Here is a 106,414-nt window from a genome sequence, read left to right as displayed (position 1 = left end):
CAACCAGGCACTGTCAGTGCAGAACCTGACATGGGTGGGGCTTGATCCCACGAACCTTGACATCATGACCTGAGCTGACATCAAGAGCCAGATACTTAACTGACTGAGCCACCTAGGGGCCCCACTTTTTTTTTTTCTGAAATAAACTTTTTCTTATAGACTGCTCTTGGATTTAAAGAAAAACTTCAAAGATAGAACAGAGTTCCCATATACCCCCAACCCAGTTTCCCCTGCTATAAATGTATTAGTATGGAACACTTGTCACAATTAATGGACAAATATTAACACATAATTATTAACTAAAGTCCATCTTTTATTTAGATCTTCTTAGTTTTTATCTAATGTCCTTTTTCTGGCCCAGGGTCCTATACATGACAACTAGTTGTCATGCCTCCTTAGGCTTCCCTTGGCTATGACATTGTTCCTTGTTTTGATGACTTTGACAAATTTGAGGAGAGCTGGTCAGGCATTTTGTAGAGCATCTCTCAATTGGGATTTGTCTGATGTTTTTCTCGTGATTAGCCTGGGCTAATCGTTTTGGGGGAACAAGACCACAGAGGTAGAGTGCCATTCTCATATCTTATCAAGGACTCATACTATCAACTTGTTACTACTAACACTAACCTTAATCACCTGCTTTAGGTGATGTCTGTCAGGTTCCTCGACTGTAAAGTCACGCGTCCTTTCTTCTCCCTTTCCATCCCATACTCTTTGGAAGGAATTCACTGTGGGGAGCTCACACTTAAGGAGTAGGAAGCTGTGTTCTCCCTCCTCAATTAACAAGTGCTTACATAAATTATTTGGAATTCTTTGTCATGGGAGGTTTGTACATTCTCCCCAATTTATTCATGCCATCATTTGTTTATGTCAGTATAGAGTCGTGACTATTTATTTTATGCTTGGGATTATAGTGCAGTACTATCTTATCTATTGTGTTGCGATTCCCTAATGACAGGTGATGTCACACATCTTTTCAGGTACTTATTTGCCATCTGTATATTTCCTTTGGTCAGGTGTCTATTCAAATCTTTCCTACTTTTGAGAGCAATCTGGGACTTGAGGCCAGGTGTGTGTGTGTGTGTGTGTGTGTGTGTGTGAGAGAGAGAGAGAGAGAGAGAGAGAGAGAGAGAGAGAGAGAGAGAGAGAGGGAGAGGGAGAAACCTGCCAACTCTAAATTTCTTCAGCTGCAGCCTCTGAGACTCTTCTTCCAGAGGCTCCGCCCACCCAATCCTGGGTCAGATCTGACCAGAGCAGGGTGGGGTTGGGAGGTTGACTGTGGAATAGACCTAGGTGTGGTTCAGTCAAAACCATTTCCCTCAGTTGTCAACTTATTTACATCCCTTGCTGAAAACTTCATGAAACAGACTAGAATCTAAAATATTTCACAGTCCCATAAACACCCATTTCCTTTCTCCATCATTTAGAACTAATTTAGACAGCATCAACCACAAGACACATGAGATTTACAGGACTGTAAAAATATTCTGGTTTCTGAGTGTTCCTATTTTACAAAGAGCCTGGAACAAGGTGGGTTTGGATGGGTGTGTGGACATGTGAACAATTCCTTATCCTGAATGCAATTCTTTACTCCATTTTTAAAGACAGACCTTAAGGGTTTGGAACCTGAGTTTACGGTCAGGGGAGAAAATCAATTTGGGAGAAATGCCATGTAGCACGGTCACACACAAAGGGTTGCTTGTGTTCTTTGATGTTTAGGCCTCTCTGGTAATTTCTCTAAGGTTTACTCGATTTAAAGACCCTCTTAAAGTCGAAGACCCATTGCTTTGATAACTTACAAATGTCAGCGTTTCAAAGGAAATGCCGCTTAACCGTCAGCAAATTAGAATTTTGACAAACCATCAAATAAAGGAAGATCATCTGGTACAGCTGAAGACCGTGTGACCACTAGGGGTCAGGTGATGTCCTGATAAAGGAGGCACCGTCTGGGGAGAAAGAAGGAGAGCAGCCTCTGGCCAGCTTGCATTTTCCGAGAGAGAGAGAGAGAGAGAGAGAGAGAGAGAGAGAGAGAGAGAGAGAGAGAGAGAGAGAGAGAGAGAGGTACGCCATTCCTGGATGGAACTGAAATGTAGGCATTCCAAGCTTTAGCAGTAAGGCTTTTTGTTTTGTTCTGTTTCCCATTGTTTTCTTTTTTATTTTTTTAATGTTTACTTATTTTTGAGAGAGAGACAGAGTGCGAGAGGGGGAGGGGTAGAGCGAGAGTGAGAGCGAGAGCGAGCGAGCGAGCGAGAGAGAGAGACAGACTCACAGAATTGGAAGCAGCCTTGTGCTTGAGCTGTCAGCACAGCACAGAGCCTGATGTGGGGCCCGAACTCACGAACTGTGAGATCATGACCCAAGCTGAAGTCAGACACATAACTAACTGAGCCACCCAGGGGCCCCAATGTTTTTCTGTTTTGAAAGCCAAATTCTCTGAAGAGAATTTTGCTTACAATTTCTCTTTGCAGATTTTCAAATGCCATTATATTTCTCCCTTACCAGCCGTATCTGGCCATTTTTAATGGACTGAGGGTGTGGCAGATCTCAAGGTTCTATTTCCCACAACATTTTTATTAAGGTGCATTCTGGATAAAATGAAAGTGTCAAAGAAGGGAGAGTTGGGTGGGGGGGTCGGGGAAGAGGGGTAGGATTATGCTGATCCCTGCAGCCTCAGTGAACAGGAGGAATGAGCAGGAGGGTGGGTGATGAGGGTGATGTCTTTCCTCCTCCCCAGATCAAAGAGCGCCAGGCACCTTTGAACCCCAAGGGCCGATCCAATTCTTTTCCTACTTGGGGACAATATCAGGGTTTCCCTCCTAGGATATTGCCCCTCCAGATTCTCGTGCCTAGGCATACGTTGCTACCCAGTCTCTGTTTTCAAGTGAGCCGTGATCAGCCCCAGAACATTTCTCCGTCTAGTGCTTCAGGCAGTCCCTGTAAACTTTGCCTCTGTTCCAGGTTTGGCAATGCCTAGGTGTCAACAACAAGTTTATGTTGAACTTGACACTCATCTCTCCTGGCTGTGTGGTGGCGGTCATGATTTGCAATTTTGGTGTCCCTGGAGGTTTGAGAGTTTCCCTTCAAATGTGGTCGAGGTGTTATTGCACAATGGCCAAACCATGGATCGGTTTCAGGCACAGATTGGTTTTTGGCCAAGATGGTGTTCCAGGTCATGTGGCTAGAGACTTAAAGTGACATCTCCATTTTCATCAGGAGCATATTGTTTGTCCAGAGTAAAAGTCAGACCTACTAACTAAAGTTTACTGAAGAGAAGAATCACCTGACTAGCACTCAGAAATGCAAATGCAACATGAGGTACCCAGTTTTTCCTCATTAGGTGGCAAAAATTTAAAAAAGGTTGAGAACACACAATGCTGGTAGGGAGTGGAAAATCAGCCCTCCTCATATGTTGTAGCTCAGAATGTAAATGGTTACTATCTTTGGGAAGATATTATAGCAGTCTATTAAAATAGAAAATACATATTTTTGCCTCGAATCTCATGTTGGGGAATATATTCTTCAGGGATAAAAGTGGAAGAACATAAAAATAAACAATCAAGGATGCTTGTTGTATATTTTTTGGTGTCAAAACAAAACCTAATTGAGATACCACCGAAATAGGGTATATTTTGGCAGAAGTATAATTTGGTATATTTATAATTTCAATTTAAGTGAGTGTAAATGAATGAATGAATGAATGAATGAATGAATGAATTAGGTCTATGTGAATTGTTCTAGAGGCCATCCATGTAAATTTAATGAAAAAAGGAAGCTAGAGTCTTGAATATAGTATGATGCAGCTTTTGTGAGAACAAAACAGTCCAACTCTACACGTAGGAATAGATGTACATGGCAGGATAAAAGGTATAGGAGGGTGTCCGTTAAGTTTTTGAGCTCTGTGATGTGGGATGAGAGGGGTGTGTGTGTGTGTGTGTGTGTGTGTGTGTGTGTGTGCACATGCACATAGGGTGGGAGTATTATAAATTTTCTCCTCAGTGCATTTAAAAAATGAGATTCATTTAGGGATGCCTGGGTGGCTGAGTCAGTTAAGTGTCCAACTCTTGATTTCAGCTCAGGTCCTGATCTCATGGTCCCAAGAAGGAGCCCCATGGCAGGCTCCGAGCTGGAGTGGAGTTGAGACTCCGAATGGAGTCTGCCTAAGATTCTCTCTCTCTCCCTCTTCCTCTACCCTTCTCCCACCCTCTCTCTTTCTCTCTCTCACTCTCTCAAAAAAAGATTGACATAAATGCTTTTAGAATAAAAAAATTCAATAAGAAAACATGGTCCCTACAAGGTTAAGGCCATTGACCAAAGTCTTAACAACTGGTTAATGACCAAGCAGGAGCTACAGTGCAGGTCGGCTGCGCCCATATCCCCGGTGTTCAATCCCCTGCACAGGTTGCTGTTAAAAATATATAACTGGCAAAACTCATTACTGCTTCTGTTTGATGTTTTTGTCCCTCCCCTCTTTTCTCTATTGAGTAGCCAAGCTAAGAGAATGAGTGTTTTTCATTGTAGCCAGATCCTCTGATGTTCATTCTCAGGCAGACACTTTCCTTTTGACTGGATAAGTTAATTTCCATGACTAGGTTAGCTATTGAATGGCAATCCCCAGAGTTACAAGGATTGAGAAGGTGTCTGAAGAGTTATATATTTCCTCATTGTCCAGTCAAGATGTTCTCCTTGATCTGACAATTTTTCAGAAGCCAGCATTTTATTTCATTTCCAGCTTGACATAAAAGTGATTGTGTCCTTGGGGTTATAAGAAATATAATCTCACCTGTGACCTCCCTTTCATACTGCAAGCCCTCCAAAGACTCCATGGAACCTATACAGTTTAATTTGGGCTTTGCTCAGGCTTCTTTTTGGTTAAAGTTAACCTGTTATCCCTTTTGAAATAGTTCATCATTTAATCCAGAAAGAGATTGTCACCCGTCAAATGGAACACATTGCTGTATCTACTTAATTTTTTTTCTTTTTATTCCTGGGAAATACTTTTCTTCCCTGACATTCTTGAGCTCTGTCAACAGTTTAGAAATATACAGTCACAAAATGTAAATCTGAGACTGAAGAAATTTTGAGGTATTATGGTGGACAGAATAATGTCCACCCAAAGCAGTCTATATCTCTAATCCCTGGAACTTATGACTATATTATTGGCCCTCCTGCAAAGGGGACTTTGCAGGTGTGATTCGGTTAAGGGCTTTGAGATGGTGAGATTATCCTTTATAGGAGGGGGCTCAATCTCATCACATGGACCTTTAAAAGCAGAAACCGTTTCCTGGCTGTAGTCAGAAGGAGATGTGACTATAGAAGAATGGCCAGAGAAATGCAACATGGCTGCCTTGAAGGTGGAGGAAGGGGCCGTGACCTAAGGAATGCAGGAGGCCTCTAGAAGTTTGTAAGGGGAAGAAAACGGATTCTCCTCTAGAGCCTCCAGAAGGAATGCAGCCCTGCCAACATCATGAAACCCATGTCAGACTTCAAGAGGCATGGTAGACCACAAGTGCTACTGTGAGGGTTCTGACCCCAGTTCCCACCATTCTCTTGACTTTTCCCTCTTTCATGTAGAAGTATCTTGAAGCTGACTTTCTCCCATGGTAGCAAGATGATAATCAGCAGCCACTGGACAATAAGCTTGCTTGTTTATATCCATGGGACAGAAAAGAAAACCTGTCCCTCAAACATAAAATAAGGTATCGCCTGCAGTCTGATTAGGCCAGTTGGATCACATGCCCACTCCTGGACCAGGCATGGGATTGCCATCTACTGATGCGTTAAGCCTGACTTTCCAAACCGGCAGCAAGCTGAGATGGCTGTGACGGGCACACATAGAAGAGGGAAGAGCCAACAGAAGAGTGGGAAATAGAGCTCGAACCTTCACCGCAGCACATTTGGCTCACCTGCCTCCCAAGGTCTCATTAGGTGAAATAACAGAGTTCTGTATTAGTCAATCCAGTTGAGTTGGGCTTCTCTATTACTTGCTGCCCAGATCACTCTAGTAGCCACGTACTCTCTACACGCAGAGGCACAAGCCCCTCCTGCCTGCTTTTGTCTTTCATGGTACCTGGCGGGCTCCTGCCGGCCTTTCAGTTTGTGACTTTCTACACCTGACTGTGTCTGGTAAGAAACACTTTCCTCCTGAGAACTGGCCCCCCGGGCCCAGAGCCAGCAGTGCGTTGCATGCCCGGTGCCTCTCCCTGCTCCTCCGCCCACAGCTGGCGTTGCTAATTGAGCATGGCACCCCTTCTTGCTGAGTCCACATGTGGCCTCGCGATGTCCAACACTGCACTCCAGGCAGCCGCGACTGGCTGATTGGAGCTGGCACAGGGGATGGACCCAATCTGGCATATTAGCGTAACTAGAGATAGTCTTTTTTTCCTTTCTAAGTAGTTGCTTTGCCTTGTCAGTTCATATTGAGATAACGACCCGTTACAACTCTCAGGCCTCCCTCACTTGTCGAAGTCCACATTTCCCTAAGCCCGGGCTTGGCACAGCCTGTTGATGGCCAGCCAGACGTTCCAGGACCTAGACGGTTAGCGTTCACACGTGAGCCTCCACCGCTCTGCCGTCTCAGTGTAAAATATCCTTCAAGGTTAATGTCCCTACTCCTACCCTCTAACATACTTTACAGTTTTGTGGTCTCATTTACATTACATGAAGGGAATCTAATTCACTAGCATTCCGGATTGGGGAGTGTTTCTCCCTTTGAGAAAAAGTGTCAGGAGACAAGTGGCAGGGTGGTCACTTATCAAGCTTTATGGCTTGTGAAAGAAGGGTACCTCAGGGAAGGAGGAAACAGAAGCCCAGGCTTGGTGTTGTGGGAACCCTATGGAGAAGGACCGTGATGAAAGCCCTAACAGCTGCTCAGAGGTGGGCTCGCAGGGAGTGAGATGCATCCAAAAGAGGGCTCTTAGAGATTTGTCCTGCCGTCCTACTAGAATTCCCCTTCTCTTGCCTCCTCACAAGACCTGCTGCAGCGACTTCCGCTTTTCTCTCATTCCTCCTAGAGGCAAACTTGAGTTTCCTCTGGAAGCAACTGCATGCTGTTCCGCCCTAAGGCTGGGACATGGAGGGCCAATTTTATTCAGGTTCCGGTTTATTTTACGGTGTTATCTTTTGCGTATTTGAGCCTTTTTATTCTATTTGTTTGTGCCTCAATAGTCATGGCTTTCTTTTGAAGGGTACCAGAATATGCCACCCCAAAATATGCATAAGAATTCTTTTGGGGCACCCAGTTGGCTCTGTCGGTAGAGTATCCCACTCTTGATCTCAGGGTCCTGAGTTCAAACCCTACAGTGGGTGTGGAGCCTACTTAAAAAGTATCTATTTTGAGCTGAGGGCAATTGAGAGGAAGATATGAGAAAAGCTCTCTGCCCTCTGCCTATTTGCATAGAAAGAGGACATAAATTTGTAAAAATTTGTAAAGGTGTCCCTTCTCCTACCAGGAAGGAGAAAAGTTAATCACCAGAGACAACTCTAGATCCTTAACATCCCAGAGACCACACCAGAGGAACCTACCTAACAAACCTTACTAACGAGCCCTATCTGCCATTAGTTCCCCTATACCCTTACCTTCCCACATGTGCCTCCCTAGAAACTCAAAGCTTTTTCTTTGTCTTGTTACATCTTTAAAAATTTATTTTTCTTTGTGACACCTGGGTAGCTCAGTTGGTTAAGCCTCTGACTCTTGGTTTTGGCTCAGGTCACGATCTCACAGTTTGTGAGTTTGAGCCCCCCCCCCTCCCCCCCCCCCCCCCCCCCCGCCATTGGGCTCTACGCTAACAGTGCGGAACCTGCTTGGGATTCTCTGTCTGCTTCTCTCTCTGCCCCTCCCCTGCTCTCTATCAAAATAAATAACATTAAAAAAAATGTATTTTTCTTTGTTTTTAGAGGATGTCATATAAGCTCAAGTTCTAACCACTGTTTTGAGTTACTCGCTGCTGAGTACCCCTGTATGTATGCACAACGCACGTTCATAAACTTCTCTGTGTTTTTCTCTTGTTAGTCTGTCTTTTCTCAGATTTACTTGTAGAATCTATTCAGAGATCCTAGGAATATGGAGGGAAAAGTTATATTTCTCCTCCCCTACATTTTTCTTTTTTTACACGACCTTCCTTTAGCTCACTTTGACATTTTGCTTAGCTTATATTTATCTCGTTTTCTCTCATTGCTTTTACATTTGTTTCCCTCCTGTTTTTTTTTTTTCTTAATTGTTCTTTTTAATGTTTATTCATTTTTTTTTCTTTTACAGCCCTCATCACACCTGCTACCCCAGCGGGGTTACCAAGACTGCCCCCCTCCACTCACCAGTGCCCTGGTTTAGAGGGTTGCGTATGGGGTTCTAGGTGGCCTACTGCAGTGTCTCCTTGGCAGGACAAAGCCAGGTGTGGCCCTCTGGTGTCCACTCCCCACCCCCTCCAAGCCCAGCTCCTGCTCTGCCGTCTCAAGGGTCCTTAGAACAGGGTGTGTGGGCACAGGGCCTGGAAGCAGCCAGGGGTTCATGAACTTGCCCAAAGACTTGCAGAAACCCCTCTCCAGACAGACCTACAGAATGATCACTTCCAAGAGGGAGGCCCTCTCCTGGTCGATCCCACTGGGCCAAAGGCCGGCCACATGCTCATCTCCCTGCACACCTCATGTAACCCTCACAACAAGTGTCATTTTATAGACAAAGAACCCAAAAACCGAAGTGGTTAGTACCGTGCTCGGCATTCCCAGCTAGAAGCCCAAAGGTAGGTCTGCCTGCCTCGTGCACGTAAAAACTGCCTCCCTGGCAGCTGTAAAGCATGTTCGGCTACAAACCACGGAGTGCTCACTGTTCTGAGCACTGAGCGTAGAAACGGCCGCTTCCTCTTAGCCCCAGTGTCACAGGTGCAGGAGCGCAGCTGCATCTGAGGAGCCAGCAGGTCCAGCATCAGCAGGGCAGCCGTTCCTGCCCGTCCAGCCCCCAATATCTATTCATTTTTGAGAGACAGAGCTCAAGCAGGGGTGGGGCAGAGAGCGAGGGAGACAGAATCCAAAGCAGGCCCCAGTCTCTGAGCTGTCAGCACAGAGCCCCATGCGGGGCTCGAACCCACAAACTTGGAGATCATGACCTGAGCCAAAGTCTAACACTTAATTGACTGAGCCCCCCAGGTGCCCCAGATTCCCCCTCTGTTTTATCACAATTTTTTCTTTTTATGATTTTTAACCATCTTTTACATTTCTTTAATTTACTTCTTAAAATTTTTTTATCGTCAAGTTTCAGCTCTCTTGGCTTACTCAGTGGTGAGCAGGGAGGGGTAGCACTAAGGCATCCTGACCCTGAACAATACTTGAATTCCTCCTGGCGGCATTAACATTTTCTCCATCAGCCTCATTTAGACTTTGAGAATCCAGAAAACACGAATTCCTTCCCGACTGCAATAGTGAAGGTTGTTATAAATGCATGTCAAATTCTGGAATGGAGTTTCTTTCTCAGGTCAAGCATCCCTCTATCCCTTTATGTGGAATTAACTTATTTAGAAGCAGGTTGCAGTCACAGGTGGGAACTCAAGTCAGAAGTAAGCACACAAAAGAAAGAAGTGGCTGGGCGGGGGTGGGGGGCGGCTATGGAACTAGCCAGCTCACGCCAGCAAGAAAAGAGCTGGTAGGTTACACCTTGGCCCAGGGCACATTCCAGCAATATCTGCAGACATCAGCCCCATGGCCCTGTGACCAGCTCCAGGCCCCATGGGACAGTGTATCTGGAGTTGCTAGCCATTTTCTGCTCAGATATGGGGCGGCCCAGGGCCTGGGCCCGTCCAGCTTGTGGTTAAAGGACCCAGCAGAGGATGAGACATTTACCTCCTCCCTGCTCAGAGAGCAGCGTGTTTCCAGGAGGTGATTCTGCTCTGCTCTTTCCTGCCTTGTCATGGGCAGTGGCGACCTGGTACATGACAAGAAGGGGATGTGGCTGCTTGCGAGTCAGACTTTGTAAGTAGCAGGAACGCCTGTATGTAAGAAGCTGATTTCTTACAGGGACTTAACAAAACTGAAAGTAGGGAGAAGCAGTCTTCCTTGGGAACGTGCTACTTTTGTTGAAGACTCTTTGGAAAGATTTTTCTGCTCTCTGTAATCTTTATTTATTTATTAAAAAAAATTTTTTTTAATGTGTATTTATTCTTGAGAGAGAGAGACAGAGTGTGAGTGGGGGAGGGTCAGAGAGAGAGGCAGACACAGAATCCGAAGCAGGCTCCAGGCTCTGAGCTGTCAGCCTGACGCGGGGCTCGAACTCACAGACTGCGAGATCGTGACCTGAGCCGAAGTTGGACGCTTAACTGACTGAGCCACCCAGGTGCCCCATCTGTTCTCTGGAATCTTGACTGACATTAATTGGCACCCTCCAACTTGGTCAGTCAACAACTTCTCCCCTCTTGTTTGCCATTGATAACAGACATTTTTGCTATCTTTTACTTTTGTGGAAGAAGGAATGTTGGCCAAGAGACTAGCTTATTATACAGCTTTTTATGCCCAATATTTAAAAAATACGATGCGATCAAAATTAAATGCAAAACCTTACTGTGCCTCTTGGTCTCCACATTTGCCTGCCTAAGGATGGCTAAGTCTCAGGTGCTCTGTGCTTGTCCCCGCTAATGGAAACTTGGTGGGACTCCCTTTGTCTTTGTCTTTAAGAAATCTGACACATATTGTAAATACCTCAGGCCACGGTGAGCTAAACAGAAAGGAACTCTGGAAGCACCACAGGGTTGCTGGCTGCCTGCCACCACAATCTGGTTTCTCTCTCAGGGATTCACTTGGGCCTCATTTAAAGCCAGTCAGCTTCCATTCCTTCTGTTGTCACCGCTATTGGCTTTATAAACCTAGATAGATGTGTTTGATGCAGTGGCTCTTGGTCATTTAGGGAGTAATGCACTTTTTGAGGATTTGATGAAAACTGGCCTTTCCCCAGAGAAGTGCACGAAATGTATGACTGCTCCACATGTTGCCTATGGTTTCAGGCCCTTCCCTGATCCTGGAAGCACAGTCTGTGACCTCAGGTTAAGAATCATTAATAAAGATTGAGGCTATGGTATGATGTTAATTTTCTTGGGTATTCTGTTGGTTCAGGGTTAACCAGAGAGACAGAAGAGGAGGGATATATATTAAGACATTTATGGCACGGAATTGGCTTATATAATTGTCAGGGCTAGCAAGGCAATTGCTGTAGACTGAATGTTCGTCTCCCTTAAGATTGATACATTGAAACCTCGAAGGTGATGGTGTTTGGAGGTGGGGCCTTGAGAGGTGATTGGGTCATGACAGTGATGCCCTCATGAATGGGAGCAGAGCCTCCAGAGAGGGCCCTTGTTTCTCTGCCGTGTGGGGACATGGCAACAAGATGGCTGTCTATGAACCAGAAAGCGGGCTCTCGCAGCCCCAAATCTACTGGTGCCTTGATCTCGGACCTCCCAGCCTCTGGAACTGTGAGAAATAAATGTCTTTTATTTAAGCCACCCGTTACATGGTATTTGTTATGGCAGCCCAAAAAGACAAAGACAGCAAGGCTAGAATCTGCATACCAGGCTGTCAGGAAGGGCAGGCTGGAACTCTTGGGCACAGAGTGAAGCCTTCTGCAGGTGGGATTCCTTCTTCCAAGAAAGCCCTAGCTCTGTTCCTACCGGCTTTCAACTGATTAAACCGAGCCCACCAGATTAGCTAGGATATAAGGCTCTCCCTTCCTTAAAGTCAACTGACCATGGATTTTAGTCATATCTGTAAATTATCTTCATAGTAGCACCCAGGTCAGTATTTGATTGAATTACCCGGGGCAACAGCCTAGCCAAGCTGACGCATAGAAGTGCCCATCCCAAGTACGATGGTATTATGGTTATGTAGAAAGACATCTTTGCTCTTAGAAGATACATGTTGAAATATTTACGGTGAGGGATCGTGCTGTGTGTAACTTAGGTCCACTTAGCTTACAAGATATACATTAAGAAAGAGCAAATACGGGAAAAAGTTCCTAATTGTGCAGTGTAGATGGAGATACGGTATATGAGAGTTCACTGCATCATTTTTTTTCAATTTTTATGTATATTTGGAAGTTTTCACAACGAGGTTTGTGAACTAAAGTAGCCCCCCTCTCCTGCCTGGCACCGTGATTAGCGGAGCACAGCATATACTCAATAATTGTTGCATGAATTACATTGAGCAAAGGGCAGCGTTTCACTCACAGCCAAAGAAGTCAGCAAGATAATGTGGCCAGGGTTGTAATAATAAGAGCCCTTCTCCTGCACATCCTGTGTTCTTGTTCACATAATTCCACTGATAATTAACTAGTAGTTAAGGCATTTCTTGAGGTGAGTGGAGGCTGTATGATTCAGTAAAGGGAATGCTAAAATAGGAGCCAGGAGTTCCTTCTGAGTTATAACTACAGGCTGGGAGGCTTTGGAGAAATTGCTTACCTACTCTGAACGTGTTTCCTCCTCTGAAAATGGGGATGATTATCCCCGCTTTTTTCAGGATTGTTCTGAGGAAGAAATTCAATAAGAACTCTAAAAATGCCCTGTAAACAGCTGATGTGCAGAGCTCACATCACTATCACATACACTCACATATCACTCACTATCGCATACAGAGTCTAGACCCACATCCTTTCACATGTAACATCTGTGACTCAGGAAGTATCTTAGACTCGATGGCACATCATAGTTTGATTGGCAGCGCTTTTTTCTTTCCTACTGGTACTTAAAATAATAGTGGCATCTTAGATTTGATGAAATACTGTGGCTAAGTGGTCTTGGTCAATGACTTAAACCCTTTAAACCTTATCTTTTTCCTCTGCTTTGGGGATAAGAGTATTTTCAATGGTTGTTATGATTAAATAAGATTATGCAAAGCACTTAGTTAGCATTTAATAAATAGCAGTGATGGGGCGCCTGGGTGGCTCAGTGGGTTAAGCGTCCGACTTCAGCTCAGGTCATGATCTCACGGGTCCGTGAGTTCGAGCCCCACGTCGGGCTCTGTGCTGACAGCTCAGAGCCTGGAGCCTGCTTCAGATTCTGTGTCTCCTTCCCTCTCTGCCCCTCCCCTGCTCATGTTCTGTCTCTGTCTCTCTCTCTCTCTCAAAAAGTAAAATAAAAATATTTTAAAAATTTTTAAAAAATAGCAGTGCAAAGTAGTATTATTGTGCAAATATAAGTTAACATCACTTGCTGTAGAACTTACACAGTCTCTGAAGATCCTGCCTGTAAATTCCACCTTTGCCACCCCATTCTTAAAGGAGAAAATAAATACAACCCTACCAAGTTTACTTCGGAAAAAGTGACCCCAAACTCAAGGCGATTGCTTTAAATATTGGAGCTAGAGAAATAGATCTGAATGCAGGGTGTCAGGGCAGTGACCTCTTTTTGTACTTTTGGTTCTTACTGTCTGGATGCTGGCACTATGTTCACAGTCACACTTCTGGGGACTCTCTTAGGCGCTTGTTGGCTGGAGCCTGGGGTAGCGCCGTCTCTGTGCACACAGAAGTTGTGAGAATGTTGAGGTCAGCCCTACCTGGGGCGAACTGTGCCACAGGCTTCCCTCAATAAACCTCCCAGGGGCTTCTCCAGCACTGCTGTAGCCAAGTTCTGAGGCCTCTGGGGTCCCGGAACCCGGGTTGGTAAACACATTACCTGCAGTAAAGGCTTTTATTTTTGTTGACCTGCAGGGAGAGGATTTAATTTGCATGATCCCTCCTGCGGTGGGAAGTGTGTGAACCCTGCCAGGCGGCGTTAAGTGCTCGCAACCAGAAGGCACAAATCAAATCCTGCTGCAAACACTCCAGCCTTACGTTCTCAGCCAGTGCCCCTGCACACAGTTTGGGGAGCAGAGAAAGGGAAGAAAAGAATCTGGCAGGAAAGCAAATCTTGAAGAAAGTTGTCCTGGGCGGCTGTCAAGAACCATTCACCTGTGGGAGTGGCGTCTTCCTTTCTTTGTAAACATCCGGGAAGATGGCAACGGAACCCCTGGAAAGGAGTCTAGGGTGCCAGGTTTTCTTCTTAATTAGTCCTTCCCTGGTCCTCTCCGTCACTTGACTTTCTACTACCCTGTCCTACCCCCCACCCCCACCCCTTCTCTTTCCTATTTCCTCTCTCAGCAACTACATGGTTCCGACTCCTGCTAGTTTTTAGGTCGTTCTATTTGTTACCCTTCTAGCATTCTCTCTAAGATTTTAAAACTCTTCCTTCTGAAATAACTTCACTTATAAAAAAAGTTGCAAAAAATTATACAAAAAGATTCTCGTATGCCCTTCACATAGATCCTCCAAACAGTAGCATCTTTTTATTTATTTATTAAAAAAAAATTTTTTTTTAAATTTTTTTTTCAATGTTTTTTATTTATTTTTGGGACAGAGAGAGACAGAGCATGAACGGGGGAGGGGCAGAGAGAGAGGGAGACACAGAATCGGAAACAGGCTCCAGGCTCCGAGCCATCAGCGCAGAGCCTGACGCGGGGCTCGAACTCACGGACCGCGAGATCGTGACCTGGCTGAAGTCGGACGCTTAACCGACTGCGCCACCCAGGCGCCCCCAAAAAATTTTTAATGTTTATTTATCTTTGAGAGAGAGCGAGAGAGAGCGAGCATGAGTGGGGGAGGGGCAGAGAGCGAGGGAGACGGTATCAGAAGCAGGCTCCAGGCTCTGAGCTGTCAGCACAGAGCCTGACACGGGGCTTGAACTCGTGAACCACAAGGTCATGACCTGAGCCAAAGTCAGACACTTAACCGACTGAGCCACCCAGGCGCCCCAAAGAGTAATATCTTAATAACTAAATGTTTTAGAAGATAAAACAAAACAAAACAAAACAAAACTGATAGACAAGCATTCATCAGGCCCCAAATTAAAATAATCTACAATGAGGAGTCTCATTCCCATTCTGTCCTTATCCATACTGTCCTCATCATCCCTTCTTTGGCAGGCAGCTATAAACGCTGCTTGGGTAGTCTTTCAGTGTTTGTTAGGCAAATATTCGCAAATATGTACCTTTCCCCTTTCTTACACAAAAGGCAACACTGTATACAGCTGGCTTCTCTCGCCTAACATTATGTCCCAGAGATGTTTCCATTTCGGCATTAACATCCTCACTCTGTTCATCAGCTCTGTGATTTTCCACTATGTGGATGTCTTGGTTTGTTCAGGCTGCTATAACAAAATATCACAGACTAAATAGCTTTTAAACAGCAGACATTTATTTCTCACGATTCTGGAGGCTGAGGCCCCAAGATCAGGGTGCTGGCACGGTCAGGTGGCAGCCTGCTTCCAGGTCACGGGCTCCTCTTTGTATCCCACAGGGTGAAAGGGGAAGGGAGGTCTCTCAGCTTCTTCTATAAGGGCACCAATCCCATTCACCAGGACTCATACCAGGCATTGGGATTTCAAAATATGAATTTGGGGGGATACATTGAGACCCTGGTGGTGGATGCACCTCAACTGATAGACTCTACTGTTTGGCAATTTTGTTATTACTTGCAGTCGAATATATCCTATGTGATACACTGGTCAATGAAGGATAGAGGGTGAAGGAGAAGCCCAAGCAAACTGCGGTTAGTGGCAGAATCAGTTTCACTGAGCACAAGCTCTGCATGGCTTTGGGTGATCTGGATTTGTTTTTTTACTTTTATTTTTTGATATTTATTTCTTTTTGAGAGAGAGACAGAGAGAGAGTGGGTGAGTACAAGTGGGGCCGGGGGGGGGGGGGGTAGAGGGAGAGGAAAACACAGAATCGGAAGCAGGCTCCAGGCTCTGAGCTGTCAGCACAGAGCCCGACTCAGGCCTCAAACCCACGAACCATGAGATCATGACCTGAGCCGAAGTCGGATGTTCAACCGACTGAGCCACCCAGGCCCCCAGAATATTAATTTCTGGATTTAATTGCTGCCGGCTGGATGTGAGCTGAATCAAGGTACCAGAAGCACAAAAGGAAACCAGGCCTTATTGTTGATCCTTTAGAATCTGATTACAAAGGAATGAGTTAACATGTTGCATTCTAACAGATACTTTAACATTTTCTCATAAAGAAGAGTTCTAGAGTGCCTGGGTGGCTCTGAGGGTTAAGCATCTGACTTCCTCTCAGGTCGTGATCTCACGGTTCATGAGTTCAAATCTGGAGTAGGGTGAATTCTGCCTCTCTCTCTCTCTCTCTCTCTCTGCCTCTTGCTCACTTGTGCCCACTCTCTCTCTGTCTCAAAAAAGAAAAAAGAATTCTAAATTCCTATAAAGGGCACCCAGACATAGAATGAGTGGAGTGGGCTCTAATGAGGGGAGTGGGCTCTAATTCTGTAGAACAACAGATTACTCAGAGAAAAGTGCTGTGGCCCCCTCCTGCTTCAGGGAGTTACAAGATACTGAGTGGGGCTTTCCCTTGGCCTGGGAATTGGTGGCCAGGACCAAAGCTGAAGACAAAGGAGCCCCCTTTTCTCTTCTGCAGAGAAAGATGCCCAGGAACCTCTAAAATCCAGCTAACCCTCACCATCACTCCAGTGCTCCACCCATTGGCCACAGACAGTTGGCAGGGCGGGGGGGGGGGGGCAGTGGAGACCGCTAAGTGTTGGAGTTGTGAGCCATCAGTGTGTGGGGGTGGGAGTGTGTCGTAGCTGTTCCTACTATACTGCACTGTCAAGTGAATGGATCCCAAGGGGGTCACTTGTAAAGATGGGGATCCTGCAGGAAGGGTAGATGGTCATGGTATTAGTTTTTTATTACTGCTATAACAAATTACTGCAAATTTCATAGCTTAAAACAACAGAAGCATATTTTTACAGCTTTGAGAGTCTGAAGTTATCTCCTTAAGCTAAAATCAAGGTGTTGGCCGGACTACATTTCTTCTCACCTTGGTTCCCTCTGGTTCCATCATCACATGGCCTTCTCCTAATCTGACCTTCGCCTTGGGACCAATGTGATTACATTGGGTTTACCTGGATAATCCAGGATAATCTAGCTCAAGATGCTTAATTTAACGACCTCTGCAAAGTCTCTTTCCCTGTGTAAAGTAACATATTCACAGCTTCCATGGGTCAGGACATAGACATCTGAGGAGTCATTGTTCAGCCAATCACTATCTGAGGTCCTTGATTAGACATCGACTTTGGCAGTGGACTTGTCGAGCTGCCCTCTGCCTACCCGATCTGAGCAAAAGAGAATTGGAGAGGTATGGTGGGACTGCAGGGGGTGTGGGGGGTGGTGGGGGGAGAGGATGGACAGATGTCATTGACTGGCTAGAGGAGGATGTGAGAGTTCCCAGGGTGTCCAGAGAGCTGCCCACCAGGTGAGGGGGACCCCAGAAGCAAGAGGCTCTGGGCAGGGCTGCCAGGGGCAGGAGCTGAGGGATTGGACGAAGTGAGTCAGGAGCCGGACCTCCTACCAGGGGAGGCCACATGGGCACTGGAGCAAGAGCAAGCCACCACCTCTCCCCATGCCAGACCCTGCAGTCACAGCCTGATTAGTTGGGAAGGGAAAAGGTCAGTTATCTGGAAGGGAAAAGCTTTGCCTCAAACACAAGATGGAGAGGTATAGGCCACATGGGCTTTTTAATAACCTCAGATAACTAGAAAGCCAGCCCCGCCCAGAATGTCGCGCTACCCAGTGGGGAAAGAAGAGTTAACATTTGGCAGTTGGGGTTGAGTGATGAAAACCCCGCAACGATTTCGTGTTTGTGTCACCAGCGAGGGCAGGCTCCTCAATAGGCTGGTCGGGTTTCTTCGTGGCGGGGCCGGGACTCCACTGAGGGAATAAAGAATGGTAAAAATACTAAGTCGCAGCAACCAGCTTGGCTTGACTGGTGCTTGCAGCGCCCCCAGGGTTTCTGCTCTCCCTCTAGACCCACATTCCCCACAGTTCCGCGTGGTTTTCCGCATCCTTGAAGAGTGTGGGGCTCTTCTGGCAGAAGTGGAGAAAGGGGTTTCCAATCTGATGGTGATCAATTAACATTTCTAAAGCAGCCGTCTTTCTGGAGGGAACCCCAGCTGAGCCTCCAACTTGCCTGGAAGGAGGCATTTGAAAATTATCACCCAGCTTACTCCCTCGCCCCCTATTCCATCGCTGCAGGTCTGATTCTTGCCTTCCGTGAATTCCCCGGGAGGCCCTGGAGTAGCGCACTTAAGAGGAGGGGTTTTCGGGGCAGACAACCCCAGGTTCCAATCCTGGTGTGTCCCCACCAGGTGTGTGAGTGTGAGGTTGAGCGGGTTTCCTAACCTTTTATGCCAATATTCCAAACCCAGGTGGGCCAAGCACAAACTTTTCCCGGTAGATGTGGGTGGGGTCTGCTTTGATATTTGAGGGTGGGGTGGGGACCACATTATGTGAACCATTGTCACCTCACTACTGAGTGGCAAGGGATAGAGGTGTCAGGCTGACTTCTGCTGCATGTAGACGTTCACTAGCAGGTAGGTAAGGAGCACGCACACTCCCTGTCCAGTGACCGTGATGGAATCCCAGCTCTTGACTCCTTCTAAGGGGCCCCTTGGGTGAAAGTTGGCTCAGAGACAAATGCAGCTATGTTCTAGTGGCAGGATTCTGTGAAGCAGTTTGTGCTTCCAGTTCGGGCAACCAGAACTCCACTGGAATCAGCAGGTGGGCATAGAACCTGTCACAAGGCCTCGTTAGCAGTAGGGGTCATTGATACGGGTTAAGTTTCTCGTGTGCCATTCACGCAAGTGGATTCTTTTTTTTTTTTTAATTTTTTTTTTAACATTTATTTATTATTGAGAGACAGAGAGACACAGAGCATGAGCAGGGGAGAGGCAGAGAGAGGGGGAGACACAGAATCTGAAGCAGGCTCCAGGCTCTGAGCTGTCAGCACGGAGCCCGACGCGGGGCTCGAACTCACAAACTGTGAGATCATGACCTGAGCCGAAGTCGGTCGCTTAACCGACTGAGCCACCCAGGCACCCCTGGGTTTTTTATTTTAGTTGTCCATATGTGTTGAGCAAACTGTTCAGTTACTAATGGAAACTCATGTTTAGTGTCCATTATGTTAACGAAAAAAACTTCAAGTGCTGGTTAGAGATAAAAATAGCTGAGGAGTTTACGGTAGCCCCCCCTGGAGTGGGGCCTTTTGATCAAACCACCCCTGGAGTGTATATTCCTGATTAGGGCATGACTGTTACAAGGGTATAGCCTAAACTAATATACACATTTATAGCACACTTCATGTTGACCTATTTTAAAGCACACTGCAGAAGACACAATACCTCTCACACCTTAGTTTCCTCTCCTACAAAATAAGAATAATAATACTTATTTCACACAGTTGTCACCAGACTGTACAATTATACTGAATTATACTGAAAGCTTAGTATAATGTTTGGTAAGTAGTAACGGCTCAGAAAGTGTTAACTGATATTATCATTGTTATTTTTTGCTTAGATACGCCCAAGCAGATTTCTTTAAAAAACTGTGTACACATGGAACACTTTGAAGTTGCCATCTAAATTTTTTTTATTAGAGACCTGCATAATAGCAAAGGAAATCATTTGTAGCATGTAGTAATTATTCCCTGTAGTTAAAACTGATGTATTGGTCCTTTAAATCTGTCCAATGGAATCTAAATAACACGATGATTTGATGCACTATCCTTACTTTAAAAACACACAAACAAGCTTCTCTTTCTCGTAGAAGCTCTTCTGTCACGTTTAAAGCAGGACATTTTATTTCTTTACTTTCTCTCCTTGAACTTGTATTTCCATTCCACTCACCCTACAAAATTTTATTTTAGCATATTTTTATGCTTAAAAGACTTTTATTGATTGCTGTGTCGTATTTTCTGCCACAAATTTATGCATGTAAATAAAAGTTTCATCATTCATTTTATTTCCTATTACCTTAAGGCTCTGAAGGTTAAAATCATTATTTAGACTGGGTTATCTTTACATTCATTTTTTAGTGTAGAGTTGATCAAGATAATATAAATGTATTACAAATTTTGACAAATACATACTAAAGAAAAATTAAACTTGTCTCAGAAATAAGCAATATGATTTTAAAAACTAATCCATTATCTGGATAAATATTGTTCATTTCTAGAATGAGACAAGGTTTATCATCAATTATTTCCCAATTTTATTTTTATTGATACAAGAAATGAGCACATGTATTCATGTATATAAGTAGATGGGAGAGGAAGGAGTCTTGCTATCGCAACAGCATTCAATTCTTTGAACTCTGCACATTTCAAGAGCTATTATGACAACTGCTGAGAAATAACTTGTAAGCTAGATAGTGAAAGCAGAGAGGTTATTGTTTAAATCACGTGGACCTGACAGAACTGGCTTATCCACCCCAGTTGGCAAGGAACCACGATTAGCTGAGGTGTTGGCTGAAGGGAACCGGAACACGACACGAAAGGTAGGAAGGATAAGCTCATGCCCAGTTGCAAAAATGTAATACTTATGGGGTGTTTCTTATTTTGATACATCATCAGCCAAATATTTTTTTGTTTTTCCTCCCTTATCCCTTTATCATCTAACATAAAATGTGTCAACAGTATTTGACTATTAACTGAGATAGTTCTATCTCAGAATGTCGGTTACAGGATAGCCAAAGGGGAGTGTGAATCAGCTGGGAGAAGAACAAACATCACCCAAGGACAAAGTGAGGGGGCTTTGCATCCCCCCCTTGGGAAACGATCAGTGTATTTCTGGTTGTGTGTCTGATAGTTGTATTGTGTCAGGTGGAAGCATGACTTTGCTTTTGTCTTTATTTGGAGATAAAGGATGGTTTAAAGACATGTGTCTCAGTGCCAAGGTGCCGGGTGGGCCCCTGTGGCTTTGGAATGTGTCAAGTTGGCAAGGCTGAAATACAGTCCCTAGGATTCCCTTTCCTCTCTGTCTCCCCTTAGGGGGCACCCCAAGGGAGATGCCTGGGGGATTTGGAGGGTGAAAGTGAAATAGCGCTATTTTGTAGCTCACACAAGTGGTTATTTATCTGCGGATTCACCTTGTTGGCAAGAGGCAGCAACTGGGTCTATTTTAGCTTTTCTGACTTAGGGGCGCCTGGGTGGCTCAGTTGGTTAAGCGTCTGACTTTAGCTCAGGTCATGGTCTTGTGCTTTGTGGGTTTCAGCCCCGCATCGGGCTCTGTGCTGACAGGCTCAGAACCTGGAGTTTGCCTCCATCCCTCTTTGTCCCTCCCCCACTCTGTCTCTCTGTCACTCAAAAATAAATGAACGTTAAAAATAAATAAATCAATCAAAAACAATGAGCTTTTCTGACTTCTTACGTGTGTTTAGCTACGTGAGGAAAGGCCCTGGCTTCTGTAGGACGCCATTAAGGTCAGATGCAACAAGAAATGCCATAGGCGGTTGTCTGCTTTTGTGGGATCCAGCTGGTGCTTGTGGGTTCAGGCTTGTTCCTGCTCTCCCCGACTTTACATCCATCTTCTCTTCCTGATTGCCTGTCCAGCATCAGTCGGAATAACAAAAGCCTTACTCTGAGGGTTAATTATATGTGTCAACTTCACTGGGCTAGGGGATGGCCAGGAAACATTATATCTGGGTGTGTCTGTGCGGGTGTCTCTGGAAGAGATTAGCATTTGAATTGGTGGACTGAGTAAAGCAGCCGGTCTTTCTCCAATGTGGGTGGGTACGATCTAATCCGATGAGGACTCAGGGCTGGAATAGAACGAAAAGGAGCAGGAAGAGCAAATTCTCGCTCCCTTTGAGCTGAAGCATTCATCTTTTGCCCTTGGAATTTAGTGCTCCTGGTTCTCAGGCTTTTGGACTTAGATCAGGACTTCCTCCATTAGTCCCAGATTCTCAGGTCTTCAGACTCAGACCGAATGATACCACTCGCTTTCCTGGTTTCCTGGAAACTGACTTCTTGGCATCTGTACCTGTATAAGTCAATTCTTATTATGCCCCCCCCCCCCCCGCCACCTCCTGCCTCTCTCTCTCTGTACTTGTGTGTGTGTGTTTATATATATGTGTGTTATATACATATACATATACATATATACGTCTATAACACAATATATAACTCCTATTGGTTCTGTTCATTTGGAGACTAATACACTTAACGATGATTACTTAACCAGCTCCCACAATTGCATGAGATGCAATTGCTATAACAAACCCCATCTTCTTTGATAGAACCCTGACTGGTGTGGTAAGTTGCAAAAATAAATTAAATATGCTATCTTTAAAAGTTTGTAATAATGCAATGGAATTTGTGGCTTACGTTATAGGTTACTTTATTGTTGAAGCCAGTTGTCTGATAAAGGCCTGGTATTCCTTCTGAAATTGAATGTGCGAATGAATACATAGGAACCCTGGTGTTCTGTCTTGGAGAATAATTATGTCAAATTTAGCATAATAATCAGAAATAATTTTGATGCTTTTTGTACACTGTGGTCAAACTTTTCTAGTTCATTTTATAAGAGAAAGTTGCTCAAACTTTTCTAGTTCATTTTATAAGAGAAAGTTAAAGGGGTGCCTGGGTAGTTCATTCAGTTAAGCGTCCGACTTCAGCTCAGGTTATGATCTCACAGTTTGTGAGTTCTGTGCTGACAGCTCAGAGCCTGGAGCCTGGTTCAGATTCTGTGTCTCCCTCTCTCTCTTTGCCCGTCCCCCACTCATGCTCTGTCTCTCAGAAAATGAATAAATGTTAAAAAAATAATAATAAGAGAAAGGTAAACATCAGTAAAAACTAATTGGCCCAATAGCTAGCATACCATTTTATTATTTGTTAATAGGAAATTAAAAATACTATTTAAAAAAATGAAATAAGTGAAATTTACTCTAATTAAATGTTTCATGATATATAACAAAATATGTTTTAATTGGATGATTAAAAATATACACTGAATCTAGGAAAATGTTATCTAAAGGTTAATTCCAAAGTGTCTTAAAAATCTGACGAACCTAGAAAATATTCTTGTTACATTTAAAAGAAGCAGCATAGGGGCGCCTGGGTGGCGCAGTCGGTTAAGCGTCTGACTTCAGCCAGGTCACGATCTCGCGGTCCGTGAGTTCGAGCCCCGCGTCGGGCTCTGGGCTGATGGCTCAGAGCCTGGAGCCTGTTTCCGATTCTGTGTCTCCCTCTCTCTCTGCCCCTCCCCCGTTCATGCTCTGTCTCTCTCTGTCCCAAAAATAAATAAACGTTGAAAAAAAATAAATAAATAAAAGAAGCAGCATCATTAAGCTTTACCATTTTGGCTGCTCAAAGTTGATTTTCTTCCCAGCTAATGACAAGTTCTAAGGATGAGTATTGAGAATAGCAGAAAATATTTGCTTGTGTTTAAATACATGAAGAAAAGTTATTTTTAGCATTCAGGAATTCTAATTGATGATCTCTTTGCTTTGCTTTCATGAAATTCTCCCTTAGTTGATTCATCCTTTGAAAATAGGTTCATTTAAAGGGGGATGGGGGAAGGACAAGAGATATGAACAAAGAGTCTACAGGAAAAGAATTGAAAATTGCTTCTAACCTTAAGAAAAAAAATATTTCACTTCATTCAAAATAAGGGAGATGCAAATAAAACTGCCCCGAGGGACATGAAAGTCCCAGAGAAGTGAGAGGCTGGGGGGGGGGGGGAACCTACTCTCTTTACTATCCTACTTCTAGAAGTCCATTTTTAAAGATTCACTGGCAAATTAAGAAATACACACACAGGGGCGCCTGGGTGGCGCAGTCGGTTAAGCGTCCGATTTCAGCCAGGTCACGATCTCGCAGTCCGTGAGTTCGAGCCCCGCGTCAGGCTCTGGGCTGATGGCTCAGAGCCTGGAGCCTGTTTCCGATTCTGTGTCTCCCTCTCTCTGACCCTCCCCCATTCATGCTGTGTCTCTCTCTGTCCCAAAAATAAATAAACGTTGAAAAAAAAAAATTAAAAAAAAAAAAAAAAAAAAAAAAAAAAAAAAGAAATACACACACACACACACACACACACACACACACACACAGATTCTTTGTTGTGGCACCAAACTATACGTGTAAATGGAAAGAAAACACATGTCAATGAATGAAGGACTAGTGGAATAACTCTGGTACACACTCACAATGGAATACCATGTAGTTATAAAAATGAAACTTTTGGGGCGCCTGGGTGGCTCAGTCGGTTGAGTGGCCGACTTCGGCTCAGGTCATGATCTCGCGGTCTATGAGTTCGAGCCCCGCGTCGGGCTCTGTGCTGACAGCTCAGAGCCTGGAGCCTGTTTCAGATTCTGTGTCTCCCTCTCTCTGACCCTCCCCCATTCATGCTCTGTCTCTCTCTGTCTCAAAAATAAATAAACGTTAAAAAAAAAAATTAAAAAAAAAAAACGAAATTTTTATTTGCCCATAGGACAAATGATGCATTTCTTTCAATAAATGGCAGGAATAAAAAACAGGAAAGGGAAATTGTTATTAATGCAGTCAGATAAAGTGCATGGACTTTATTTGGATCCTAATTCCGACAAATCAACTGGAAAAAAAGACATTTTTGAGACAATTAGAAAAATTTAAATGTAGCCTGGGTATGTGATGATACTGAAGAATCATTATTTTTGTTAGGTGTGGTAATCACGTTGTGACTATATTTATAGAAAGTTGTAGAAAGATGTTATCTCTTGAGCTGTGTACAGAAATACTTATAGGTAAGATGATATATAGGGTGTGGTAGTTGCTTCAAGATATTTCTCCCACATTACCACAGTGTGTGTGCATGTCCTTGTGTCTGTGTGCAAGGAAACAGGTGAAACAAGGTTGGCAACATGCTGATTTATTTTTAAGTTTATTGATTTATTTTGAGAGAGAGAGAGGGCAAGCATGAGTGGGGGAGGGGCAGAGAGTGACTGAGAAAGAGAATCCCAAGCAGACTCTGGGCTGTCAGGGTGGAATCTGACTTGGGGCTCAATCCCACAAACTGTAGATCAATGACTTGAGGTAAAATCAAGAGTCGGATGCTTAACTGACTGAGCCCTCTAGGCTCCCAAACATGCTGATTATTGTGAAGCTTGGTGATGGGTGCCTGAGGGTTTATTCCACTGTGCTATTTTTGTATATGTTTATATAAGACATTAAATGTTTTTAAATTGAAACAAAAGAGATAGAGGCTTATTAAGTAAAAAGTATTAGTTCCCCCTCCATTCTACCCTATATAGATCTCTCCCCACCCCCGTCTGAAAGCAGATCATTCCTGTGAAACCGTTCCTAAGCTGAAATGGCATGAATTGAAGAAGCAATTACCATTAATTTATATGGAAATTTTTTTGAGTGTTCCCAAACCCCCCAAAATAACCTCTCTCAGGCATTTCTGATACCTTAGGACACATTCTGCTAATGGATGCACAAAATCAATGGTGATACAGCACAGATGCTCACAGGCAGTTCAAAGCTATGGCGGCTTGATGCTGAGATGCTGAGTGTAGGTCCCGTGGAAGGAGCTCGATGGGGCCACTCTCGCTGCTTCGGGTGTGCACGGCCTCTAGGACAGCTTCTATAGAACAAACCCGGAATGCTATTTTTGCCTTTTGCCTTTTTTCATAAAACTGAAAGCCTTCTTCGAACTTCTTTTGGTTAGCCAACACAGGTATTAATGTGGGCCTTTCATAAAAGCAAAGTGGTGTAACTCAAGCTTTTGAAAAGTGGAGGATACCTGTATTTTTAATACCTAACATCTCGACGGGAGCCAAAATACCCAGTTAAATTTAAAAATTACAGTTCTATTGAACAGACCCCTCGAACCATTGGCTCTCTCTGTTCTGAATTTAGAGTACCAATGCCAGCTGGCCCATTATATGGCTGAGCATCACCTTTAGCAGAATGGCGAAAGATGGGATGGGTTATAGGTTCCTAATGGATTCATTAAAAAGACATCCCTTTTATATCTTCAGGGGTTTTTGTAACTCGGGGCAACACAACCATTATATTTGGGATGGGTGTGGGGTAGTGTGGGAGAACGCTGCTGTGAGTACAGCCCCGTTTCCCAGATGGATAGGTTTTAGCAGAGCGTGAAAGCCAGCACAGGGTCTGGAAATCAGGTGTCTCAAAACAATCCATGCCTGTTCCAGTGCTTCCAGGAAGGTCTTTGTCCACCTGCAAAGGCTTATGCTCTCACATGAAGACTGCTAATCTACAGCTTGGTGTAGGTTCTCAGCACTGCCAAATGTCTTGTTTCTTTGGCCACGGCCAGGGCAATCTCTGGCCAGGTCTCAGCATAGGGTGGCAGTTTGTGACCTAAAAAACGTGCCAGTGTGCAACAGTGGGCATTAAGGCCAGCCCCAGTCTCTCCAAGCCTATAGCCTGGCAAGGAAGGTGTCTCCATGCAACTCATCAGCTGGGGAGTTTTCTGTAATTTACAGGGGCTCCATAAGTGCTGGTGGAGGCTTTAGCCCTGGGTGTCCTTACTTTACATTCTTCTTCCGGTCTCATCACCTGACTAGTATCAGCATCTGCTGGTAAGAGCCGAGAATCATCTGCAGTTTGAGGCTTCTATAGCTTTGTGTTGATTGTGGGGGTGGAGGTCTTCTTCATATAGTCTATCCAGCCATGGAAAGAAGGCAGCAACATTTGGCGTCTCAGGGAAACACAGAATGTAATGTATCTTCATCTGAATCTCTTTTCTCCTTTAAACTCTTTCTTTTACGTTTATTTATTTATTTTTGAGAGAGAGAGAGAGAGAGAGAGAGAGAGAGAGAGAGAGAGAGAGAGAACGAGCAGGGGAGGGGCAGAGAGAAAGGGAGACACAGAATTCGAAGCAGGCTCCAGGCTCTGAGCTGGCAGCACAGACCCCCATGCAGGGCTCGAGCCCATGAACTGCAGGATCGTGACCTGAGCTAAAGCCAGATGCTTTACCCACTGAGCCACCCAGGCTCCCCTCTCTTTTAAACTCTTATGCCCTTGTTGTAAAGTTAGATGCTTTTAGCATCTTGAAAAGTATACATGGATCCATTTAACACTTTAGATTTACAATGCTTGTTACAGAAATATTTTTAGAATGAGATTTTTCTGATTATCAAAATAATATGTATTCTTCAAACACAAAACCCCCACAACACCTTGGACATTTTGTGAATAAAGACAAAAAACATCTACCACTCAGAATAAGTATTGTTAATGCTTTGGTGTTTTCTAACTACCTCCTTTTTCTGCATAGACCTCTACATAGCTATATTTGATAATAGGAATAACCTATATTGACAATTTTATATCTTGTTTTTGTCATTAGGTCTTTGAGCTCATTTTTTTTGTTTTTATTTTTTTGTTTTAATTTTTTATGTTTATTTGTTTTTGAGAGAGAGAGAGAGAGAGAGAGAGAGACAGACAGAGACAGAGTGTGAGTGGGGGAGAGACAGAGAGAGAAGGAAGCACACAATCTGAAACAAACTCCCGGCTCTGAGCTGTCAGCACAGAGCCCAATGTGGGGCTCGAACTTGAGAACAACGAGATCATGACCTGAGCCAAAGTTGGACAACCTACTGACTGAGCCACCCAGGTGCCCCTCTTTTTTTTTTTTTTTTTTGGTTTTTAATAGTTGAAGAGTGTAATAGGAAAGACAACATAGTGTACATGTATTTGTGCCTTTGTGTGTGTGTGAATTTGTGTATGCATAATTATAGATTTCAGCTTGTTTCCAAAAGAAAAAGAGCAATAGATGTTATCCTGCCTTCCCAGACTTTCCAGTCTAGTAGAAGAAATAATACATGTACATAATTAACTTCAATACGGTGGCAGCGTATAATAAATCACGAATTCCTCAGAGATAACTTGGAGATGGGATGAATCTACATATGCATACTCTGGGCATTTTCCCGTTCTAGTAGCTGACATTGAAGAACTGTAACAATAATCTTGAAGCTTACCCCAGTCTGTGAATGAACAATTTCTGTTCTCAAATGCAGAAATCATTGAAGGGTTTGGTAAGCTCATGACAAAGGGATGTTGGAATCAACCGAATTTGTGTCATTTTCATTGTTTGCCATCTCGGAAAGGTCACGCTGCCTATGCTTTGTTTTGTCAAAGGCAGTCAGAGTCCTGGGCAGCTATGGCACCTGTGTCTGGAATGTTTTGAAGGTGAGGAATAGAGGGGACATTCAGAGAGTGAGAATAGTTTTCGCTCCTCCCTTCTTGGTGTGCCATGGGAAAACACTAATTTAGAATAATTAAAGCTAAGTAATGGAGCAGCCATAATGGGACGTTAGCCATGCATGTGACACAACAGGAGATTGCCCCTGCTAATGAGGAGACAAGACCCAGTCACCGGTAATTCAGAGACCAACTGTGAATTCTTGTCTAAGAAGTTAGAATTTCGGATAAGAGAGGGCTGGGAAGTCAGAAGAGAACCAATAAAGGGTGCATGTTTTGCATGCATCTCTGCATCCAGAGGCAGAAAATATCCCAGGAAACGTGTGTGTTTGTGTGTGTGTGCCTTTCATGTCATTTTCCTCTTCTTTAGTGCCTAATCACCATTATTTATAAAATGTATAATCCAAAGACCAAAGGGTTGCTTTGAGAGCTGAGGCTCTGCAGACCTGACTGGTTCCCCTTCCAGAAAATGAAAGTGGTATTCTAGTGCTTTTTACTATCTTACGTGGGAAGCTTTCAGGATTTTGGTGAATTTGCTTGTACTCACTGCCCTTGGGGAAATCCCATTAAATCTTGGCTCATGGTGATTTTACCTGGGGAAGAAATCACTTCCCCCACCTTCCAGCAAGGATTTGCATGTGTTATTTATTCTCCCTTAGTGCAGATACACAGATATTTTACAGAAAAGTGTGCAGATCCTTATTTGGCATCCTTTATTTAAGGGAGAGTCACAGTTTTATTGGTATTCACCATTTCGCAAGGAAGGAAAATCATTGCATGATGAGGCTTGGGTGATCCAACACCAGGTAGAGATACTTTGGAGAATCCCCCAACAGGAGCACTCAGCTCCCAAGGCTCTGTTCAACACACTTGGGTCTTCTGAAGGATGTAAACAAATGGGCAAAGTCCTGAGTGTTTTTCTCATGTGCTTGTGTGGAAAAATCAGACTAATAAGAAAGTCAGGTTTCATCTTGAGAAGAGCTTCAGTGAATTTACCCTGAGGGAACCTTGGAAAATGATATTCTTGGTCACCTGGCCATGGATATTTTCCTTAGCAAGACAGGAAGTGGGAATCTAGGCTGTTGTTGAATAATCATGGCGAAAGCAATCGTAAGTTTTCCTTTTAAGCAGAGACAAGGCAGTGAGCCCCCATCAGACAGAGTTGTGAATTGTCATTACAGGGTAAGTAATCTGTTTATACATAACTCAGGCCACCCATTTTCACCATCTACAATTCACAAACAGATACTTGTCTAGGGAGTGCAATGTGCACAATAAAGCTTTCCTTTGTGCAGGGTTGAGATTCACTTAGAACAAAGGACTGACCCCTTCTGACCCATGTGTCACTCTACTGTCAAAGTGAGCCCTCAGAATCTATCTGACTGTGTCAGTTTCCTGCTTAAAATCCCTTAGGCTTCAGGATGAAATCCAAGGGCTTCAGAATGAAATCTTCACCTAAGGGCTAAACTAGGATTTGAACCCCTGTAGTCTGACCACAGACCCCATACCCCTAACTGTTTGGTTCTAGTGCCTTCTCACCTGACAGTACGATGCCCTCTCTGGCCTCGCTGTCTTTGTTTATGCTGTTCTTTTCATTCTTCATACCTTATTAACCTCCCCCGCCACCTTACGTTTAGAGGCCCATGTAGACATCGCCTCCTTCAGGAAGCCCTACGCATATATTCCCATAGCACCTACGGTTAATTCTTTCTTAGAACTTGTCACACTTGCGTGTGTAATTTTTTTTTATAGCCTCCCTCCTCACTAGGCTAACAGCTTCCTTTAGATTGGAACTACATCTTTTATCTCCGTATCCCTACTTGAGTTTCTAGAACTTAGGAAATCCTAAGTGTAGCGTATAACAGTCAATACAGTTTTTCCTTTTAGGCAATGAATGCGTGATGTTTACCTTAACTTTTTCTTACCTAACAGTCTGGATGTAAGCATTCCGGGCTTGGCTTAGCAGCACCAGGGTGAAGTGCCCCAGGCTCCTTCTGTCTTTTTGTTCTAGCGTCCCAATGGTGCTGCTCTCATCCATGTGGGCCTAGGTCAACTGTCACCACAATGTCCACCCATGTTCAAACCAGTGCAAAGAAAGAAAAGAGTAAAGAGATCACTTACTCTTTCCCTTTAAGGACCCAACTTGGCATTTGTGCTATTCACTTCGGCTTACATTCCATTGGGCAGAACTGAGTTACATGGCTATACCTTACTACAAGGGAGCCTGGGAAATGTATTCAGGAAGGCATGAGCCCACATAAAAACTATTAGTATTACTATATTGCTGTAGGAGAAAGGGAATGCATATTTGAGAATAACTATCGATTTCTGCGACAGTGAACAAGAATTTTAAAATCACTGTTCTTAGGTCTATATTAATGCTGTGTTGAGTCAACTCAACATGTGGATTGTTGAATTTTTAGTGTACTGCACAGTAATTTATTTTATAGACTCTAAAGCCTTTAAATGGTGCGTTTTCTGGTGGAATAATTTGTCAGTGTATGTATTATTAAGTGAATCGATTTGGTGGAGGAGAGGTTTGTCAGAGAAAGTTTCCTGGAGGATGAGTATCTTGTCTGATTCTTAAAACATGTGGAGGAGTTAGCCAGGTGGAGACGAGCCCGTGACTCCAAGTCCAGCATCTGTGGTGGTGACCAACGTTGCATGGGCCACTGTCAACTTCATGCCATTGCCATATGGCAGCACCCAACCTCATGCTTGCACCTGAGACCTCTTGCCTTCTGTTTTGGAGCTTCCCTGTTAATGTCGAGACGTGGAAAGTTGTGGACCCCCACTTGGTGCCCACATATACACAACTGAAAGTGCAGGGCAGATAATACCCTGTGAAATGGGCCTTCAACCTGAGATGAGAAGCGATGGATAGTTTTTTACCCCTTTCTCTCCCATACGAATGGTCCTGAGGCACATTTTATTTTATTTATTTTTAAAATATTTATTTCTTTTTGAGAGACAGAGAGTGCAAGGGGGGGAGGGGCAAAGAGAGGGAGACAGAGGATTCAAAGCAGGCTCTGCGAGCAGCGCCCAATGTGGGGCTCAGAGTCACGTGAGATCGTGAGCTGAACCGAAGTCAGATACTCAACCGACTGAGCCCCCCAGGTGCCCTCTGACGCACATTTTAAATGGCTTCTGAGAAGGGTGGCCTGAGGTCAAGCAGTCAGGTGCACTCCACGTGTCGCACCCTCAACATGGCACTCACGCCTTCCTTGCTTCACCGCCACCACCTCTGTTCCACGGAGTTGCCATCCTTAATAAAGGAGGAATACGCATGCCTTTGCTTCTCAGACTCTTGCTTTCTGGAGAATACCTTGTTTCCCTAAGTCCCGTTTCCCATTCCATCAGCAACAGAAATCCATTCTCCTCTCTGTTATATCTGAAAAGGGTGAGGTACGTGATAGCCATCCACACCAGTACTTTCTTTCCTCCTTTCCCCGGAAGAGATTTAGACTTCTGCAAAGACGCGGAGGCACGGGACATTTTCAGAAAGCCATTCAACCACACATTTCAATTTAGATCTCATTGATCCCATGTTAGCATGTAGAGAGAAAGTTATTGAAGTCTGTGGTTGAGTGCCTCCTGTCCTCGCCTCTGTCACAGAGGAGCTTGTCATGGGCACGGGGGAGCCAGACAGGGAGGCAGAACTGCAGGCACCAGGCATTCCTGAAGCCTTTCAGGAGGTAGAGACATGTCTCAAGTCGAGTTCATGTTAGGTGAACAGTCCCCCTTCCCCACCTCATACCCACAACAAAGCCTCCCTCAGAGATTCAGCAGAAAAAACAGCACAAGGCACATTCTTGACTGTAGAGTTGCTACTTTAAATGACACTCCGAGGAATCTTATCTGTTACCTATTAACCAATCTTGCTTTTGCGTTTCGTTTTTTTTTTTTTTTTAATTATAAGCACATGACATGAAAGAAATTTAAGAAAAAGATAAAACATTAGCCACAGTCTCCCCTCACATAATATAGTGCCAGGGACTTGCTGGGAGCAGCTGGGGTAGGTGACCTTCACGGTGCTGCCTGTGTCTCAGAGTCTGGATCTTGGCTGTGATTGTACTTCTCTCCCCTCTCCTGCTGCGGCTGGTGACAGCCCATTACCTTCCCAAGCCCCATGGCCAGCTCCAAGCTAAGTCCCAGTGCAGCCATTCTCCCCTGTGTTTAAGTGGAGTGGATCCTGGAATGGTCTGAACTGGAGGGTGCCATCCGGGTAGTTCCCTCATTAGCCCGGAAAAGGCAACCCTCTGGGTGTGGGACCAACCTCCTGCCATTAGGGGGAACATGAATGTTTTTGAGACAATAGCAAAACGCAAGAGCTTAGGCTTTCCTTTTCTTAAATAACTGTAGAAAGTCAAGTGTAAAGAAGAAAATCATCTGCAATATACCATGTTGTGATAATCATTCTTACTACTTGAATTCTGTTTGCTCTGTATATATGTAAAAAATGTTCTCTGCTTACTGAGTGATTGCTTGAGCACCCCCACTGCCTCGTTAGCATGGAGCCCGGTATCTTTCTCTTGAATTATGTTCTAGAGGATGCCTGCCTCCCCACCACCTCTTTTTGCTGAAAGCTTCAAGAGTTTCCTTGGGCGGAGTGGTTTAGTCCTGCCTGGAGATGCCAGGTGTCAGTAGCACCAAAAGCAGTGATCATTCCTCTGCCACTCAATGTATCACAGTCTTGCTCTCAAAGACAAAGACCAGCCGATTCTGTGTTATTGGACAGATGACTCGGGTGCTCTTGAAAACATTACAGAGGTGATTCACGTGTTAGCTTCAAGTTCATAGTCATGGATTCTCAAAGCATGAAACAGCTGGGGAATCTATAGTCCCCACCCAAACCCTCAAGGCCTTTGTGTTGAGTCTGGACCAGATCTAAGCTAGCCCCTTTCCTCAGGGTCATTTTAGATCATGACCTTGTTGGCTTTTGCTAATACTGGGTGTTGCTTGGAATCACACCGTGATTCTCCTAACAAATGTCCCCGACGTGAATTTCAGTTCGTGGGTTCGTGACCCACATTGGGCTCTGAGCTGATAGCTCGGAGCCTGGAGCCTGCTTCGGATTCTGTATCTCCCCCTCTCTCTGCCCCTCCCCTGCTCACATTCTGTCTCAAAAATAAATAAACATTAAAAATTTTTTTTTAAAAAAGGACCTCTCAGGCAGTGACACACTGGTAAATAAGTACCAGATTGTTGAAAAAGTATAAACCACTGATTCTTTGTCTGCCAATTGGTGTGATGTAAATAGTCTTACTATGGCCAATTTCATCCTACCAAGGTGATGCCAGTGGACTTGGAGACGGGAATCAATGCACACAGTTGGCCTACACTGCTTGGGGGAGTCTGGCCAGCTCCAGGACACCATGGCCTCAAGTGACCGGCATAACAGACATCTGCTCTGAGGGCACCTCTCGTCTTTGCTACCAGAGAACCGCTGGAAGCATCTTTTAAGTAAGTAAATAAGTAAAGTACACTCCGTTATATACCTACAAACTGGGAATATACCAAACAGTATATTCTCTAAACATTATCAAAATAAAGCTTCTGCTACCCAGTTTTTCTGTACTTATCAAACACCTTGGAGAACCAGGTTTATTTTTTGTGTGCTTAATTATTAGGCTAAAACAAACTATGCCCATCACTTAAAGCACCTCCTTATAACCAACTCTGTTACCTCTATCCTTTCTTCCTCCCTTTGTCCTTCTCTCTCTCCTTCTGCCTTCCTTTGTAACTGCTGGGGAAAAGGAGACGTTGAGAAGCCACGTCCACTGTGCAGGCAGGCTGGACTCCATTCCTAGATCCCCAAGAGTGCAAGTGAAGGAGGGGCAGAGGGAGAGGGAGAGAACCCCAGGTAGGCTCCGTGTGTCAGTGTAGGGCCTGATGTGGGGCTCCATCCCATGGCTGTGAGATCATGACCTGAGCCAAAATCAAGAGCCAGATATTTAATCGGCTGAGCTACCCAGATGCCCCTGAAGCTGTGTGATGTTTCAGAGAGGAACCTCTTGTTAAGCATTTAAGCCAGAGGTTGTAATCAGTATCTGGTGACATCGGTTTCCTTTAGGGATCTCAATTTATAAATTATGATATACATTTGCTTTAATATCAAAATTGCCTCAAAAGAGTATCGCGGGGGACTCCTGGGGGGCTCAGTCGGTTAAGCATCCGACTTTGGCCAGGTCATGATCTCGTGGTTCATGCGTTTGAGCTCCACGTCGGGCTCTGTGCTGACAGCTCAAAGCCTGGAGCCTGCTTCAGATTCTGTGTGTCCCTCTCTCTGCCCCTCCCCTGCTCCCTCTCTGTGTCTCTCTCTCAAAAAAAAAAAAAAAAAACAAAAAAAGAAAAAACAAAAAAAAAAAAAACCCAACACTCAAAAAAAAAAAAGTATCTCAGGATTAAAAAAACAAACAAACAAAAACCAAAGAAATACCAAGTTATACTATAATCATCCCCTGCCCTCTTTTCAGTGGCTGTTTTGAAAGATGACAGTGCTAAGCTAGTCTGCCCCCAGGCCCCACCTCCTGGCACAGAGAGGGCCCCCTTCTGGGGCAGCTTCTTCCCACCACATTTCCCTTGTCTTCTGGGGATTTTGCCCGTGGTCTTCAACACATGTGGTGGTGAGATAAAATTTAGTCAAAATAGGGGAAGCTTATAAGATCCCTGTTTTTATTCAACGTATTTTTATCCCGAGCTTACAATGTGCCAGGCAGTGTACTAAGTGCTGACATCTATCAGTGAACAAAATAGACAAAATTCCTATCCTCATGGAGCTTACGATGTAGAGAGGAGGGGCGGACAATGAATGAATGAATGAATGAATGAATGAGTGCCGTCCAAACAAGAACCGATACCCTGCTGAGGCAGTGTTCACTTTTTGCTAGACGAAGCAGAAGAATCTTGGAGTCTTACAGAAAGACTCCAAGACTTGGTTATCCCACCGTACACTCCTGAAGCGCAGTGTTTGGGTTCCGGGAGGTGGGGGAACAGTGATCCGGAGCAGCTTTGATGCCACACCTTCCATGGCCCCTCAAGACTCAAACTCGGAGGTTTGGGAACATTGCCAGGCACCCTGGTCTAAGGGCCCTTTGAAACAGCGGCTGGTGTCTTTTCCTCTCACCCACCAAGCCTCATATCTTGCACTAAGGTAGCATACACAGGTGACCATGGAACAAAGAGGGGAGGGAGCCCCAGATAAAACCAGAAGCCCCAGGTTCAAGTCCTGGCCTTGCAAGGTACCACATGTAACATTTCAAGTAGCTTCCTTACCTTCCCTGAATCTATAGCCTCACCTGGAAGACAGCTGCTAAATCCAACTTCAAGATCGTTGAGAAGCTTCCAATAGCTGATACAAGGGAAAGCATGTTGTAAACCTAACACGTCATTTAAATGCAGTCTTTTAAATATGATTTTGATCATGAGCTAAAACATACAGTGACCGATGTGAGTCAGTCTGGAAATTTGTCACTTCTTTCTCTCTCTTCTTTCTGTCTCTCTTTCTTTCTGTCTCTTCTTTCTTCTCTGCTCTGTAAATGGCATTTCCAGTACAATAGTAGACGCTGAAGCTATTTTCAAGTGGGAATTTAAAAAAAAAAATGTTTATTTTTGAGAGAGCACACGTGGGGGAGGTGCAGAGAGGGGGGGAGAGAGGTTCCCAAGTGGGCTCCATACTGTCAGCAGCGAGCCCCATGTGGGGCTCAAACTCACGAGCTGCAAGATTATGACCTGAGTTGAAGTCAGACACTCAATTGACTGAGCCACCCAAGTGCCCCTCAAGTGGGGATTTAAATCCAATATTAAGGAAGCATCTAAAGTAGCTGGCAGTGGTAGTGTGAGACTTCTGTGTGAGTGTGAACCTTGTCTGTTGTGGCAGAGGGCTCTTGGGATTTGACCTAATAGAAAGGTCACAGTGGGTACTTCCTTGGGCCTGGTGGCTGGAAGGAATAAGGGGCTCCCAGGATGCTGTGGGGCTCAGGTGGAGGTGGAGTGGGTGGGTGACAGAATGTTCAGGTGCAGGAGTGTTGGAGGAAAGACTGCCTTAGTCAGTGTGGATCGTGGCCTTGTACAAGTCGGAACCTCCCTGCCGTCTCGCGTCAAATTCTGTTGTATGGAATTCAGGGGGAACACCATTTCTTATAGTTGTGAATTGTACATTCAAGATGCCCCTGGTTGTAACCAAATAACAAACTTAATTTGTTTGTCTGATGCCACAACGTTACCATCATTTTATAGGCAACCTTCTTGGGTCACGCTCGGGATGTTTATTGATGATGCTCTAAAAACATCCAATTTATGTCAAGGCATTTGCATGAATGAAATGGGCAGTTTTAAAATTCGGTAATTAAGAAATCTTTACAGCTGGGGAGGCGGAGTGCAGAGGAGAGAGACAGCAATTAACAAAGCTTGGACCTAAAACACTGTTGGGAAACATCTATATTCTTTCCTACTATATCTTGAAAGTGTTATTGACACATTGTGCTTAAAAATATATGTCGGGGGTAGCTGGCTGGCTCAGTCAGTGGAGCATCTGACTCATGATCCCAGGGTCATGAGTTCAAACTCCACTTTGGACATGAAGCGACTTAAAAATAAATAGATAAACAAATAAATAAATAAGCAAGCAAGCAAGCTAAATTCTTAGCTATTAAACTTCACTAAAGTTTGAGTCACTTTTTTTTCTCCTTGATGATTGTTTCACTACTGTCTGAGGGAGCTTTAAGTAGTTAATGAAATTCCTATCTTAAATAGTTTTGGAAATAGATTATGGGTTGTAGTTATTTAAAAATGAGAAAACTGAAGCTCAGGAAGGGAATACTGTTTTCTTTTGAAACAAAATGACAAGCCAGACTTATTACAAGGAGTCTGCTTTTCTTTTCTTTTCTTTTTTTACTTAAAAATTTTTTTTCAACGTTTATTTATTTTTCGGACAGAGAGAGAGAGAGAGCATGAACGGGCGAGGGGCAGAGAGAGAGGGAGACACAGAATCGGAAACAGGCTCCAGGCTCTGAGCCATCAGCCCAGAGCCTGATGCGGGGCTCGAACTCCCGTACCGCGAGATCGTGACCTGGCTGAAGTCAGACGCTTAACCGACTGCGCCACCCAGGCGCCCCTCTTTTCTTTTTTTAATGTTTATTTATTTTTGAGAGAGTGAGAGAAAGAACATGGGCCGGGGAGGGGCAGAGAGAGAGGGAGACACAGAATCCCAAGCAGGCTCCAGGCTCTGAGCTGTCAGCACAGAACCCGACACGGGGCTTGAACTCATGGACTGCAAGGTCATGACCTGAGCCAAAGTCGGACACTTAACCGACTGAGCCACCCAGGCGCCCCAGGAGTCTGCTTTTCTGACTAAACAGGTACGTTACGGTTTTCTAGAAAACGTACACGGTTACTAGGCTATACTGTTTTCTGTCTTCTCTGGGAAGCCTGCTCCTTATCAGTCTGTCTTGAGACACTCTGGAGGGTCTGTCCGTTCTCCCTCTTATCATCCTCCACCTCCTCTTTTCTCTCCCCCCTCCACACACCCATCAACGTCACCCCTGCTTCAATCTCTATTCTTTTCATCAAAAGAGGGAACTGTTTGATTAGATCACCGAAAGATAACCTTTCTATCAACACCAAAGGACTGATTTAATCTATTTCTCGGGCCAAAAGATGACTCACGAGGAAGTTTGTGAAAAGGAGCAGAGAAAAATGGAAGGCACTGCATTTTACGGTTCTAAGAATTGTTTACTTAGTAGCAGACTCCATGTAATCAAAACTATCAAAAAGCTCCCTGACGATTTCTGGGGAGAAGCAGCTGGGGGGAAAACACACACACACACACACACACACAAAACAGCTCAGATGTGGCCTGTTGGTTGGAACGTAAATTTCCTTGCTGGTTCCTGGAAAGGGGTGCCACGCTGAGGGCAGAACAAGGAGATCCATCGTACCTCACATCCCCGGAGCTATTAAATTCTTGGACAACAATTTCATCGTTTCTCTTAATGCTAGCATAGCAGCCTCAACCTGAGTGTGCAGGGCATAGTGACCCAGACCCTGACAAGGAGCAAAGTATTTTCTGTGATGTACCATTTGTTTCGAAATGGGAAATCTCATTCCACAGAAGAAATTCCACATTGGCTCCTCATTTTACATGCCGATAGCTTCAGGCGGCTATAACTAACTTTAAGTAGTGATTACAGCCACGTACACGGCTTTCTGCATTTTTATTAAGTTTGTTAAATTCAGGCCTTGGAGTATATTATCGATGATGTTATTCTGAACTGGATTCAGTTAGGAAATGACTCAGCGTGCACTGGCACACACACCTCGTCCGTGATCTGGCACTGCTTGTGTTCTGACAGTGTCCTGTGAATCACCCAATAGCAATTGGGTTCAATGACAGTGACAGTTGAGCTCACTTAGCCAGCTCATTTGCACACCTTGTCCCTCCCCGGTGGTTTTAAATTGCTTAGTTAGTGAATCTGTCTTACTTTTAAGCAGCGGCCAAGCGGGTTGCTCACCTGCCACTTTTGTTTTGCCCATCGGGGGCTCGTCTTTCTGCCTGGTCAAGTCTGATTAGTTCTTGCACAACGTGCCTCCAGGAGCTGCTGCCCAGGGGCAACCTGTGTGTTCCCTGCAGCACATCTCATGCCGGCACTGGCCATTTAAGCACTAAGGGGAGGAGGCAAGAGTGCAGTGAACTTGGGTGTCACCGGGAGCACCCAAGGGACAGGAAGGGGCCAGTTGCATCCCTCCTGTGGGGTTATAATCTCACATAAAACAAAAGCTAATTAGAGGTGAAAGGACTTGATCAGACTGAGGAGAGTCTGAGTTCAGGGTATGAGACAGGGCAAAACGCCAGTCTCTTTGTAGGGAGCTGTGTTGGTTACGTTGGGGATGGGGTGATGGAGATGAAATCTGACCACCTCCCTCCCCCAGAAGTAGGTTTGCCTTTCCAGAGGTGTTGTTTAGAGGCAGAGATGTTTTGTCTCTGCAAATCTATCCGATCCTTATTATTTTACTGTGGTCCCTTTCACAGGAATGGTTTTGGTACCCTTTATAAATAGCTGTTTTTTTTTTTTTTATCAACAGCTTTATTGACCTATAATTTACATTCCATAAAGTTTACCTGTTTAAGTGTTCTCCAGTATATGGACAGAGTGTGTAACCATCATCATAATCTAATTTTAGAAAATTTCATCATCCCCCCCCCCCCCGAAAGGAGACTTGTACCTATTAGCAGCCACTCTCCATCCCCCTCCCCACCCACCCTCTCTCCCTTCCCCTTCCCCACCTCCCCCTTCCCTGCCCTAGGCAACCACTGCAACCACTAATCTACTTTATGCCTCTAGAGATTTGACTATTCTAGTCATTCTTTGTAAATGGAAACATACAATATGTGGTCTTTTACAACTAAGTTCTTTTATTTAGCATAATTTTTTGTAATTCCCCTATGTTATAGCCAATTATGATATCGTTATCTATGTATGCTATTTCTTTTTATGGCTGATGAATATTCCATTATAGAGATCTATGATTTTTTGTTTATTCATTTATCAAGTGATAGACCTTTAAGTTGTTTCTACTTTTTTGACTATTACAAATCACGTTGATATAAACACTTGCGTGCAAGTTTTTTTGTGTGGACATATGGTTTTGTTTCTCTGAGGCATATACTTAGGAGTAGGATTACTAGGTAATATGGTGACTCTATGTTTAACATTTTGAGGAATGGCCAAACTGTTCTGCAAAGTGACTGTGCCATTTTATATTTCCACCAGGAATGTGTGAGTGTTCCAATTTCTTAGCATCCTCAGCAACTTGTCTTTTTGAGTAGAGCCATCCTAGTGAGTGTAAAGTAGTATCTCATTAATAACTAATAATGTTGAAAGCACTTTATGTGCTTATTTAGCCATTTGTAGGTTTTCTTTGGAGAAATGCCTATTCAAATTATTTGCATATTAAAAATTGGATTTTCTTCTTCCCATTGAATTGTGCAAGTTCTTTGAATATTTTGGATACAAAATATCAGATAGGTGATTTCAAATATTTTCTCCCAGCTCATGGGTTGTCTTTCCTCGATGGTGTCCTTTGAAGCACAAACATTTTAAATTTTGAGAAAGTCCAACTTATTAATCTTGTCTTTCATTGCCTGTGTTTTTGGTATTGCATCGAAAATATCACTACCTAATACAAAATCACCAAGGTTTATTCCTATGCTTTCTTCCAAAAGTGTTATAGTTTTAGCTTTTACATTTGAATCTATGACCTACTTTGAGTTAAATTTCTGTATATAGTGTGAAGTAGGGATCCCAGATCATTTATTGCATGTGGATAGCCAGTTGTCCCAGCATCTGTTGAAAACACCATTCTTCGCTCCATTGTCTTGGCTTCTTTGTCAAAACTCAATTGACCATAAATTTTAGGGTTCATTTCTGGGCCCATAATTCCATTCCATTGATCCATATGTCTATCCTAAACATTCTCTTCAGACAAATCTTTTTATTAACTACAATATACGTATACAAAAGAGCCCAAATTTAGGCATATAATTTTTGAAAAATTTTGCAAGGGAATGCAGCTGTGTAGCCAGCACTCAGACTTAGAAATATAACATTACTGTGGCGCCTGGGTGGCTCAGTTGGTTAAATGTCCAACTTTGGCTCAGGTCATGATCTCACAGTTCGTGGGTTCGAGCCCCATATCAGGCTCTTTGCTGGCAGCTCAGAGCCTGGAGCCTGCATCAGATTCTGTGTCTCCTTCTCTCTCTGCCCCTCCCCACCCCCCTAAATAGATAAACACTAAAAAGTAAATTAAAAAAGCAAATATAACATTACTGCTAACCCACTAACCCCCTTGAACTCCTCCTAGTCACTGCCCCCAAAGGTACCTACCCTCCTGACTTTATCACTGTAGATTAGTGTTGTCTGTTTTTGTACTATATATAAATGGAACCATATAGCATGTACTATTTCCTGTTTGTTTTTTTTTCTTCAACATTATGTTTGTGAACTCTATCCATGTTGCTTCATGTAGCAATAGTTTATTAGTAACTACTGTGATTTTTTAATGCTGTATTAAAAAATATGCCATTTAAGGATCTTCGTAATTCAACAAAGCAATATTTTCCAAATGACAAATGCATGGGAAAGATCCACTTAAAGTGCAATATACATGAATGGATTTTTATGTAACAGAGTTTGAAGAATTCAGTGCTATGATTTCAGTTTCTACACTGCAACTAACATTTCAAAAATGACCACTTGTAGAGTTTTGGTGTAGTATCAAAGAAGAATAGCCACAAAGCTGTTAAATTTCTCCTTCCTTTTCCAGCTAAATATCTATATGAGGACAGGTTTTCTTCATGCATTTTAACATAAAAACATATCACGAGAGATTAAATGCAGAGGCAGATATGAGAATGTAGCTATCTTACATTAAGCTGGGCATTAAACAGATTTACAGAAATGTAAAATAATGACACTCTTTTCACTATTTTTTTCTTTGGAAAATGTAGTTGTCATAACATACCGTCATATGTTAATATGTAATAAGTTTTAGCTTTGCTATTTTAAATGAATTAATAAATAGTTAAATAATTTTTTAGTTTTAATTTCTAATAGGACAAATATTGATAGATACAACTCATATAAACAAAAGCTCTTTGGGGTCACTGATAAATTCTAGAGGCATAGAAGGGTGCTGAGACCAAAAAGCTTTGAGATCCCCTGGTCTAGTGGGTAGCTAGGCATTTAACACATAAGCTTTGAAATAAGTACATCATTGGAAATCACGGCTAGCGATATAAAGAAGAACAAGGCGCTAAGAGTAATGGACCAGGGAGACCTCTTAGAAGGGGGAAGGCATCTAACCATCTCTAAAGAAGTGGTTTTCAGCAGAGAGCTGAAGAACAAGAGTGAAGAACATTGTGGGCAGAGGGAACAGTATAGGCAAAGCCCCTGAAGTAGGGATGAGTTGGGCTTGGGTGGAGTGTGGTGATGAGAAGGAGAGTGGCATGACATGAATCAGGAGCCAAATCCTACAGGCTCTTATCGGTCATGTTAAGATTTTGGCATTTGGTCCTAAGTACATAAAAACGAGTATAATATGAATTACTATAATATGATCAGATTCAAATTTAAAAAAGAAAACTGATTGCTGTGTTGGAAAAGAACTAGGGGAGCCTGGGTGGCTCAGTCGGTTGAGCCTCTGATTCTTGATTTTGGCTCCGATCATGATTTCACAGTTTGTGGAATCGAGCCCTGCATCAGGCTCCGCACTGACAGCACAGGGCCTGCATGGGATTCTCTCTCTCCCTCTGCCCCTCCCCTACTCACGCACATCTGTGCATACTCTCTCTCTCTCTTTCACTCACTCTCTAATAAATAAACTTAAAAAGAAAGAAAGAAAGAAAAAGGACTAGAAGGGGACAGGAGAGAGCTTGGATAGCTTTTTTTTTTTAATGTTTATTTTTATTTATTTTTGAAAGAGAGAGAGAGCCCAAATGAGCAGGGTAGGGGCAGCGGGAGAGAGAGAATGCCAAGCAGGCTCCATGCTTGGTGCAGAGCTAGATGTGAGCCTCAGTCCCACAACTGCCAGATCACAACCTGAACCAAGATCAAGAGGCCCACACTTAACCGACTGAGCCACCCCTCAGATGGCTATTTTACTAGTCCAGGGGACAGCAAGTGGTGCCTGCACGAGGAAGGGGGTGGTGCGGATGGAGCTATTTTGAAGTTAACATTTCCTTTTTTTAAGTTCGTTTATTTATTTTGAGAGAGAGAGAGAAAACACAAGTGGGGGTGGGCAGGCAGAGAGAGGGGAGAGAGAGAATCCCAAACAGGCTCTACATTCTCAGCATGGAGCGCCGTGCAGGGCTCGAACTCCCAAACCATGAGATCATGAGAACCATGAGATCATGACCTGGGCCAAAATCAAGAGTTGGACGCTCAACCAGCTGAGCCACCCAGGTGCCCCTGAAGTTAGCATTTATAGTTCTTGCTGCCCCTCTTGGAAAGAGGGGGAAGAGAGAGAAAGACTCCTAGGTTAGAGCACTTCTACCCACCATGCTTAGAGACACCAGTTCCAAGTATCCGTTAAAGATTAAATATCCTTTTATATCAATTTTATAATTATTTACTGCGTTTTTAGGTGTGTGACTGAATCGCCCACATTTACTTGATAATTAGAGTCGATAATGAGATTGAAAAAAGTCACTCTTATAGCACCACCTTGTGGACAGTAGTGAGAAGTTTTCTCATTGGGTTCAGTAGCCGAGAAAAGACACAACGTTCTGAGAGGCTTACCAGTTATCAGCTGCACCAAGTCTTTCTTGGAAGGAGATGGGATATAAGTACACGCCACAGAATTGAAGTTAAACTGGTTATCCAGAAACTAACTGTCTGGATTTATTCAAACGTGATCCCCTCTGCTTGACTTTAACGTCAAGAGTCATTGACTGAAATACCTTTCATTTAGTTATCAGCTGATGGCCACCTCTTTTACCTTATCTGCTCCTTCCCTGCCTCTTTCCTAGGCTCATCTTACCTTACTTGACCACTGACCCTGGAATTTGCTCAGTGTTAGGCCCAGCCATCTTCTTGGTTCATACTCTCCTTTAGGCACGTTTATTCCAAACCCTCATGCTACTTCCCATCAGTGACTCCCAGATGTGTTTCTCTTGTTCAAGCTGCTGCTCCTAAGTTCCAGGTCCTTATTTCTAATCCACTGTCCTACCTCTCCAGGTGAATGTTCCGTCCAAGACCGAACTTGGGATTTCTTCGTCTCCAAATCTGCCATTCTTTTAGTGTTTCCCTGTTCCGTGACGGCACAGTCTTTGACCAGTTTTCAAATCAGGAACTTGGAAGTCATTCTTGAGTCCTCCCTGTCCCTCCTCTGCCTACCCTTACAATTAATCTCTTAGCCTTGTCCGTTTACTGGTAGTTATCTCCTGAGTGGCCCACTTTGGTCTACTTTAAAAAAAAAATTTTGTTTTTAATGTTTTATTTATTTTTGAGACAGAGAGAGACAGAGCGTGAGCAGGGGAGGGGCAGAGAGAGAGAGAGCGAGACAGAGAATCCGAAGCAGGCTCCAGGCTCAGAGCCCGACGCGGGGCTCGAACTCACAAAGTGCAAGATCATGACCTGAGCCGAAGTCGGATGCTTAACTGACTGAGCCACCCAGGCACCCCCTCTTTGGTCTACTTTTATCGCCACTGCTCTTCCTGGTCATCTCTTGCTGATACCACAGCTATAGCTTCCTAACTGGTCTCTGCATCCACTCCGGGCTCTCTCCAGCCCATTCTCCACACTGTGGCATTTTTTTCAAAATGCAAATATTACCAGGCCATTTAAAACCTGCCAAAGTTGCCCCTGCCTCATAGTCTGCGATGCCCTGTGGTGGGTCCTTCCCACCCCCACACAAGCTTCTTCACACTCACTCAACACCTTGCTCCCTACACGTCAGCCCCATTAGCTTCTCTGTTCCTCAAGTGCCTTCACCACAGGGATCTGCCCCTGCTCATCCCTCTACACCTCTCCTCTTTATTTCTCCTTAGCTTCCTACCTCAGCTTAACCATCTGTTCTCAGAGAAGCCTTTTCCTGAACTTCCAGGAACTTCTTTATTCTAAGATATTACACACCAGAAATCTCTTCCCACTGAACAGTTACCTCACTTTTCAAGATGACATTCATTAAAGGGGGGGTTCTGATTAATGCCATCTCCTCAGAAGAGCCTAAGCGCCATGAGAGAAGAGGGCCCAAGGCTGATCGTGCCCACCATATTTCTCTAGCACCCAGCAGAGTGCCTGGCACATAGGAGATGAAGTTCCCTGGATGAATGAACAAGCGGTTGTGTCTCTGAGGCCCCGAAAAGGCAATTACAACAGTCAACGGTATGTATCTGTAGTTTGTGTTACTTACTTGTAAATAAAATCAGGTCCGGGTGTGACTGAAGGCTGCATCTGGGGAGCGCAATGCCAAACCCAGCCAGCGTGAGTGAACGGAATCTCAGCCTGCCTGCCCTCCAGCCATTTCCCACTTGGTCCCGTGCTACTGGTGAACATGTACTTGAAAAAAATCATACATACATCTTCTCTAAGAACAAACGCTAATTTTGAGGGGGCATACCAGGCCAAGACAATATTGAGGGGAAAAAAAGTATTTGTCGTCTTCTCAGGGTCATGGTTCCACTATAGATACAGTTAGTTTAGGTAACTATTATTCTCTCTGTCTTCAAGCAAATAGCCTTTTCCTGTATGTCTAAGAAGCTGACAGGACAATTAAAGTCATTTATCTCAAGACACAGAAAGTTCAAAGGCGAACCGATTATCCCAGGACATTTCTAGCTACTTCTAAATAACATTTTTTCCACCTTAAAAAAAAAAATTAGTGGGTGCCCTGTTTATAGGACAAAATAAAAACTCATTTTCCAACATTGACATGCAAAGTGATTAATACCTTTACATATCAAAATTATTATACCTTTATATACAAAACACAGGTTCTTAATCTTTCCTCTCTTATTTTACTTATTTATAGATTTGTTCCAGGAATAATTTAAGACAGATGACAACACATAAAATACAGCAAAATAACACAAATTTATAAATAAATTAAAAATGCAAAGGCAAAAGAGGATAGGGACCAAAAATAGACTCAGAAATGAGGCCAATTAAAAAATGCCTTGTGTAAGGACTGATACACTTCCAGGCAGTGCTGCTGTTGTCTATACAACAGTCCTCCTGCCCTTCTTCCTTCTACAGAGCCCTGACTCTGTTGTGGTAACAAGGGTCCTGTTCTCAGTCCTAGAAGATGAATTATGATTGACCTAAGAGAGTCATGGATCCCTTGCTGGACCGTTAGAAAAGAATCTCCTTATTGTCTGAGACGCCTTTAGTGAAATCTCTTACTTGTGGCTAGGAGCTTTCTCACTGAGGCACGTGCTATTGTATTTCGTTTGTCTCTAAGCTTTCTAGCAGTCCACTCTAAGAGGGACATTTGGTTAGAAATAACTCAGTATCCATAAAACAAACAAAAAGAAACCCAGGCCTGTACCTAAGGAAAGGCGCAATATTGCTAAGACTAAGACAAAATAAAATAAAGGTCTAATAGGATCCACATATTCACCCAGTGTGTTTAAAATCCCACATGAAAACAACAATGTAATAAAGATACTGTAATCAGCAATCCAAGCCAAATTGGCTTTCTCTTTTGACATAATTTATTATTCACCTTGAAGTTTCATTTTCTCCATGCTCCTTGAGTTAAAATATTATTCTTTGAGCCAAATGAAAGTGCATTTCACAAATTAATTTGGACAATGGGTGCAGAAAAGTTGTTCTTAGCAATCTAACCTTTGGCTTGTGAATACAGAGCCCTAAGTCTATGAGTTGGCAGGCAAGTGGGGTGGGTAGGAAAAAGGTCTAGATGGTTCCCATGTATTTTTTTTTTTCTTTAGAAAGAATACGTTGTATCTTACTCTGTGTAATTCTTCAGAAAAAGTGCAGGCGTTCAACACGACAGGGAAAGATCATATCCTAAAAAGGATTGTTTTCCCCTTTTAACAATGACATAAGAAAAGATTCTATTTTTTTTTTTTAATTTTTTTTTCAACGTTTATTTATTTTGGGGACAGAGAGAGACAGAGCATGAACGGGGGAGGGGCAGAGAGAGAGGGAGACACAGAATCGGAAACAGGCTCCAGGCTCCGAGCCATCAGCGCAGAGCCCGACGCGGGGCTCGAACTCAAGGACCGCGAGATCGTGACCTGGCTGAAGTCGGACGCTTAACCGACTGCGCCACCCAGGCGCCCCAGAAAAGATTCTATTTTTATATGTAATTACATTTTATCTAGGAATAAGTCTTCTTTCTAAGTTTATCTATTTGTCTGTCTATATATTTATGTTTAGCTTTTAAAGAAAAGAAGCATAGCACTGGTAGAAATAATGTCTTCTTCTGTGTGTTCGGCTTGACTGCTTGAACCCGTAAGTCAACTGTTATAGCTGCCAGACTACCAGGAATAGTCCCTGCTTCAAGCCCCAAAAATCCCATTTACTATTTTAATGACCAGAACTTGCTAATGTGGGCATGTGAAATGTAACCTTGGGAAGGAATGCTCTCCATACCAGGAAGTCTTTGAGAAGGCTTGAGTTCTTGCCATAACTAAAAACCTGATGATGCATTACTGATGACTTCATCCCCAAATGAAAGCTAGCTGCCTGCTTCCATAATCCTCGGGGAGAATCGCACCAACAAAAGGCTAATTTGAAAATAACATAGAGGAGAGACACTTCATTTGCTCTATTGAATAAAATGAAGGAGCCCGTCTATGCAAGTATAGAGAAGACACCTTGCAGATCTTGTTGTTCTATAGCATTGAAAGCAACTGCAGAGGGCTTAACAGAGGCACAAAAAAAGAAAAAAAGAGAGAAAAAGTTGCTGATGGGGTTTTTCAGTGGGGTTCCCATGAATGAGGACCGTAGAAGGGAAACGGTCTTCTCCCATATTAGGCTTTTATGACAGCAGTTCTGACACCTCAGACATCATTGTGCATACTGGCTTTCTTTTTAGAAAAAGGGAATGGTTCCATTCCAGTTGATGGTGGCTTCTCTCCACTTGGTTCTGATTAGCATCTCCACTGGAGAAAACCGTCTTCCTGCTACATGTCCATCTCCAAGTTGGTTTCTTTCCCAGTGATGGGAGTGAGTATCTGGGTGAGGAACAGCCAGCAGTTAGGCCCTAGCCTCTATACAGCATTCCAGAGGAAGCCAGGAAGGAAGGGAAACAGGATGGGTGGACAGGAGTTGGGCCCAGCAAGCTGTGTTCCTAGAACTGGTTAAACCCAGGGGATTCCAGTAGATGGTCAGTAAAAATGCCCCGTACAAAACATGTGTGGTAACATGGGTGGTTGTGTATTTTGGAACATGAATATTGGTAACTCATGAAATGTACATTCCAGCACCATGATGCGACACATAGAGCCAGGTGTAGATCACAGCATGTTGTCCGGAAAACCAGGAAGAGGAGAGCTCCTCACTTCCCAGTGCTTCTAAGAATACGTTTACATTTTTGGGTGAAGGGTGAGGTAGTCTAGTGGGGTAGTCAAGAACTGGGCTCAAGGGCAAGCTTTGTCGCATATGACATGTGAGAAGGTACTTAACATCTCTCAGCTTCATTTATTCACTGCGTATTTCTTGGCTACCTCAGTTTCTTCTATGTGAAAATAGATATTCTAGTATCTACCTCATATGACATTTGGGAGAACATAATGGGATTACCTGTAAAGCTTCTAATACAGTGCCCAGAAGAGAATGCTTGCAATGCATGTGAGTTGATCAAAAATGATGCTTTCCTCAAAGAAGAGAGTAAAGTAGACCCAATCATATACAGCAAAACCTTGGATTGGGAGTAACTTGTTCTGCTTGTGTTGCACAAGATGAGTAAACATTTCTAATAAGTTTTAACTTTATAAATGAGCGATGTCTTGCAGATGAGTAGCATGTGACGGCGAACGTCATATGGTCACCACTGAGCCAATGGTTTCTGAAATTCTGTTTAATATACAAGTGCTTTGGATTATAAGCATGTTTCCAGAATGAATTATGCTCACAAACCAAGGTTTTAGTGTATATATTTTTAAATATATATATTTTTAAATGTAAATATATGTTAAAAATGTTTTTAAATGTAAATATTATTTAAAAACATATTTTTAAATGTAAAAATATATTTAAAAACATATATTTTTAAGTGTAAATATATATTTAAAACATATATTTTTAAATGTAAGTATATATTTAAAAATATGTTTTTAAATGTAAATATATATTTAAAAACATGCTTTTGAATGTAAATATATATTTAAAAACATGTTTTTGAATGTAAATATATATTTTAAAACATGTTTTTGAATGTAAATATGTATATTTAAAAATATGTTTTTAAATGTAAATATATATTTAAAAAAATATTTTTTGCCGGGGTATACCTGGGTGGCTCAGTCATTTAAATGTCTGACTCTTGATTTTGGCTCAGGTCATGATCTCATAGTTCATGAGTTTAAGTCCATGTCAGGCTTTGCACTAACAGTGTGGAGCCTGCTTGGGATTCTCTCTCTCCCTCTCTGCCTGCCCCTCCCCTCTCTCTGTCTCTCAAAAATAAATAAACATATATATTTTTTTAATAAATTTTGTTTTAGTAGGCTCCTTACCAGTGTGGAGCCCAATGTGGGGCTTGAATTTACGTCCCTGAGATCAAGACCTGAGCTGAGATCACCTCAATTGTCATTGTCTCCCCAAATTAAGTGGGCTAGTATATATTTCTCAAAATTAAAGAATTAGGAGCTGCACAGATAAAACAGTCACTAAGATACTTTTCCAGATTTCATTATACTGAAAAGTTGCTTAACGCCAGATCTGGGATGCTAAATGCCGAGTCCAACATCAAACCAACAAGCCTCCACCAGTAAAACCAAGGTGCCCAGTACAGACTCCAAGTCTCATCACGTTTATTCCCTTGTCCAAAGGGCCAATGCTTAAAGACATCTTAGGTTTAGTCTCTTTCCTTAGGAGTTAAAAATTTTTTTTAATGCTTATTTTTGAGAGAGAGAGAAAGAGTGCGAGTGGGGGAGGTGCAGAGAGAGAGAGAGACAGAGAAACAGAATCCGAAACAGGCTCCAGGCTCTGAGCTGTCAGCACAGAGCCCAACTCGGGGCTCAAACTCACGAACCGTGAGATCGTGACCTGAGCCGAAGTCGGATGCTTAACTGACTGAGCCACCCAGGCGCCCCCTCTTTTTGAGTTTAAAAGAATATGGTTGTAAATGAAATGAAATAACCTGTGCGGTTGTCTGCTTCTTCCATTGGGCGTGGAACCTCGAGTTTTGCCGGGACTGCGCCTTAGTGACTGTTGCTCTCCTAGTGTCTGTCCACACTGCCTGGCACTTAATAGAGCCTCAGAAATGCTTTCTGAACTAACCGCAACAGAAATGCACTCTCAGTTTGCTTACTTCTGTCACTGGATGATCATCCGATCAGTTGTAGGATAGAATCGACCAAATGGAACACACCTTCTGCCCCAATCCCTCTGGTTTTCCATTTCTTTCCTCAGGCATTAAATGCCTTATGCTCACAGATAGAAGTTCCTAGAGAGGGCCTTTTGGAAATTCGGTTCTTCCCCTTTTGTTTTTTCTCTTACCTAAAACTCATTTGTTCTTCTGTGCTATGTGTAACCCCCCCTGCTCCTATTCAAAGCAGCTTCAGAATTCCCAGGTTGCAAAGCTTGGGTTTAGGACTGTGGGACTCATGCACAGGTTTCATTTCAGAAATCAAGCCTAAACCTTTTCCTGCAAAGCCAGTGTGAATATCTGCACAGCTGGGAAACACTGGCTGCTGCATCTTTTTGAGTGCATTAAAGCACTCGGCACTTGGAGTCTGAAATGCTCACCTACTGTAAGCTGCACAGGCTTCTTCTGTGGGGGCTGGCCTCCGTAAAAGTACAGATCAAAGCGACGCTCCACTTTCCAGTCTGATAAGAGCTGCCTGTTTGTGCTAAAAAGGACACTGGAATTTCCATTAATGCTGCATAGCCAAATAGGTAATTTGGGAGTCTTCAGCCTGCTGCCCACCTGGAAGGGAAGAGGGGAATGCAGATGAGGACAGAGATTTAGTCACATCGCGGCAGATACTGATGCATCATCATGATCAAAACATGGCTCCGAGGCGTCTTGTTGAGCTGGTCCGCGCAGGGCACTCTGCGTGCAATAAGGTTTGAAGTGAAGGCTTCCTTACGAACGAATTTGCCTGTATGAATGGTGTGGTGGGGTGGTCACGCTGTTATTGGGTGGCCTCATGGAGAACATAGAACCGCCTCAGTTTGGTTTTGAAGTTAAGTAGAGAATAAATAAACTGAATTTATAAGTGTACGGGTGGAATAAGAGGACTTCAATCTGTCTTTGTCATTGACTGGTGTATTTACTCCTATCCCCCAGATAGGACAGTATTTCATTCAGCAGCTGGTCAGACTTTCGGAAACCAGTTAGAATATAGGAAAAAGAAAATATTTAGAATGCAAAAGTGTAGACTATTTTGAACATAGGAAATAGCTCCAGGGAAATGAAGGGAGTACACACACACCCACACACACTCGTGCATATATACACATATCTACATGGTAACATGGAGATCAAATGTGAAGATATACTTAGAGCTGAATATACTAGTTTAGCGTCACAATAATATTAAATTTACTCTTTTAACTAGTTTATCTAGTTTTCCCAGGCAACTGTCAATTTAGCAATTCGTGAATTAGATGGACAAAAGTACTACTCTGACAGGCATAGCCCCTGAGTGATATTATAGTGCATTTCTATTTATGGTATCTGCCAGTTTGTTTAAAGAGACAGGAAAGCACATATTTTTAAAGATTGCCATTAAAATTCATTAACGTTAAAAACTATTTTTTTTTCTACTTAGAGAAATAAGCCTGAGCTACATAGAAAAAAACCATCATTTTCATGTGATGCCAGGGAAAGCTATGGACCTTCAGCCTTGGTGTGGCTTCCCATAATGGAAGGATCTGATTCTGTTTCTTTTCTTCTCAGTCCTTAGAGTTGTACTGTGTGTTCAGGAACAGATTCTGTTTTATGGAAAATCCAGCTTTGAAAAATTATCACGTTTCATAAACCCAAGTATTAAAGGCTAATAACTTGACATTTTGATTTCTCAATAGTTGTATTCAAATCTCTTCGTTTTGCTTTAGTTTAAATTCTTCAGTTGTGGGTGAGTGGGTGAATCAGAGATGCTTTTGTCTTTAAGGTTTTCACTTTTAGCTACCATAGAAAAATTATATTACTGTGTTTGAAAGACAAGAGTTCAGTTTTAGTTAATAATTTAAAAAAGGGTTGCAAGCCTAGCATCCCAATTTGGACATGATCATTGTAGGTGCAGGATTTGCCTGTCTAGTCTCATTAGAAGTAGCCCCTCTGGGCTGAGTGTAATATGAGCATCTCACATATCTAACGGGCAAGTCGCCCACTGGCTACATTGGAAATAAAACACAGAGGATATGCCCTTGAAGCAGCCGAATGCATTTACGTTCCAAGATCCCACCCACAAGTTGCAAATAACTTTGCAACCATTCATTAGTTATAAAATAAGCACTTTCTTTCTTAGACCTTTTGCCATGGTACCTTAGGTACTCAGTTTATATGGAATCAAAATATGATCTACAGGACATGGAAGTATGAAGGTTGGAAAACTTGGATAAACTAATTGGGAAATTGAGGGCTATTTGGAATAAAATGTCACTTATTTTGAAAGTCAAAAGAATGGTATTTTGGGTGATCTTACCCCAATGAAAGTTCCTGTAAATTGTGTCTAGGTGGAGGCAATAGAATATAGACATGTATGACATTGGAGTTTTTGTAACGTAGGCAAAAATCAACTGGCACTCAGGTGACACTCAGCAATGTGCTGACAGCACACTATTGTTACTTTATGCAACAATGCAACAGTTTTCTGAACTCACAGCTCCTCAAGATTTTATTAGAGGAGGAGGAAAATGAAGTAGTTATAAATACAACAGTCTCCAGCTCCCAAAGTAACCATACAGAGACTCCACACTGAGCAAGCAGAGCCTTCCTTACTTGCCTTGAGAGATGCCGGTGAAAAGGAAAATGTCATGCACGACTGTCAAGGCAGTGTAGGTATTAACTCTAAGAGGCAAGCCTTAAGATTACGGCTGAGAACACACCTGGTTTAAAGTGAATTCTGTAGGGGAGCGTTAGGTGGCTCAGTCGGAAGGGTCCAACTCTTGATCTCAGCTCAGGTCACGATCTCACAGTTTGTGGGTTTGAGCCCCGCACTGGGCTCTGGGCTGACAGTGCAGAGCATTCTTGGGATTCTCTTCCTCCCTCTCTCTCTCTGCCACCCCTCTCAAAATGAATAAATAAACTAAAAAAAAAAAAAAAAAAAGCGATTCCTGCAAAAACAAAGCCAAGCACCTCCTGTTTGAATCCAGCCAAGTATATATCCCCTTCTTTTCTTTTTTTAAAGCTTATTTATTTTTGAGAGAAAGAGAGACAGAACATGAGCTGAAGAGGGGAAGAGAGAGAGAGGGAGACACAGAATCCGAAGCAGGCTCCAGGCTCCGAGCTCTCAGCACAGAGCTCCACGCGAGGCTTGAACCCACCAACCGTGAGATCATTACCTGAGCCGAAGTCAGAGGCTCAACCCATTGAGCCACCCAGATGCCCCATCCCCTTCTTTTCTTAGCTTACCACATTATGTGTTTGACTGGAACGTTCAGTTAAGAATTTGTATTGCTTCTGGGTAGACAGTTTATCAGCTACCCCCAGCCCCAAAAGCAGCATTCTAAATATGTTTTATTGGTGAGATTCCCCAAATGCAGAATTTGTGCATGTTGCCTCATGTTGCTATGGTAAAAAGGAAATTAACTTGTGATACAGTAGCGCTATAAATAAAATACCTTTCTCCTTAAGTTCACTCATTGTATAATAAGCCCAAGAGGTTTAGCATTACATCCAGCAATGAAGCCTTTCCTAACATGTATCATTTAAGCCAGTGTAAAATTACAAGGACAGGACGAGGGATGGACAAATTCTAAACACTACAGGGCAAGGATTGAGTCCGTGTAATTCTTTTTTTTTTTTTTTTTAACGCCTTCTAGAACAATGGTGCTTACAATGTGCTTTTGCATAATGAGCTTGATATTGAGAGTCCCAAGGGTCCAGTCTGGTAATTGGAACGGGAGGAAGGTGTTGGAAATTTGTGCTTTCTGCCCTGATTCCTGGTGGAGATTCGCGTGCACGAGTGGTCTGGCTCTCATCTCTGCACCTGGAACACAAAGTTGATGTAACTTCCTTCAGCGAGTGTGCAGGTAGGTCTTCGTGTTCGCAGGGTCAGCACCTTAGCGACAGAGCGCCGTGGGTGGAGCTTCACGTGGTGGGTGGAGCTTCACGTGGTGGGTGGAGCTTCACGTGGTACTTCTGTGGTTGGATTTCTTCCTACCGGTCCCTTTAAAGGGAATTTCGAGAGGACAGAGGCTACGGCGGGGATGGTGGTACCCTGTGCCACGGCTACCAGGGGAGTAATTCCAGCAAGACCTAAATGGCTTCAGTCCCTTCTAAAAATCAGAGTTGGTTTTTTCTTCTCCGTGGCAGGTGCGAAGATAATGCGAACCTCCTAAGGCTTTCCAGATGGTGTTAGACTCAAACTGCTTTATGTTCTCACTTAGGTATTGGAACCTCACACTCCAACCTGTACCTTCAAATAGAAAAGTGACGGGAGGCTTCGAAATAGTGCCTCATCTTGTAGGTAGCTAGCTGCGTTCCGTAAGAACTGTCAGTCTGGTGGGCTCTGGGGGGGGCTTGCCGTGTCATCTAATGAGAACTCCATTTTTTTTTTTTTTTAAATCTCACCCACTGGGTTGTGACATTGGGACTGAAAGACATGTGTTTTTGCAGCCTCTGCAATTTTATCCCAGAGTAAGGAGAGATTTACTTTAGGAAGACAGACACAGCATTTACAGGATGGGTTTCATCAGGACAGCAGAATCTGTTGGCATGCTGGTTTTCTTTTGAACTCGGAAACCTTTCTTACGGATTTTTATTATCAGTGGATACGTATAATCCGCTGATATGAAGCACACAGCCTAGGCAGGAGCCCCTAAATACCCATAAAGTGCTTATGTACCCAGTGGGCGCATTCATGAATCCTCTGTGGAGGGGTTACCCTACTCAGAGAAGAAAGGAAGGCGAGTGGCTGTGGGGGTCTTCAATCCAGTGAGCCGGAGAGCACTGTTCTAGAACCACATCTAGTTCTTTCTTTTTTTAGTGTACGTGCTGCCGAAGTGAGCACATATCTGGTTCTTTCTTGAGCAGACTTTTGTTCAGTTCTAGGGCAGAGGACTCTGAACTATTAGACTTCTGGATACACCACAGTCACATGGGTCCTCTGGTTAGCACGACTCTGAGTCTCACCGAGCTTGTCCTTCCGGACACACATTTGACAGACTTGGCCTGCCAAACCGGCAGGTGAAGGGGAGCAGCTACTTTTCAGACTGTGCGCCAAGTACAGGTAGTCCACGATCAACCTAAGCAAGTGCTTTAACACAGAAGTCCACGTAAGAAGCTCTAGCTTGTTGAGTCCTGCCTTCTAAACCCTAGCTGTGCTTTTGCCACCATCTAAATGTTAGAGTCTAACATCTGTGTACCTATAATAGATATTACAGGTGATGTCATACAAATAAGCCTACATCTATATGTAAGTACATAGATACGATAGATTATAAAAGCACTTAGGATGGGATATAATTCTAACAACTGGCACTTTGTATTTATCACTCTATCAGAAGACGAGAAAAGGTAACGACAGGCAGCATGGCACAGTGGGCAGAGTGCGGGCACCAGCTCTGATGCCTAGCGGGTGGCCATGGGCAAGTTCCCACACCTTTCTCAGCCCAGATTTTCTTGTATTTAAAATGAATGGTCAGGGGCGCCTGGGTGGCGCAGTCGGTTAAGCGTCCGACTTCAGCCAGGTCACGATCTCGCGGTCCGTGAGTTCGAGCCCCGCGTCAGGCTCTGGGCTGATGGCTCAGGGCCTGGAGCCTGTTTCCGATTCTGTGTCTCCCTCTCTCTCTGCCCCTCCCCCATTCATGCTCTGTCTCTCTCTGTCCCAAAAATAAATAAACGTTGAAAAAAAAAAAATGAATGGTCAAACAACAGACACTGGACTAAACCTGACACTTACACCTTTGAGTAGGAGTGAGGATTAAATGAAATAAGGCATCATTGCAGTGGCTCAGAAAGAGCCTAGCACATAGTGTGTGCTCTATACAAGAGGCTGTTAGCATTCCAATGAGTAAATGAGCTTCATATATATACTTTAGTTACCATCTTCAGGGATGTGAAAATATATGTAGAATTATATATATACATATGTATGTATATATAATTATTTTAATAATATGATGAGTTATGGATTGCTTTTATCTCCAAATAATGAGCTGATATACACAATAAAACAGGCACCTTCTGATAAAAAAAAAGTTTACATGTATATGTGTATATGTCTAACATAGTCATATATCTCAGTGGTTCAAGTAAGAAAACTAACCGCCAGCCAGGATTTGCTCTTTAATACATTTGTTCTGAGACCAAACTTCCAAGTGCATGACAGAGACAACATAATAAACATCCTCAGGGTTTCAAGCCATTAGGGTACAATTGCAGGCAATTTTCACTGAGGGCAGGATCATAGGAGTCTCCCCGGAGAGAGAACACTGAGTCCAAGAAGGAAGGATGAAAAGTCACATGAGTCACTTTTCGAAAAGATAGAAGCATTGCAGATTTGATTTCTATGTAGATTTTAAAGCTAACCTGCGCAGTTCCCATGCTTTGTCCTACTTCCGATTTGTGAGCAAGCATTTGGATGGTGGTCCCATGTCTGGCACATTTTGCCCTCTTCTCAGCAGGAAAACCCTTTTTTTTTTTTTTTTTACCTTATGCCTTGGCCTTTTGACTTACTTTAAGGTCCCTGAGAACATCCACTTTATTATTGGAGGATATTTTAGGCTCTGCAGGTAATTTTCTTTAGAGCATGATTTAGCAGCTGAGCCGACTTGTATAGAGAGAAATAGGATCCAGAGAAAATGGTAGCACGGGATCTCTGTAAATTCTTGACCCTTTGAGGCACACACTCTCTTTCTCTTGGTCTCCCTCTGTCTTTTTGTGGCATACTCTTTGACATAGTCCCTTTTCTCAGAGCAACTGAGCAGCTATTTAGCAAACATCTATTTAATTTTAATTTAAGATGAGGTCTGAGACTTGTCCCCAAAGCCTTGCAGAGAAGGCGAAACCTGTCAACCTTTCTGATACCGATTGAAAGAAAAGACTTTCTTGTAATTTTAGTTGCAATAACTAGTTTTCCAATTCTACACACATGGATTTAATCAGTTAAGTCTAACGAGATTATTTTTTTCCCCCTTCCTTTAAATATCAGCTCAACCAGGGCAATTTTTCCCCCAGAGAATATTGGGCAATGTCTGGAGCCTTTTTGGTTGTCACATTGAAGGGCAGAGCTACTTGCATCTAGTGGGTAGAGGCCAGGGACACATCTAAACGGCCCATAATGCACAGGCCAGCTGCCACCACAAAGAAATGATCCGTCTAAAATGTCCACGCTGAGGCTTCACAGCCCTGCTCTAGAACAGAGGCCTCTAAACCCGGCTGCACGTCAGAATCACTTGTGGGCTTTAAAAATTCCAAAGATCAGATGCTCTCTAGACCAAACAGAACAAGGTCATTGGCTAGGACTGGCTAGGCAATTGTGGCCCAGTGCAAAATGGAAACACAGGGACCCTTATTTAAAAAATTATTAAGAATTTTAGGGTGGTGACAGCAAAGCATTAAACCAAGGGCAAGGCCTTCTGAGTGCGGGGCCCTGTGTGTCTCCACAGCTCCAATACCCAGGAAGCTGACACTGTTCTGGGGGATGACCTGGGCATTGGTAGTTTTAAAAGCTCTCCAAGTGGGCCAAAGAGTTTAACAGACACTCCATCAAACAAAATATACAGATGGCCATGACAGGGAAATGAAAATGAAAACAGCAAAGAAATACGACTACACACCCGTGAGAATGGCCAAAATCCAGAACACTGACAACACCAAAGGCTGGCGAGGATGTGGGGTAGCAGGAACCCATTCATTGCTAGTGGGAACATGAGAATGCCTAGTTGCTTTGGAAGACAGTTTGGCAGTTTCTTAAAAAAGCTAAACACTGTTTTTGTTTTTTAAGTTTATTTATTTTGCGAGAGAGAGCATGCGTGTGCATGCACACACAAGTGTGAGCAGGGGAGGGGCAGGGAGAGAGAGAGAGAGTGAGGGAGAGAGAAAGAGAATTCCAAGCAGGCTCCACACTGTCAGCTCAGAGCTTGATACGGGGCCCGAACCCATGAACCATGGGACCTGAGCCAAAATCAAGTGTTGGGACGCTTAACCGACTGAGCTACCCTAACTAAACACTCTTATCATGTATCCAGCAATTGTGCTCCGTAATATCTATCTAAAGATGTTGAAAACTTAAGTCCACATAAAAACCTGCACATGGATGTTTATAGCAGCTTTCCCCATAATTGCCAAAACTTGGAAGCAATCAACATGTCTTTTGTAGGTGAATGGATAAATAAACTGTGACACATCAATGGAATATTATTTAGTCAATTAAATATTATTTATAATATTCCAATGGAATACTATCCAGCACCATAAAGAAATGAGCAATTGACCTATGAAAAGACATGGAAGAACCTCAAATTTATATATTATTAAGTGAAAGAAGCCAATCTGAAAAGACTACATACTGTGTGATTCCAACCATATGACATTCTGGAAAAAAGGTAGAATTATAGACACAGTAAAAAGATCAGTTACTGTTAGGGGCTGGGGGAGGGAGGGATGACTAGCTGGAGCACAGAGGATTTTTAGGGCAATGAAACTACTCTGTATCATGCTATAATGGTGGACACATGTCATTATAAGTTTGTCCTAATCCATATATTATACAACATCAGTATTGTAATGTAATATAAGCTATGGACTTTGGATAATTATGATGTGTCCGTGTAGACTCATCAGTTGTAACAAGTATGCCATTCTGGTGGGGGATGTTGATAATGGGGAAGGCTATGCATGTGTGAGGGCAGGGAGTATATGGGAAGTTTCTGTACCTTCTGCTTAATTTTGTTGAGAAAAAAAATTGCTCAAAAAAATGAAGTCAGTTAAAAAACCCAAACTCCCCAGGTGATTTCAATGTGCAACCAGTGTTGAGCTCACTGTTCTCTAGCATTTATTGCCTATATCCTTCCCAAAGTAATCAGTGTATATACAGGTACTGGCTCACGTAGGACTCATCACCATATCTGGACACAGAGCTTCACAGTTAGGAGATGGTGAGTGAAATGTGGTCAAATAAAGCACTATAGTGTCATTCGTTATCACCTATTGTAGATTTATACGTGTATAGGTCATTTTGCCTTTCCAACAGGCTTTGGCATTCAAGATTTTGTTCGCTCTTCACCTCAGTCCTGTGGTGGCAGAGCAGGTGTTGGGACACTACTGTAAGATAAGGAAACAGGTTTAGAGAGGGGTTAAGTGACTGGTCCAAGTGACACCCATGTGATGGCGGGGCAAAGCCTCCAACCCTGTCTCCTGGGTTTCTGGTCAGAGCTGTTTCCCACGTGTTACAGAAACTCCTTCACTCTTATGCTAGGTTTGCAAAGTGTGGCAAAGTGCCGATTGGTGGCCTGTGGCAGGAAAGTTAGTGGTATAGGGATGAGCGTTAAAACAAAACATATAGGGGCCTGGGTGGCTCAGTTGGTTAAGCGTCCAACTGGCTTAGGTCATGATCTCACAGTTCATGGGTTCAAGCCCCGCATCAGCTCCCTGCTGTCAGCGCAGAGCCTGCTTGGGATCCTCTATCCTCCTCTCTCTCTGCCTCTCCCCCCTCATGCTCGCTCGCTCTCTCTCTCAAAAATAAATAAACATTAAAAATATTTTTTAAAATATTTATTTAAATATGTATTAGAAACAAAATCATACGTCAAGTCTGTGGCTTGTATTACCACTGCAGAAAAGGTTACATTTAAAATTTTAAAGTGAGTTGATTTATTTTTATTTTTTTTTCAACGTTTATTTATTTTTGGGACAGAGACAGAGCATGAATGGGGGAGGGGCAGAGAGAGAGGGAGACACAGAATCGGAAACAGGCTCCAGGCTCTGAGCCATCAGCCCAGAGCCCGACGCGGGGCTCGAACTCACGGACCGCGAGACCGTGACCTGGCTGAAGTCGGACGCTTAACCGACTGCGCCACCCAGGTACCCCTAAAGTGATTTGATTTAAAGAAAAATATTAATCAAGTAATAGAGTGTGGAGCAGGTGTGGATATATGGCAAAGCTGTGAATTACCTACTCAAATGACTGAAATGTGAGAAACACTGTTTTAACTCTTGTAGTTGATCATAAGAATGTAGTGACATAGCAGAAAAAAGCTTTGTAATAATAAACAAAGCAGTAAAATTACTATTGTGGTGTTTGTGCCCCCATTCCTTGAAACTTGTCCTCCGTGTACCCCTCCATTTTTCTCCAAACTAAGTCTTGGCATATTATCGGGCTAGGATGGGTACAAGGTGCCCGACCACAGACATCAAGTGACCATGCGTGGTTGAAAAAGAAGAAAAATATGTAAAACGAAATCTGTAAGTCCCTTATTTGTGGCTTAGTTTTCCTATTTAGTATACATATCAAATTCTAAGGGGGCTTTCTAGATTATCTGGGACCAAGTGATTAGGAATTTTGTAACAATAACAAATCCCGTCTCTGTCCAGGGTATATTCAAAGTACGGCCTTTCACATTCATACGGCGGAACTCTTTGCATCCATTAAATATAATGAAGGACATACATTAACTGGCTGTATGTACAGATATTTGTGTTAAATGAGAAAAGCAGATTTCAGAAGAGTAGAATAGAACATATTTATATAAGAAAGAAAAAGAGAAGGGAGCATTTCTGAAAGGATTGACCCCTGGGTGATGGGACTGGGTTCATTTCTTTTACTTTTAGCTTATCTGTCACTTCTCGTTTTTCTATGATAGGCCTAGATTTCAAACTCAAGGAATGATAAGCAAACTTTTAAACACGCCTGTATGCAAAATGTACTTAATTCTGCTGTGGTCAAACTCTGCTTTTCTGATGACATCAGACTCATGACTTTGTAGGCGTAACGACATATGGATTTCATGAATAAGGCATTGTGGCTGGAACCAACAGTAGTAGGAAAGACTAGCAAAGCTCTGGATATAAAAGGATCTTATAAAGCATGGAGTCCTGTGCACACGAAAGGGATTTTGAGCTGAACTGGGAGAGTGAAGGACGGGCAGGTACTGAGCAGCAGGGCCCTCATTTGGTGCTGGTGATTGGGAGAGGTTGGGGACGTTTTCACCATCATATTGGATTACATCCTAGCTAATTTCATGGCCACTCCAGAGAAGTGTCGCTTTTCACAGAACCTGCCTCGCCTTCCCTGGGTTTTAGGATGGAGATCTCTGTGAAAAATATCACAGGAGCATCTTTGATTTGTGGTTTGGGGTGGGTATATTTGCTTTCTCACCCTCTCTCCTGTTTATTTTTGCAGAATCACATCTTACTTAATTCTCTGGTTATGTTTTCCAACAGCACATTCTACTTTCTCGTTGTCAGAGGTTGTCGATCCTTTGAGTTGGGAATCTTCTTGAGAAGAGTTTCCTGAGGAGGGGGCCCCCTTTTTTCCCCCAGTGATTTTTTTTTTAAATCTTTAAGCAATAGGTAGAAAATATGCATTCATTTGCATAAATGAAGGATTGGGAAGATACCCATCTGTGGCTGACAGTATTGATTTCTGAGAAGGAAGCCGGAAGCTGGGTGGGGATAAAGGGGACCCTCCCTTTATCTCGTTATATTTCAAGTATTGTTTTTCAAAAAATTATTTGCATATTACTTGTATGACCTGTCCTCTATATGCATAAAAATGTATAAAATAAAATACGACACAAGTACAGTAGACTTAGATATTTACATTTAGACTCTGAAAGTCTCTCGGTGTACATATGTGTGGGGGGTGGGAGATGTGCAGGAATATAGTAAAGGAAAAAGTTAGCTCGGATTTTCATTGCCTTAATAATGACCCTAAAAAACAGTCAAAATATTGACACTCTGGCTGTGTGGTTGAGAATCAAAACACACTCACCTGTGAAAGCCTGTCATCCTCTGAGGTGTCCTTACCCCACCACAAATATCCAACGTCACTGCGGGTCAGGACCCCGTGCAATATTTCTTGAGACTTTCCTTTCTGACAGCCATTGAAGACATTCGGACTCGCTCTTCCAGTTAAAATCATGTTCAAAACTGCCTAGTTGACACATTTTACAAATATTTATATTTTAGGTAGCAATGACAAAAGGCCTTAATTTCTTTTTTTTTTTTTTTTTTTAATAACCACTGCAAGGTCACCAGTTTTACTTAAAAGAATGGAAATCACCTAATACATAATTCAGGAAAAACATGTCGTAAACATTTGGTAGGGTTAAAACAGAAGTTTGTTGACTTTGTTTCTGGAGCCATACACAATAACTCCCCACGGGCCCCACTTAGATCTGACTGCCCTTCCTCCCTTTACATTTCTCATAAACTCTGGTTTCCATACTTGTGATTTAAGAAGCAATAAGCGAAGATGTTTTTATCGTACTTTTCTTTCCATGATTAGGGACTCCTGGTAGGTCCTGTCAAGATATTTCCTAACAGGTCTGTAAAACGTCAGGAATGTGGGGCTCTCAGAGGTAAAATAGAAATTGGAACATAGACTCTGAGAGCAAACTCACATTAGCATCTTCTTAGTCTTTCAAAGATAATCCAATCACTCTTCGCTTGGGGAGCGAATATGCTTAATTGAAGAAAAAAAAAAAAGCCTAATTCAGATTCTATAATAGAAAGACAAAGCCTCTCAACCTACCTGCCTGCACAGGAAGCCCCCAGCATGTGGTTGTAACAGATGAGTGCTGGAAGCATCTAGGTCCTTCTGAAGCCTGTAGGATGCAAGATGCCATCAGCCTTCAGTCAGAGACGGTGACCGCACCAGGAACCCACGGCCTCTCCTTCTTCCACCTCCCGACATTAGGTTTGCCTAGTCACTGTCCCTCCCATGTGCCTTGCACCTTTGCGTCTCTCACCGGAAAAGCTTCTAATACCCAGGCTGCAGAGGTGATGGGAAAAGCTATGGGTGAAGTTGGGGGATGCTGACAGGTGGTGAGGCAGAAGGGTGAAGTGACAGATCTCACACGTTAGGATCCCTGTGTGGGTGCTGGGCTCAGTGGAGAAACCGTTTGCTCTGAGTGACAAGGGACCCTTGGCTTAGGGTAGTGGCACAGAGAGTCCTGGCTCAAGACAGAGTTGAACAGACTGTTCAAGTGGAAAATACTAGTTTGGGGGTTAAACCCATTTGTTGACTGCAGAAGGGCTGCCTCTACTATTTCACCAGGGACCGGGGCTTGGGGTCCCACCCCAGGCGATCGAAAGTCCAGGCAGGATGTGGCTCCTGCTCTCGCTTAGGGAGAGGTGCTGAGTTCTGGTATATGAGTTGTAAAGTGTTCTTGAAGGAACCTGTTCACAGGACTGAAGTCATGCCTTTCTTTTATTAAAAAAAATTTTTTTTTTTAAATTTTAAGTTTGTTTGTTTATTTTGAGAGAAAAAGAGAAAGAGAGCCTGCAGGAGGGGCAGAGAGAGAGGGAGAAAGAGAGAATCCCAAGCAGAATTCACGCTGTCAGTGCAGGGCCTGATGCAGGGCTCAGGCTCATGAACCGTCGTCAGATTATGACCTGAGCTGAAATCAGGAGTCAGACACGAGCCACCCAGGCGCCTCTGGAGTCATGCCCTTCCTGAGTAAGAACTAAAAGCTTGGGTCCAGCATGGTGAGTGCCTTGGTGGCATCAGATGTAATTCAGGGCAGTGTTGCCTTAAGTGTGGCGTGATTTTAGGTGGTGTAGATATGAGCATTTAAAAAACCATATGGTGGGGGCATCTGGGTGGCTTGGCCGGTTAAGCATTGACTTGGGCCTAGGTATGATCTCGCAACTCGTGAGTTCGAGCCCCGCGTGGGGATTGGTGCTGACAGCTCAGAGCCTGGAGCCTGCTTCCAGATTCTGTGTCTCCCTCTCTCTCTGCCCCTCCCCTGCTCATGCTTTGTATCTCTCTGTCTCTCAAAAATAAATAAATGTTATAAAAAATTAAAAAAAAAACCCGTGTGGTGGATGTGCTTAATACATTCTTCTTTAGCACAACAAATACATGATTTAAAAGATATTAATGTTTAGGAAGAAGTTAATATTTAAATTTGTGTTGATTTAAAGAAAACTGTTACGGGGCGCCTGGGTGGCGCAGTCGGTTAAGCGTCCGACTTCAGCCAGGTCACGATCTCGCGGTCCGTGAGTTCGAGCCCCGCGTCGGGCTCTGGCCTGATGGCTCAGAGCCTGGAGCCTGTTTCCGATTCTGTGTCTCCCTCTCTCTCTGCCCCTCCCCCGTTCATGCTCTGTCTCTCTCTGTCCCAAAAATAAATAAATGTTGAAAAAAAAAATTAAAAAAAAAATAAAGAAAACTGTTAAGCAGCTAATAATACAGACCACAAAAATGTGATGATGCTATGCAAAAGACAAGTGTTAGGAGATTTTTGCTTCAGGGCTTGTAACTCTTCCTTTCTAGAGACTCTGTATCTCTCTGTGATTCTCTGAAAGGTTATTTTCCTTTCAGAGCCCAAAAGAAAGTCTACTTCTTCTAAGAAGCCTTCCTTGATTAGTCTATCCACTGGTGACCCTTCCTCCTCTGGAATCTTCCAGACTCCTCGTCTTTACACCTCATTTGGTACATTAAGTACCCCCTGTGACATACCCAGTATCTCTACGTATAACTCCTATCTTTCCCAGATTGGACCCTGAAGGAGGTCAGGCCATCTCTTCTTTTATTTGTATTTCCCATTGTGCCAAGAAAGGGGCTTTGCATATCATAGAGACAAAATAAATACCTGTGGGTATATTTTATTGTGCATATAAATAATAAAATACTTTCATTATGAAAGTTATACAAATAAATTTTGGTATTATCCGTCAATATTTATAACCACAAGTAGAAGAAAGCCACCACTGTACGAGAAAAGCAGATTCAAACCTTTCTGGCGACATCCACTCACCCATTAATATGGCCAAACTGACTACAGAAAAGGATGAATCAACAGAAGAGCAGCCACTGGGAAAAACTACTCAGGTTTCCAACAGGGCATGAAAATATTTTCCGATGTAAGAGTACTCTGCGTATGTGATCACAGAGCTATAGGAAATACCTGGGCAAATGTTTGTTGAATTTACCTTTCAAATGTTCTGGAGAAGATCAGGCTGTAAAGAAACAAGATGACACCATGGCCTCCTTCCTCTTTGAACTGTTTGGGGGGGACAAAACAAAAGCATGTTTGCCTAAAAGCAATGCAGCTATGTATATCTCCAGGCATGAATTCGAGGATTTATAGCCCAAGATTTTTTTTTTTTTTTTTTTTTTTTCCGGCTGATAGGACAGCTTCCCTAGGCCATCTTCACTCTCGAATGCATTTGTCTTCCTTGTTCAAGGTCTGCCCTTGGTACTGTCATTCTCTTGCTTTTCGACCTATTTTTCTTTCCTCCACTTCTATCACATGATTGTCTTCAAATCATGGCTAAGATGTAGTGTATCTTTCCTCTCCATTTTTCCAGCATCCATCCCAGCCCAGACCCTTGGTGTGCTCTTGGCTGGCCCCCTTCCCAGCCTCTCCTTGGTTGGGACATCTCTCCCTCCTCATTGATTTCTAGAAATACCTTTGGACTTACACAGATCTAGGTTCAAAACCAGTTCTGCCATTACTCCTAGTTACTAACTTGTTCACTGCATCTGCAATTGCGGATAAATTGCAGCTTTGTTGCAAAAGTTAAATGAAATTAATGCACAGTACCTACCTTAGTTCTTGGAACATGCTAGAACCACAACAAAATTATTATCTGTCCCTCTTTAAGGCACTTCTCCCCTCTCTCTTTTCTTGGGAAGGCTGTTTTTCTGCTCAAGAGTTTCCAAAGGTGCCCTGTGATTTCCAGGATCAAATCCAAATTGCCCAACTAACATTCAGGTAGCAGGTCTTAGCTTTGTGTGAATATTCTGCCTGCTGAAAAGAAGCTCCTTGGCTGGCTTTCAAGGTTCCCAGGGTTAAAGCATCTCCTTTAAAGGCCTTGTATTGGGAAGGCTTCTGCTAAAATGCAGGTGCTTTCCCTTTTATGGATTAACCTGTCCCCATCACTCTCTGTGACCTGGCAGGGGCAGGACCCTCAGGCAGGAACAAATTCCAGTGCCACAGGCATCAGACAGGAACCCAAATGGGTGTGCTACAGAGTGTCAGAGAAATGAGGAGAGGTGGGTCCAGAGGCACGTTGGGGACCCTGGTGTATTCGTTTCCTGTTGCTGCCATAACAAATTACCACAAACTTGGTGGCATAAGACAACATGAATTCTTTGTCTTCCACTTTTGGAGGTTTGAGGTCCCAACACGGATACCACTTCATGAGTCTGATTCAAACTGCTGGCAGGCTTATGTTTCTTCTGCAGGCTTTGTGGGGAAGACTTTTCACTTCCTCTTCCAGCTTTTAGAAGCCATCCTTATCCTTGGCTCATGACCCCAAATTGTGACCCTACATGTGATCCCTCTTCTCTCTCTGCTTCCCTCGTCACACCACTTTCTCTCTCCCGTCATCCACTTTTCCTGACAAGACTCTTATTATTAATTGCCCACCCCACCCCCCCCCGCAGGAAAATTCAAGATAATCTCCCTATTTCAAGGTCTTTGACTTAATCACATCTTCAAAGTCCTTTCACCAGGTAGGAAGCATCATTCAGCCTATCACAACTTGTCCAATAGAAATCACTGCCCCCACGTCAGCTAACTGAGAACGTGCCAGCATATAGGCCCTGTGCGGCCAGGTTTTCTGATTCTTTTGGGAAAAAGCTAAAAATCCAGGTCTTTATGTGGAATCTTCTGGTTGTTTTTGAAGAGTGGCTGGGTCAAATGTTTAAAAATACAACACTGGGTGGACTAATGCTGCAGATCACATATGATAGGTGTATCAGGGCTGCTGTAACAAGTTACCAGAAACTTGAATTGCTTGAAACAATAGAAATGTATTCTGTCACGCTTCTGGAGGCCAGATGTCTGAAATCAAGGTGTGGGAGCATGGCCGTGCTTTCCCTGAAGGCGGAAGGGAAGGAGTCTTTCTTGCATCTTCTAGCTTCTAGTGGCTGCTGGCAATCCTTGGAGTGCTTTGACTTGTAGGACACATCCCATCATGGAAGCTCTGCCTCCATGATCACATGGTGTTTTCCCCACATGACTGTCTGCGTCCAAGTGTCCTTCTTCTTGTAAAGGTACCAGTCACTGGATTGGGCCGGCCCTAATCCAGCGTGACTTTTCCTTGACTTGATTACCTTTGCAAAGACCTCTTTTCCAAATAACATCATATGCACAGGCATGGGGACATATCTTTTGGGGGGATGAAATTCAACCCATAAACATGTAGCCCTCAGACCTCTGTCTTGGGATTTCTGTCTTAAGATGGGACACAGGAATGGGACCTCAAAATGGGTGCATTTTGAGAGTGAGTGGGGTTTGGTAAAGGTTCGGTGAAGCACATCATAATGTGCGGGCCCTGGTCAGGGGTGTCCTTGAGAGGAGCATCAAGTGCCCTTGATGGAACCTGCCATCAAGTGCCCCCGTCACTGAGGAAACAGTGCCAGCGCTTCCTCAGAGTGGCTATGGCAATAGTCACCATGGGTCTGTTTGACCCGGGCAGCTCTCACGTCAGGCTCACCCACACCGTACCGTCGATCTCTGCATAAGGCCTTTGTTACTTATTCCAGCTTGACTCTTAGCCTTTGATAGAACAAGCCTGTGTAGAGTTTCAGCTCTGATCCTCTGATTCTCAACTCCGGCGACACTAAGGAATCCCTTGCAGATGTGGGGACCTTCCTTTTGAATCAGACTGCCCCAGGTCTGAGTTGAGGAGATGGAAGACAGAAAGGAAAGGGTTTGCCTCTTTGTGCTGGAAGGCTCATTACTTACATGGTCCTCTCTATCTGTGTGACTCCATTCAATATCTGCCCACAACAGAGTCCCTAAGCAGGCTTCTAACTTAATATTTCATGCTAGGTCTTTAAAATCCATTATACAGGTTTATTGTAAATTTATATTATATATAATTTATATTAATTATACATTTATATTAAAAATACAAACATATATTATAAAGTAACCATAAATTTAGTACCGTAAATAATAGAAATTTTGAAACGAATGTAACACTGCATGTTAACTATACTGGAATTAAAACTTCATAAAAGTTAAAAAAAAAAAGCACAGAAAAGAATGCAAATTTATTATGTTACAGTTCTGGAGATCACAAGTCCAAAATGGCTCCTACTGAGCCCAAATGGAGCAGTCAGCAGGCCTGCTAGGGGCTCTGTTTCCTTGCCTGTTATAGCTTCTAGTGGCCGTGTCCCCCGTTTCCATCTTCAAAGCCAGCAGCGGCAGGCAACACTGTCCTCACATCGTACACTCTGACTTCCTCTTCTGTCTTCCTCTTAAGGACCCTTGTGACTACATTGGGCCCATCTGAGTAACCTGGAATACTCGCCCTATTTTAAAGCATTTTGTAACGCACCCAGAGTTGTTGAATCACTCTGTTGTGCACCTGAAATTAATATAACATTGTAGGTCACCTATACTTAAATGTCACAAATTTTGAAAATAAAAAAAAAAAAAGTCAACTGAGTTAGCAACCTTAATTCCCCTTTGCTATAAAGCATAAAATTCACAGGTTCCACAAGGTAGGGTATGGACATCCTTGTGGGGCAGTTGGGGGTGGGGGGCTTTCCTCTGCCTACCACACAGACATATGAGATGGTGGGGGAGGTAGTCCTGGGGTGACTAGTTTAACCAAGAATGTATGGCCAATGTGTGGCTGAGAACTCATGCCCAAGTTTTCTACCTCTATAGCCTTTGGAAGGAATGGAGCAGTGAGGTTCATGGACCCCATTTCCTCCTTCTATATAATCCACCGTTGTATGGCTTCATGGTTACCCTGCTAACTATCTTCTTCTTTTACCCTGTAGGGTTCTAATTCTTTAGAAATCAGCTTTCATTCCTTTCTCTGCAAAGGCATCTTAAAAAAGCACCTTAGATATTCCACCGACACTGTCCCCACATGGGAGGTTGGGAAGAATTATCGCCAGGACGACATTGTGTGGAAGGTGCTGATAGAAGAGGTAAAACAGGGCCACCTTTTTCAGACTAGAAGTCATTTCCTTGGAGCCAACGTGAGTGGTCATTTTGGCAATTTAGACTAGGGCCTCAGTTGTCTAGCATTTTTGTGTTTTATCCATTAGATGAGGCAAGACTGCTTTGACGTATTCTCTTCCCACAAAAGAAATCTTGGCATATGCCCTCTATAGTATTATTCTCTGGGTTTGATTAGCCAAGGACAAAGAGGCAATTGTGAATGGCCTGTGTGTGATCTGGCCTCTTTTTAGGCTGTGCGGAGGGAGAGGCGGGCTTTTCTTTCTCTCATTCGGCCCTTTCTTAGCTCTCAAAATGACCTGGTTTTCTTAATAAGCATCATTAGAAGTACACTTTGTAAAAGAAAGAAGATTTCCTGTAAGATCGGTTCAACATAAAGGGATTATCTCAACACTTAAACACTTACACATTGTAAATGATCATAGATGAATTTCTCAGTGGCTTCTTTCTCTAAAAGTTCAAACAGCTGGAGCTATAAATCAAGAATAGAAGATAAAAATGAAAAGGAAGATGAAAGCTACATCTATAAGATGTCAACTTACTGTTATTTCCTCAAGGGAGCTTTTTGTTTCATTGCAAAATCACTTTGCTGAAACCTGACAGATTATCTTACACAAGGCCATGTGAAACATACATGGTGAAAGTGGATGGCTACCGGCCTCCCTTTTACAGTCCTTAGTTTTAAACCAGTGTGATATCTTGAGCAGTAAAGCCATAAACATATTTTTTCTTAATAGGTAAATTCAGCAATGTTGAAGACAGTGGCTATGGAAATGCATTTTGTGATGATTTCGGGTCTGGGGTATTCTTGATCCCGGTGCATTCTGGAAGGAAAAATTCACAGCAGGCACTTCCAACCCTTGGTTCTTACCTCTTTGGAAGATGCCTTTGGCCACATCTGACCCTTCTGGGAGCATCGATGGGGCTCTGCCTTCATTTCCATGTTGAGTCTAGAATACTCTCAGGTTTCATTGGCCCTTTATCTGGCAGGACGGGCAGGGGTGCACTCACCCGCTCGGTGAAATCATCGCCCGAGTAGTCAGGACTGGAGGTGACATAAGTGTGTGCAGTGACAAGACAGACGGTGGCCTTCTCAGCTGCTCCTGCCGCCCACAGGATGCCAGCCAGTGCCGCAGCCAGGGCCTGCTCTTGCTCCTGTTTGCTGACTGCACACAAACTGCAATATGGGAGGTTGGGTATGAGAACACTGGCATGGACAGTCACCTAGCTGAATGTGAGGTGCCTCCACTTTTAAGTCCCCTGCTGCATACCAGATGGGTCTCTTCGCTTCCTTCATCAACCCACCCCGTGAGACGGTCGCAGAGGGCCTTGTCTACACTCTGTCACTGGCAGTGGCATCCTCACAGCAGCGTACTATTTCTCTTGGTGATCTTAGCCAGTCCCACCCTGTGAGTTACCCCCTCCCCCCGGAGTCCCCACCGCTGTCCTCTCGCCGAACTCCAGCAGAGACTGATCCAAACGTTTTAACCCAGGAACACAGACCCTTTGCAAGTGCAGCCCCGCCCAGTGTTATCTCCCAGGTTTCCATTCTGCAAACCTGCTGCCCCGCATGGACCAGTCCCCTGAACGTATTTTCTGTATCACCCCTCCATGCCTTTTCTCATGCCCTTGTCTGCCTTTAATGTGCTCGCCGTGTCTGTGCTCCCCCATCATGTCTGTCCCACGCGGCACTGGAGGCCCGCTTCATGTTGCCCATCCTGACTTGTATAGCAGGCACACTCACTGTCCCCAGCATTGCTCTAAGCACTTCATACCTGTCCCCTCATCTAATCCTCACAACAACCCTGTGAAGTAGATACTACTATTACTGCCGATTCAGAGGTGAAGAAAGAAAGAGGGGTTGAGGAATTGGTCCCCAGTTGTTCACCTTGAAAGTGGTAGAGTGGTGATTTTACACCAGGCAGGCTGGTTCCTGACTCCCTGCCCTCAAGCATTATACTCTCTGGAGCGATCCTGGGCTGTCAGGATTTCCCAGGGAATGGGAGCCAATCTTTATGCGGTAGACCTTTGCTCTGCTTGTTTTCTAAATATTTAACACTGACAACTGTTGTCCCGATGGAGAAACACGTGATGGGGTTTATTAATGGACTCAGCGATGATTTCAATAATCCCGCTACCTCCGTGGCAACACAGAAATGAGAAACAAGGAGTGCTCCATAGTCTAAAAGCCTAATTTGAGGAGGTGGATGGGGATAAAACAAAATGCTCTGAGAGTGAAGAAGAAGGAGACAGAACTTGGGACCGAGAAGGTTCTGGAAGGTTTCATGGCGCGGGTCAAAGCCAGTGCCTGGCTGAGGTGGGAAGTACAAAGGCCCCCACATTGTTCTTTGAAAATGGGGCCACTGAGGCTTTAGAGCTCTCATGGGATCAGACTGAGGCTGGGTGTCCCTGGAGACCACATTCTTCCTCAGCTTCTCCTTCCCTCTCCTTTTCCTTCACTCTTCCAGGTTTCTCCTGAGGCCCGAAGGGGAGCAAATCTTGCCAGCCCAAGATGCCACTTTGGCATGTGGACTATTTTAAATTGGTTATTTTTAAAAAATTACAGACTCAAGAGAAGGCCCGAAAACTCAATAGAAGTTGCCCTTTTGTAAAAGACATTAGAGGAGAAATCTCCGTTTGTAAGGGGATGTCCTCATGGGAAGAGGGGGATGGCTCTAAATCTCTAGAAACTCCTATCAGTGGAGAAGGCACAGACTTAATGTGCAAAACAACCCTATGCTTGTTCACTGCGCTTTCCCCTGTAACCTCCCATAACTGACTCCCCACCCCCAATATCTTCTTTTGTCTTTAGCTAAAGATGGTATTTAACGTGATGCCTTTGGCTATTTGGGGGAATTACAGAGATTTCCTAGGTCTCTCCCATGTATACAAGAGGTATACATGTTATTTTTTTTTTTTAATTTTTTTAATGTTTATTTTTGAGAGAGAGAAAGAGAGAGAGAGAGACAGAGCGTGAGTGGGGCAGGAGCAGAGTGAGAGGGAGACACAGAGCCCAAAGGAGGGTCCAGGCTCTCAGCTGTCAGCACAGAGCCCAACGCGGGGCTCTAAGCCATGAACTGTGAGATCATGACCTGAGCCGAAGTCGGACACTTAACCAACTGAGCCACCTGGGCGCCCTGAGGTATATATGTTATTAAGCTCGTGTTTGTTTTCCTCCTATTAATCTGTCTTATACATAAGACATAACTTATACATATTAACTTATACATAAGTTAATTATTAGACTAGCCAAAGAAGCTAGAGGGGTAAAAAAAAATTTTTTTTTCTCTCCAACAAGGCCTTCCCTTCATAAATCACTTGCATAAAGAATTCTCATCTCTGGCTCTGCTTTTCAGGAAATTGGCAATTCAGGACCTTAGAATAAATTATACATTTAGTTTCTGTTTTGAGTGATAACCTACCCTGCTGAGGGCAGATATATACCTTAACTTATTTATATTTTTTCTAATATCAAGCATAGAGCTTTGCCCATGATAGGGACTTGACTTCTAAGTAAAGTAATCTGAACCGATTTTCTTGAATAGGCAACTAACAAACACAGTACTTTGTTAGCCTAGTTAAATAGGAGAATTATCAGGGCTTTTTTGGGGCTTTTAAAAATCACCCCTTTTGTTCCTCCTTGAAATTGTCAGTTTGGGGCTTCCCATCAAATATTTTCAAGTAAGCCCACCTGAGACCAGGGGCATCATTTTAGCTGACAGGAAGGTCTGCAGTGGAGCACTAAAACTGTCAACGTTATTCCTGCAACCAAACATTGAGAGTGACTCCAGGAAAGTCCTCCCCAATCACAAAATCCCGTCCGTCTGGGAGAACCAGAGCCGTTTTCGTCTCGTGAGGCAAGTCTACTTCCTGAGGTCACCCAGGGGATTTTCCATAATGACCGTTTCGCACATAACAGTTCTTGTGAAATGAGGAATGTGTCTAAGAAGTGCTTCTAGGCCTCTTACCTGTGAAAGTTACAGTCCTTTCCCTTCCTGGTAAACAACAAGTCTTTGATGATGAATCCTTGAACTGCCATCTGAATGCTTCGGGCACCTCCCTGAAACGGGGAAGATAAATAGTGAGGTGTGTGAGGCTGGGGGCAGGCTGTACAACCATAATGGAACCTCTTGGGGCCAATATGACAAAGAAGAACTCTGGGAAATGGATGTGACCTATTCTCTGCTGACCTGTCCCTCCTGGTATATACAGCATCCCCTTAGCTTAGTGAAGGGACACTGTACTCCGTACATGGGTTGTGGTCAGATGCCATGGCTGGGCCGGAATCTTCATTGACCAGCTTCAGTAGACCAGCACCTGGGGACATCTGTCCTCTTCCACCCTACCTTCGCTATGCTCCTGCTTCATAGCAAACTTTTGGATTTGTAGGATGTACAGAACTTGTTGGCTGGTCTTTGAAATCTCTGTGTGACTAGTAATTGATGACCTGAATTACTGAGATTTTAAACAAGCCAGAAAGAAGCTCCTGGATCTCCTCCTGCCTTCTAAATCCTCAGGGATACTTAGAACTTGGAGAGAAGAGCCAGGAAACCTCGAATTTGGGAGGGCAGGGTGTGTGACAGCAGGGAAGGAGTGTGAGACTTTGCTATAACCCTGAGAGCAAATTGTAATTTTAAATAGTCTCATATCATTTAGGGCTAAATGTTAAATTATATTAAATATGCTTTGACAAATGATTGTAATGAAAACATACATTCATATGGATAAAGATGGAAGGAAACATGGCTAGGGAATATGGGATTAGGATTTTTTAAAAAAAATTTTTACTTACTATTACCTTTCCCACTTCCAAAGTGAAAGCCAGGTCAGAAAAAGGATCGTGGAACCTGAAATAGGCCTTTTTCCAGTCATAGCTGAAGACATGGACAGTATTTCCAAAGAGGCTCTGCCGTAACTTCTGAGAAGAAGGGAAAGAAATGACTCAAACAAAGATGATTCTTCTTAGACACATTCTTCATCTAACAGCCTTAAGTAAGGTGGTGGGATTGTGGAGGTGGGCCTGTCCCCTCCCTACATCCTGGTTTACATTTTACCCTACTCCTCTATTTGTAATTGTAAAGTCTTGTGTGAAAGGTTCACACCGGGTTCCCTTAGACTATTGTATCCCGAAGGCTCAGTGTGTTAACCTTGTGCCCTGTTGTCCCCATCTGATTTTTTCCCTTGTGTCCGTCTCCCCTTCCATCGCCAGCCATCTCTCCTTTATGCTTTGCAGTCCGGCCTGGGCCACTGCTCTGCCCCTCTGCCTCCTGTCACTGACAATCCATGTCACAGATATCCGGGATACCCATCTGCAGCCATGACTCTGCAGTGCTCGCCTCCCCCAGCTTTGTGTCCTTCTCTCTTGCTCTAGGAAAGAGAAACAGACAGGACTCTGTTTCTAGCTTGAGTACAATATTGATTTAAATGATACTAAACAGGGGCGCCTGGGTGGCTCAGTCAGTTAGCTGTCCGACTTCGGCCCATGTCATGATCTCACAGTTCATGGGTTCAAGCCCTGCATCGGGCTCTGTGCTGATGACTCAGAGCCTGCAGCCTGCTTCGGATTGTGTGTCTCCCTCTCTCTCTGCCCCTCCCCTGCTCACGCTCTGTCTCTCTCTCTCCTTAAAAAATAAACGTTAAAAAGATTTTTTTTAAATGATACTAAACAATCATTCTCTGTCCTCTTGCCCCCCAATTTTTAAGGTTTTGCTGGATATCCTGTAGCACGTTGAGATTGGAGAGGGTCTTTTAAGGCTTCCCAGAAAAAACAAGCCTTTATAAATCAAATACGTGAAGAAAGGGGAATCTATCCACAATCAGGGGCATAGTAATTGCTTAGCATGTGCTTGGTCCTACCTATGTGGGGTATAGATATGTAAAAAGTCTAATACCCCGCAACTGTGTACGAGATAGAATGTGTGAAGTTCCAAAGTAAAAAGTACCTTGAGAGAACAGAAGGAGGAGAATTTCTGACCAAAGAGCTCAGGAATGCTTCATGGAAGAGATACACTTGAACTAGGCTGGCCAATGGCATCTAGCATTTATTGAGTGTTTTCTATGTACCACACACTGGTCTAAGTGCTTTACATTCGTTATGTTAATTTAATTACTTGAGGTAGGTACTCTTACTATCCTCCTTCCACAGGGAAGTACCCAGTGGTAGAAACTGCTGGAATTTGCATCCAAATTCCAACACTACTTCTCTGCCTCCCCAGCTTTAAGTATGCGGCATCCTTGGGGTGTCTGGGTGGCTCAGTTGGTTAAGTGTCTGAATTCTGCTCAGGTCATGATCTCACAGGCTCAAATCATGATTTCACAGTTTGTGAGTTCAAGCCCCGCATCAGGCTCTCAGATCCTCTTTCTCCCCTCTCCCCCTCCCCTGCTCCCACTCACTCTCTCTCTCTCTCTCTCTCTCTCTCTCTCTCAAAACTACATAAACATTTAAAAACAAGTATGTGTCATCCTGTAATTGCTGTCCTTTTTGTGGGCCAATCATTATTTAATTAATATTTTTCATTAGCTTGAGCTACTTACTCTTTTATAAATTAAAAAATGCTTATTTAATAGGGACACTTCTTGTCACATCTTTAAGTGGGAATCAAAATCACTTATTTAAAAAAATAAATCACCATATTTAAAAAAAATAATGGAAATAAAACAATGTTATTGACTTATGCTAGCAGCTATCGCCTATGAAAGCTTTGCCTGAGCTCACATTCTATTTAATTAAGAAAGGAAGTAGGAAGTGTTAAAGAGGTGTGAACGTGTGCACCACTTACAGAGTCTTTCTTCAGGGCCTACCAGCATGAAGAAGGGCTCAGTGAAGAAGGTGACTCAGTCTATTTAATGTCACTTAATAACGCATCCCTAAAAGCAGCCATGCTCTAGCAGAGGCACACATCCCACACTCTGGGACAGACCACATAATGACCTATTTCCTATAATGGAGGGGAGGCTGGACAGAGAAGACCTGCAAACACACAGACACACAGACACACACACACACACACACACACACACACACACACGCATGCACGCACACACACAGAGAGCACCCAGAGTGTCCAAGGACAGGGGGTGGTTCAAAGGAACGAGGAGACACTGTGGCAAAAAGGAAGGATCAGCCCAATTTATCCAGAGCCTAATGGTTTCTAATAAGGACAGATGCAGGAGAGTGAGCATCTGGAAAGTTCTCCCCTTGTCAGACCAGGGTCTGGTTCCGTGGCTGGAGTTTATTTCCTGGCCACCTCTGCTCCCCCCTTGAAAGAAAAGATTGTCTCTACAAAGAAAGAGAGGCAGGTGCATTTCAGTGTGAGCCCAGAAGTGCACTTGAAGACAAATGATTTGTCCGGTGGCTCAGGGCAACAGCAAGAGAAGGAGAGGGAGTAGAAGGGCATAGAGTCAGCTCCCGGAAGACACAGACTCGATGTGTATCATGGCCAACGAGCCACCAACCCAGGCCATCCCCAGCAGAGGACTGAAAATGACATCAAGGCTGCACAGCACAGAAGAAAGACCGAGCACTCCCCACTCCTGTGTTGAGAAGCCCAGTTCTGCTCCTCACTGACTGCATGAACTTGGACTGATTGCCCATCCTCTGTAAGACTTTATTTGCTTATCCTGAAATGGGGTCAACCCTTGCTCGGCCCACATCACGGCTATTATTGAATGGGAAGACATATGGAAAAGGGCTTTGGGAACCGTTAAGTGCTGATTAAATGCAAGGTGTTCTCCCTTTATGAACACACAACGTGTCTGCCCTGGAATGCTGTAGGGAACAGAGCCCCACCACAGATGAAAAAAGACCAGAGCCTGGCAGGAGGAGGGGAGGGGAAGCCGTGTATAAATGTGAGAGATTAAAACTGTTGAGACTAAGAAGGCTTAGAATTCAAATTCAATGAAAACAACTCTGCCAGCCAAACCAAGCTCCTGTTTTGGTTGCTGGATGTCACTTCCAACTTAGGGAGTGTCACCATCCAGGTGCACCTGTGTCCGACTTAGAACAGAGAGGCGGCAGGCCTCTCAGGCCAGACCCACTGGCCAGTGTGACAATAAAGGTGACTCATCTTACCTGTGTAACGTTTACTTTCATATCAAATATAATTTATAACGAGATTAGCCTGGCTTATATTCAGTAATATGCATATGTCATTGTGCTGCCTGGTAACTGGACACAAATGGTAAATGGTCCTAATAAATGACTGAAATGATCATTATTATTTAATACAAGCACGGTTTATAGTTTTTCTCTTTTCACTTTGTTAGTTTTCCAGGATTTGTAATGAATAACTCTTTCCTGATTGCTATGATGATGATAATGATGATCATTATCTCGCATGCCCACACATACACACACACACACTCATGCACTCACACACACACATGCACATGCTCACACACACGCACGCACACATACACACACACACTCACACACACATACACCCCCGAAGACAGAGGTCCTGGATCATTCTTCCTGATGTGTTTAATTTCCTTGCCTTGACTGCCTTTTTTCTGGTCCCTGGGCTTAGATTTTCCCTGTGACAACCTTGCCCATCCTGTCCTCTCCCACCTCTGCACCTGTCCGCACCCCCAACCTAAGATAGAATAATTTTCTGAAGCTTCTTCTCTACATCATTTCTTTCCTTAGAAATTACTGGCTCATCATGGAATCAGACTTTTGAGTTAGCAAAACCTAAGAAACGTTTCTCTCCTAGCCTGTCAAATAGAGTGGTTAGATTCTTGGCTTGATCATGTTCACCATGGATTCCTCAGCATCTGGTACAGTGCTGGGTGCACAACAGGCTGGCCAGAAGTAGTTGCTGAATTTTAAAACAATCTAATTCAGCCCTTTCATTTTACAATGAAAAGCTTTGGGACACAGAGCGGTTACGTGTATGTAAATGGCAGCTCCAGCACCCAAATGCAAGCCTTTCGACTTGTATGGTAAGAGTCCCAGCAGGAAACAGATGGCACCCGCAAGTCAGGATAATTAACTTGAGGAAAGTTTAAAACAGGGACTATTTACAAAGATATGGACTGCATGTGGGGAAACCACAGTGGCCAGCGCAGGGTCCCACAGCTAGCAACAGTATCTCCCGTAGACCTGGAGGGGCTAGGAGGGAGGAGGGGGGACCTGAAGCAGAAAGGACAGAGTCCTGGGGAAAGAGCTTCCAGAAGAGGAGAGGGATTCCGCCAGCTGTGCACAGCCTGTCTTCTTTCCCTTTCCTCCCTCCAGGCCCCCTCCAAGGCTCCCATTGTTCAAACTCAATAGGAAGCCGGAGGAGGAGGGAGCCCTGGTGATGGAGTCCCTACAGGTCAGTCTTGGCAGAAAGCAGGAAGGGTGGAGTGCCTCTGAAGGAGCACCTGGATGATACCCATTGCCCTGCACTGAGATGTGGCTCTAGGGGATTGTCCAGAGCAGTGAATTAACTAAGCAAACATCTCCTGAGGTCTGACTGTTGGCCAGGCCTTAGGCTGGCGCACCAGGCTGTGCTTCCGGCTTCCAAAAAGCCACCCCACTACCTATCATCCTCCGTTGGAGCTTCATTCCTCTGGGGCTCCGCCAGAATATTTTGATCTCCCGGCATTGCATTGTTTAATACCATCCTGCTGGCTGGTATTGCAAAGACACCAGGGGTTTGTTTATTGACTGTGGATAAAAGAGGCTACGGGATTGTGTTCCAGGCTGGGTTCTGGAGAAGGGTCTGGTTGGGCAGGAGGGTGGGAAACTGCCCTGGAGGGAAGGCAGGCAGTTTGGGGTAAGGGCGGGGAGGTGCTGGGGGAAGAGCAGAGGGGAGGAGGATGCTTACCTTCTCCACAACCTTACCTGGGCCGGGAGCCTTGGCCGGGCATTCGCTCACGGTAAGATGTTAGGTTGGGGGAAGGCAGAAGGCTGCAGTGTCGGAAATGGGGCAACAAAGGGTGAGAAATAAAAGAGCTGGGGGGGAGAAGGTTCGTAGGGTGCTCCACCCACCCCCTCCTTTCTCAGCAGAATCCCAGCAAGGAGTGAGTGTGCTCAAGTCAGGAAATCCCATGCATCCCTACCCTCAACAGGGAGGAAAAGGAGAATGGCAGAATGACAACAAAAGGCATTCTCAAGTGAGTATTAGGATTCAGTAGCTCTGATAATTTGCCAGGCAGCTGCACGGCTGAAACGTCCTCGATTAGAATTGGTCAGGCTTCCAAATCGCCCCCCTGGAATCCACGTGTTCAGAACCCCAAGGCTCAGCATCTCGAAATCCCAGGGTGTGTTTAATTAATGCTACTGCTATTTAAAGGACACACTATCATCTGGCCCACATAATGGGAATAAATTCAAAAAAAAATTTTTTTTTAAAGAAGAAAATCGATTATCTCCACTTCTGGGACTTCCTTAACACTCCATCGACTCGGGTTCAGGCTACAGTGGTCTGATTCTTTTGTCCCCCAGGCTCTTCCAGAGGGAGAGAATTACCTTGGAAAAGTTATGGGGGAGGTCTGCAATCACACCACGTTTGTGTTGGTAGAGAAGTCTCAGACCGAGACTCTCTTGCTTCCACAGTATAAAGAGAAACCAAAAGATTTTGGAAACATCTGCGAATGCTTTTTTTTTTTTTTTCCTGTTTTTAAAATTTCTATGTGAGTTTTTAAAAATAGATTGCACATTCACATGGTTCAAAATCCAGAGAGTACAAAAAGGTATGCTGAGGGAAAACTCCCTCCCACCGTGTCTCCTGCCCTACTCTTTCCTGGCACTGTTACATTATCTGAAGCCTTCTAGAATTTCTGTAAGCCTATATGGGCAAATGCCAATATGCCATCATAGTTTTGTCTTGTATTCATAGACAAGGTGGCCTACTGTCCCACTGTGTATAAATTCTAAAATGACCGTAGAAATTCATTACAGAGCCAGTAATACATTTTTATTAAAGATTGTTTGTTAAAAACATTATCTCATCCATTAAAATACAGGTAGTCACTCTAACGTCTGGTGCTATAGTCCACTCTAGGCAGAATCACCACTGAGGAGGGAGACTCTAACAGGATTACGTATTCATTACCTGTCTTCATTCCCTGAAATGTGAGCCATTCACTAGATACATGAGACACAAGTTAAGGCACTATCCAGGGGCTGTGAGGCCAGTGACCCGGTGCAGCATCTCATGAGAGGCCTGCTGACCTATCTTCCTGTGACATCTGGCATTTGAGCAAAAGAGGGAAGGTGGATTGAGGCAGAGAGATTTGTGATGAGAAAGAACAGTGGGCCCCTAAGTACATTTATACTGCAAATATGACAGGAAAGAGAGTCGCCCTATGAAGCCTGTGAGGAAATGCATGATAAAAAAGAACGCGGGACCCTGTATTGGATGATGTCCCATCTGAGGACCTTAAGGGAAGGCTATATTCAGCGTTGGAAACACTACAGCCAGAGCCAACTTAAAAAGCAGACGGAGGGGCGCCTGGGTGGCTCGGTCGGTTGAGCATCCGACTTCGGCTCAGGTCATGATCTCGAGGTCTGTGAATTCGAGCCCCGCGTCGGGTTCTGTGCTGACAGCTCAGAGTCTGAAGGCTGCTTCGGATTCTGTGTCTCCCTCTCTCTTTCTGCCCCTCCCCCGCTCATGTTCTGTCTCTCTGTCAAAAATAAATAAACATTTAAAAAAAGAAAAAAGAAAAAAGCAGACGGAGACCGTGGGGTTTCCCCAGAAGGGGTTCTAGTCCCCACTCATCCCTCTCAGGGACCCTGTGTGCAGTGCACAGACTGTGGAACCGGATGTACAGGACGGGCCTAACTGTAGGACAAGTGTTGTTGGTCCTCACCCATGTGACCAAGCTAGTCTTCGGTGGTTTCTGCAAGGTTGCCCCGGTGTAGGCTGGCATGTCCTCAGGAAGGAAGTGCTTCTTCCAATTCTTGTTCTTAGGGTCCCCAGGAAAAGTCTCTGCCTGAGGCTCCAGAATGTAGTGTGGAGTTTGAAGGGACAGGGTAAATGTGGGAAAACGGTCCTGAGAAGCCGTGAGTTTCACTATGATTGAAAGAATTATCTTGGGTGCAATCTAACTGAAGGAATCTCTCACCCTAGCTGGTACTTTTCCCCTGGCTTGATACATGCCTTAGCTTCCCCAGTGCCCAATCGCACCTCTTTGACCTTGACAGCTGGGCCTTCGGACATTTGCCAAGGCATGGCCTCCAGCCTTGTCCTGTTTGATCCAATGAGATGCTGCTAGTTTGCCTCCTAGCTGGGTCTGTGCCTCGGCTGGTGGGGGTCTTTGCTCCGACTCATCAGGTTTGGAACTAAGCAAATGGTCCCTGGGGTCGGTAGCTTCCAGATCCTTAGGTTCTTTACAAACCTGGATGTTATTCGGCAGCCCCAGAAAACATTTCTTTCCTGAGATCAGCTCCTTGCCCAGGCCCAGGCCCAGCACAGGGCTTCACCTCCCTCCCTCCTGCCCATGCACAGACAGGGTCCTGCCTTACGCAGCTGCGTGGCTTTGTGCATGGTTGTTTATACCACTCGTCACCTGCCCTACCCCACACTATAGAGTGACTTATTTGAAATTAACTCCCTCACTACCTCAAATTTAATTGCCACACAAAGGAAGTGGCTAGAGAGACTCTCAGAGTTGGGGAGGAAAAGACTGTAACATCACCAGTGTCCTTGAAAAACACCATAAATAAGTCATTTTAATTATATTCTCCCTTTACCAATAACCACCGTGTGTAGTCTTATCTTCAATAATACTGTCACATGACAGGAGATAAGATTCCCCAGCCTTGTTGTTGGGGGAAGATTACGTTTCCTTTCATGTTTAATTGACAAGCTATACTTACCGTGGCCATTGCCAGGGAGATAGGAGAGCCGGCTGATTTTGAAGAGATGATAGAGGGTTTGGGGATAGAACAAAGGCTACTGGATGGCAAATGTCCTTGTCCCCTGGGCTGAGGTATCCCTGTTGCATTTTCAGTTTCATCAGCTGATACGTGGTTGCCGTCATGATTCTGTATAAAATGCCAGCACCAAAAAACAAAGCAAACAGAGCTGGTGACGACCCGTTTTCCCTCTCTTCTCTCTTTTTCTCTGAAAAATCAGTGTTCAGAAAATATTGTGTCCCTTTGAAAGACATCTGAAAATGGCGATAAATAGCAATAAAAGAGGAAGGAAAATCCCAGTGTCTGTGTCAAAGGGGTTTCTCACAAGTTTTATGTGGCTGGGAGAGGTTAAATGTAACTATGGAAACATAATTAATGCTATCAAGACCTTGACTTGAAATTATGTTTAGAGAAAAATGTAAATGTCACTGTCTCTTATTTCGAGAAGACAACATTTTAGAAACATTGAATCTTTCCAGTCTACACGCGATGTTTCTCATTGTGTTTTTAACTGGCCGATAAAGGAAGTCAGGCTACCTCCTGTTAATTCTCTCAGATTCCTGCTTCCTAAGAAGTGAGTACAATCTTTTTTTTTTTTTTTTTCCCTTAAAAAAATCCATCCCCTCCCTTTAAGGAAAAAAAAAAATCTACTTTTTCTTTTCTTGACTGAGTCTTATGGCATTTAAATATGTTAGAATCAACCCTTCTTCCAGTTTACTTAACTTCTATACTAATGTCATGAAACAAATCTGCCCTGTTGGTAGCTAAAACATGAAGGAAACTGCCTTTCTTAGTTTTCTGGATTCCTAGAGGCAAAGATGCTCTCTTATCTCAGAAACACAGCATCCCAATGGCAGACGACTATTGGGATATGATGCATTTTGTAAATCAAACAGGAAATCTTTACATTTGTGGCAATGGGTTTCCCTCACCCTGTATAAAGCGTAACTTGACATTTATAATTTTTTTCCCTTCAAAGATTGTTTTATCTTTTGAATATTCTATTCTCCCAAATGGTAGCTATTTCCATTTAATGCTTCCAGGACTAAAATGGAAGCATTATCTCCCTGATTCTAATTTAGACTGTGGTTAAGAAAGTTTTAGCACAAATAAGGCTTTTGATTACAGGTCACTTGTAGGAAGATGCTTTAGCGTTACCGTTAAAATATTAATAATTCAGTTGTTTGATCATATCATATATTGGTGATGCGAAAATCACCCTAATATTTTGTGCCGTGTTTGTTCAGAGACTGAATTAATATCTGAAATACCAAGTTCATTACCTTCTAACCTTTTCAGGTTACACGAGATAGCTTTCATCTTATAATGTATAACAGATTTTAAAATACCTTGTAACACCTGAATTCGGTCACCTTTCGCTTATTTGAAAATGATGAAGGAAAACAGTTTTTCAGAAGCGGAATAAAGATGATGGCTACTTTCAAAATCACTTTTCTTCGCGAACACTGAAGCATTTGGCTCTCAGAACCTAGTGTTATTTCACAAGTTTAAGAACTCTAGATTCTAGTATTACTTTTTTCTAAAATAATAACCATATGGTGCTCTTAGTGATGAAAAGTACTCTTAAAAGTAGGAAGGGATTTTCATGAAAAAAGAAAGCATGAGAAAAGATTTCAAAGGGCTTTCTAGTCTTATGTGTTCACACATTAAATGCTGGGTGCCTGAGTGACATTCTGTGCGTAAAATAAATGCAGATTATGCTGTTAATGTGATTGTTTGAAGAAGCAACGAGAGGAAAACACACTGGCTTTGAGAAAAGTAATTACCTGAGGAGTTGCATTATTGGTTCCCAACCTGTAAATGAAAGAGAAAACATCAAGGAGATTGCTCACTCTTACTCAACCCACAAACCTCCTCAAACCCAACCTTGCTAGGGCAGCGTCTCTCTACAAATGATTATACCCGAAGCGTCTTAAATGTAAACCCATAATGGAGACTTCTCATGTAGCACAACATAAAAGCTGATTGCTTGCTTACACACCAGAAATCCCTCTGGTTCTAGAGAAACGAGAAAACAAGAACATCTTACCCACGGTAACTAAAGATCTCCCTCCATTTGTCAAGAAATGAAATTTTCCTAGTTATCTCCTCTAAATCCAGCTCCCGGGAGCTTTGTTCCTGGTCCGAGACTTGCATAGTCCCTTGGGTAATGCGGGGAACTGAAGAAGGGAGTTGTTTCCTTGGGAGAGAGAGGTCTGGCAGAGGGGACGAAAGACGCTGGCTCTGCGGACGGCGAGCTGAAAAGCTCTGCCTCTTCGGGCCATCGAGGTCACACCACACGGATGCTGCTCTGGGCTCTCTGTAAACCCCTGCCGTCAGATCACGATTAAACTTTCATTCGAGGTGGAATACTTTGTGTATTGTTCTCTGTACAGATGCTATGAACGTTTAACCTGAGACACACGCTTGTAAACCAAAGGATTGCAATTACTTTTTCTGTATCAAAGCAATTGGGATAATTTAGTTGATGAAGAATACCATCCTGGTGAAATGTGATAGTACTTTGTGCTGTCGTGCTTCTGTGGAAGTGTTTGTGGTACAGAAATACTTAGCCAAGGGCTGGGTAAGAGCCGTTCTGATTATCTAAAAGCCGTATTAACTACTGTTGGATAATATGCAGGCCAAGGAAGAAACTGTCCAGCAGATGTTTGGCATAGGGCTTAGTACGCAGAAGTCTTGCACACAGTTTGAAAAAGGGCCGGTTTGCTTCGTTGCAGGGACAAGTCTAAAATTATGTCACGTGCTATTGGCTGTATGAAATGTAGCTGCAATAAACCGGCATAATAGAGAATGTCCATTGTTGTGATGGTGAATCTTATGTGTCATCTTGTTGGGCTATGGAAGCCAGCCTAACACCAATCTGGTGCAACACCAATCCAGATGTTGCTGTGAAGTTATTTTTTTTTTTTTCGATGTGATTAACATGTACATGGTAGATTTTGAGTCGAGTGGATTTTCCTCCAAAATGTGGTTGAACCTCAACCAATCAGCTGGAAGGCCTTAAGAGAAAAGACTGTGAGGTCTCCGGAGGAAGAAGGAATTCTGCCTCTAAAAAGCCTTCAGACTCAAGACTGAAGCATCAACTCTTCTCTGGGTCTCCATCCCGCTGACCTGCCTTGCACATTTTAGACTTGCCAGTCTTTTGTGAGCCAATTCCCTAAAAGGAAGGTCTCTCCTCTCTTCCTCTCTCTCTCTCTCTCTCTCTCTCTGGAGAACCCTGAGTAATAGTGTTTATCAAAAACAAACACTGGTTACCAGTAAAAGTGCTTTTGGCTCCTCTGATTTGGTTGAATATCAAAATTGAATCTCAGGAGGTCATTTTTCTCTCTGAACATTTCTGACCATGAGTTTTGTAAAATCCCGAGAATGTGAAGAGGTCAAGGCAAAGAGGCTATTTGGATTTATTATGATTTGAGTAGTCAGGGCTGAGGGGATATATATATATATATATATATATATATATATATATATATATATATAATATTGCAAAGACCTTGAAACATAGCAAGTCACTAACGAAACCAGAGGTGGATTTAGGTGTCCACTGTTTTGCTTTGCTTTGGAAGTCTCTGCCTCTGGTTTCTTTAACTTTTGGTGGTTGTTTAACCATTTCATGTTCCCAAGTCCCATAAGCTTCCATCAGATTTCGTATTTTTGTTGTAAACATAAGAGGCATAAATAATTCCTTTCTTATTTCCCTTCTCTAGCCATAAATGCTTTTTTTTAAGCCTTACTGTTCCCTTCTTTATAATTTTATAGTTTTAGTGGTAGCATCAGTATTTAATATTTATTAGGCAGTCCCAGTATAGAAAAAAAAAAAGAAATTATGTGATCCTTGCTCTCAAATAATGAGAAATGTCTTGGAATTTTTTATTTAGAAAGTCACATTAAAAAATAAATTCTGGGGGCGCCTGGGTGGCGCAGTTGGTTGAGCGTCTGACTTCAGCCAGGTCACGATCTCACGGTCCGTGAGTTCGAGCCCCGCGTCAGGCTCTGGGCTGATGGCTCAGAGCCTGGAGGCTGTTTCCGATTCTGTGTCTCCCTCTCTCTCTGCCCCTCCCCCGTTCATGCTATGTCTCTCTCTCTCTCCCAAAAAAATAAATAAATGTTGAAAAAAAAATTAAAAAAAAAAATTCTGGATCTGCCATTTAAATTGTTTAATAACCCCAAACCAAGAAAGGAGAGTAGCTACCTTTTTCTTAAGAATCATTATTAAATCTGTGTATTTTTGTCTGTGGCTGTGTCCTACTTTACAGAAAATTCTGTCGGTGAATAGACAGCTTACCAATAAACTGTTCTGTTGGGTTTCATAAACATATATTGGGTATTTCCTATGTGCCAGGCACTTGGAAAGGCCAAGGTAAATAACATGAGGTTCCTGCTCTCTCCAGTGGTGGAAACAGACACACTGAGAGAGGAAAATGCTGTGAGAACAGAGGCTCAGTGGGCAGTACGTTCACAGGAGATGGACAAGACAGTGGAGTGGTTACGAGCATGGCCTCTGAGCCCCAACTGCTTAGTTTTGAGTCATGGTTTCACCTCTTGCTATCTGTATGGCTTTAGACAAGTTATTTGACTTTGCTGTACCTCAGTTTATTCATCTGTGAAGTCAGGATACTTTCATATCTTTACCATATTAAGACTTCTAACCTATGAAAATAGTATACTACTCCACTTATTTAGACCTTATTTCTCTTCCCATTGTTTAATTCCCAAAAGTGGAATGACTGAATCCAATGCTATGATCATTTGATTGATTGATTGATTGATTGATTGATTTATAAGTTTATTTATTTTTTTTTTGAGAGAGAGAGAAAGCATGCATGCATGAACAGGGGAGTGGCAGAGAGAGGGAGGGAGGGAGGGAGGGAGGGAGGGAGAGAGAGAGAGAGAGAGAGAGAGAGAGAGAGAGAGAGAGAGAATGCCAAGCAGGCTCTGTGCTACAGAGGCTTGACATGAGGCTTGATCCCATGAACCATGAGATCATGACATGAGCTGAAATCAAGAGTCAGACACTTAACCCACTGAGCCACTCGGGCACCCCAAATGGCACGGTCATTTTAAAGACTTTAGATACATATTCCAACTTTCATTGTTGTTTGTAAGCGTCCCTTGCTCAACCTCTCTTATTCCTTTAATTCTCAAGTTGGAATTCATGGTTCTACTCTTTTTAATAAAGAAAGTGCTGCCTTTGCTTCCTTACCATTCTCTCCATTTTCAGTTGGATACTTATTAGGGCTCTATGGATAGAAAGGGCTGGCCTCTGGAATATACCAAGAGTCAAGAATGTGCTTCAACCACATCCAGAGGAAGCCACCACTCTCTTGGGCATTGTATCAAGACTTAGAGCAGGAGGCCTGGGTGTAAGAAATGAAGTACAAAGAAAAAATGGGACTGGGGGATCCTGGGCCAGGCTGGAGGGACAGGGCAGGGGAGGGGTACAGAAATATGTGGAATCTGGGATTGTCCTTTTCTACAGTCTTATGCCTTTGTCCCTACCTCATGGCATGTGAAATCACCCAAAACTCCTGTTCCAAGACTTTCCCCACTGCAGCAAAGGATTGGGGCTGAATACGGAGTCTCAGGCAGCAAGAAGTCTGCAGCAGCAAAAGGAAGGAATAAGAGCAAAGCAAGGATAGTTGGGGAGAAGGAGGGTTTTGCAGCCATGTGGTGGGGGCAGTGGGTGATGGTGGAGGGTCCAAAATCATTCATCTGTGAAGGAAGTATACTACATAAATGCAGAAACCTGTGGTCTGAATCCATTTGTATTCTTTGTGGATAATTAAAAAAAAAAATACCAATGATTTCATGAGAGAGGCTAGTATCTCTTCCAAACATAGAAATCAGTATATAAAAATTTAGTGTTATTAACATTTGCTGTAGTTTCCCAGAAAGCTATGACTGATCAATCAGCCTTATAGTCAAATTTGAAAATGCTGGGCTTGCAAAGGTTTTGACTAGCTGGCAAAATTATTCCCAGACTTTCTTCTTGCTGTTTTCTTATGATGATTCATAGACAGAAATCTGGAAATAAACTTTTAGAACCTTTTGATTTTTTTTTTAAAGCAAAATCTCTTTAGTGTTTAATTAACCTTACCCCTGAAAAGCTCTTCCTTAGGATTAAGTTAAATCCTTTATGCTTTAATTATCATTCATTCTCTTTAGTTCTACTTTCTGTGAAGATGGAAATTTCCTGATTACATTCCTTCCTAAAAGAACTCCGCCAATCCATAGAAACTAGAAGATGGCTGATACATTCTCTTTTTGTTCTTCGGTGGTGTAGTGAGGAGAAGAGGGTGTCAGGCTCAGGGTCAAGTTCCAAGGCCTCGCCCATGACTTCATAACTTTGGAAAAGTTAGTCAGTCTCTCTGAGCTTCGTGTGCTGTGGCTCCTTTGACTTACTTCATGGAATCATAATGAATATGACTTATGTGAAAACTCCTAATCTTTAACCAATGTTTTCTTACTTCCTATACGTTAAAAATACTCCTTTACAGCCTACAGAATGGGAGAAGATATTTGCAAATGACATATCTGATAAAGAATTAGTCTCCAAAATCTATAAAAAACTTATCAAACTCAACACCCCCAAAACAAATAATCCAGTTAAGAAATGGGCAGAAGACATGAATAGACATTTTTTCCAAAGAAAACATCCAGATGGCTAATAGACACATGAAAAGACGCTCAACATCACTCATCATGAGGGAAATACAAATCAAAACCACATTGAGGTACCACCTCACACCTGTCAGAATGGCTAAAATTAACAACACAGGAAACAACAGATGTTGGCAAGGATGCAAAGAAAGGGGGAAACCCTCTTATACTGTTGGTGGGAATGCAAACTGGTGCAGCCACTCTGGGAAACAGTATGGAGGTTCCTCAAAAAATTAAAAATAGAGAAAGGGAGACAAAACAAAACAAAACAAAAAAACCACCACCACAACCATCATATGTTATAAATAAAATTACGTTCTTTAAAAAAAAAAATTTAAAAATAGAACTACCCTATGACTCAGCAATTGCACTACTAGGTATTTACCCAAAGGATATAAAAATACAGACTCGAAGGGGTACATACAGCTCCGATGTTTACAGTAGCACTATCAACAATAGTCAAACTAAGAGCCCAAATGTCCATCAACTGATGAATGGATAAAGAAGATGTGGGGGCGCCTGGGTGGCGCAGTTGGTTAAGTGTCCAACTTCAGCCAGGTCACGATCTCGCGGTCCGTGAGTTTGAGCCCCGCGTCGGGCTCTGGGCTGATGGCTCAGAGCCTGGAGCCTGTTTCTGAGTCTCCCTCTCTCTCTGCCCCTCCCCCGTTCATGCTCTCTCTCTGTCCCAAAAATAAATAAACGTTGAAAAAAAAAAAAAATTAAAAAAAAAAAAAAAAGAAGATGTGGTGTGATACACACACACACACACACACACACACACAAAGCCATCAAAAAGAATGAAATCTCGGGGCGCCTGGGTGGCTCAGTCGGTTAAGCGTCCGACTTCGGCTCAGGTCATGATCTCGCGGTCTGTGAGTTCGAGCCCCGCGTCGGGCTCTGTGCTGACAGCTCAGAGCCTGGAGCCTGTTTCAGATTCTGTGTCTCCCTCTCTCTGACCCTCCCCCATTCATGCTCTGTCTCTCTCTGTCTCAAAAATAAATAAACGTTAAAAAAAAATTTAAAAAAAAAAGAATGAAATCTCGCCATTTGCAACAACATGGATGAGGCTAACAGCATTGATTATGCTAAGCGAAACAAGTCAGAGAAAGACAAATACTGTATGAATTCACTCATATGTGTAGTTTAAGAAACAAAACAGATGAACACATGGGAAGGGAAAAGAGAGAGAGAGGAAAACAAACCATAAGAGACTCTTAACAATAAGAGAACAAACTGAGGGTTGATCAAGGGAGGTGGGTAGGGGGATGAACTAGATGCATGATGGATATTAAGGAAGGCACTTGTTGGGATGAGCACTGGGTATTATATGCAAGTGATGAATCACTAAATTCTACTCCTGAAACCAATATTATACTATATATTAACTAACTAGAATTTAAATAAAAAATTGAAAACTAATTCTCCTTTAAACATTTTCTTTTTTCATGGCTTTATATATTTTGACAGTGGCATCATGGCCATCATAGAGCCAGAAGTCAAAGTCCTAAAGTGAGAAAATACAGATATTGGTCGCAAACAGTCCCTCAGTCCGTGTGGCCTTTGACTGGTCATTTAGTCACTGGTGTGAGCCCCATTCCTCATCTGAAAGACCTTAAAGACCAGTGTAGTGTAATGGGAAATACATATTTGGTCATTGTCCCCAGTTACTGGCACAAAGCTCTTTAAAGTCCTTGGAATTTCCTGAGTAACAAGAGTGATAGGACCATCTTTTGTTCTAATGAGGCTTGGCTGGGCTTCTAGATGGCTCTGGGATGGAGACTTGTCACCAGAAAGACCAAGCCTTAATGGGAAGTCTAAGACTTTCAATCTTAGCCTCCAACCTCCATGGAGGGGATATATGAGCCAGAGATCAAGTTGATCACCAATGGCCAAGGACATGATCAATCATGCCTGTGTAATGAAACTTTGGTAAAACTCCTAAACATCCATTTGCCATGAAGGTGGCATACCCCAATTCCACTAGGGACAGAGATTCCTGTACTTGAGACCCTTCTGAACCCCACCTTATGTACCTCTTTACCTACATGTTAATTTATATTCTTTATAATAAACTAGTAATGTAAGTAAAATGCTTTCTGAGTCCTTTGAGATGTTCTAGCAAATTACTGATTCTGTTGAGGGAGTCATGAGAAGCCCTGGTTATAGCCAGTTAATCAGAATGATCTGACACTTGTGACTGGAGCCTGAACTGAAAACATTTTTGTGGAACTGAGCCCTTCAACCCACAGATTTGAACTCTAGTTAGTTAATATCAGAATTGAGTTAATTATAATTGGACACCTAGTTCACCTAGTTGGAGAATTGGAGAACTGGTTGGTGTCGGGGAAAAAAAAAACTTTCACCTGGTGTCAAAAACAACTTGGCAACCAGCATTTAAAGTACATATCCTGGAGTCAGGCTGCTTGAGTAGGAATTTTTGCTTCTTTACTATATTAGTTTTCTATTACTGACTAACAGATGAGCATAGATTTAGCAGCTTAAAACAACACTCATTTATTATTTCATAGTTTCTATGCATCAGGAGCCCCATCATGGCATAAACGGGTGCTCTACTCAGGGTCTCACAAAGATGCAATCAAGGTGACCTCCAGTTCCCATGAGGTTCAGGTTCCTCTTCTAAGTTCATATAGTTGTGGCAGAACCCATTTCCTTGTGATTATAGAACTAGTTTCTTCTAGACAAGCAGAAAAAGGGAGTCTCTGCTGCTTCAAGTCTCTGATTCTGGGGAAAGTCCCAGCTTCCTTAAAAAGAACTCACTTGGAGCGCCTGGGTGGCGCAGTCGGTTAAGCGTCCGACTTCAGCCAGGTCACGATCTCGCGGTCCGGGAGTTCGAGCCCCGCGTCAGGCTCTGGGCTGATGGCTCAGAGCCTGGAGCCTGTTTCCGATTCTGTGTCTCCCTCTCTCTCTCTGCCCCTCCCCCGTTCATGCTCTGTCTCTCTCTGTCCCAAAAATAAATAAACGTTGAAAAAAAAAATTTAAAAAGAACTCACTTGACTAGGTTCAGCCCACCCAGGATAATCTCCCTTTTGGTTAACTCAAAGTCAAACTGATTAGGGACATTAATTACACTTGCAAAATCCTTTCACCTGTGCTGTATAAGGTAACATAATCATGGAGATGGTAGCCCATCACCTTTGCCATATTCTGTTGGCTTATTCAGATTGTCTTTCTTCTTGTGAGTTTTGGCAGGTTGTATCTTCCAAGGAATTGGTCCATTTCATCTAGATTATCAAATTTGTGAGCATAGAGTTGTTCATAGTCTTCCTTTATTATCCTCTTAATGTCCATGAGATTTGTAGTAATGTCACCTCTTTTATTTCTAATATCAGCCATTGTGTCCTCCCTTTTTCTTAGTTAGCCTGGCTAGAGATTTATTGCTTTTATTGATCTTTTCAAAGAACCAGTTTTTGGTTTCATTGATTTTTTTCCCCTTATTGATTTCCTGTTTTCAACTGCTCTAATTCTTATTATTTAGTTTTTTCTCCTTACTTTAAATTTAACTTGCACTTCTTCTTCTAATTCCCTAAGGTGGAAACTTGGATTATTGATTTTAGATCTTCCTTGTTTTCTGATATATGTATATTTAGTGCTATAAATTTCCCTCTAAGCATTGCTTTTGCCGCATCCCACATGTAAGTTACATTTCATTTTCATTTAGCTCAAAATATTTTTCTTTCTCTTGAGATTTCTTCTTTTTTAAAAAAAAATTTAAAACATTTTATTTTATTTTTTGAGAGACAGAGAGAGACAGAGTGTGATCAGGGGAGGGGCAGGGAGAGAGGGAAACACAGAATATGAACAGGCTCAAGGCTCTGAGCTGTCAGCAGAGAGCCTGATGGGGGCTCAAACCCATGAACGTGAGATCAGGACCTGAGCTGAAGTTGGACGCTCAACCAACTGGCATCCCTGAAAACTCTTCTTTGATTCATGTGTTATTTAGAAGTACATTGTTTAATCTCCACATATTTGGGGATTTTCCAGCTATCTTTCTGTTACTGATTTCTAGTTTAATTTCATTGTGGTCTGTGAGCAGACATTGTATAATTTTTCTTTTTCAAATGTTTATTTATTTGAAGGGGCGCAGGGAGGGGCAGAGAGAAAGGGAGACAGAGGACCCAAAGCAGGCTCTGTGCTGAGAGCTGAGAGCCCGATGTGGGGCTCAAGCTCATGAGCCATGAGATCATGACCTGAGAGAAAATCGGATGCTTAACTGACTGAACTAACCAGGTGCCCCTGATTTTTATTCTTTTAAATTTGTTAAGTTTTGTAACAACTCTGAGAGGTCAGCCAGTTAACTGGGCAGGAGTGTTTTATTGCCCAGAATGTGGCCTATCTTGGTGAATGTTCCATAGGAGCTTGAGAAGAATGTGCGTTCTGCTATTGTTGGATGAAGCAGTCTATAGATATTAATTATATCCAGTTCATTGATGGTGCTGTTGAGTTCAACTATGTCCTCACTGATTTTATGCTTACTAGATCCTTTCATTTCTGAGAAAGAGGTATTGAAATTCCCAACTATGATAGTGGATTCATCTATTTCTCCTTACAGTTCTATTAGTTTTTGCTTTGCATACTTTGATGTTCTGTTGTTAGGTGCATAAGAACTATTTTTGTTTTCTTGGAGAACTGATCCCTATATCATTATGTTATGGCCTTTTTTATCCCATGTCCCATTGATAAACAAGTCATAGTTCCCACCAACACTCAAGGGAGGGACAATACACCTGTAAGGGAGGAGAGGGTCATGCTAGGGTGTGTCCACTTCATGTACATGCTGGCAGTGATCTTGGGTCAATCATTTCACCTATGTGCTCAGTTTCTACTCTTGTAAAATAGGTACAATATTAACTATCTCACTGATTCATGATGAGGATTCATTAATTAATACCTAAGAAGCATTTAGAATAGCACCACATAGCAAGTATTTAATACTTTGGGCCATTTCTCTTCCCATGGGGCCGATTGCTGCCAATTTCTAGTACCTCTGGCCACCTGGCTAGAGTTGTTACAAAACTCAGGGGGAGGAGAGATCTCTGTTAACTGAAAAACACCACACAAATGAGATGGATTATTGTTTTCCTCATTCTTTTTTTTTAATTTATTTTTTAATGTTTATTTAGTTTTGAGAGAAAGAACAGAGTGCGAGCAGGGGAAGGGCAGAGAGAGAGGGAGACACAGAATCTGAAGCCGGCTCCAAGTTATCAGCACAGAGCCCAATGCAGGGCTCAAACTCATGAACCATGGTATCATGACCTGAGCCCAAGTTGAATGACTAACCGACTAAGCCACTCGGGTGCCCCTTGTTTTCCTCATTCTTTAACAAACATAACTTTTCACCTACTTTCCTACGATTGTGCAATGACACATAATTGTCTGTTTATATTTGTGGAAGTAGAGGTTCCACATCAATTGATCTTGTTGGTGTTTCACACTTGCCTGCTTTGAGATATTTTCTGTCTTGTTTTAGAGGCTGCTCAGGGTCAGAAAGGTCATGGAACAGCGAATAATGATATATGGCTTTGCTGAGTCTGCTGTGTGATCTTATGGAAGTCACTACCCCTCCCTGGGCCTGAGGAGGCAAAATAAGATGATAGACAACACTAGATAATCGCCTGATAACCCCTTCAGTGCTTACCTTCTCCGATTTGTCAATTCTACACAATGCCACCCAGAGTCTCTTGACTCAGGTCCATGCGCCCTCTTTATTTATAGGCTATTTGGGGTTTGGTGATACTTTGTACTCTTTCCCTGGACTTGGGATGATTCAGTTTTCTATGGAACCAAGAAAACCCCGTCAGAGACAGCAGAGTTGATTCTCAGGAATGTGATTCCAGGAACCAGAAGCAAAGCAATGCTAACGAAATCAAAAGCCAGGCAAAATTAACAGATGCTCCGAGTAATGAGCAAGGTGCAGAAAGGTTTTTCATAATGACTGCCTCCGTAGAGTATAAATAGGAACGCATCCCTTCCCTCCCCGTCTCCCCTCACACCATCTGTTATTTGTGTCAGGCAGTCAGTAATTGCTATATGTGACCCTTGTTGTTGGTAACAGGGACAACACTGTGCATTGCAGTTTTCTTTGCTTTCACCCATCTCCTGGCAGCTGTGGCTATAAGGTTTGTGTCTATCCGAAGATGGCAGATCAGGATTTCCTTGGCTCTTGTAACTAAATATAAACAAATCACTCACCCTCCCTATTGGGAAATAAGTTATAAATAACAAGTCAGAGCAATCTTTCATCAGAGAGGCTGTGGTTACTAGGAGACGGGCACTGCTGTCAGGCTAGCTGTTGTCATTACGTATCCATATGGCATTGAATGTAAGCTCTGGTTCCCTGTCTTTGGCCTTTCAAATGGTTCTTGAGGATACTATTCGTGCATATTATTCAACTCTTTTGTGCCTTTTAAGAGACGAAAGCTCGGGTTCTAATTTGGCCTCTGTCATCAGCATGCTGTGTGACTTGGGTGAATCCATTCATCTCTCTGGTCTTCAGTTGAAGTCCCAGTAAAAGAGATGGGAAGGTCGGCTGGGTCAGGGATTGGCAAATTATGGCCCACTGGCCAACAAACCTGGTCTGCTGTCTGTTTATGTGTGGCTTGTAAGCTAAGAGTGTGGTTTTACATTTTTAAATGGGTGAAAACAAATGAACAGAATAATATTTCATGACACAAAACATATGGTGTCATAGTATAACAATATAGAGTTGTGAGATGTAATATGTAATGATATACAAAACTATTTCATGAAAATAATGATTTTCAAACTTGTAGCCACAAATAAAGTTTTATCAGAACACAAACACACTTACTTGTTTACCTGCCCTCTGTGATTGCTTTCACACTCAGTAGCAGAATTGAATGGTTTCGGCAGAGGCCATGAAGACTGCAAAGCCTAAAGTAATTACTATCTGTTTTTTTACAGAAGAAGTTTGCTGACCCCTGAGCTAGGTTGTCTCCTAGGTCCCTGTAGCTCCATTTTACAAATTGACTAATTCTTAGCACAGCTCCCCCTTATCCTGGGAAGGCAACTCCAGGCTTCAGGTGAACCACGCCTGGGCTGCTCCTATAGGAAATCTGGCACTTTCAATGAATCCTGATTACTGCCCTAGATAATGGGTGCCCTGAAAAAACTAGAAACGTCTTGGCCCAAGACAGGATGGGGCGCTGGCCTCTGGCCCTGCCCTCACTCGGCATTGGTCCAGGTCTGGGGACCAGGGCAAGGAGTCACAGGTTTGTCCTGGGAGTTGAGACCTATAGTGGTTCTGGATTCAAAGACTCCTACAGGCCTAGTGAAGAGATGGGCTTCTAGGATGTCCCTGATATGACAGAGAACCCAAATAATTGTGGCTTAAAAGAACCAGAAGCTCAAGGGTCTTTTCCATAAAACTCCAGGTAACCGATACGTTAAAGACATCAACTGATTGCAATCTATGGATTTTAGCTGGATCCTGCAAAAAGCACTTATGAGATGTTGGAGAAATTCAACACTGCATGTTTAAAAATAATAAAGAATTGTTGATTTTTTTAGGTGTGATAATGGTATTATCATTTTTTTTTTCAACGTTTTTTATTTATTTTTGGGACAGAGAGAGACAGAGCATGAATGGGGGAGGGGCAGAGAGAGAGGGAGACACAGAATCAGAAGCAGGCTCCAGGCCCCGAGCCATCAGCCCAGAGCCTGATGCGGGGCTCGAACTCACAGACCATGAGATCATGACCTGGCTGAAGTCGGACGCTTAACCGACTGCGCCACCCAGGCGCCCCTATCATTTTTTTTTAAGAGTCCTTATCCTGAGATCTGTACCAAAATGTTTATGAATGAAATGATGTGATGTCTGAAATTTGCCTCAATCCAGTTGGGGAGGGTTGAAAGTGGGTGAGGGTGTATAGATTAAAAAAAAAAAATGGTCAGGAGTCAGTAGCTGAAAATGTACAATAGGTTCATAGGGATTCATTATATTACATTCTCTAATCATGGATCTATTTGAAATTTTCTATAATAAAAGTTTAAAATATTTAATGTTTATAACCAGTGATTAAAAATTTGTACCTAAAAGGAATTTCGTTTATGAAAAATCTCATACAAGTGCCAAAAGTATATAATTACAGCCATTGTAGCTGTAATTTGTAATAGAAATACTTCGAAGCAAACTTTCCTATGAGAAAAAAACTCCTTGGGGAGAAATGGTTGTGTTAAAAGTTCCAAGCATTTAAAAATTTCAATTAATGGAATACATTTTATTAATAAACGTTTTATTGATATATGATCGTTTGAAAGTTTAAACTAGATAAATAAAGAAGACATAGAAATTATCACTAACTTCCTAGTCAAATCAACTTTTTTTAAATTTTTTTTAATTTTTAAAAATTTTTTTTAACATTTATTTATTTTTGAGACAGAGAGAGACAGAGCATGAACAGGGGAGGGGCAGAGAGAGAGGGGGACACAGAATCCGAAGCAGGCCCCAGGCTCTGAGCGGTCAGCACAGAGCCCGACGCGGGGCTCGAACTCACAGACTGCAAGATCATGACCTGAGCCGAAGTCGGACGCTTAACCGACCGAGCCACCCAGGCGCCCCCAACTTTTTTTTTTTTTAAGCCTATGCATCCATCATGGAAACATTTACCATGTACCAGGTGCCTACTATGATACTATGCATGATACATGGCATTTTATGATTTCTTCAATATAATTGTTGTAAAATTATTTCTTGGACCTGAAAATAAATCTGGGTTCTCCGTGATTAGTCTAGTGGCTTCTCAATCATCAGGCACCTGGGCCTCAGGCCACAGTTACTTCTGTTGTGTGGCTCTGCCATTCTCATGCTTGGCTTGCACCTCATAGTTCAAGATGGCTGCTTCGCCTCCTGCCGTCGACTCTGCATTCCAGGGTGTAGGAGAGGGAGAAAGGTAAAGGACATGCCCTTTAAGGGGATGACACAGATTTTGCCCTGTGTCACTTCTGCTTCTCTTCCACAGGCCAGAATCATGTGGCCATTAATTGGAAGGGAGTTTGGAAATACAGTCCTTAGCTGGGCAACCATTCATTCTCCTAGGAATGTTTTTACTACACGGTTAGGGCAGAATAGCTGTTGGGGCACAGTGACTAGCTTCTGCCATGGCTGCTTATGTTTACATTTATGTTTGTATGCGGACTCCAGGAGTCTCCCTCCGGATCTGAGTTTAATGTTTTGCCTTTCCCTCACCTCCATCTGCATTCTGGCTTCTCTTCCCTTTTCCTCCCTATCTTCTTGGAAACAGCTTGGTGTGGGAATCCATGTGACCACGTTCCTTCAGGTCTGGTGGTTCTGATCCAGACACCCACCCTCCCGTTGTTCATGCATTCCTATCCGTGCAGTCACTCATCTCCCCTGCCGCCACCCCCCAACACCCACACCCACGCCCACAGGCACATATTTGGTGTTGTAGTTCAGGAGGCATGGGTTTTTAGTCCTGTCTCCGTTATTTAGTCCGTATGTAACCTTGGGTAGGTCTCCTCAGCTTTGTGAGCCTCATCTTCCTCACATGGAAGAAAGCATCATCGCGTCACAAGAAAGAACCCTTGCCTAGCCTCCCTTCTGTGATGACTGAGGGTGTGAAGCGTCATGAGGAAGTGCCTGGGCTTTAATTTTTTTTTTTTTTAATGTTTATTTATTTTTGAGACAGACAGGGACAGAGCATGAATGGGGGAGGGACAGAGAGAGAGGGAGACACAGAATCGGAAGCAGGCTCCAGGCTCTGAGCCATTAGCCCAGAGCCCGATGCGGGGCTCGAACTCACAAACCGTGAGATCGTGACCTGAGCTGAAGTCGGATGCTCAACCGACTGAGCCACCCAGGCGCCCCAAGAAGTGCCTGGGCTTTAATAAGGAAAAAGCCACATTACTGGAAAGTAATGGATGGAGGGAACCCTTGTGCACTGTACTTTCCCTGAATCTGATCTCACCGACCTTCTCACAGAGGGAGCCTCTAGGGGCCATATGTCGTACATGACACATCCCAGTCACAGCTGGGTGATCCTGACACAGAATCTTGTCCTGAATAGGCTTGATTGTTTCCTTTGGAAACATGCATTTGGACTCAAGGGTCAGGTGATGGTGATAGTTAGTGGTCGAGGTGTGTAGAGACTTTCCACAGTCCCTCAGGTCCCGGAGTCTTCTCTGAGCCCTGGAAGTCAGCAAGCCTTTGTACTCTGGGAGATACCTTATTTCTTCAATACATTTCACTTCTTTGCTTAAATTTGTTACAGTGGTTTCTCTTCTTAGCTAAGCATTTTGATTATTGGGAAATCTGGCAAAATTTAACATTTGGCACCCTCATCTTAAAAATCTGTGCCCTTTCACCCTCTCACAAAGTCAAAGGTCAGTTGTGGTTCTTCCTGGGGTCATGCTTTTCCCCCAGTCAAAATCAGCCATTTAGAAAAGGCTCCAACAGCTATCACTGATGCTGTAAAAACATGAAGAGGTTTTGGATATACACCTCCCCTAGAGGGACCATGTCATCCTTAATTCTAATTACATAGTAAAATATATTTTTCCCTGAGGCTCCCGGGTGGCTCAGTAGGTGAAGCGTCCGACTCTTGATTTCGGCTCAGGTCAGGACCTCACCATTCATGAGTTCGAGCCCCACATCTGGCTCTATGCTGATGGTCAGGACCCTGCTTGGGATTCTCTGTCTCCTTATCTCTGTCCTTCCCCTGCTGTGCATACTCTTTCTCTCTCTCCAAATAATAGATAAATAAACATATATATATATATATTTAAGTTCATTTATTTATTAAGTATATTATACACACACACACACACATATACACACACCCCAATAAAGGGATTTTATGTATCAGAAAAGAGAAGAGGGTGGAACTTTCTGGAGAAAGGGAAGATCTTTGAACCCTCTCCACTTCTCCTTAAGATCAGACTGTGTGTGCATGTGCACATGTGTGCATTCCCACACTTGCACACATTTGTGCCACACTGTGTGACCACAAGCAAGATCAGCTATCCTGCGTTTGAAGACAGGTGACCTGACTCCTCATGTATTTACTGGGTGATTTCGGCTTCCCTTTGAGGCACCTCTCAGGCATCTAGACCTCCTTGTGGCTTCTCCCACTGCCCCCACTGACCTGTGGGCCCCACCTCTGAGGCTCTAGTCCTGCATTCTGGCCTCTCACCCCTCACCCACCTCCTGACGTTCAGGTGGCTTGTCTGAGGTACAACAGAACAGACTTTCACCCAATGACAGGAGAGTTTCTTCAAGCTATTGCAGAAAGGGAAAGAGACTGAACTCAACTCTGAACACGGCAGTGACAGCCAGTTCCCCCCTCCTCACATTTGGCCAAATGCTGAATCCCAACTACTTTGCCTCATAAACAGTTCTGCATCCTCCACTATCTGTGTCAGCCTCTCTCCTCCTGGGTGAGTTTCTGCAAAATGGTCTTGTTGCAAGTTGACCGATCTCTGTGTCTATCCCTCCTCAACGGCCCCTGCAGGTGGTTCTTCTGTCGTAGAAATCCAACTTTGTCCTTTCCCTTCGGTGACCGGCCGGTGAAACTGCCAGCACGTATGGCCCTTCACCAGGATCAGGGCTTGCTTCCTCCACGCCACCCCTGTGCAGCTGGCCTCCGAGGGACACCGCGCACCCCCAAACCACAGCCACAGGGTGCATCTAATCAGTATTGTGGTTGCCTTCTCGCGCTCTTACCTCAGCTTGCTAAACCGACACGATCCTCCCTCCCTTCAGCGGGTGAATGAAACCTCGGCTCAAGGCAGTGATTAATTTGACTGGGAATCTGGGGTGTTTACAGTTCACAAGGTGCTGAAGAGACAGCTTTAAACTTTCTGAGCAGGGAACAGATTTGGAAAGCCCCCAAGGTGCCCTACACAGAAACTTCCGGTTTCCAAAGTGAGCCTTTTAAAGAAAAATGGCAAGTAGTACTAACAGAAAGGAAGAAGGAACGCAAGGGAAGAAGAAACCTCGCTGACTGGATGAGCAAGGAATACCAACGGCTTAAATCACTGACTGTCCACCTGCTTGTCTCTGTGGTCTGTGTGGAGGAACCCTGCACAGAACAGACTCCCAAATGACCACGAGGTGGGGCCACCGGGTTATGGCAGGCCCTGGCACCCTCCGCTCACCCTTGTGCCCCCCAAGTGGTGCTTGCAAGGATGTGCGCTGCCCGGCCTGGCAGTACTGTGCCCTCAAGAAGAGCGAGATTCCCTTGAGTCTTCAGCTGATTTAGTTGTGAGGGATCCTAGAGATCTTTCAGGGGGGATGTAGCGAATACTCCAGCTGTGGATTGAATCCTGACTCTATAGCACTTGGGGGGTGTTCCAGACTCATGGGTACGACTTTGACGAGAGCTGATGCGCACGAGGCTTCTCCTTTTGGGTTGGAGAAGAAAACTTTATAGCGAGGTGTCTGGAGAGGAGAGAAAAGGGGGTTGCGACAGGAAAGGATGCAGCCGTGTGTGTGGCATTTTTGTGTCATACTCAGCCTGTGGGTCTGGCTTTAAGATTTTTTGGAAGATACGTGAGCTCCCAGACACAAAAAAGGCTGGCCGGGGGAACAGATGACGAAGTGTGTCACAGGGTGGACGAGGGGCTCTTCTCTACCCCCACCCCCAGTCTGTTACAGACCTGAGTGCACTCTGGATCCTTAGGGTTGCAGAGTACCCTTCATGGAACAATCCCTTTGCTTGGAGGCCTTGGAGGCAGCTAGGCTGTGAGCTGTCTTGGTGTAGACAGACTTGTTTCTGAGGAAACAGTAGGACTTAGACGCCCCCAGAATGAAACGGGAGGGATGTGAGAGAGAGGGCCTTGGTTCTTTATTTGGCAGGGGGCTGACTATTAACAGCCATCAAAGGAGCACCTGCGTGGCTCAGTTAGTTGAGCGTTCAACTTCAGCTGGGAGAGGGGGGTGGTTCGTGAGTTCGAGCCCCTTATTGGGCTCACTGCTGTCAGCACAGAGCCCACTTCAGCTCTTCTGTCCACCGCTCTCTGCCCCTCCCCCACTTGCACTCTCTCGAAAATAAACAAACATTTAAAAAAAGCCATCAAGATTTGGAAATTAAATCTAGTATGATTATATTTTATGTTAATCTACTGGGGGAAGTCCGAGGACATGTAGATTAGTTTCAGATAAGCCCACAAAGGTCAGGAAAATTAGGCATGCTCTGCTGTGGCAGAACTGGTGAGAACAGAAGTTTGGGCTTGAACCGAGTCTCTCTTCACCTTCAGTAACTGGTTCAACTTGCATTCACTTACTCAGAAAATGATCTGTATTTTAGCAGCAGCATACCTTCTGCGATTATTGAAAACGGGTTTAAGTTCTAAGCACAGGGACCATGCCCTGTGCTTCTCTTTCCTATGGGGCACAAGGCCAAAACGTAATCATTAGCTTATGAATCATTTGATTCACTCGTTAGAACGGACATCAGCTTCTTCTCTTGCGTGTTGTGGGCAGTTGCTGGCAAGAGATGGGGAAGGTATGGCAGTACAATAGACCTTATGTCTCAAAAGCATCACCCCCTTCAACATGAAGGAGTGAAGACCCTGTTAGATTTATGATTAGACCGAAACCAAGAAGCGTATATGCATGATGGTAGGAAGGGGGACTCAGTTTAGGGACATCAGCAAAGATTAGAAGCACTCAGCTTTCTGGAGCAGAAAGAGGGATTGAAAATTGGCCACAGTCATTCAACAAATATTTATCAATTGCTTAGCGCACGTCAACGGTGGTTATTCTAGGGACCGAGGATTTAGCAGTGGACAACACAGAATTGATTTAAGGTGAAAGCATGTTGAGGATGGGATTATATTTATTTACATCTCTCCTTCATAGCCTTGTAGTCCTAGGATGATAAAAAGTCTTGAATTTGTAAAATGTATGTGCCTTGTTCTAAAAACTTAAAGCAACTTATAAAGTAGTATAAAACTCATCAAGATTCAAATGGAAGTGGAAGAGATCGGTAAATAACTTTGGAAAATTTAAAAAGCATTGGAACCCCAAACCCAGCAGGAACAAGGCTAGTTATGAGGCATGCACCCTTGAAATCCCAGAAACAGCACCAAATGAGCCACAGATGTAGCTTTAGGCTTTCCAGTGACTAACCTGCAGTGGGTGATGATACCATTGAAACAAGTAAACATCCTCAGTTCTTTGGAGGAAGCATCATGAATCCTAATAAAGACCAGAAAGAAACTTCTCTCTAAGAATCTTTCCCAAACAGGGTACTCTGTGGCTGAGCTATGGGACTAAGGTAACAAGCAAAACACGACTCAGAGGAGACTGGGAGAGCTGCCACCTTGGATTGAATGGCTGAGTCTTTGTGAGTTCATATTCCATCTCCAGGCGATAGCTAGGGGCAAGGATGCCCGCGGTAAGTCAGTCCCCGCAGTTTTGTTCAGCAGATATTAGACACGCGGGAAAGGTGTGGCTATCGATCTTGCACGTGTTTCATGAGATAAAGAACTTTAATGTGATTCCCAGAATAGCTGGAAGCAAGGTGGGATGGAGATAAGAAGGTTTGACTTTAGCTCCTTGCAGAGAAATGTGTGTTTGTAAACATAATCAGAATATCTCAGCTCAAGCCATTTTGCTTATACGGCTCCTTATATGTGTATGGGCTTGGCCTTAGGCATCCGTGAAGGGAGGAAGGATGGAAACATTCTGTTGTGTTTGATAGGATGACTAAATCTAGAAATGAAACTACTTTACCTCGTCAGTAAAAATCATCAAGTGTTTTTTTTGTTTGTTTGTTTTTAAGGAAGTATTGTTCAGTCAACTGGATGTCTGTGCATGAGATACACAGAAAAAGTTAAGCTGGGCCTCCGTGTGTTTCTTTCAGTGTATCTCAGAGTCTGTCTCTGATTTTAGAAAACAGTAAAATGGGTTAGAAATGATGGTCACTCATAAAGCAAGAAACTAGAGTAAAGGACTCGTAGGAGTAAAGATTAATATATAGGATACAGAATCACATAACCAATCATGGCGGGTAGTTTTCGGGTACCAGCCAAACTCACACGTTCTTCTGTTAGAACTCCCCTGATACACGCACATGTGCACACATACGTGTCCATGGCGGCTGTGACTCATCCCTCCCTCATTTCAGCTGTGCAGAGCATGGGTGGGCATCTGACCGAGAGAGGGGATCGAGAGGCTGGACTGCACCATTCTGACTCTGTCTCTCTCTCTCTTCCCGCCCCCCCCCCCGCCCCCACCCCATGCACTCTTGCTCTCACTCTCTTGCTTTTTGCTTAAGATGTTTTAAGTGGCAGGGCACCTGGCGGGGGGGGGGGGTACTCAGACAGTTAAGCATCCAACTTCGGCTCAGGTCATGATCTCACAGTTCATGAGTTCGAGCCCTGCATCGGGCTCTGTTGACAGCTCAGAGCCTGGAGCTGCTTCAGATTCTGTGTCTTCCTCTCTCTCTGCTCCTCCCCCATTCACACTCTGTCTCTCTCTCTTTCTCTCTCTTTCAAAAATAAATAAAACATTAGGAAAAAAAAAGATGTTTTAGGTGATTTTTGTTTCTCATATTAAATGCTCCCTGATCAAGATACTAAGTAAACTAGGAAGATTTTCTTTCCTTTGATGTACAGGATAGAGGATTAGGGGATATAGCATAAATATATTTTATATTTTATATATTTATGTATTTGAAAAAGGAAATAGCAATATTGGAGGGGCAGCCATGCCCCAAGGAAATATTGGGGGGGCAGCCATGAAGTTTGATACAAAGTAAAAAAAAAAAAAAAATCTGAAGCAAAGAGCTTCCGGTTTAGTGCTGATATGTGTGGAGGGATATTTCACTGTTTCTGTCGGGTGTGTTTTTCTGCTCCCCTGTGCTCACTTCATTTCTTCATCTGTACTCCAGAGACCTCTGCCCAATCTAAGCACATAAGCGTTGGGGAAAGGGGGTGACTATGGTGAACTTCAAGGGGGATGCTAAGTTCAAGAGTCACTAGTTCAGATGGGAAATAGAGTCTGGGACATTCTTGTGCAATATGTCTGCTTTTGTCTCCAAACTAGCTAGAAAGTTCCTAGGGTTGGGAATGGGTGGGAGGGAGAGAGGAGATCCTCCTAGATTAAATCTAGAATCTGTGCTGGAGTCTTCTTCCAGCACCAGAGAACATTGGGGAAACTGAGTTGGTGCCTACTTGTCATCCTCGTTGCTTCTCAGGTGAAGCCCAAGATGACAGCCAGGAGGAGGTCTCCTGCCAACCGACCTGCAGGACGGACACTGTTCTGGGCTCCAAGACTTCACTAAGGCTTTGTCTGACCCAGAACTGTGGACTGTCCTTCCTCCAAATACCCTGACCCCTCAGGAGGGGGAGAGCGAGGGGAAGTAGTGGTGTGGAAGGGAAAATGGCTGCCGGACTAACCATCACCCACATAACAGCTCCAAATGCGCACAGTGACAGAACTGCCCTCTCAGCTCCTTCAGATACATTAAAGAACTTCACTTGGCATTCGTTTTTTTTAATGTTTATTTTTGAGAGAGAGAGAAAGAGAGAACGAGAAAGAGAGCACTAGTGGGGGACGGGGGGAGGCAGAGAGAGAGAGGGAGACATTGGATCTGAAGCAGGCTCTGCACTGACAGAGGAGAGCCCGATGTGCGGCTTGAACTCACAAACTGTGAGATCATGACCCGAGCTGAAGTTGGACACTTAACCGACCGAGCCACCCAAGGGTCCCTGGCATTCTTTGATTAGATATGCAGTTGTTTACCATTTTGTGAAGATTGAAACTCTAGGATAATTGTTGAATTTTGGTAATTAATGTAGTTAAGGGATATCATTGGACTACTTGGGGATTTTTTTTACTGGCAGACTTAAAACTCTGTCTTTAATAATAAATTGAAGCTTTGAAAAGAAAATAAGGATAGAGAGTGTTCATGGATATTCTTCTCTCAACAAAGGATTTTTTTTAAATGTTTTTTTCTCATTCTTTTTACATTTCCTCCCCACAATCCTCAGTGCCTCATAGACAGCTAGATCCATTGTAGATGTGAGATAAAAATGGTTTTGAATGATTGAAAAAGGGTTTATTAATCATTGTTTGGAAAGAATCCTGAAGGATATCGGCATAAGCAAAGTGTTCATTTCCTCTTTAGATATTTATGCAGAAAATTCACTCTCAAGTCTTCATTTCAGCTGGTGGTGGGTAATATGGCCACAGGGTCACAGCTTCACAAAGGACAGTGGCCAGACAGGACCTAGTGGTGGTGGTGGAGGGTGCTCCTGACCCCAGGCTACCAATGAAGAGGCCTGGAGACTGTTTCATTGGCTTGAAGCAGCAGAGCTTTGCTAGAAAAGAGAGCCTTGGTGGCCTGGCCAAGGTGAGCTAGGCTGCAGCAACGAATAACCATCCGAACTCAGTGGCTTTATAGGAAGTTTCTTTACCAGTCTTGTCACACTCTGGTACAGGTCCTGAAGCCTGCCTCTGTTTCGTAGGCTCGCCGCCTGGATCCCATGACCCCCGAGGCTATAGCACCGGGCAAGGACACAGCTGGAGGATGGTGTAGGATGTTCTTCAGTGCCGGGATTGAAAGTGGCATGAGTCACTTCAGCCTATACCCTATCCGCCCAGACTCACTTACTTGACCGCAACCGCAAAGTGGGCTGGGAAATGTGGTTCGGCTGTGTGCCTACGAAGAATGTGGGGGAAGACACGTAGCATTTGTCTGCCACAGAGAATCAGGGGGAAAGAGTGACAGCAAAGGAGTGGGACGAAAAGAGCACCTGTGGGATGGGAACTAAGTGTACATGCCCGCTTCTCTAGGGGCTTCTGGCCTGGGATGTGCAACCGACACCATCCTTCATTCTACTCGGCTAAATGGAAGGATAGCGACTGAAGTGCAAATTAGTGAGCTGTGGCATCCTGGAATCCATACCTGCGAATCAGATAGGAGACCCTTTTTTG

The 106,414-nt window shown here is 43.6% G+C and overlaps 1 protein-coding gene, 1 long non-coding RNA gene and 1 other non-coding gene across 3 annotated transcripts; 1 reads left to right on the top strand and 2 right to left on the bottom strand.

Annotated features, from left to right (window-relative positions):
* Nucleotides 1-8,784: 8,784 nt before the first annotated feature.
* Nucleotides 8,785-8,918, bottom strand: LOC111556453. Its single transcript, XR_002735925.1, has one exon. It is a non-coding gene; the product is annotated as a small nucleolar RNA SNORA43 (small nucleolar RNA).
* Nucleotides 8,919-9,659: 741 nt separating this feature from the next.
* On the top strand, nt 9,660-46,551 carry LOC123380093. The gene is made up of 3 exons (XR_006585397.1): nt 9,660-9,954; nt 33,287-33,459; nt 44,778-46,551. It is a non-coding gene; the product is annotated as an uncharacterized LOC123380093 (long non-coding RNA).
* A 261-nt stretch (nt 46,552-46,812) lies between these two features.
* On the bottom strand, nt 46,813-83,949 carry MINDY4B (MINDY family member 4B). Its single transcript, XM_045037435.1, has 12 exons — nt 83,843-83,949; nt 83,580-83,607; nt 81,754-81,921; nt 73,747-73,866; nt 72,917-73,008; nt 69,960-70,125; nt 69,355-69,420; nt 64,951-65,021; nt 62,549-62,621; nt 61,787-61,948; nt 50,430-50,610; nt 46,813-47,695 (listed from the first exon to the last, which is right to left on the bottom strand). The coding sequence occupies exons 1-12, from the start codon at nt 83,947-83,949 to the stop codon at nt 47,553-47,555; spliced, it is 1,377 nt and encodes a 458-aa protein (XP_044893370.1). The 3' UTR covers nt 46,813-47,552.
* Nucleotides 83,950-106,414: the final 22,465 nt, after the last annotated feature.

The sequence above is a fragment of the Felis catus genome, chromosome C2, assembly GCF_018350175.1.
Source record: "Felis catus isolate Fca126 chromosome C2, F.catus_Fca126_mat1.0, whole genome shotgun sequence".
Classification (NCBI taxonomy): Eukaryota; Metazoa; Chordata; class Mammalia; order Carnivora; family Felidae; genus Felis; species Felis catus.
This window is presented reverse-complemented; position numbering and strand designations above follow the sequence as displayed.

Bases quoted from the DNA above. Each gene is read 5' to 3' on its own strand.
- MINDY4B (XM_045037435.1), bottom strand. From the start codon at position 83,949: ATGCAAGTCTCGGACCAGGAACAAAGCTCCCGGGAGCTGGATTTAGAG. The intron at 69,421-69,959 runs GTGAGTGCACCC...CTTGATTTATAG, and splicing joins GCGATGATTTCACCGAGCGG to CTCCAGCTGTTTGAACTTTT. The intron at 47,696-50,429 runs GTGAGCATTTCA...TTCCTCACCCAG, and splicing joins GCCTGTGCAGCTTACAGTAG to ATACTCACTCCCATCACTGG.